Below are 121,896 nucleotides of genomic sequence, written 5' to 3' on the forward strand. Positions count from 1 at the left end.
GCAGAGCGCGTGTTCATGATCTTGGACGAGCGCATCCAGCTGCGCTACCACTGCCGCGAGGACCACATCACGGCCTCCAAGCGCGAGTTCCTGCGGCGCACGGAGGTGGACAGCAAGGGCAACAAGATCATCATGACGCCCGACATGTGCATCAGCTTCGAGGTGGGCCCGGAGGCCACGGCGGGCAGGGGCAGCTGCGGGTGGAGCGAGGAGAGCGCCCTGGGGACCTCTGTCCTGTCCCAGTGGCTTGGGAGAACTGGGATGGCAAGTCCTGGTTCCCAGCCTGGCAATTCACCTGTGCCCCTTGGGAAAATCAAGAGCTCCCGTCTGCGGTTACTTCTCTTTGCGCTCCTTGGAAAATTGTCCCCCTTTCCCCTAAGACAGACAGCCCAGCAGGCCAAGACTGCTCATTGTCCCCACCCCCAGCCCTGGGCGGAGCAGATTCCAGGACCGAGGCTAGAGTAGGTCTCACCACCACCACCACCACCGGGCTGGCTTTCCTGGTTCAAACCCTCCCAACTCGGGCACATTCCTTAGCCCCTCTGACTCTCCAGGTCCTCATCTATTATTAGCTGTGTTTTATAGCTAAAGAAGCAGGCCCAGGAGTTCCCGTCATGGCTCAGTGGTTAAAGAATCTGACTAGGAACTGCGAGGTTGTAGGTTCGATCCCCGGCCTTGCTCAGTGGGTTAAGGATCTGGAGTTGCTGTGAGCTGTGGTGTAGGTCACAGATGTGGCTTGGATCCCACGATGCTGTGGCTGTGGTGTAGGCCGGCAGCTACAGCTCCCATTAGACCCCTAGCCTGGGAAACTCCACATGCCACAGGAGCGGCCCTGGAAATGGCAAAAAGACAAAAAAAAAAAAAGGAAACAGGCCCAGAGAGCCTAAGCCACTGGCTTGAAGTAACCCAGCTGAAAAATGGCAGGGAAGACTTGAACCCAACCACAGAATTTGTCCACAACCGCAGCCCTGGCTGCTTCGCCATGTCACATGGTGGCTGTTGCAGGTGGAGCCCACGGAGCACACCAAGAAGCTTCTCTACCAGTATGAGGCCATGATGAAGCTCAAGGACGAGGAGAAGTTGTCCAGACATCAGGCCTGGGAGTCGGAGCTGGAGGTCGGGGCCCAGTGGGCGGCAGGGAGGCGGCTGGGATGGACGGTGTCTCAACTAGGTCCTCCCCCACTTCCCACTGCAGGTGCTGGAGATCCTGAAGCTCCGGGAGGAGGAGGAGGCGGCGCATGCGCTGACCATCTCCATCTACGACACCAAGCGCAACGAGAAGAGCAAGGAGTATCGGGAGGCCATGGTGAGCCTCGCTCCCTGGCCCAGGCCCTGGCTTTCCCTGGCCGCCACGGTGCTGAGAATTCACAGATTCTGCTGGGAAGCCCTTTATAGGGGATGAGGTTAGGGACACCATGGTGACGGCTGAGCTGCCCATTTCCATGGATCTCTCCAAAGAGAACTCAGGATCCAGGCCAGCTGGCCCCCACCTCCAGGTTGCAGCTGAGCTGTGACCTCTACTGCACGAGGAGAGAATGAAATTTGTGTGCCCACCTCCACCTGGGGCTCCCCTGGAGGTCCAGCTGCGCACAGGGCATTCACGTGTCCCCCTCAGGTTGCAGGACCCAGCTTGGTTTTGGAGTCCAGCTTCTAAATCCTCTTCACCCACCTAGTGGAGATTTCTAAAGATAGTTTGAGGTGGGTAAGACAGAGCAGAGCATGATATGTCAAAAGCTTTTCAGATTCCCAGGGGTGGGCGTTGGCCCCCACATCTCTAACTTCACTGGCCCCTGGCTGCCAATGCAGGACAAAAATAAGGCTCCAGGGAGTTCCCGTCGTGGCGCAGTGGTTAACGAATCCGACTAGGAACCATGAGGTTGTGGGTTCAGTCCCTGCCCCTGCTCAGTGGGTTGACGATCCGGCGTTGCCGTGAGCTGTGGTGTAGGTTGCAGATGCGGCTCGGATCCCGCGTTGCTGTGGCTCTGGCGTAGGCCGGTGGCTACAGCTCTGATTCGACCCCTAGCCTGGAACCTCCATATGCCGCGGGAGCGGCCCAAAGAAATAGCAAAAAGACAAAAAAAAAAAAAAAAAAAAAAAGGCTCCAGAGTGGACCAGGAAAAAGGACTCACTAGCACTTCTTCATCTTTTTTTGCTTTTAAGGGCCTCACCTGCAGCATATGGAGGTTCCCAGGCTAGAGGGTGAATCAAAGCTACAGGTGATGGCCTACGCCACAGCCACAGCCACGCCAGATCTGAGCTGTTGCTGCCACTTACACGACAGCTCACAGAAACACTGGATCCTTAACCCACTGAGCGAGGCCAGGGTTCGAACCCTTATCTGCATGGATACAAGTCAGGCTTGTTACCACTGAGCCACAATGGGAACCCTATTACCAGCAGGTTTTTTCTTTTTTTCTTTTTTTTTAAGGACTGCACCCATGGCACATGGAGGTTCCCAGGCTAGGGGTCGAATCGGAGCTGTAGCCACTGACCTACACCACAGCCACAGCAATGCCAGATCCAAGCCATGTCTGTGACTTACAGCACAGCTCACCGCATGCCAGACCCTTAACCCACTGATCAAGGCCAGGGATCGAAACTGGGTCCTCATGGATGCTAATTTCCACTGAGGTTCATTTCCATGGAGCCACGATGGGAACTCCCATCACCAGCATTTCTTGATTTAACATCATTAAAACCACCATTTACTACTTTTATTGAGCAAGCAGCTACTGAGTGTTGGGTACACGCTGGGGCTCAAGTAGAGGCACGTGAATTCACACGAGATACGAGAGTGGCTGTTACCCATAATGGAAGCTCTATGGGGTGGAAATCCTGGGTAAGTGGATTGTTATGATCATTGCAAAACAAAAAACAGACAAAAATAATCGCAGCTACAAGAGACAGCACAGGTCCCTCTGAAGCCTCAGTCCCAGAAGCATCAAGCACTTCTGGAGCTGAGGCCGGGGTCCATGTGGGCACATGTTGAAGAGCTGGTCAAGAGGTGTCTGCAGCCCCTGCTGGTCCAGCTGACCGCCCCGCCCCCCACCCCGGCAGGAGCGAGTGATGCATGAGGAGCACTTGCGGCAGATGGAGGCCCAGCTGGACTACCTGGCCCCGTTCCTGGCACAGCTCCCGCCGGGAGAGAAGCTGACACGCTGGCAGGCTGTGCGCCTCAAGGACGAGTGCCTCAGTGACTTTAAGCAGCGGCTCATTGACAAGGCCAACCTCATCCAAGCCCGGTTCGAGAAGGTGCAGCCAGGGCCTGGGCAGGGGAGAGGACCTTAACCAGAAAAGGGGTCTGGGGCTGCTTGCTCACCACCTCACAGAATCGTGAGGGACTAACGGAGGGGCCACGGTCAGGGCCTGAGGTGGCCAAAGACCGAGTTGTCCTTCCTTGCGCTTGTTCACGGGGTGGAAGGGTGAGTGGAGGGATGGGCGAGGGACAGGAGGGATGGGTGGATAGGTGGACGGAGCAATAAGCCCATTTCTATTGATCAGGTACACACCGTGTAATTCCCATGCATGGTCTCATTTAATCTTCACAAAGAGCTCCACGGTGGGGGCGGGAGGGGACATGAAAATGACGTTTTGGGAGTTCCCGTCATGGCTCAGTAGTTAACGAATCCGACTAGGAACCGTGAGGTTGCGGGTTCGATCCCTGGCCTCGCTCAGTGGGTTAAGGGTCTGGTGTTGCCGTGAGCTGTGGTGTAGGTCACAGACGTGGCTCGGATCCTGCGTTGCTGTGGCTCTGGTGTAGGCCGGCGGCTACAGCTCTGATTAGACCCCTAGCCTGGAAACCTCCATATGCCGCGGGAGCGGCCCTGGAAATGGCAAAAAGACAAAAAAAAAAAAAAAAAAAAAAAAAGAAAAGAAAATGACATTTTGTCAACAAGAAATTGAAAGCTCTGAAAATGTTCCTTGTCCAGAGCCACATGGCTGCCCTTTATTATTATTATTATTATTGCTTTTTAGGGCTGCATTCTTGGCATATCGAAGTTCCCAGGCTACAGGTTAAATTGGAGCTGTAGCCACTGACCTACGCCATAGCCACAGCCACACCAGATCTGAGCTATGTCTGTGACCTACACCACAGCTCACGGCAACACCAGACCCTTAACCCACTGAGCGAGGCCAGGGATCGAACCCGAATCCCCATGGATGCTAGTTGGATTCGTTTCTGCAGAGCCACAACGGGAACTCCCTTCTTTCTTTTTCTTCTTTTTTCATATGGCTGTCTGACCCCTGCTCAGACCTCTTGGACAGTATATCCCTCTAAACATGACCCTAGTACTTCTCTCCCAAGACATGTTAGGACCCTTGCTTCTGCTCCTCTGGCTTCTTCTGGTCGGGGTAGCGGGGCCCACCCTTGCAGGGCTGCCTGATGACCACTGGCATTTCAGCCTGCAGTCTGGGTAATAGTCGGCCCTCCTGTTCTCTCTTCCCTGTGCCCACAGGAGACCCAGGAGCTGCAGAAGAAGCAGCAGTGGTATCAGGAGAACCAGGTGACCCTGACGCCAGAGGATGAAGACTTGTACCTGAGTTACTGCTCTCAGGCCATGTTCCGAATTCGCATCCTGGAGCAGCGGCTCAATCGGTGAGGAGGTGGGGAGAGCCAAGAGCACCCACTTGCCAGCTGGAGCAACAGCTTTAAACCCCCTCTCATTCCATCCTCTAATTTCAGCCACAAGGAACTGGCCCCACTGAAGTATTTGGCTCTGGAGGAAAAGCTCTACAAGGACCCACGCCTGGTGGAGATACTGAAAGTCTTTGTTTGATGCTCCCCCCTACACACCCCTCCAGTCCTCTGATGCCTGTCCCGAGGCCTTGGTAAAGCTGCCAGAGGAAAAATCCTACCCTCAAGCCTGGCCCTGTGCTCCCTATACCCAACTGAGGACCATCCACTCAGGTACCTGGCCTCACTGCCACACCCCCTCTGCAGCCCTGTCTGTTCCTGCTTCTCATGATTTTCCTGTAAATAAACACCCTTGTAATTTGCCATTTGTACATCATTTCACAGGCTTCAGCACCAGCCCTATTCTCCTTCCCTTCTTTATCTATGACCTGGGGTGGCCTTTGCACATCCTGCCTTATTTAATACAACAATGCCATCCCCATTTCACACAGGGCTTATTAGTGGCTGATAAGAAGAGGAGCTAGGCTTCAGTCCCTTGCAGTCTAGTGTTAAGACCTCAAGTCGTGGGCTTGCCATTTCCACTGTGTGAGTTGGGCCACCCTCGCCATGGGGCATGGGGTGGGGGCGGGGAGGTAATGCGTGTGTGTGTACAGGGACCCTAATTTTGCAGACAACATATTGGAAATTCTGAAAATGTAATCTGTCCAGAGCTGCTTGGCTGTCTCAGTCTTGACCTCTGCTCAAACCTCATGGGACAGGATATCTTTCAAACACGACCACAGTGGCTCCCCAAGACATTTTGTGACCCCCGCCTCTGTTCCTCTGGCTTCTGCGGATAGCGGCCCTTCCCTAGGCCCACCCCACCTACAAGCCCCAAAGGAGGTCGGCTTTTCTCCGATTCCTGGTTGGTGGTCCCGCTAAGGGTGCAGTCCACTCTTCCATTCGTCGAAGCCGCGGCCGCAGGCACAGCCCTGCCCGGCTCCACGACTGACTCGGAGCCGGAATCAGACTCCGTTTCCCTCTAGGCTTCCGGTGGGGGGTCCAAGCCGGCATCAGAGCCAGAGAAGAGAGGGGAAACCCTCAGACAACAGCAACACCGCCTCCCGAGCAAAGTGAAGCAGTAGGAACTACAGCAAAGTGATGACTGAGACCAGGTCCCTGCTTCGCCCCAACCCGAAATGAAAGGATCCCGGCTTCACGCCGCTCTCGATATCTCCTTCCCATTGGCTATCCGGGAATTGGTTTTCCAATAATGCGGAAGTTGATTGGTCAATCTGGGGCGGTTGCTAAAGCGATTGGTGCAGCCGCCATTGGAAGGCGTCTCGAAGTTCGAGGAAGAGATGGACAGTGGAGGAAGGGGTAAGCCTGAGGCAGAGGCGGAACCAAGGAAACTGCAGCTCGCATTGGTTCACTGAGGCAGAGGGGCGGCTCCTGAACGCTCCTTCCTCGTGATTAGTCCAAGTCAGGAAAAGAGGGCGGGTACTTAGGGAAAGCGGCAGAAGCGCCTTTTTCTATTGGTCAAGTCTGGAGAGAGGCGGATCGCTCGCGGCTGCTGATTGGTGCGGGAGGTGAGGAAGGCGGGGCTCTGAGCCGGAGGTTTTTGTTGTGAGGGTCGGTTGTCAAGCAGCAGCCAATCAGGCTAGGGGATGGAGGTAAGTAGGGGTCGCGCTTGGAGCAGAACCTCGGCCTCCGGACCCGCAGCTGCAGGTGGAGTGGGTGAGCGGACGAGAAAGCGAGGGGAAGATGAGCCCTGGACTGGGGCGAGTCAGGCGGGGCCAGACCAGGCTGCGGCGGAGAGGGCTCCGGGCGGAGGGAGGCTGGAGCCTGCTCCCCGCAAGCGAGAGGAGTGGGAGGATTAGGCGAGGCGGAGGGACCAGCCCCAGTTTCGGGAGGGGCGGGACCAGCGTGGAGGCCAGAGACGACAACCGGGGAGGCCGGAAGCAGAGCCGGAGGTCTGCAGGAGGAGGGGTTATGAAGGGGAGAGTCAATGAATGGGGATACTGATAGCGAGGGGAAAGGGTCTGGCGGGGCAGAGGCCAAAACAGGATGTGCTCGCGTGGGAGACACAGGCGGCAGTGAGGAGGAGTGAACGCTGGGGACCCCAGGCGAAAAGGGACAGGGAGGAGATGGTTCATGAAGAGGTTTGGAGGAAGGAGGTAGGAGGCTCCATGAGGTCGCCTTTTAGAGTTGAGGAGTCACTCCGACTCATGCCCACCTGGAAGCCTCGTTCGCAGCACTGCCCTTGAGAAGTGCAGGCACCTGCAGTAGTTACCTTGACACAGATTAGATCCCACGGGCCCTCTTTGAGGGTCTCCCTACAGAAGACTTCAGTACCTATCTCTAGGGTGCCTCGTGAGCCCCTAAACTTAGCCTGTGACTCCACCCCCTTCCCATACGTCAGATGAAACAGTGACTCCCAGAAATCTATGGGAACTGCAGACATGTGGTCTTCCCCGCCCCACTGCGGCTCCTGCACATTAGGCAGCCGGCCTCCTGGAACAGAGCCTCCACCATCATCTGTCCTCTGGGATAGACCTTTTTCCTTGTGTTCCAAGTCACCTTGCCTGAGGTGCCCTCCATCCAGATCCTCAAACACAATTTGCAGTCGGGCCTTGGCTTTGGTGGGTGTCTGTCTTTATCAAGTGCCCTTGGTGATCCAGGGAGCTGCAGCTCCAGTTTTCCAAACCTAGGGACCCCCTGAATTCCCATTGAGTGTTTGCTAACAAGCCATCACCTCTGTTTGTGTTCCAGCCTAGTGTTGAGCTGAAATGGCTCAAGCCTGATGTTCCATGACCCAGGATACCAACAGGCACGCACGGGCTGCTGCTGTGGATGCTTTAAAACCACAAGGTGGTACAGGCCTGGAAGACCAGACATTCCCTCTGCCTGGATGTGTGGAAACTCCCTGTCAACTTGATTGGCGGATCTGGGGGGGATCCACCCCCACCCACAAGGAAAGCAGTCTGTTTTGTGGGTGCAGCTTTGGGTGCCTGCAAGCTGAAGGATGGCCACCCCTGTGGTCACCAAGACGGCCTGGAAGCTGCGTGAGTGATGTTCTTGTTTTCTTTCTCCCCCCATCACCCTAGTATTACCCTATTAGCCGTTTGTTTCTGGGTGGCCTGAACCCCCAGCCTTGTCTCCTGTTCTTGACGCAGGGGAGACTCCCAGGCTTTGAAGTAAAATAGACCAAGATGCAAATCATGATTTTGGCACTTCTCAGCTGGGTGCTTTTGGCCAGGTGACCTCACCTCTGAGGCTCAGTTTCCTGTCTGTACAATGAGATAATCATACCTCCTCTCTAGAGTGAGAGTCAAGTGAGAAAATGAACATAAGGAAGCACTTAGCAGAATTTCCAGCTAGGCTGGCAGGCAGGATGGAGCAAGAAATCCTGAAAGGTGTTCTCAGTATCTTCTGACATCTTACAAGTCAGGCTCCCTGATCCTCTTGGGATGGGGGTGGAGATGAGAAGGTAGGCAGAGGGATGCTGATGATAGGCTCTCGAATGTACCTGAGCCCGGGAACCACCCACCCCCACTCCTCTATACTGACAGCTCTGAAGTCTTTCATCTTAGGACCTCTTTATACTCTTTTTTTTTTTTTTTTGTCTTTTTGCTATTTCTTGGGCCGCTCCCGTGGCATATGGAGATTCCCAGGCTAGGGGTCCAATCAGAGCTGTAGCCACCGGCCTACACCAGAGCCACAGCAACGTGGGATCCGAGCCGCGTCTGCAGCCTACACCACAGCTCATGGCAACGCCGGATCGTTAACCCACTGAGCAAAGGCAGGGATCGAACCCGCAACCTCATGGTTCCTAGTCGGATTCGTTAACCACTGCGCCACCACGGGAACTCCCTGCACCTCTTTATACTCTTAAAAATTATTGAGGACCCCAAAGAGTTTTTGTGTATAGGAGTTACATCTATCAATGTTTACCATGGTGAAAATAAAACTGAGACTTTTTTTGGCCACACCTGCAGCTGATGGAAGTTCCTGGGCCAGGGATCAAATCTGAGCCGCAGCTGCAGCCTATGCCACAGCGGCAGCAATGCCAGATCCTTAACCTGCTGCACCACAGTGAGAAATTCAATACGGAGACATTTTAAAGCACAAGGACGCACAAACATGCCCCTAGTGATGATGCCATCACGTCATGTATCTTCAGGGAAACTCTGCTGTATTCTTGTGAGCAAATGAGAATGTAAAAATCAAATTCCACCTTAGTTTTATTTTTTTAATGTCTTTTTTTTTTTTTTTTTTTTTTTTTGTCTTTTGTTGTTGTTGTTGTTGTTGCTATTTCTTGGGCCGCTCCCGCGGCATATGGAGGTTCCAGGCTAGGGGTTGAATCGGAGCTGTAGCCACCGGCCTACGCCAGAGCCACAGCAACGCGTGATCCGAGCCGCGTCTGCAACCTACACCACAGCTCACGGCAACGCCGGATCATTAACCCACTGAGCAAGGGCAGGGACCGAACCCGCAACCTCATGGTTCCTAGTCGGATTCGTTAACCACTGCGCCACGACGGGAACTCCCCACCTTAGTTTTATGATCAAAGTTGTTTTGTTCTCTCAGATCCCCTGAAAGGCTCTTGAGGATCCCAGAATTCCCCAGATCGTATTTTGAGAATTGTAGCTCTGCATGTGGGTGCCTCTGCAGGCCGTACCCCACCTTTAATAACTGGATGGTATAGATCTGGTGTCCAGACAGGTCACCCTTTGCTGTAAGCTGCCCTTGGGCTGTTTTCAGAAGCCAGGACAAGACTTCTCCACTTATTAACTCTGAGAACCTGGGCCTTGGCATCCTCATTTTAAATGACAAGAGGATTGGGCCATTTGCAAACTGTTCCTCAGCCCCTAGGGTTCTGGGAGAATCCTGTTACGGGCTGCCAAGGAGGGTGCACTTTGGACAGAGCAGCTTAGTATTTATTGGGGTTATGTGTCTATACCTTCAACAGCTGGTTTTTTCTGAGAAACCAGGAGAGAACCTGGCAGAGGGAGGGCAAAATAGCTAAGGTCTCTCTGCTGTGGGGCTCAGAGCCTGGGGAAAGCAATAGGCAGGAATGAGATAATCACACCCAGCCATTTCTCCTTTTCTGATTCTAAGCAGAAACAAATGCTTTGAATCAGTGAACTAGATGTGGGGGTGGGGCATGGGGAAGTGCTGTGCCTGAGCCTCATGTGCAAAGGCCCTGAGGCAGGAAGCTTGGTGCGATGGAAGGTCTCAAAGGAGGCCATGGGCAGCGACATAGCAGTGAGGAGAATGTGGTGCCCCATAGGCTGGCAAGTCTTCAGGGACACATGTCCACAGGACCCTGGCCCTTCTGAGGCTTTGGCTTTATCTGAAAGGCAAGAGCAAGCCATCAAAGCATTCAAGTGGGAGGTGATGTGATCAGGCATATTGAGCATCTGCTGACAGTTTCATGTGCACAGCAGTTTCCACAGGTATAAATTGTCTGAAGAATCCAAGGCGGAATGACCCCTGGCTCCTTGTGGCTCTAGAATCTGGGGAGGGAGTTCCCGTCGTGGCACAGTGGTTAACGAATCCGACTAGGAACCATGAGGTTGCGGGTTCGGTCCCTGCCCTTGCTCAGTGGGTTAACGATCCGGTGTTGCCGTGAGCTGTGGTGTAGGTTGCAGACGCGGCTCGGATCCCGAGTTGCTGTGGCTCTGGTGTAGGCCAGGGGCTACAGCTCTGATTCGACCCCTAGCCTGGGAACCTCCATATGCCGCGGGAGCAGCCCAAGAAATAGCAACAACAACAACAACAACAAAAAAAAAAAGAATCTGGGGAGGATCAGAAGGTGTCTGGCCAGCATGAGGCCCGGGTGAAGCCTAGTCTTTCGCACTTTCCGTTTGAGCATCTGCCAGTGCTCAGTGTCTCTGGCCAGAATGCTGTGTTCCCCCAGCAGTGGCTGGGATGTGGGGCCCAGCTTGTGCCACCTGAGCCCGGGCAGCTGGCGTGGGCCTGTGACACAGGGTAGAGCAGCAGCTGTCAGCCTGGCTTGCCAGTAGATGCGGTGAGGATTTTTTATTTGTTGGCATTTAAATTCAGTACCCAGTCCTGGCCATTGGTGGGTATGGTCCTTCAGGCCAGAAGGGGTGCTCTTGGGCCAGTGCCCTGTGCCAAGGCCTCCTCTGCCTGGTGCCTGAGGTGTGCCCACATCTGCCCTCCCTAGTCCTTCAAGGAGCTCCTTTCAGTCCCCTGGTCAGGCTGCTTGCAGGGAAGTGGTCTGAGCCCTTCTAGAAAAGGGCCCAGCCTCCAAATTCTGCTCGCCCTCAAGTTTGTGGTTCTTCCAGCTAGGTGCTGTCCCAGGAACCATCTGATCAGGCCGTAGAGTGAAGACAGGAACCTAATCACTCTCCCTCCCCACCGTCCCTCGGCGCCAGGCCTAGAGCGGCACCTGGGAAAATGTACATTATGGACGAATGGCTGTCCCCAGGGGTTAGAAGTCCTGAGGTACAGAGCGGGGTGGCAGTGCTCCCAGGAGGCCCAGGGTGGTGCGGCCCAGCCAGAATTTTCCTTGGGAAGGGTGTGAGCTGGGGTGGGCAGGCAGTCACGCCTCCAGGTGGGTCATACACAGAGGGTGGCATGTGCAGGGAGCATCCAGAGAAGAGGAGGGGGCCCCCGGGCCGGGCACACAGTGCTCAGGGGGAGGGTGGTTTGTGCTTTCTCTGGGCTGGGCAGCCAGTTTAGCCCAGCAGAAGCCCTTGAACAGACAAGTGTCCGCAGCCCGAGCCCCAGAGCACCTAGGCATCTGTGCCACCGTGTCCAGAGGACAGGGGGCTCTGTGGCTGAGGAGCGGACCAGAGAGAGACCCAGCTTTCTCGCCTCCAGGGGCGGGGTCCCTGAGGCCCCAGGTCACATTTGGGCCTGCTGCCAGCACTCATCCTGTGAGGGCTGGGTGCCTGGGCTGTTGTCGGTGGGGTTGAGCCTGAGGCCTGGTCCCCTGGGCAGTACTGACAGCCCCTGTGAGCCATCCCGCCCGAGAAGCAGCCTTCCTGGTCCCTGTCTGCTAACCTCCCTGCAGTCTGAGGCCAGCGCCACAGAGACCACAGGCTGGGTGGAGGCAGGAGGGGCCTCTGCAGGGCCACCCTCTCTCTTGGAGTCATCCCTCGGAGTCACCCAGTCTGGCCTCTCAGCTGCCTGCCTCGGGGCATCAGCGTGTTGGGGTTTTCCCTCATCTCTGTGAGGAGACCTGTTTCTTCCCTCCATGTTCTCAGGAGGAGCTGCTCAGGCTGTGGCTGGAGGCCTGGGCTGCCTCTTGGTTCCTTGCCCACGGTTTGTTGCCTTGGGGCCCTGGTGATGCCCTCTGAGACTTAGGTCTGCAGCCCCCTAGTCCAGGCCACGGGCCCTCGTGGCTGCCCGTGGTGACCTTGCCTCCCATTCTGTCTCGCTGGCCCTCACATCCAGGCCCCCCAGTCGGCTCCCTCCTGCTCCCCTCTCACAGCCCACCCCCCTGGGCCCAGTGCCTGCTCTATGGCCTCAGCCTGCCTAGCAGCCACGGGCACTCAGCCCCCTCACAGCAGCTCCCAGGTCCGTCCTCACTACACCCTCAGCAGCCTGGTGATCCAGGCACTATTATTATCCCCATTTACCCATCAAGGAGCTCAGTGCCTAGAGAGGGTGAGTGACTTGTTTAAGGCCACACAGCCTGCAATAGCAGAGCTCAGACTAGAACCCGGTCCGTAACTCTGAAGCTGTTCTGGCTGAGCTCACCTTGGACAGTTTGTCTGCAGTTGCATGGTTCTGAAAGTGTGTCCCCCCAAGCGGAAACAGCGAGCAACAGCTGAGAGGCACTTTGGGGGCACATAGGTCAGTGTTTTTTATTTTAATAATTGTTTTCATCTTTCTTTTCGTCTCAGAAAAAAATGTAATGAACATATTGAACTTGTAATTATGTGGCTATTATTGCCTAAAAGGCAGAGCTAAGTAGAAAGAGCAAGTCATTTTAAAAAATTGAATGTGGTGACTAGTCAGCAGTAGTACCTGTTGATATGTGGAAACAAGGGAAAAAAACCCTGAGGTCTAAGGGTGGGATGAGAATGATGGAAACTGAGAAACAGTCATTTCTATCTCAGACCCCAGCCCCATCTTGTCTCACAGCTCATGAGGGGTGTCTGGCACCAAAGGAGAGCTGCAGGGACTACAGATGCCAGGGCTGGTGGTGCCCAGTGGGAGGGCAGCCCTCCTCCGTGTGGTCCGTCAGGCCTCTGACTGCCTTTTCCCTCTGCTCTTTCCTGTGTAGAGGAGATCGTGGCCCACGCCAGCAATGTGTCCTCGCTGGTGCTGGGCAAAGCCTCAGGCCGGCTGCTGGCCACCGGCGGGGATGACTGCCGGGTCAACCTGTGGTCTGTCAACAAGCCCAACTGCATCATGGTGAGGCTGGGCCGGCGGGGCGGGGCGGGGAGCTGTGGGCGGGGCGGGGCGGGGCTTGGGGGCAGCTGTGGGCAGGGTTAGGGCTGGGAGTGGGCTGCTTTTCGGGCACCCAGCACCTCAGTCCCTCCCCCAGCCGTCTGCTTAGGAAAGCCGAGGACAGCGCGGCTGGCTGGGACAGTGGCTGGTCCTCAGAAATCAGGGGGTCGCCTGGTCGCGGGGCAGAACTCTAGGGAGCCTGTGTGAGAAAGCGAAAAGAAGCCCACAGGCCCGAGCTTGAGCCTCCCCTGCCCACTGGCCCATCCCCCCGCTGTCAGATTCATGTGGGGCTATTTGGATTCATTCCCCACCTCCTCCCACGGAAAAGGATTTGAAGGCCCCTGGTTGGAGCTGGTGAGAGAGCTGGTTCTTTCATAGCACTCTCCGCTGTTACACAACTGCACTCAACGCCCAGAACTGTTTTCCAAATAGGAGAGCATAAGGAGGAAGAAATACAAAAATGAATTACATATGCGTTGATTATCCAAAGACTCTTACAGGTGGTACTTGGTCTGTGCCCTTCTAGGTGCTGATACGGATAGGTGCGTGTTAATGTGTGTGTGGACTCGTGCCCTGTGTGTACATGTGCAAACACTCCTATGTGTACACACAAACATATTTGTATGTTTCTGTATTTCCAGAATCCTGTCTTACTCTTCTGTAACCTGTTTTTTTAAAATAACATCCTCATGGGCATTTTCCTGTATCAACAAATAGCCTCTTACTACATGATTTTTAATGGCTTCGCGGTGTCCCATTGTGGGGATGCTGGCTCCCAGCAGGGAGGCCACTGCCCGATTTTCTGCTCTGCTCAGAAGGGAACAGCCTCATCTCCCTAAATCTTTGATCGGATCCGAGATTGTCACACTCAATCTGCGAGTGTGCGCTTTTTAAAAAGCTTTCAAAACATATTGCCGAATTGCCCTCCAGAAATCAATCGACATTCCCACCCGAGGCCTAGAAGCCTGCCCTCTTGCCCCACAACCTTGCAGCACGGGGTATTATCATTCTTTCGACTCTTGGCCAAGTACAGATAAAGATAAGAGGGGCGGGAGGTGATATTTATTAGTAGAAACTTAATCAGCTCTGTGTCCTTGGGAGATCCAGCGGGCAGCTGAGATCCGACCCGAACCATGGCCAAGGTGAAGGGCAGAATAGCGATCAGGTTAAGAATAGAATTGAAATTTTTTGTTTCACTTGGTTTTTAGGGCTCAAATGTGGCATTTCCCCCCTCCCTCCCAGATGTCAAAGTAACGTACACTGGTTGAAAAAGAACCAACAGAGGTTGACACAAAATGCCCCTGAAGTCACCCCCCCATGCTCTCGCCCCCAAAGGAGCCCAGTGAGCAGCATGGGGTCTGGCCTCTAGACTCAGCCGCTTACACCAGGTGGCACCCGCAGGCCCCCAGTGGGCCTCGTCCCCTGCCTGTCCCCTCACTCGCCTCAGAGCAGGCCTTTTGGTGCCTCAGCCTCACCAAGTTCTTTCTCGCCTCAGGTTTATGCACCTGTATGTGCATATGCACGTGTATTTTTGTGTGTTTTTCACGTATGAGTGAACTCATTTGGCTCAGCATCCAAATGATCCAGGATAAACTCTGTGACCCCCTGTCCCTACCTGGGGACAGCCATGACTCTCAACACCTCTGGGTCCTTCCAGAATTGTTTTATGCATTTGCAGGCGCATGCGTATGCCCTGTCCCCTCCTCCTTACTTTATGCAAATGCCGTCGTACAGTATATTACTGTCCTGTGTCTTTCCTCACCTTAGAGTGTCACGGAGATTTGTCTTTGTCACATCCGGAGGGCACCTCATTCATTTCAGTGGCCGAATGGTATCCGTTGCCCGGGTGGCCGTGGATGGCCGCAGGCTTAGCTCACCAGTTGCCTGTCGTGGGCATTTATATTGTGTCCAGTCTCTTGTCAGAAAGGTTCACCGTGGGGAATGACCTTGGGTCCATGTTGTTTCGTGTGTGTTGAGTGTGCACAGCGTAAGCCTCCAGGGGCTGGTGTGCGGAAATGTGCCTTTCCAAAATGAGGATAGATTTTTGTCCAGTTGCCTTGTGTGGGGTCTGTACCCACTTATCCTCCTGCTGGTCATGCTGGGGAGTCAGACAAGAGGCTCGTAACTGTCTGCCCGCTGGGCAGTTCTGCTGAGGAGCAGTTTTCCTCTAGGGTCCGCAGTCCCATGGGCACATGGCCTTAGCAGGTGCTGATGGGCTCACCCCTGTGCATTGGGTGGCCAGCGCTGGAGGGGGACTGACAGACACTGGATTTCAGATTCTAGCCTCCTCTCCAGAAAGCTGGAAATGCCAGCACCTCCCAGCCCTCCTCCCTGGGCTCAGCCCTGCCCTGCTCTGTCTGATGTGAATTGGGTGGGAGTGTGCATGTTTTCCAGCAGGGTCACTCCCAGGGCCTCTGGCTTCCAGAGTCCCTGCCTGAGAACGTGGCTGTGTCCTCCAGTGGGGGCCGCCCCAGGGATCCAGGCGTTCCAGAGGGGCAGGATGTGTGCTGCTGCCCAGGCCTTGGGTGGGCCGGGGTCTCCTCTGCGGAGGGCGGGGCTGGGCAGGGAGTGGAGGTGGGAGCCCAGTCTAGCCCAGTGGGCGATGGTTGGACTTGGGACCAAAGGATCAGCTGCTCCTCTCCAAGGGCCCAGGGCCACTTCTGCAGGTGCCGGTCCTGGCTGGAGCACAGTGGGTGGGCAGTGGGTGGAGCATGACTGGGGTCTGGCCCACTTTTAGTCCCAGCGGCCAAGAGGCTGAGGGAGACAGCTGCTCAGCCCATCAGCTGGGGGAGGCTCCGGGGAGCACAGCCCCCCCTGCTTGACAGGCTCCCAGGGACCCAGGGTTCAGGGCAGCAGCTGGGGGCCTGTCCATGCAGAGTGCTGAAGCTGCCACCCTCTCTCCACAGAGCCTGACGGGTCACACGTCCCCAGTGGAGAGCGTCCGTCTCAACACCCCCGAGGAGCTCATTGTGGCCGGTTCTCAGTCGGGCTCCATCCGTGTCTGGGACCTGGAAGCTGCCAAAAGTAGGTGTCCGCGCTCGCCTTCCCCACACGCAGGCCTGTGGCAGTGCTTGTCCCCAGCTCTCCTGTCCATCCGCTTCCTTCCTGTCCTGACCAGATCGGGTGCTTCTCTCCTGGGGCACTGACTCCACCCCACCCCGTCCCCATTATCCTGGCAGCAGTGACGTGCGTTGCTGTCTGGATGCTGGCACTGAGGGGGCGTCCAGTAGGTGTCTGAGTGATGGACACTCTGGATGGTGAGCCTCTCTGGATTCAGAACTGGGAAGAACAGCGAGTGCTGCTGGGGACCGTGCAGGACATAGAAACGTGTGAGGTGGCTGTGCAGTGAGCTGGGGCCGTGTGCCCTGACCCCGGGGGTCCCCTCTCAGAAGAACATGGTTATGCTGCAGTTTCTTCCTTTTCTTTTTTCTTTTTTTTTTTTATTTTTGGTACCTGCAACATGGGGAAGTTCTCAAGCCAGGGATCAGTTATGCTGCACAGCAGTGACAACACTGGATCCTTAACCGCGAGACCACCAGGGAACTCCACTTTCTTTTCTTTTTAAAAACACTTTATAGGGGTTCCTGCTGTGGTGCAGTGAGTTAGGAATCTGACTGCAGTGGCTCAGGTCTCCATGAAGGCACGGTGGTTTAAAGGACCCCTGGTCCAGGAACTTCCATGTTCCATGGGTGTGGCCATTTAAAAAAAAGAAAAAATAAATAAGAAATAAAAACGCTTTATGCAATAGCTGTGCCTTCCTCCTGCAGAAGAATTGAGCTATCTCTGAGCTTCCCCTAACTCTGTCGCTCACGACATTTCCTCTCCATCCTCCCCGAATCACCTTTTATTTATTTTAAATTTTTTCTTTATAGTCGATTTACAATGTCCTGTCAATTTCTGCTGTATAGCAAAGTGACTCAGTCATATATATATACACATTCTTTTCCCCATATTATCTTCCATTATGTTCTGTCACAAGTGATTGGATGTAGTTCCCTGTGTTATGCAGCAGGACCTCATCGACTATCCATTCTCAGTGGAATAGTTTGCATCTGCTAATCCCAACTCCCTGTCCATCCCACTTCCTGCCTCTCCCCTTGGGGAACCACAAGTCTGCTTTCCATGTCTGTGAGTCTGTTTCTGTTCTATAGATAGGTTCATCTGTGCCATATTTTAGATTCTGCATATCAGTGATATCATATGGTATTTGTCTTTCTCTTTCTGACGTACGTTGCTTAGAATGTGAATCTCTAGCTGCATTCATGTTGCTGCAAGTGGCGTTAATTCATTCTTTTTTATGGCTGAGTAGTATTCCATGGCGTACATGTACCACATCTTAATCCATTTATCTGTCAGTGGACATTTAGGTTGTTTCCATGTCTTGGTGATTGTGAATAGTGCTGTCGTGAACCTAAGGCTGCATGTGTCTTTTCGAGTAACAGTTATGTCCAGATATATGTCCAGAAGTGGGATTGCTGGATCATGTGGTAGTTGTTTTTTTTTTTTTTTTTTTTTGGTCTTTTTGCCATTTCTTGGGCTGGTGGTTCCCAGGCTAGGGATTGATCAGAGCCATAGCCCCTGGCCTACACCAGAGCCACAGCAATGCCAGATCCGAGCCGTGTCTGCGACCTACACCACAGCTCACGGCAATGCCGGATCCTTAACCCACTGAGCAAGGGCAGGGATCGAACCCGCAACCTCATGGTTCCTAGTCAGATTCATTAACCACTGCACCACGACAGGAACTCCAATGTGGTAGTTTTATATTTAGTTTTCTGAGGAGCTTCTATACTATTTTCCATAATGGTTGTACCAATGTACACTCCTACCACCAGTGTAGGAGGGTTCCCTTTTCTCCACACTGTCTCCAGCATTTATTTGTAGACATACTAATGATAGCCATTCTGACTGGTGTGAGGTAGTACTGGTGTGAGGTGGTTTTGATTTGCATTTCCCTAATAATTAGTAGTAATGAGCATTTTTTCAGTGTGCCTCTTGACCATCTGAATTTGGTCTTTGGAGAAATGCCTGTTCAGGTCTTCTGTCCATTTTTTGATTGAGTTGTTTGTTTTTCTTTGCTTGTATATTTTGGAGATTAAGCCCTTGTCTGTTTTTTTGTTTGTTTGTTTTTGCTTTTTAGGGCCGCACCTGAGGCATATGGAAGTTCCCAGTTAGGGGTTGAATCAGAGCTACGGCTTCCAGCCTATGCCACAGCCACAGCAACCACTGAGCAAGGCCGGGGATTGAACCCTCATCCTAACGGATACTGGTCAGATTCATTACCACTGTGCCACAACAGGAACTCCCAAGCCGTTGTCTGTTGGATCTCTTGCAACTATTTTCTCCCATTCTGCAGGTTTTTTTTTTTTTTTTTTTTTTTTAGGTCTTTTTAGGGCTACACGCTCGGCATATGGAGGTTCCCAGGCTAGGGGTCCAATCAGAGCTGTTGCTGCCAGCCTACGCCACAGCCACAGCCACACCAGATCCGAGCTGCGTCTGCAACCTACACCACAGCTCATGGCAATGCTGGATCCTTAACCCACTGAGCAAGGCCAGGGATCGAACCTGCATCCTCATGGATGCTAGTTAGATTCATTTCTGCTGAGCCACGATGGGAACTCCATCTTTTCCGGTTTTTTTTAAATGGTTTCCTTTGCTGTGCAAAAGCTTGTAAGTTTGATTAGGTCCCATTGGTTTATTTTTGTCCAAATCACCTTTTAAATATTCAGGATTTTTATTATCAGGACCACACTGATATTTTTCAGAGTGGATTGTATGTATTTCTTTTCTTTTTATAACTTTGTTTTCCTGGAGTTAATAGTAGTTCTGTCTTTTTCACATCTGCATGTTTTCTGTGTCTCTTTTCCTAATCCATCCCCAAATTCTCTGCCAGAAGAGTAAGCCGCCTCCTTTGGTTCCCCCAAACCCATGCCATCATTGAGGCGTCTCTTCTCAGAGCCTCTGTCACCCAGGTCCTAGTGACCTCGGAGCTCCCAGGCCTGCAGCCTAGCTGTCATCCTGGGCCCCTTGTCTCCTCCCCAGGGAACTCTGCTGCGTCAGACCCCCATGTGTCACTTTCCTTGTCCCCCCCTTTTTAAAAATTCGCTGGATTTTATTATAGTTGTACAACCATCATCGCAACCTAATTTTACAATATTTCCATCCCAACCCCCAGCCCATCCCTCTCCCACTGCAGCATGTCCCCTTTGGAAACCATACGTTTTTCAAAGTTTGAGTCAGTTTCTGTTCTGCAAATAAGTTCATTGTAAACTTTTTTTAGATTCCATATGTAAGTGATAGCATATGACGATTGTGTCTCACTGTCTGACTAACTTCACTTAGCATATTTTCTAGGTCCATCCATGTTGCTGCAAATGCCATTATTTCATTCCTTTTTATGGCTGAGTAATATTCTCTTGTCTATATGTAACACATTGTCTTTATGCATTCCTCTGTTGATGTACATTTGTTGCTTCCCTGTCTTGGCTATGGTATATAGTGTTGCAGTGAACATTGGGGTACCTGTATCTTTTTGAGCCCTGGTTTTCCCCGGGTAGATGTCAAGGAGTGGGATTGCTGAATCAAATGGTAATTTTGTGTTTAGTTTTTTGAGGAATCTCCATACTCTTTTCCATAGTGGTTGCACCAATTTACATTCACCCCAATAGTGTAAGAGGCTTCCCTTTTCTCCACACCCTCTCTAGCATTTATTGTTTGTAGACTTGTGGACAGTGGCCATTCTGGCTGGTGTAAGGCAGTACCTCATAGTAGTTTTGATTTGCATTTCTCTAATAATTAGTGATATTGAACATCTTTTCATTTGCTTTTTGACCATCTCTGTGTCTTCTTTGGAGAATTCTGTTGAGATCTTCTGCCCGTTTTTTTGATGGGGTTGTTTGTTTTTTTGGTATTGAGGGGTTTGTATACTTTGGAGATTAATCCCTTGTCAGTCATTTCATTTGTAAATATCTTCTCCTGCTCTATGGGTTGTCTTTTCGTTTTGTTTAGGCTTTGCTTTGCTGTGCTAAAACTTTTTAAGTTTAATTAGGTCCCATTTGTTTATTTTATTTTTTTGGTTTGTTTTTATTGTCATTACTATAGGAGGTGGATCCGAGAAGATATTACTGTGGTTTATATCATAGAGTGTCAGCCTGTTTTCCTCTAAGAGTTTTAATAGTACTCAGTCTTATATTTAGGTCCATTTTGAGTTTATTTTTGTGTATGGTGTTAGGAAGTGTTGTAATTTCATTCTTTTACATGTAGCTGTCTAGTTTTCCCAGCCCCACTTAGTGAAGGAACTGTCTTTTCTCCATTGTGCATTCCTTACTCCTTTGACATAGATTAGTTGACCATAGGTATGTGAGTTTAATTCTAGGCTTTCCATTGTGTTCCCCTGATCTGTATTTCTGTTTTGTGTCAGTACCATACTGTTCTGATGACTGAAACTTTGCAGAATAGTCTGAAGTCAGGGAACCTGATTACTCCAGCTCCATTTTTCTTTCTCAGGATGACTTTGACTATTCTGGGTTTTTTGTGCTTCTAAACTTTAAAATATTTTGTTCTAGTTCTGTGAAAAATGCCTTTAGTAATTTCATAGGGATTTCATTGAATCCATAGATTGCCTTGGGTAGTATAGTCATTTTGACGATGTTGATTCTTCCAGTCCAAGAGGATGGTGTATGTTTCCATCTGTTTATGTCATCTTTGATTTCTTTCATCAGCATCATAGTTTTCAGAGTACAGGTCTTTTGTCCTTTAGGTAGGTTTATTCCTAGTTCGTATATTTATTTATTTTTGGATGTGATGGTAAATGGGATTGTTTCCCTAATTACTTTCTGATCTTTCATTGTTAATATATGCAAATGCAGTTGATTTCTGTGTATTAATTTTGTATCCTGCAGCTTTAACAAATTCATCAATGAGCTCTAACAGTTTTCTAGTAGCGTCTTTAGAATTTTCTAGGTATATAGTATCATGTCATCTACAAACAGTGATAGTTTTACTTCTTCCTTTCCAATTTGCATTCCTTTTCTTTCTTTTTCTTCTCTTTTTGCTGGGGCTAGAACTTCCAAAGCTATGTTAAATAGTAGTGGGAAGAGTGTTCCTGATCTTAGTGGGAATTCTTTCAGCTTTTTTTTTAGCTGAGAATGATGTTAGCTGGGTTTGTCATATATGGCCTTTATTATGTTGAGATAGTTTCCCTTAATGCCCACTTTCTGGAGTGTTTTTATCAGAAATGGGTGTTGGGAGTTCCTGTTGTGGCTCAGCAGGATCAAATCTGACCAGCATCCATGAGGATGCAGGTTTGATCCCTGGCCTCCCTCAGTGGGTTAAGGATCTGGTGTTGCCCCGAGCTGTGGTATAGGTCACAGACACAGCTCGGATCCTGCATTGCTGTGGCTGTGTCATAGGCAGCTATAGTTCCTATTTGACCTCTAGCCTGGGAACCTCCAGATGCCTCGGGTGCAGCCCTAAAAAGACAAGAAAGAAAGAAAAGGAAAAAGAAATGGGTGTTGGATTTTGTCAAAAGCTTTTTCTGCATCTATTGGGAGGATCATATGGTTTTTATTTTCCAGGTTGTTAATGAGGTGTATCACACTGATCAATTTGCAGATATTGAAAAATCCTTGCATTCCTGGGATAAACCCATTTGATCAGGGTGTAAGATCCTTTTAATGTATTGCTGGATTCAGTTTGCTAGGATTTTTGCATCCATGTTCATCAGTGATACTGGCCTGTAATTTTCTTTTTTTGTGTGGTATCTTTCTCTGGTTTTGGTATCAGGCTGATGGTGGCCTCACAGAATGAGTTTGGGAGTTCCTTCATCTGCAATTTTTTGGAATAGTTTCAGAAGGATAGGTGTTAACTGTTCTATAAATATTTGATAGACTTCGCCTGTGAAGCCATCTGGTCAAGGCTTTTGTTTGTTGGAAGTTGTTTAGTCATAGTTTCAATTTCAGTACTTGTGATTGGTCCATTAATCTTTTCTATTTCTTCTTGGATTCGTCTTGGAAGATTGTATTTTTCTAAGAATTTGTCTATTTCTTCTAGGTTGTCCATTTTATTGGCATATAGTTGCTTGTAGTAATCTCTTATGATCCTTTGTATTTCTGTGATGTCTGTTGTAACTTTCTCATTTCTAATTTTATTGATTTGAGTTCTCTCTCATTTTCTTGATGAGTCTGCCTAAGAGTTTATCAATTTTGTTGATCTTTTCAAAGAACCAGCATTTAGTTCATTGATCTTTTTATGCTTTTCTTCATTTCTATTTTATTTATTTCTGCTCTGATCTTTGAGATTTCAGTCCTTCTGCTAACTTTGGGTTTTGTCTATTCTTTCCCTAGTTGCTTTAGGTATAAAATTAGGTTGTTTGAGATTTTTCTTGTTTCCTGAGTAGGCTTGTATTGCTATAAACTTCCCTCTTAGAACTGCTTTTGCTGCATCCCATGGGTTTTGGATTGTTGTATCTTTGTTGTCAGTATGCTTCTAGGTATATTTTAATTTCCCCTTTGATTTTTTCAGTGATCCATTGGTTGTTTAATGGCATGTTGTTTAATCTCCAAGTGTTTGTGTTTTTTGCAGTTTTTTTCTTGTCAATTTCTAGTCTTATAGCATTGTGGTCAGAAAAGATACTTGATACGATTTCAGTTTTCTTAAATTTACCGAGGCTTGATTTGTGGCCCAGAATGTGATCCATCCTAGAGAATGTTCTGTGAACCCTTGAGAAGAATGTGTATTCAGCTGCTTTTGGATGGAATATTCTATAAATATCTATTAAGTCCATCTGGTCTAATGCATCATTTAAGGCCCATGTTTCCTTGTTGATTTTCTGTCTGGATGATCTGTCCATTGCTGTAAGTGGGGTGTTAAAGTCCCCGGCCACTGTTGATGTCTCCTTTTAAGGCTATTAGCAGTTGCCTTTCATATTGAGGTGATCCTATGTTGGGTGCATATATATTTACAATTGTTACATCTTCTTGTTGGATTGAACCTTTTATCATCATGTAATGTCCTTCTTTGTCTCTTAACACATTCTTTAAGGTCTGTTTTGTCTGATAAGAGTATTGGTACTCCAGCTTTCTTTGATTTCTGTTTGTATGGAATATTTTCTTCCCTCCTCTCATTCTCAGTTTGTATGTGTCCCAACAAACAAAAGTGGTTCTCTTGAAGACGGCATGTATATGGGTTCTGGGTTTTGTATCCATTCAGCCAGTCTGTGTCTTTTGGTTGGGGCATTGAGTCCATTTATATTTAAGGTGATTATTGATATGGGTGTTTTTATTGCCGTTTTGCTCATTGTTTTTGATTTGTTTTTGTTGGTCTTTTTTCTTGCCTTCTTTTCTTGTTCTCTTGTGGTTTGAGGACCCTCTTTAGTGTTGTGTTTGAATTGCTTTTTCTTATTTGCGTGTGTAACTGTTGTAGATTTTTGGTTTGCAGTTACCATGAAGTTTTGATTTAGAAGTGTGTGTGTGTGTGTGTGTGTGTGTGTGTGTGTGTGTAAGTGTACAAGTGCTTTAAGTTGTTGGTCTCTTAATGGCAAGTGCATCTCCAGTATCCTGCCTTTGTGCTTTCCTCACGATTTCTGGTTTGGGGAGCATATTTGTGTGTGCATGATCTGGTGAGCCTTGTTATTTGTAATATTTTTGTTTCTAGTTGTGGCCTTTTTTTTTTTTTTTTTTTTTTTTCCACCTAGAGATGTTCCTTTAGTATTTGTCATTAAGCTGGTTTAGTGGTGGTGAATTTTCTCCATTTTTGCTTGTCTGTAAAGCTTTTGAGTTCTCCTTCAATCTGCCCCTTCTCTTCTTCTCCTTGCTATGTAGAGTAATCTTGGTTGGAGTTTCCATCTTTTGGTTTCCGCCTTTTGATGGGACACACTCTTTCATTGCTTACTGTGAAAGGGCGTGCAGCAGGCACAGTTTTAGAGACCTTCCGTGGCTGAGGATGACTTTATTCTTACCGCCGCCCCCCGCCCCCATCCCTTTTTTTCATTGAGAGTTTGAGTGTAGAGTTCTAGGTTGGGACTGCTTTTTCCTCTGAATCTTGAAGGTACAGCTCCATTGTGTTTTAGGTTCTAGGGTTGCCGTTGGAAGGTGAGGGTGAGGGCTGTCTCATCCTGGATCCCTCTCGTGGGACCTGCTTCTTTCCTCCTTCTGCCCACCTCTCGCTCTGTGCAGGTTTGTGGGATCTTGGCCCCGAGTCCTCAGGTTTCACAGCAATGGGCCTTGGAGGGTCTCTTTTCTTCCCTATGCTGGATCCTCGCTGGGATCTTTGTCTGTGAGGTCAATCAAGCCGTCAGGTCTGGGCTGTGTGGGGTGTCCCTCCTTCCCCAGAGTGGGGCTCTCTCTCAGCCTCACTGGCTTTTGCCACATGGCACTGTGGATGCAGTCTTACCAACTCTACAGATTTTTCAAGAGAAGTGGAAATCTGGACATTTATATAGAATCCACCCATTTCGGAAAGTGGACAGCTAATTCAACATATTTTTCAGAACACTGTGTAGGCTGACACTCAGAGGACCAAGTGAAACCTGTTTGCTCACTGCTCCTTGCCAGCCTCTAGTCTGGACCATCCAGCATGCCAGGCAGGAGGCTGTCCGCTACCTGAAAGACAGGAGAGGAACGGTGGCAAGGGTTTTGGCGAGGCTACCTTTTCCAGAAGAAATGCTCCTCTTCCCTTGGCCAGGACTTAAAGGTCCTTCTGGGCCTCTCCTCCGATGCTTGCTCTCCCTCTGCTGCAGAATGGCGGCCATTGGCCACACATGCCCAGAGGCCAGGTTTATCCTGCTCTTGTGCAGGTGGGCCTCAAGAAAAGACCTCACCTGAGCCTCTTGGGTGATGCTTGTCCACCCAGTGACATTCTGTTCAAGAAACACAGAGCCCCAGAACCTCTGAGACTATAAACAGAGGTTGCATGCTTAGCGTCTCAGCCCTCGGTCCCACTGCCTGGCCAGACACGGGATCTGCGGCGTGCTCTGCAGGGGCATCGCAGGATGGACCCGAGGGGCCAGGGAGGAGCAAGCCCAGGCTGGCTGGGCTCCAGCTGAGGAAGCAGAAGGGCTCCGGGAGAAGGTGGTTCGCTTCTGGGAAGCCTCTCCCTGGACCCGATCCCCGGGGAGGGCAATGGCCACTCGCCATTCACTGAGGAGCAAGGAAGAAGCCAAAGGCTGTGATTTCGCAGCCATGACTTTCATGCTTGAGGGAAACATGACGAATTCCTTGAGGCGGGCAAAGAATGGAAATGGAAGCCCCTTGGAATTCCTGAGCCGTGGACTCCCTGGGCTAGCTGCTCTCCAAGGAGCGTGTCACACAGCCCAGACCCCACCCCCAGAGCACCTGACTCAGTTGTGGACTGGGCGCAGAATCTGGCTTTCATAAGCTTCCAGGCAGTTCTGATGAAAAGCCAGGTTGGCGTGTCTCCTTATCTGACAGGCGGGCAAACTGAGACCCAAGGAGAGCTCTGAGCCTGGTAAAGACTCCGTGGCTGGGGGTGGCGGAACCTGGGACTCAGTCCTGGTGTCAAGCCTCCCATCCAGGAGTTCCCATTGTGGCTCAGTGGTAATGAACCTGACTATGATCCATGAGGATGCGGGTTCAATCCCTGGCCTCGCTCAGTGGGTTAAGAGTCCAGTGTTGCCGTGAGCTGTGGTGCAGGTCGCAGACGTGGCTTGGATCCTGTGTTTCTGTGCCTATGGCATAGGCCAGAAGCTGTAGCTCCGATTCGACCCCTAGTCTGGAAACCTCCATATGCCATGGGTGTGGCTCTAAAAAGCAAAAAAAAAAAAAAAAAAAGACTCCCATCCCAGTGCCATCCACTCTGTCTTTTGGGAGGTTCAACAATGGATGAGAAGCTTGCCCTCTGCATCCTTGGCAGGAAGAGCTAAGATCTCGGGTCCGCCTCCACCCCCTCCTCCCACAGCATGAGTGGAAATGACACGGAAGCAAGTTGGCACCCCACGCGCAGAAGGGCCGCCTCATAGTCACACCAGCTGCCCATTGCTGGAAGGTTGGAAGGTTCAGCTGCAGTGCTAGGAGGGCTTAGGGGTTCCTGTGTAGGATAGCGAGCCCCCGGAGGTCCCTCCACTCTGTAGCTCCCAGGTCCTGTGACCAGGTTTGGCCTTGGGAGGCCTGCCGAGAACCCTCCTGGACAGAAGAGCCAGGGCAGAAATCACGCCAGAAGAATGTGGTCCTGCCTGCTTTCCACCGCGCAGCCAGAGGGCGAGGGTGGGTCAGCCCAGGATCCCACAGGAGGGTGGCCTGTGCTTTCCAAAGCTGGCCCACGCAGGGGTGGGACCAGCCACATCCTCTCAGGGTGGGGTGAGACTTTGGAAATCTGGCTGTGGGATGCAAAGCAGGTGGGCTGGCAGGGGCAGTGTGAACTGGAGCCGGAGTACCTTCCAGGGCCTGGGCTAGGCAGCATGCAGCCAGAGCCCCCTTTGCCAGCAAGGCAGTGCTGAGCCCCTGATGGCATGTGACAACTCCAGAGAGTAGTGAGGGCAGCCGCCTAGATTCTGGTGCAGTTGAATCTTGTCCTTAAAGCATTATGTCTGGAGTCTGCTTGAATACCTTTTCCAACAGAGAGCTCACTACCTCACAAGGCAGCCTGTTTTACCCTGGCTCAAACCTAAGGATGGCTAGACCGCCTCACCCCTTGGCCCCAGCACTCCTGGAATGATCAGTTTCTTCTGAAGAGTGAAATTATAAATCTTTTTTAAAAGCAAGACACATGAGGCCAGAGAAGAGAAGCAAATTTGAGTGGCACCAGAGAATACTCTAAGACAGAAACTGTGAAGTTTGCCTGCAGCCTCCCTCATCCTCCACTCACTGACATCTTACTCAAATACCACCTCTTCCTAAAAGGCCTCCTGGATTTCTCTTTTCAAGCCGCATCTCCCCTGGCTTGGACCTCTCCTGCCTCCCTCTCCTTTGCACCACCTCGGGTGTGGGATGCCTGGCAGACCACAAGCTGCATGTCCATGTTCAAAGGGCCCAAACCGAGTGTAGTGGTTACACGGCCCTGCTGACTTTGGAGCTCCGCGCTCATGAGAGCATCCTGGGTCAAGTCCAAAGGGTCAAGTCCAAAGGCCCAAACCGCGAGGAATTTGTGGGGAGTTTTCTGGGAGCTTAAGTAGCAGCAGAAATGGCTGTCATCTCTCAGGAGAAAAATAGGGAAATGAGTTGTTAGGGTGGAAGGACTCTGGTTGATTTCGCTCCCTATTGATAAAATCCGGGTCACTTGTGTTTTTCGGTGCAACGAGCACGAGAGCAGGCACAGCCGCCCTCCTCCGCCAGCGTCCTGTTCGCCTCTCACGCCATTGTCTCCGCTCTCCTCCCTGCTAGTCCTGCGCACCCTCATGGGACACAAAGCCAACATCTGCAGCCTGGATTTCCACCCCTACGGCGAGTTCGTGGCCTCGGGTTCCCAGGACACGAACATCAAGGTAAGACACGACTCCATGCCCTGGCTGCCCCGCCGGGCCGGCAGCGGGACGGGGACCGTGTGTCCTGCCCGAGGGGGTGGGCTTTGGCTCTGCAGCGGCGGCATCCGTGCCCTCCTGGGGTGAGGGATGTGGAAGCGTGTGCCAGACGTCTCTGCTCGGGATGCCCTGCTTCAGTGAGCGGTTTTCAGAGCCCTGTCACTTGGGGGAATAATGACCTGGAGGTGCCCTGAGCTGCCTTCGGACCCAGGCCCCAGCACGGAGCTTGGCTAGGCATCGCCAGCTCAGCCTTGGCGGGACCCGTTCTGACCCCGCCCCCTCTGCCCCTCCCCCCCGCAGCTCTGGGACATCAGAAGGAAAGGCTGTGTCTTCCGCTACCGGGTAAGCACCCTCTGTCAGGCACTCCCCAAGCACCTTGCAGGCGTGGAGCCTGGGCTGGAGGCGCCTGCGGTCCAGCGTGGGTGAGGACGTGCATCTGGAGCAGAGCAGGAGGGCAGAGCTGAGTTTCCCCATCTCTGCTCCACCGTTTGCAGGCTGGGAGCAGGTGTCCTTAAGTGAAGGGGGTTCCGGTTTGTGAGTTTGGAGGCATTGAGTTTAATGATTTTTGGAGGTTTTTAGACTCTTTCACATTTAGAGGAGGCATTCAACTCTCCCAAAAAGACCCATTGCTTCCCAAACTCTTAAGACCACACAGTCTTTTTTTTATAGCTGGTTTACAGTGTTTTGTCAGTATCTGCTGTACAGCCAAGTGACCCAGTTATACGCTCTTTTTCTCACATTATCCTCCATGGTGTTCCATCACAAGTGATGAGATATATTTCCCTGTGCTGTACAGCAGAATCTCATTGCTTATCCACTCCCAAAGCTATAGTTGGCATCTACTAACCCTAAACTGCCAGTCCATCCCACTCCCTCCCCTTGGCAACCACAAGTCTGTTGTCCATGTCCACGAGTTTCTTTTCTGTGGAGAGGTTCATTTGTACCATGTATTCGATTCCAGATAGAAGTGATATCATAGGGTATTTGTCTTTCTCTTTCTGACTTATTTCACTCAGTATGAGAGTCTCTAATCCCATCCGTGTTGCTGCAATAGCATTTATTTTGTTCTGTTTTATGGCTGAGTAATAGTCCATTATATATACATACCGCATCTTCTTAATTTATTTGTCAGTGGACATTTAGGTTGTTTCCATGTCTTGGGCTGTTGTGAGTAGTGCTGCAGTGAACATAGGGTGCATGTATCTTTTTTGTTTGTTTTTGCTTTTTAGGGCCCCATATGCGGCATAGGGAAGTTCCCAGGCTAGGGGTTGAATCAGAGCCGCAGCATCCAGGCTACAGCACAGCCACAGCAACGCAGGATCCAAGCTGCATCTGTGACCTACACCAATGCTGGATCCTTAATCCACTGAGTGAGGCCAGGGAGCAAACCCACATCCTCGTGGATGCTAGTCGGATTCGTTGCCACTGAGGCACAACGAGAACTCCAGCATGTATCTTTTTGAATGAAAGTTTTGTCTGGATAGATGCCCAGGAGTGGGATTGCTGGATCATGTGGTAGTTCTATATTGAGTTTCCTGAGGAACCTCCATGCTATTTTGCACAGTGGTTGTACCAACTTACATTCCCCCCAACAGTATAGGAGGGCTCCCTCTTCTCCACACCCTCTCCAGCATTTGTTCTGTATGGATTTACTAATGATGGCCATTCTGACCAGTGTGAAGTGGTACCTCATCGTTTTGATTGACATTCCTCTAGTAACTAGTGATGTTGAACATGTTTTCATGTGCCTGAGGGCCATCTGTATGTCTTTTTTTGGAGAAATGTTTATTCGGCTCTTCTGCCCATTTTTCAATTGGGTTGTTTCTTTTTTTTGCTGTTGAGTTGTGTATTTTGGAGATGAAGCCCTTGTCCATTGCATTGTTGAAACTATTTTTTCCCATTCCGTAGGTTGTCTGGTTTTTTTTTGTTTGTTTGGTTGGTTTTTCTAGGTTTCTTTTGCTGTGCAAAAGCTTGTAAGTTTGATTAGGTCCCATTGGTTTATTTTTTATTTTATTTCTGTTGCCTGGGGAGACTGACCTAAGAAAACATTTGCATGGCTGACGTCAGAGAATGTTGTGCCTGTGTTTCTCTCCTAGGAGTTTTCTGGTATCTTGTCTTATGTTTAAGTCTAAGCTGTTTTGAGTGTATTTTTGTGCATGGTATGAGGGTGTGTTCTGGTTTCACTGCTGTACATGCAGCTGTCCCCTTTTCCCAGCACCACTGGCTGGATCCTTAACCCTCTGAGCAGGGCCAGGGATCGAACCCACCTCCTCATAGATGATAGTCAGGTTTGTTACCACTGAGACACAGTGACAACTCCATTTCATATTCTTGCTTCTTTTGTCGACGATTAATTGGCTGTGGTTGTCTGGGTTTATTTCTGGGCCCTCTGTTCTGTTCCGTTGGTCTGGATGTCTGTGGTTGTACCAGCACCCCGCTGTCTTGATATCCTGGAGTGTCTGCAGGACTGGGAGTCTGTGACCACATGCGGAGTAGTGTCCTGTGACATCCGCCGCGGTGGCTGTCCGTCCCCTCCTTGCCTGCTCCCCGGAAGCACTGTTTGTGGGGGGCGAGGGGGTGGGGATGGGGAGGGAAGCCCCTAGGGTGCACCTGCTCTGTCCTCTCCACAGGGGCACAGCCAGGCTGTGCGGTGTCTCCGGTTCAGCCCCGATGGGAAGTGGTTGGCATCAGCCGCAGATGACCACACAGTGAAGGTAGCTCCCGGCCTGACCTGGGCCCAGGGCTGGGGGCTGGGGGCTGGGGGCCTGCCAATCACCCCAGGGTTCGGTCCTCTTCCCCCGCCCATCAGCTCACACATCCCAAGCCTGTCCAGACCTGGGGTTAGTTTGGGGATTGAGTGCTTGGGAGCGGGCAGCCGAGGGCCGGGGCTGGTCCTTACGTCCATGCCGCCCTGCCCCAGCTCTGGGACCTGACTGCTGGCAAGATGATGTCTGAGTTCCCTGGCCACACGGGGCCTGTCAACGTGGTGGAGTTCCACCCCAATGAGTACCTCCTGGCTTCTGGCAGCTCAGACAGGTGAGGGGAGGAGCGGGGCCCGTCGCCCGAGACTGTCGTCCTTCACCTCTCTGTCCTGCACGTATACCTGTCCTCAGGATGTCTCCGGCCCAGGGTGTCATGTGCCTGATGATCCTATGTAGACTGAATTGACCGCCAGTCAGAATAGGACTTGGGTCGCCTCCCTCCCCCACTCTGATTTCCCGGACCCAGTGTCCTGGGCCTTCACGGCCCGTTTGGATCCAAGGCCGGTGTTCACTTCCCATGTGCCAAATCCCTCCCACGGCCTGCACAGGGCCAGCCCCTGGCCCCTGGCATTGTTCCTAGTGGCCCTGACCTGGGCGGTCAGGTCCTGAGAGAAGCGGGCTTCCCTGCACAGCCTGGCCTCCTTTGCAGGACCATCCGCTTCTGGGATCTGGAGAAATTCCAGGTGGTGAGCTGCATCGAAGGGGAGCCGGGGCCTGTCAGGTACGCGGGCAGCTGGGGGTGGGCCCAGGCCCCACTCCTGGGCAGTGGGATGTGGCGGTGGGTGGGCCCTTCCCATCTCTGCTTCTGCTCCCTCGGGGCCTGGGCTCCCTGCTGCTCCCCCAGGTTTCTTTTGACCCACGGCCCCCTCTCACCTGGGCTAGGAGTGTCCTCTTCAACCCCGATGGCTGCTGCCTGTACAGCGGCTGCCAGGACTCCCTGCGTGTCTACGGCTGGGAGCCCGAGCGCTGCTTTGACGTGGTCCTCGTCAACTGGGGCAAGGTGGCCGACCTGGCCATCTGCAACGACCAGCTGGTGAGAGAACTGCCACCCACCTGCCTGCCTCCACCTCTGGCCCCCAACTCCCACTCAGCCCTGTGGGGATCCCGCCCACCGTCCCCCAGCCGCTGCCGCCAAGGGTCCCGCCCCAGCTCTGCCGCTTCCTGCAGATAGGTGTGGCCTTCTCCCAGAGCAACGTCTCCTCTTACGTGGTGGACCTGACGCGGGTCACCAGGACAGGCACGGTGGCCCAGGACCCCGTGCAGGACAGCCGGCCCCTGGCGCAGCAGCCGCCCCACCCCAGTGCCCCGCTTCGGCGCATCTATGAGCGGCCCAGCACAGCCTGCAGCAAGCCTCAGAGGTGGGGTGCTCGGGGCCTTGGAGGGCGCTGGGGGCACAGGAGTGGGCCCCCAGCCCTGGCCTCACCCAGGCCGCCACCTCCTCTGGGCTTCCCTGCTCCCCAGGGTGAAGCAGAACTCGGAGAGCGAGCGCCGCAGCCCCAGCAGCGAGGACGACCGGGACGAGCGCGAGTCTCGGGCCGAGATCCAGAACACCGAGGATTACAACGAGATCTTCCAGCCCAAGAACAGCATCAGTGAGGCCCGGGCCCTTCCGCCCCTGCCCTCCGAGCCCCAGCATCCCCATCTGTCCCTGGAAGCAGACGGCCCTTTCCAGGGGTGGCGTCCCTGTCCTCTGCTCCCTTAGCGTTAATTCCTAACCCACACCTGGGTCTGGGCTCTGTTCCCAGGTCCTCTAGGCCCCAGCAGCAGCCCAGCAGCCACTCAGTACCCTGCTCTCCCTGAGCAAAGGCAGGCCCACTGGGCCAAGTAGGTGGGGAGGGGCGAACTTGAGGGTTCGGGTCCCGGGCTATCCCATAGGGTCTCAGACAGCAGCCCCGGGCTGGCCACTGTGAGTCCCCAGCCACCTTTGCCTCTGCAGGTCGGACACCACCCCGAAGAAGTGAGCCCTTCCCAGCACCCCCGGAGGACGGTGAGTGGAGGGCAGAGCCTGGCCTCCCAGGGTCCCCAGCTGAGAGCCCTCAGGCCTCCGTCTCAGCGCAGCCTTTCCAGCCTCTCTCCCCCTGGATCTTTCTCCTCCCTTCGCCCAGAAGCACCCACTGTGTGCCGGGCTTGCACTAGGCTCCGGTGCTTGAGCAGGCAGGCAGGTGCTCCGGTTAGGAGCCCAGTGAGGAGCAGGCGGTAGACGGCCACGTGGGGGGAAGAGCGGGTGTGGGGAGGAGCTGCAAGGCCTGTGAGGCTCCAGGGAGGCAGCACACCAGGCAGGCCTGAGGGCCAGATGAGGGGACAGAAGGGAAGGGCCTCCAGTGGGAGGGAGCCCCAAGGAGGGCCTGGGCCTGGGGGCCGGCAGCAGGCGGCCAGGCCCTGGGTGGGGGTCTGGGTTTGGCTGCTGGAGCATTTGAGCAGGGAGCAAACCTGATCTGCTTTGAACTTGGAGAAGGTGGGGTGGGCGCCCTGATCCTCAGCCCCTCGGCCCCTCCCCGGCTTTCTCCTCAAGGGGCCATCCTCGTTCCCGCAGGCTGGGGGCCCGAGGGGCCGCTCCCTCCCGCTCTCCACACACTCCTCTCCGGGGGAGGTGATGGATCGCCGCCCCCTGGAGCTCCCTGGGCCCCGTCCACACACAGGGCCTGGTGCCTGTTTTTTGCCAAACTGGAGGTTGAGTGGGTGGAAGGGAGAGGACAGGCCCAGCCCCTCCCCCGGGCCTCCCGCAGTCACAGGTGCCACCCAGAGTCCCACCCCGAGCGCTGGCCTCTTCCCGCCGGTGTCTTCTCCTGGCCCGACCTGACCCAGTGATCTTTTCCTTCTGCCTCTAGACATGGCCACAGCCAAGGAGGCAGCAAAGCCCAGCCCAGCCACAGATGTGCAGTTCCCGGTGCCAAATGTATGTCCCAGCGGCACTGGCGTGGTGTGGGTTTCAGAGGGGGGCTGGAGTCCTGAGCCAGGGTTGAGGCGGCCGTGCCGGGGCGGGGGCAGAGGGGGAGGCCTCAGGCTGGCCGCCTGCTGAGCTCCCGACCTCTCCAGCTCGAGGTCCTGCCCGGGCCCCCCACTGTCGTCACTTCCACCCCCGCACCCAAGGCCGAGCCTGCCATCATCCCTGCCACCCGGAATGAGCCCATCGGGCTGAAGGCCTCCGACTTCCTGCCCGTGAGTGGGGGCCCAGACACTGAGGGCAGCTGGAGGCCTGAGGGGCGAGGGCAGAACTTGGCTGCCAGCATCCGTGCACCCATCCCTCAGGCCGTGAAGATCCCCCAGCAGGTGGAGCTGCTTGACGAGGATGCCATGTCCCAGATCCGCAAAGGCCACGACACCATGTGTGTTGTGCTCACCAGCCGCCACAAGAACCTGGATACTGTGTGGGCCGCGTGGACCACAGGCGACATCAAGGCAAGTGCCACCTCTGCTGGGTTTTGGCTGCGCTGAGAAGAGGGCTGCCTGTGGGGTGGGGGGGCAGTGAGGGCCAGATGGCCCCTCTCACCACGCTGTGCAGTCTTGCTAACACCCCCCCATACACCCCATCACCATGCCACCCCCAGGCCACTGTCCCCAGTCCCCTCTGATGGGTGCTCTGTTTGCACAGACATCGGTGGACTCTGCCGTGGCCATCAACGACCTGTCGGTGGTAGTCGACCTCCTCAACATTGTCAACCAGAAGGCGTAAGTGGCCGTGGTGGGGTGCGGAGGGGTGTGGGTGGCGTGGGCAGGACCGGCGCTGAGGGCCCATGTCCCCGGCCCTCTCCCCAGCTCCCTGTGGAAGCTGGACCTGTGCACCACCATCCTGCCGCAGATCGAGAAGCTTCTGAAGAGCAAGTATGAGAGGTACACGTGGGGAAGCAGCACCTGCCTCACAGCAGGGAAGAGGGGGGACCACGGCAGAGACCCCCAGGGCCAGCAATGTGGCTGGGCAGCTTTGCTTTCCCCTCCTGGTTGGAGAGGCCAGAATGACATCAAGCCCCTGCTCCTGTGTGTACCTTGCCCGCTGTTATCTTTTTGTGACTCCATCCATCTCTCTGAAGCTACGTCCAGACGGGCTGCACCTCCCTGAAGCTGATCCTGAAGCGGTTTCTGCCCCTGATCACTGACATGCTGGCGGCCCCGCCCTCCGTGGGTGTGGACATCAGCCGGGAGGAGAGGTGAGGGGCCAGGCAGTGGGGGTGAGGCTGCAGTGCCCTGCCGCGAGGCCCCCTAGGCCTGGGGGCTCAGCCTGCTTGGTGACGGCCCTGCTGAAACCGCTTATAGAGAAGGTTATTGGGCCTGGGACGGTGGCTCGGGCAGGGTAGCCAGAGCCTGGCTTCCTCTGAGGCCTGGCTCTGCTTTAAGCCCTGGCCCAGCCTCAGTGGGTCCTGCGTGCTGAGCCTTGGCCTTGCTATGGGAGGAGGAGAGGGAGGGATTAGTACAGGAAAGGCCCTGGCCTTGGGTGGGATCCAGTGCCGGTGCTGCACGTCAAGTGCTGCCCTTCTGCCCACAGGCTGCACAAGTGCCGGCTCTGCTACAAGCAGCTCAAGAGCATCAGCGGCTTTGTTAAAAGCAAGTCGAGCTTGAGCGGCCGCCATGGCAGTGCCTTCCGGGAGCTGCACCTGCTCATGGCCAGCTTGGACTGAGGAGCCCAGAGGGTAGGGGCACGGGCAGCCCTCAGGCCTGGCCTCGGCCCCTGCTCCTGTTCCCTGTGTGCCCACCGGCCCATGAGCCTCTGCTCGGCCCCCGCTGCTGCCCTGCGGCCATCCTGGAGGCGGCGCTGGCCCACTGGCCACCTCCACAGCCCTGACCTCTGAGACAGCTTCTCTCCAGGAGCAGGTGTCCAGCTTTGCCCAACTTCTGCTTCATGGGGCAGCAAACTGAGCCCTGAGGCTGCTGCTGTAATTTATGAAGGTGAATCTTATTAAATTTGTAACTTGCCCTGCTTTCCTCATTGGGAATCCTCTGGTTACAGTTGCCAGGCTGTCCTGAGACCAACCCTTCAGGCCGTGTGCCAGGCAGTGTGGCCAGCAGGGGGCAGCAGCGTGATGGGCCGGTGGGAAGGGACAGAGATTTCCTCTGGGGTGAAGCAGCAGGGAACAGCAACTCCCTCTTCAAGGCTTAGAGAAACAGGTGAGGAATGGGCTCACCAGCCCAGCTCCTCTGTCTCAGCCACCCCTCCCCGCTGTCCTGTGCAGCCTCCAAGGCCAGCCAGCAGCTGTCCACTGCAGGGCGCCGGGCCCCTGGCCTTGCAGGCGTGGCCACCACTAGGTGGGCCTGGAACCCTCCACTCTCCTGCCTCCTTGTAGGAGGGCTGTGAACAGCCTTCACTCCCCACAGGAACCCCCGGTGCTGGCTACCCAGAACAGCTCCCCTGGCCCAGGGGGTCATCCCTGCTCCTGCGACTGCAAGTTCAGCCCAGTCGGCGGGAGGACCCACTGAGCCCTGGTGCGTTCCCGCAAGGCTGGAACCAGGTGCAGGCCAGCACAGCCCCCGTGGTGGGAAGGGGGGTGGTGCTGCACTGATGGGTGGGGTGCCATAGGCAGTGGGGGGGGTGGCATTCACCTGTGGCCAGTTCACCTAAGGCGGCAAGACTGGGGCAGAGGGCAGGCCGTGGAATGGGGTCCGTCCTGGCTGGGGCTGTGGAGGCTCTTCAAACGCTTGAGTTTCCCATCTGCTCCATAAAAGGGAGGTGACAGCACTGCTGACCTGGGTCACGATAAGGGCAACCAGGCTAGGGAGGCCGCTGGCTTCTCCCACTCGTGCAGGTGGAGGACACGGGAGCCGGGCTTCTGGGCAGCTCAGGAGGGCTGTGGGTGCGCAGCCTGCACGGGCCAATGCCCTGCTCTGCGATCCCACCAGGGGCTCACGAAACCAACTCTCTCAAACAACACTTGTGTAAAAACGTTATTTTAATAAGTAAAAATGGCTAAGCTTCCAAAAGTTTTTAAATAGAGTGGCAGGAGGCCAGTAAGCAAGGAGACGGCCTGGTGCCAGGCTGATGAGGGGAAGCAGCAACATCCCTGCCCACGGGCCTCCTGCCAACCGTAAATACAGCCCGGCCCACGGCAAGGGCCGGGCCACTCTGTGCACCCCAACACTCTGCACACGCCCAGGGAGACCTCAACTCCCTGGGAGCGGAGACGAGTGGGACGGGGCCGCCCACCAGCCGCCCAGTTCCCACCATTCCCTGCCTTCTGGGGGCTCCCCAGCCCACCCACCAGGGAGGGCCCTGCAGGCTGGGGAGGGGGCTGGGCCAGCCCACCCTCCCACACCTGCCCAGCCGCCCCACGAGGGCCCACTCAGCGGGCCTGGGCTTCCCCTTCCAGCCCATGCCCTTTGCGCCCAGAGCCACAGGGGAAAGACACCGTTTCCTTCTAAACATGTTTCTCATTGCTGAAGGGAGTTGGGGCAAAAGAGGAACCTCCACTCTGGCCTCTGCCTCCCGGGCTCTCAGCACTGCAGCAGGAGCAGGCCAGCCGGGCGTCAGCCCAGTCCCTGGTCCGGCAGGGTGGACGTGTCCATCACACAGGCAGCGGCCTGCACTTCCCTGCAGGAGGAGAGGGGGGCGTTAGTCCCGGATCGGCAGCCTCTGTCCCAGAGCGGGAGGAAGCCGGGCAGAAGCACGCAGACAGCAGGCAGCTGACGACAGACCCCGCCCGGAGCAGCCAGCTTCCCGGCCCAGCCCTGCACCCGAGGCGGCCAGGCAGGCGGGTGGGCAGGCAGCCCTGGGCTGCGGCCCCACACTCACCTGGAGACTCTGCAGCCCCAGCCGTCAGGCTGAAATCAAAGCAACAGGCGTCTCACTGGTAGGCTTGCTGAGGGCCAAGACCCCCCCCAGGACCCTGCTGCCCTCCTCTCTTTGGCCCCAAACACTGGCCAGGCCCTTCTGTGAGTGGGCTAGGTGGCGGGGGTGGGGGTGGGGGCAGGGCCCTGGATTCTGGTGCTGGGGCCAGGCCCGCTCATCTGAGACAGGAGAGCCCTGGCCTTCCCCACCCCCCCCACCCCCCCTGCCCCTGGAGTCGAGGCCTGCCTTGGAGGGTATGTCCTGCATGAGCCCAGCCGCAGAAAAGTGGAGAACGGTCCTGGGCCTCAGGTCAGCAGCCCGGGGCTGGGCTCCTTTCACACTACTCCTTCTCCAAGGGGCCCTCAGTTTCCCATCTGTAAAGTGGACCGAGCACTGTCGGCCCTGAGTACTTCCCAGGGCCAGGGAAGGTTGTGAAACAGGTTCTGGAGAAAGTTTATAAACTCAAAAAAAGAGCGGGAGAAAAGGCCCATTCAGATCGGGGCAGCCCAATGGCCGTGAGCAGCCCGCCTGCCCCTACAGACTCACCCGAGGGCTGCAGCTTTCTCCTGATGGAGCCTGGGCGGCTAGTGGTCCCAGAGCCGGGGGCCGAATGGGCTCGTGCTGAGGGCTGTGGCGTCTGGCAAGCCGGCTCCCACTGGGGAGAGAAGGGCAGGTGGGTGGGGCCTGCTGCCCTGGGTCACCCCCTCCCCCACGTTTCCCCTCCCCAGCCACCTGAAGCTGCTTCCTCATCTGCAGGATGGGCTTGATGATGATACAGTAACCATGAGGACAGGAGGGTAAGAATTGTGAGATAATAGACATAAAGTAGACTAGTTACTATTGAGCACTTGGGTGCCCGCCTGCACCCCGCCCACCTCCAACCAGCTGATGCCCCTACAGGTACCTCTGAGGCCAGGAAGAAACACCTGGCCTAAAGAGGCTGCTGACTTTGGGCTCAAGTTCAGGCCACTCCCTTGGGCATCTTCGCCTCCTCTTAACTCCAGGCTGACCTCCCCTCCCTGCCCTCCCTCCTGCCCACGAGCGAGCAGGAAGTCAGGCCAGAGGCAGGCCTGCGATGGTCCCCGTACCTCTAGATGCTCCTGGCTGGACCAAGACCCGAGCTCTGCCCTGCGGGACCCGGGGCCCAGCTCCACGGAGCGCACCCTCTCAGCAAACTTGAGGGAGTAGAGCGTCTCACTGGTGTTCTTCTCCACAGGGGACACCTAGGGGACACAAGAGCTCACTCCCCACCCTGCCAGCCGGCTGCCCTCACAGAACTGGAAGGGGTACCAAAGGGAGCTCACAAGCAGGGGGCTCTAGAAGGTTCCCCAGAGAAAACTGAGAGGGAGGGGAGCCGGAAGGGCAACCGAGGGTGGTGTGTACAAGCACTGGGGGGAGGGGCACATGTCACAGACTAGGGAGCTGCTGCTGACAAGGGGCCCTTCCCTCCGCCCCTGGCGGTTACAGGCCACAGGGGAAGGGGGTGGGGCCCTGCTCTTGGAGCCAGTGGAACCCCTAACACGCTGGTGGCCACCTGAGGCCCTCACCTGCACCACCATGAGGGTCTTGCTGTCCCCGCTGAGCGAGTCCTGCAGCAGGTAGGTGAGCTTGGAGTTGCGAAAGGGCACGTGGCCCTGGCGGGAGCGCAGAGCAGCAATGACGTCCCCCAGGGCCGACAGCGACTTGTTGATGTGCTGCGCCTCCCGCAGGCGGCTGCCCTCCGCCCCCGACTTGCCCACGCGCTCCGAGCCGGCCAGGTCCACCAAGTTCAGCTTCCCTGCGGGGAGGGCACCGGGCAGGTTACGGCCGCCCCAGGACGAGAGGCGGGGGTGCTCGGGCCGGGCGGCCGCGGCCCTCACTCACCGGTGGTCCGGAGGCCGGTGCTGCAGTCCACGCCACGCACCGTCACGATGAGCAGGGCGTGCGAGCGCGAGCTGTGCTCGTTCAGGTTGGTGAACTCCGTGGTGCGGTTAGTGTGGCCGAACTCGAACACCTGGGCCGAGGGCGAAGCGGGCAAGAGGCCCAGGGGTGGTCGTCAGGTACCCAGGCGAGGGGGCGTCACCCTCAGCCTGCATCCCGCCCCCAGCCTGTCCTGGGGACAGCGGCGCGGAAACTCACCTTGTTGATGTCCTCCACGCTCTGCACCTGGAACTCCGTCAGCCCTGGCACGTACAGCTGCCCGCTGCCGTTGGGGCACAGCCGGATCTCCAATTTCTCCTGGGGCTCCTGCCCCAGCAGGTCCCTGAGGGCACGAAGGACGGTCACTCCCTCTTTCCAGTCTGCCTTCTGCCGGCACTGCCCCCACCCCCAGCCTGGAATGTTCTCCAACCATCACACTATGCAAAGCTTTCCTAGACGTTCCTTGGGCTAAGGCCCCCCCCTCCCCAGGGCACTCAGTCCACTGAAAGGCAGAGAGATGACAGGATGTTCCCCCAAAGTCTTTTGGTGGTGCTACTCCTGCCCCCACAATGCACTGAGCCCCTGGGGGGGGCAGGTCTCCCCAAGGTTCCACTCACACTTTTTTTTTTTTTTTTTAGGGCATATGGAGGTTCCCAGGCGAGGGGTCTGATCGAATTGGAGCTGCATCTGCTGGGCTACGCCACAGCCACAGCCAGGCAGGATCCCAGCCGTGTCTGCAACCTACACCACAGCTCACGGCAACTCTGGATCCTTGACCCACTGAGCCAGGCCAGGGACTGAACCCGAAACCTCATGGTTCCTAGTCAGATTTGTTTCTGCTGCACCACGACAGGAACTCCCCCACTCGCACTTGACACCCACCACCTGGTACAGCCCACAGGTAGGGTGCGGACAATCGGAGGGGAAAAGGAGTGCCTGGGTCTGAGAGTGCCAGGGGGCCTCAGAGCCCTCCTCCCTCCTGCCTGCAAGGTGCTCAGAACCTGGTCCCTGGGGCAGAGTCATGACAGGCAGCTCCAGACTCTCTTCTTCAGGGAGCCCCCACCTCGCAGCCCACATACCTCCTCGCAGCCCTGAGGACCAAAAGCTGCCCGGGAGGGCCTGCGCTCCTGCTAAGGGCCCCGCCCGAGGGCCCCTCACCTGAGGACCTCGTTGTAGATCTCGGCCGCGCTGACCGTGATGGTGTACTCCCAGTCGGACGCCTTCTCCTGCACCTCGGCGAAGAGCAGCTGCAGGGCCCGCTGGTTGATGCCTGGGTTCTCAGGGGTCCCCTGGGGGTGGAATCAAGGCCCCAGTGAGCCAGGCCTCTTCCCCGCCACGAGGGCTGCCCCATACAGATGCTCACGTGGTGTGCGGGGCCCCCACCTGCTCTGGCTACCCCTCACAGGGCAGCCTCCCTGACCGAGGCTCCCATCTGCATGCAGATCTGCCCCCCAAAACAACCTCCACCAGCTACAAGCAACTTCATCTCCTTGGGTCTCAGTTTCCACACCTTTGAAATGGCCCCACCTGCCAGGATTGGACCTGAGACTTAAAGCGGAGCCCTGGGGGAAGCTCCTGGCCTGGGCCTGCACACAGGGGCTGCTGATGTGTACCTGGCCCTGGTGTCACCCGGGAGGAGACATTGGCAATGTATGATGTTCCTGCCACTGCCTGGGGGGTGGGGGAGGGGCTCAAGGTCAGGGAGGCCATGAGCTAGACTCTGTGGGTGGTGCAGCGGAGGCACAGGCAGAGTGGGCAAGTGACCTGAGGCCTGGCTGGCCTTTCAGGAAAGAAATCTGGAGTCCTTCCCTAAACCTCCCACCCTCCCCAGCCCCCACTTCCACTTCTGCCACTGGGGCCTCCTCGACAGGCCTCAGTATCTCCAAACACCCTCCAGCCTGCTGTTCCCTAGGCCTGGAGTGCTCTTCTCCGCACTCCTGGGACTGGCTTAGGAGGCTTCTCCTCCCCCTGAAGGTCTGATCCCTCCCTCACTGTTGGTTCCTCATACCTGGATCAATTTTTCTCCCTGGCACCTGACAGCACACTCCTTGCTTTGCTGTGTGCACTGCTGGCTCCCACTGGCAGGATGGCTCTGTGGGAGGCAGGCACTCTGTGGTCACCACTGTGCCCCGGCTCCAGGCACGGTGCCTGATGCACATCTGCCTCAGCAGGGAGGGCTGGGAGGATGGATGCCCCTGGTGGTTACCTCAGCTCTAAGCACTCAAGGAGTTCCCACTGCGGCTCAGCTCAAACAAATCCAGCTGGTATTCACGAGGATTCAGGTTTGATCCCTGGCCTTGCTCAGTGGGTTAAGGATCCAGCATTGCTGGGAGCTATGGTGTAGGTCTCAGACAGGCTCAGATCTGGCATGGCTGTGGCCAGCAGCAACAGCTCCAATTCGACCCCTAGCCTGGGAACCTCCATATGCCACAGGTGTGGCCATAAAAAGCAAAAAAACAAAAACAAAAAACCCCCCAAAATCCAAAAACTCTAAGCACCCAAGACAGAGCAGAAGCCTAGGAGCTGCGCCCCCCCACCCCCCAATCTGGCTTGGCCTGCCCCTCGCTAACCAGTCTCATCAATCCCAGAATTGAGGGAAAAGAAGGTCTGGATTGGAGGAGAAGGGACCACCACGGCAGTCCCCCCAGAGAATGTTAAAGCCTGGGCCAGCAGGGCACTCTTACCGTCTTTGTTGGGACGCTGCCCACCTCCCCTACCGGGAGAATCCCACAGCAGCACTACCCCCCAGGAGCCAGGGAAATGCTAACAAACCAAAGACACCACTGGGGCCTGCTTTCCACTTCTATCTACAGTCAGAGCCTTCCTCCTCTCAACACCCCCATTCCCAGCCACACCCCACGGAGGGGGGCGTGGCGCAGGTGCGGAGCTGAGGCCCTGGGAGCAGCAGGTAAGACCTGGGTGCCCAGGACAGCTTCACTGGCTGGTCTCCCCCGACTGCCAGGATCTCCTGGGGGACAGAGATGCACCCTCCCTCATGCTGACACGCCAGAGCCCCTACATGGAGTGCCATACAGGAGCAGCCCAATAAATGTGTTTGAGTAAAATCAAGCCAGTCCTGAGAGACTCCCGCAGCGATCTGCCCTGGACTCTGAGCCCAGGCCAAGACCCCTCTGAGGCCAGAAGCTGTTGCCAGCACACCTCCCCCGCCCCGATGCCCACTGGGACCATGTTGGGCTTGTGCCTCACGGCTAACAGGGTAACGTGGGGCCCTGCTCCAAGGTGGCCGTGAAGACGAAGCGAGGCACAACACGGTGGCAGTGGGGGGGGGTCTTCACTCTGAACCCCTGCCCCATGCAGTGGGCACCCACCTCCATCGTGTACGTCTTGCCAGCCCCCGTCTGGCCATAGGCGAAGATGCAGACGTTGAAGCCGTCGATGCAGGAGGTGATCAGGGCCTGCACCTCCTGGAACACCTAGGGTGGGGGACATGCGATGGAGGACGTGGGGCTGCCAGGACCAAGGGCCCCTACCAGCAACTTCCTCATGACCCCGCCGCCTGTGCTTCAGCAACCCCACAGCACATGCTATTGTGGGCAACCAGCTCACTCTGGAGGAATCCATGACTACTCGGTCACTGACGCCGGCATCAGTGGGCGGTCTCACTGCTGAATGACTGAAGGGACTGCCCACCAGATTCGGACGCAGGGGCCGCCCCGCCCGGGAACTCAGGAGCCCTCCCCAGCTTCTCTCCTCCCAAGATGGGTCAGCAAATGATGGCAGAGCCAGCATATGCCCGGCACCGCCACGGGCCTGCCTGCCAGCCCACAGCAAAAGACAGGGGCAAAGATAAACCCTGCAAGGGGATGGCAAGGCATGGGCAGGACTGGCCTCCCCAGGCTGGCCCTGGCAGAGATGAGAACACATGGCTCACACAGGCTGAGCGCTCCTCACTGAGGCCTGAGGGGCAGCGTGGGACTCCCTAGGGAGACCCTTGGCACTGACACAGGAGGTGCTCCTGACCGGAGGGGGCCTGCCTCTCGGCAAGCCCGAGTCTCGTGGATGGGCGGAGCCATGTTGAGTGGGACGGACCATGGGAGGGGCCCCCAAAGTGGGTGTGGCTGAATATGGGTGGGGACCACGTGGGTGGGAGGGGCCATAAGAGTGGGTGTGGCTATGAAAGCAGAGGGTTCACTGGGTGGAATGGGCCCAGGAGTGGGTGTGGCTATGCAGGTGGGCGGGGCCATATGAGTGTCATAGGTTATGTATGGCTCTCTCCTTAAGCAGAGGCTTCTGAAGCCTTCACTTTTATCTTCCCACTCTCTTCTCTCCTCCAGAGGTGAGGAGAAGGGCACTGTGGGGTCCCCGGCTTCTCCTTTCTGTCTCCCCTCTCTTACGCTTCTTTTTGCCCAGCCCCCACCACCTCTCCCTCTGCAGGTGGGGTGACTATCTCCCCCTCCCTCCACTGCTCTGTCTCTCCCCGCCGCACGGCCACACTCACGTCCTGCTGTGAGGCCCGCGGGGAGAAGACCTTGTCCAGCTCGAAGGAGACAGGTTTTCCTTTGTGCAGCAAATGAATGATGGAGTCATCGTCAGGATCAAAGGTCACGGCATTGGTCGCCTCGGGTCCTTCCCCATCCTCTTTGGTGACTGGCCGGACACGGGCAATCACCCGGATGTTCCCTGGATTGAGTGGGGGAAGAGAGAGGGGTACAGGTCAGGTCGAGACCAGACTGCCTCTACACTGGTGTCCACCGCTGTCCAGAGCAGGCTAGTGGTTCAGGAGCTCCCGGCCTTCTAAGCAAGGCCCCACTAGGGCAAAGTGGCCCACAAAGCTGTTATCAGTCACTCACACTACAGTATGAATTCATTTATCAATACATTTTCTGGCTGAGCAAACCAGTTGAGGATAGGAGCCTCACTTTGGGGCCATGGAAGGAAGGTCGGCTGTGGGGCTCAGACATTGCACCCAGTGTGGGTGGGATACAAAACGGACACTCTTTACACACCTGGACCTCAGTTTCCTTGTATACACAACAAGGAGCTTGGTCTATCACTCTAGAAAGGCACTGAGAATGCCAGGACAGGGCCTGTGCATCAGATGGGCAGACAAGGTGGAAGGTGGACAACTGGCACCACACTGAATGGGCACACGCAACAGGGCAGGCACCGGGGTGTTTGAGGCACAGATCTGACCGTGTCACCCCCTTGCTAGGGTGAGATCCCAGAGCTACTGGAATGAAAATTCCACACAACAGCCAGCATGGCCCACCTTCCCTTCACCTCTCCACTCCAGCTCCCAGTCCAGGTCTCAGCCTTAGCTTGGCCTCCTCCTGGAAGCACCCCTCCCCCCAACACTCCCAACTGTCAGATATTCAGGGGCTCTCAGCCGCCCTCCCCAGCCTGGGTAAAGGGGCAGTGAGGGGGTTCCCTGGGTATTAATGATCACTGTGTGCTCCCGCAACTGAAGTGAGCACCATGAGGTCAGGGATGGGTTCTGCGGGCCCAGAGCACATCCTCAGGGTCTGAAATAACACCTGGCCCAGAGCAGGTGCACCCTTGACCTCTGTGCAGTGAATGGGTGGCATCTCAAGCTTGACCAGGCCCTAGGTCAGAACAAGGGGCATTCCAGCACCCCCCCACACACCCAGTACATCAATACTCCAGCCCTTAGCCACCCGGTAGCCTGCCAGGGGCCCTGGGGCAAAGGCTTCAGAGGTGGACAGGTCCGAGGTGGACCATTCGCTAGCCATGCCGTTTTGAGCAAATTCCCTGTGACGTCCCTGTGCTGGTTTCCTTGTGTACAAAGAGGGAATCACAAAAGCTCCTCAGGGATGCTCCAAGGAGTGGTGCTAGGGGCCATGGGGAAGGGTCACCTCCACTGATCATCTTGGAGGCAGGTCAGGGACCCCTGCACTAGGTCCCCCCTTGCCCGCCCAGCAGTCACCTTTCAGCCGCACCAGCTCATTGTGGCACTTCTTGCGCAGCTGCAGCTCCCGGCGGTACTTGCGCAGCAGCTCCTGGTTGTTGCTGTTGACCTCCTCGATGGCCTGGCCGATCTGGTGGGGGATGCGCAGCACCGTCAGGGGGCCAGCTCAGGGGTTTAGCTCCACCAGCTTCACCTGCCTGATAGGCTGCTCACTGCCTCCCACCCTGGGCTGAGTACTTGACATGTGCTGTCACACAGCACATTTCCCCAGTTTCCCAATAACCCCTCGGGTAGGTAGTGCTTCCAGGCCCATTTTACAGAGGAAGAAACTGAGCCCCAGAAAGGCTAAGCCAATCTCAAGGTTGCCCTGCTGATGATGGGCAAAGAGCTGGGACTCAGCCCTCAACCTCACTCCACAGCACCAGCACTCGACTACATGATTCGGCAGGACCCAAATCCCAGCTGTCCCCTCAGGAGCTGGAGGACAGGAAGCAACTGGCTCAATGTCTTCGAGCCTCAATTTTCTCATCTGTCAAATGGGGATAACATCTAACTCATGGGTCTATAGGCGCTGGAAGGTAAAGATCTATCTCCAAGTTACATTTCACAGGGAAAAGAAACAAGATGCTGGCCACACATCCACCTGTACACACATGTATACACATACACACACGTCCACCTGTTCCCCTTTGCTGAGTGAAAAGAAAGTGCATATATACATATACCTATGTCAGTAGTTTTCATCAGGCTCAGAACACCTTTCAGGGAAAATGCTGGGAGACAGGTGTCCTTTGGGGAGCAGGCTGGGTGGCAGAGAAAGGCCTTTCCCCTTTCCGTCTGATACCCTTCTGTGGGGGCTGTACTTTCAACAAGTCCATGTATTACTGACATAATTTTTTAAAGGAGAACTATTTTCAATTCCCAAAATGTATCAGTCTCTCTACCCCACAGAGCTGTCATACACATTCAAGGAGCTGATGGCTATAAAAGGCTCAGCACGTAGGAGGCACTTAAGAGACATTGGCTATTCTCATACTGCACAAGAACAGCTTGAGAAAATTAAGTCTAACAGATGTAAGACTATATGTAGCATACTTGAGATATAAAGATATGCATAGCACGCATGGGATATAGAGATACATGTGACAGGTTTGGTTCAAAGAGTCATGACAAGACAAATACCCAAAGACCTATGCCCCAACCAGGTTGCTGTTTTTTTTGTGTGTTTTGTTTTTTCAATGGCCACGTCTGCAACATATGGAAGTTCCTAGGCCTGGGATTGAATCCCAGCTGCACCTGTGACCTACTGCCACTGTTCTGGGCACCACAGGATCCTTCAACCTTTAACCCACTGTATGCCGGGCAGGGAATGGAACCTGAACCTCCACAGTGACCAGAGCTGATGGATTGGATTGGATGGTTGGATTCTTGCTTTTTTTTTTTTTTTTTTTTTTTTTTTTGCTTTTTAGGGCCACACCGGTGCCATATAGAGGTTTTTTCCAGGCTAGGGGTCGAATCCGAGCTACAGTTGCTGGTCTGAGCCACGCCTGCAACCTACACCACAGCTCACAGCAATGCCAGATCCTTAACCCACTGAGTGAGGCCAGGAATCTAACCAGCATCCTCAAAGATCCTAGTTGGATTCATTTCTCCTGAGCCACCACAGGAACTCCTGCAGCTGGATCCTTAACCCACTGAGCCACAGCAGGAATGCCTAGACTTTCAAATGGTCTGAGGATGTGCAGAGGGGAGCTACTGCCTGGGGCTTCTCTAAGTTTTGGAAGGGAGCACTGGGTGGATGCTGTGTCCCACCAGGGGCTCCAGAGCCTCTCTCAGCCCCACCACCACAGCCCCCACTCACCTCGGCCTTGACGCTCTTGAGCGCCTCCTGCAGCAGCAGTGGGAAGCCGCGCACCTGGCGCTTCAGTCCATTGTAGTCGTTGGTCAGGGTCCGTAGTGCTGGCTGCAATGTCAGCAGGTTGGTCCGGACACCTATGGGGATACAAGGGGTGTGCGGCAGACAGGGCGAAGGGCCGTGGCGTGGGAATGGCTAAGGTGCCACCGACCGGCTCACCTGCCAGATTCTCGTGCACGGCCTTCATCTCCACCTGGGCTCTGGCAAAGGCCTCCTCGATGGCCCGGTTCTTGTCCTCCTCCAGGGACTGCATCTCCTCCAGCATCTGCCCGTGCGCCCGCTCCAGCTCCGACTCGTACATGGCAATCTGAGGCCAGGGCGGGAAGCTCAGCGCTGCCAGCCCGGGAAGGGAGGAAGCCCCGCCCCTCACACACAGACACGCACACACAGGTGGGGCAGGGTGGCGTCTCACCCAGAAGGGGCTGGGCGCTCCATGCAGCTACTTCCCGACCTAGGCCAGCATCAGCCTGGGTCCCAGCCCGTAACAGATCAGGCCCCCGGACAGTAAGGCAGAGCATTTGTTATATATATATTTTTTAATTTAATTATTATTATTATTATTTTTGGCCACCCAGCAGCATATGGGAAGGCCAGGGATCAGATCTGAGCCACAGTTGTGACCTAAGCTGCAGCTGCCACAATGCCGCTACTTAACCCACTGTGCCGGCTGGGGATTGAACCTGTGTCCCAACACTCCCAATACACCACCGAGCCTGTTGAGCCACAGTGGGAACTCCATTTGTTATAAAACTGACTAGAGCACCCTTCTAAGAGTGTGTGCCAGGGCCTAAGCGAATCTTGTGATTAGGTCAAGCCCCACCGGGAGGTGGGTTCCGTGATCAGATCATTTTATAGGTATGGAAACAAAAACCTGCCCTTGGTCACACAGCCAGCAGGGAAAGGAGGGACTGAATCTTGGGTGTGTCGGACCCCAAGTGCTGGGCTGCTGCACTGTGCCGAAGGCCAGCCTGTGGCATTGGGTGGGGCACACACATGCTGCCCAGATAGACCGGTGCCCCCTTGCATGTGCCACACACCTGTGCCCGGAGCTGTGCAGTCAACTGATGCGAGCTCTGCAGCTGCTGTTCCATCTCCTTCAGCACCTGCCTCTGCATGGCCACCTGCTCCTGCAGGTGCTGGTTCCGGGCCTGGGACTCATTGAGGGCCTGCTTGGTCTTGGACGACTCCACCTCCACTGTCTTGATGACATACTGTGAGGGGAGGGAGGGACAGGTGCATGGAGGTGAGTGGGTGCCTTGACCTCACCCTGGGCCCCTGAGGGGAACCTCAGGAACATCTGATCAACAGCCCGCAGAAATAAACTAGAGCAGCCATGAGGTCTTAACTCTCCAAAGTGCTGCAAGGGCCTCCTGGAATCTGCTCACCTTCATGAGCCCACCACGAGCCTGGCTATGGCCCAAGACTGGGCACAGAACAGTCAAGAAGGGCAAAGACAAGGGCAAATCTAATGATGCATGGTGTCCGTGGCTGTCACACAGCAGGCATCTCAAGCATCAGTTGCTGGACGCCTACATGGGCCTGGCCCTGGACCAACGCAGGAGAAGGCACAAGGCTGACTGCAGACCTGGAAGGATTCCTTCAACCACTCGCACCTGCTTTTTCTCCAAGACAAGTCCCTCCAACATCTGGCCCATCCAAGACTCCAGGGACCATAGCCGAGGTGGATTCAGGCCCCCAGCTCACCTTGACGGGTGGCGACTGGGCCCGCAGACTGGCGATGGTCTCATGGCTGTCGCGCAGGCGCCGGCTGAGCCGCTCCTCCTCCTGCGCCTTCTCGGCCAGGCAGTCCTTCAGCCGCAGCTCCACCTCAGCCAGCCGGTCGGTCTTCTGCTGCACCTCCAGGTTCAACTCTGAAAGCATGCCTTTGTTCTCTGCCACCTCCAGCTGGAGCTGGGACAGCTTGTCGCGGAGCTGGGCACTCTCCTGCAGGCAGATGGCCGGGAAGCCCGGGGGCCAGGACGGGTATGAGACCAGCGGGCAGGAGTCAGCGTGAGGAACTGGGGTGACTGCTGGGAATCGAGCCCCCTAGGGCCACCCTGGTCCTGGGCCCACCTGGCTGTGCTCGCAGCCCTCGCAGGGGGCTGCCGGCTTGGCCCGCAGCTCCTGCAGCTCTGCCTCGCAGCGCCGCATCTCCTGCCTCAGTCGCTCATTCTCCACCATCAGCAGGTCCCGGTGCTTCTCCAAATCGGTGCCTCCCTGCAGAGAGACCGAGCCGAGGGGGGGCATGTGTCAAGGGCAGATGTGGTGGCAGGGGGAGGGTGGAGTGGGGAGGCTGAGTGGGCAGGCGAAAGGGGAGAGGTGGGGACAGAGAGAGGAGAAAAAAGAAAGAAAGGCCAGTGATGGGAGAAGGGAGAAGGGACCCCATGGGAGACAAAGATAAAGACAGGAGAAAGAAAGAGATGGAGCCAGTGGTGAAGCAGGAACTACTCCCAGCGGCGCCCCACCCCTGCCATTCTATTTTCCTGCGTGTGAAAGTAACAAGGAAAGTCACATTTATACACAGACTTCACACTCCTGCTTTACGTCAGCAAATGAGAATTAACCTCCCTCCCCTTGTGGGTCACACGACCTCGTGGGCTCAGCGAGTGGTGCTCAGCGTACGCGGAGCCCCCCCAATCCCGCCGGGCCCCTGTTAGGATGGCGCCGTCCAGCTCACCAGCTCTGATCGAAGGCGGCTCACTTCCTGGGCCTGGCTTATGAGCTTCTCCTTCAGGTGTTCCACCTGCCAGCACAAAGCGGGGGCACGGTGAGCCTGGCTCCTCTCCTCCAGCCCACGCCCAGGCCTGGCGCCCAACCCCACGGCCCCAGCCCTCCCTGATGTGTTCAAGCATCAGGCCACACACAAACTACAGGTGCAAGGCACCTGGCCGGGTTCTGACAGCTCTCAGTACCCGCGCCCATCCCAGGACCAGCCAGCCTGCGCTCTCCGGAGAGTCTGGGGAGCAACTGCAGCAGAGGTGACCCTTGGGCCCACACCAGGGTGACTCACTGGCAGTCTCAGGAGGCTGACCCTCAGGGCGCCCACCTTGCCCAGGCCCGTACCTACTTCTGTATTTGTAACTTTATATTCTTTTTTCTTAAAAGGACCTCCAAATGATATAAACTTTAGGCATCAAAAAAACCTGGACCAGTCCTTGAATTTTCCACGTTGAGTGGTTCCTGGTGAGTCTGTCTATGGAGATGGGCCTGCCAGTGACCAGGGCACATCCAGGGCCTGTGCCCACCCCAGCTCCCAGTCTGCCTTCCTGGAGAGCTGTGGCTCATGGAGTCTGTCAGCCAGAGAAGGGGTGTGCACCCTTCCAGGAGGCAAAGGTGCCCTGGCTCGGCTGGAGCGCAGGGCAGGGAAACCAGCCTGAGAGAGGAGAATCCCGTGACAGCTGGCTGCCCTCCCCGCGGCCCTAGACCCTGGTTCCACATCGGCCCACCTCCAGGGACCTCTCCCCGGAAATAACCCCAAATGTGGACCGAGACTTTGGCACCAGTGTTCACGGGAGCATGTTTAGGTTTTTTTTTTTTAGTTGTAGAACATTCTGTGATGATCACATGTACGTTGGGAAAGAGACAGTGAGAGTCAGACTCACTCCATGGAGGGTAAGGAGGTACGACTTACATAAGCAGCCTCAAAACATTGGGTTCTTATTACTAACCATCAGGAGAGAAACCCACAGCCTACAGGGGCCACCAGCCAGGTAAGGCAGGTGACAAGCAGTGCAGGACTGGACATCAAGATCCACCTGAAGGAGGCAGCAGACTGCAGCTGGCGAGGAGGGCGGGGTGGGCAGGAAACAAAGGCTCAGCGTCGCCAAATTTCTGATCTTTCAAGAGAAGTCAGGAGTTCCCGTTGTGGTTCAATGGTAACAAACCCAGCTAGTATCCGTGAGGATGTGGGTTCGATCCCTGGCCCTGCTCAAGTGGGTTAAAGATCTGGCATTGCTGTGGCTGTGGTGTAGGCTGGCAGCTACAGCTCCGATTCGACCCCTCGCCTGGGAACGTCCACATACCACAAGTACGGCCCAAAAAAAGAAAAGATTAAAAAGAGGGGGGCGGGGTTTTCTGACTAGTGTCCACAAGGACGCAGGTTCGATCCCTGGCCTTGCTCAGTGGGTTAAGGATTGGCATTGCCGTGAACTGTGATGTAGGTTGCAGACGTGGCTCGGATCCTGCGTTGCTGTGGCTGTGGCATAGGCCAGCAGCTACAGCTCTGATTCGAGCCCTAGCCTGGGAACTTCCATATGCCATGGGTGCAGCCATAAAAAGTTTAAAAAAAAAAAAAAAAAAAAAAGAGAGAGAAAGAGAGGGAGGAGTTCCCGTTGTGGCTCAGCGGTTAACAAACCTGACTAACATCCATGAGAACGCAGGTTCGATCCCTGGCCTTGCTCAGTGGGTTAAGGATCTGGCGTTGCTGTGGCTGTGGTGTAGGCCGGTTCCAATTTGACCCCTAGCCTGGGAACCTCCATATGCCGCCAGTGTAGGCCTAAAAAAAACTAAAGAAGAGAGAGAGAAAAGCCAGACATTGGGGTTCCCAGAGCATGTGTGCACTGTCTGTGGCTGTGATGTCATCATGAGTCTGTGGGCATCACGAGCTTGCAGCCTACCACCTCCCAGGGCTGGCGAAGGCAGATGAACAACAGTCAGCCTCTGCTTCTCTGAGCAAAGCCGGGGGTGGAAGTGGCTCCACCCTACCTCCAAGGGAAAGGCCAGTGATGCCAGCTCACTCAGAGCTGGGTTTCAAGACACAAGACCCAGAGGGGCAACCAAGACCCCACCTGGCGGTCCAAGGCCTCCTTGTAGACAAGCAGGTGACCCCAAGGACTGCACCTGAGAATGTCACCTCTGTCACCTCCACCAGCACATTCCCTGCTAGCAATGTGCTGGACGTGAACCAAGCCAGGCAGCAAACCTCATGCCAGGTCTCTGCCCACTCCAACACCCTCTTCTGTTAAGAGCCTGGTACATGGGGTGCTCAGGTCCTTCACCCCAGAGGGGAGTGAGGGACAGTTTGAAGAGGGCAGCTGCTCATTCCTGTGTCACGAAATTGGGAATAACTTGAATGCCCAACATGAGGGGAACAGCTAAGTGCATTACGGTACGTGCGCTCATAGACTATTATGTAGTCACCACACGTAGGTTTATCAGGAGTTTTAAATGATACGGGAAAAGGCTCCTCAACACACTAAGTCAAAACAATCCAAAAACTGCCTACGCAATACAAAAAAGTAGAGGCCTCTGGACTGTACAATTGTGGGACAAGTTCTCTCCACTTTCAGAAATTTTGGGGCCTTAAAGAATATGTATTCCTCCTGCACCACGCCCCCCCCCCCCCGCCCCCGAACAGGTGGGGTCTAGTTCCTTTTGAAAGATAGGGGTCCCCTGCCTCCCTTCCCTGCCTCAGCAGTCACTCCGGGAAGATCCACCTGCACCGAGCGGGTGCGCTGGACGGGCTGCTTCCTCAGCCCGGGGCTGGGGGTGCTCTGTCCCCACCACCACCGCACTCAGACTCGATGTGGCTGGAGTAGGGTTTTCCAGTGTCTCCTTGGGGGTCAGGATGCCTGCCTGCCGCCTGCCTGTGGCCCAGTGCCTCTTCTCTTCTTACATCACAATCGGAACTCTGGGTGCTCCTGGTCTCTGGAATCTCAGAGCAGCACCCCAAAAGGTGGCAAACGGGGCAGGCTCGGGGCTGGGGGGATGAGGAATAGGCCGTGAAAGACCCCTTTTGTCAGAGATGCTGGATACTCAATCATCTCCCGGCTTGTCTCAGGCAGTGGGGGACACAGCCCATTGACACTGTGGTAGGGGGTGGCCGTGCCCTGGCCAGCGGCTCCATCCAGGGCTAGGAAACAAGGATATGTGCCACCCAGGATGGGACCCTTGCTCCCCACCCAGAGGGGTCGGCACTGGGAGGCTTGCAGGGAAAAAGGGGGGCAAAGGAGACAGACCACAGACGGGAGGCAGGCTCAGAGCAGAGAGGGGGAGCTGAGGGGCAACCCGACCAGAAAGCAGGGCTTTCCGTGCGAGGGAGCCCCTGTGGGCACCCCTTCCCCAGCACAGCCCCGAGGCAGTCAAGGTGCTTGCTTCTCACCAGCTCCGCGGGAGGGGACAGCACACCTAGACCCTCGATGGGCACTTGAAGTAATAGCGAGGGGACCACACACACTCCCAAGTGCAAAGAGCCAGGCCCAGGGGGAAGCAGGCTCCTGACAGGCTGCAGTGACGGCCCCCAGGACAGCACGAGGTCAACCCGGGCTGGGTCTGTGCACCAGCCCTCCCCAGGCTCCTGGTCAGCCAGGGAAACTGAGCCTCGGGCGTGGCGCTGGGGGGCTCCAGGGGAGAGGGAGCTGGGCCTCTGTGCTGACCTGACACAAACCCAGAGCTGCATCTCTCGACAGAAGGAGCTCGGCAGCACAGGCTGGGGGCCGCCGGCATAGCCTGTGTCTGCCCAGCTGCCTCCTTTCGACGCAGAAAACCTGCTGATTATCTCCCTACATCCTGCCAGGCCGGGCCTCCATCATCAGCTGTCCTCTGGGAGTGAGGGCTCTCCCAGCTGCAAGACCAAGGCGCTGCTGGGCTGGGATCCAGAAGGCCCCAAGCAAACAGCCCAGAGATCCCAGGGGCAGCCCAGGAAGCACCCCATCCTGTCCCCAACACATGCCTGCTCCTGGGAGACCTGATTCCTGGCCACCTCCACATGTGACCACTGGCCACGGCCATCCGGCCCTGCTTCCACCACTAAGTCGCCACATCTGAAGGGACGCTGGGGACGTGGATTCTCAGGGCAGAAAGTCCAGGTTTCTCACACACACATCACCCCGTCTGCTGGACAGCCTTGGAGGGGTCTCGACCCCACCATGGCTCTCCATGGCCCTAGCTTCCTCCAAGACATCTTGCAGATGAAGTGAGATTAAATGAAATAATCTCCCTGTAAAGGGCTTAGGACGGGGCCCAGCACGAGCAAATTCTATGATTAGAATGAACGTCGGAGAAGGCAGGGATAATTGTCTGCTGGATGATGCTGTACTCCCGGTGCCTAGAACAGCACCTGGCACATAGTAGGTGTTCAGTAAACACACGTGGAAAGAGTGCTCAATGCGGGGAGTTCCCATCGTGGCTCAGTGGTTAATGAATCCGACTAGGAACCATGAGGTTGCGGGTTCGACCCCTGGACCTGGCTCAGTGGGTTAAGGATCCGGCGTTGCCGTGAGCTGTGGTGCAGGTTGCAGATGCAGCTCGGATCCCGCATTGCTGTGGCTCTGGCATAGGCTGTCAGCTACAGCTCCGATTAGACCCCTAGCCTGGGAACCTCCATATGCCACGGGAGCAGCCGTAGAAATGTCAAAAAAAAAAAGAGTGCTCAATGCATGAGGGGCGGGGAGAAGCAGCGACTATGGGTGGGTGAGTCGTCAGGCAGGGCATGGGCAGCAGAGGTGGTGGACGCTGAGGGCGCTGAAGGAGGCTCACTTACGCCCAAGGCATGGAGGCCGCTGCTACAGGGGCAAGAGGAGAGGGGAGCCTGAGGCCACCAGGACGTGGCCTGGGGCTGCTGTTCCCAATGTCAAGGAGGGTCATCCAGACTAGTCACAGCCTTCCTAGGTCACTAGACCAAGACCAGTGGCCTTGATGCTCTGGGTCAGCTGGGGGCCCCAGCACTGAGGACTCTGACCTGAGTGCTCCCACCGGGAGCACGGTGGGCTCCCAGGAAATAGAAACACCTACATGTGACAGATGGCGGGGATGCCTGAAAAGACTCCCGAAGCCCTTGCAAGCCCAGGTCCCAACAAAGATAACGGCAGCTCTGTCTACGAATTCAGCTTTACCAGTGGACTGAGGGGGGGGGGGCTTCATAAGATCATCGCTTTGAAGGCCGCAGTCCTGTGGGGTACATTCTATTAGTGTCCCCATTTTACAGAAAGAAAAACTGAGGTTCCAAGATATTAAGCCTTGGTTAAGCAATGTGTTCAAGGTCACCTGACCACTAAGTGGTGGACTGGAACACTTGCAGAGCTCTCAATCCTTTTTTTTTTTTTTTTTTTTTTTTTGGCTTTTTAGGGCCGCACTCATGGCATATACAGGTTCCCAAGCCAGGGGTCTAATCGGAGCTATAGCGGCCAGCCTACACCACAGCCAGAGCAACACCAGATCCAAGCTGCGTGTGCGACCTACACCACAGCTCTCAGCAATGCTGGATCTTTAAGGAGCAAGGCCAGGGATCAAACCCACATCCTCATGGATCCTAGTAGGGTTCATTAACCACTGAGCCACGGCAGGAACTAGAGCCCTGAGTCTTAACCCCTAGGTTACACAGCCTTCCAGGAAGAGCCACATGGGAAAGCTAGTTGCGTTCAGAAGGTGAGTGTGGACAAGGCTGGGGACAAGGAGGCACCAGGAAAAGGAGGTGGCGAGTACCCCAGAGCAGGCTTTTCTTCGAGCAGCAACATACGGAAGACCAGGAAGGTGAATCTGTCTCGAACTACAGTGAGGCTGACAGGAGACCAGAACACACAGAAGCGACACCTCACGAGGCACAGCACTTTACAGTTTCCCATCTGTTTTTCTGTCCAGTCTCGGAATTGATCTGCCCAATAGCCAGGAAGCGACAGAGATGGTAAATGAAGGCTCAGAGGAGAAGCGACTCACAGCAGCTGCACAGCTCACTTGATTCCACAGCCAAAGCTCTTCCCAGTAAGGATGGTGGTGGTAGCGGTGGTGGCACGACCAACACTGGGTCATCTCACCAGGCACGGTTATTAGGTCCATTTTACAGATGAGGAAACTGAGGCGCAGAGTGGTAGTTAACCAGCCCCAGGTCACACAGCTACCTGAGTCGTGCCAAAGTCAGGATTCGAACCCAACTCCAGGCCCAGGTGGTTGGCCATAGATTCCCCAGGGTTAGACTCTCCAAAGAGTGGCTCGGAGACCTCGAGCTTCACATGTATCTCCTGCGAAGACCTTCTCAGAAAAGGGCTGGCAGTCAGAAATTTCAGGAATAAAACATGAGCAACGATCAGGAACCATTCTAAATTCTCCAAATCATCCCAAGGAGGAGGAGCTGGGGCGGGGGGAGGAGAGGGGCCAGGGACGCCTGGAGAGCTGGGGCTCAGAGACGCCGAAAGGGCTGAGATGCTTGACCTCCAACTTCCCCTCTAGAAAGCAAGTCAATTTTGCAGTTAAAGAAACAACAAAAAGATTTCTTAAAAATTTGTTTGAAGTCACAGAAGGCCACATATGGTTATTTCATTTATATAATATGTTCAGAAAAGGTAAATTCATATGAACAGAAAGCAGAGTAGTGGTTGCCAGGGGCTGGGGGTGGAGGGGAATCTGGGGAGAGACTTGATAGGACTTCGTAGGTTGACAAAAGTATGACTAGACAGTGGTGATGGCCACGTACCATCTTAATGTACTTAAGATTGTTAAGTTGTACACCTTAAAGGCGTGAATTTTATGGCAGGTGCATTATCTCTCCGTCAAGTTCTTTTTTTTTTTTTTTTTTTTTTGTCTTTTTGCCTTTTCTAGGGCCATACCTGCAGCATGTGGAGGTTCCCAGGCTATGGGTTGAATTGGAGCTACAGCTGCCAGCCTACACCACAGCCATAGCAACGCAGGATCCAAGCTGCTTCTGTGACCTACACCACAGCTCACGGCAACGCCAGATCCTTAACCCACTGAACAAGGCCAGGGATCGAACCCGCAACCCCATGGTTCCTAGTTGGATTCGTTAACCACTAAGCCACGACGGCAACTCCTCAGTCAAGTTCCTTAAAAAAAACAAACGTGATTCAAAAGTGAAGTGCCTGGACAATCCAAACCACAGAGGGTCAGGCAAGGAAGAGATCACCACAGGCCAGACCTGTGGAGGACAGACCACGGAGGTCCAGACACAGCCGCACAGGGCAACACTTCATGCCACGTTCTGGCTGCACCAGCCTTAGTTCCCCCGATGCCCATCTTGCTCCTCCTGCCACAGTTCCTTTGCACGGACTGTTCCCTCAGCTCAGGAAGCACGCATTTCCTCTGCCCTGTGCCAGACCTCAACTCCAGCGCTGCTTTCTCAGGGAGCCTAACCCTGATGTCGCCTGAGAGGTCCTGATCTCCCTGAGAAAGGCCCCTGGCACAAGCCCTCATTGCACTCCAAGCTTTAACTAGGTGCAGGTAACAAATGTCTGTCCTTCCCCAGACTGCAGTCTCCACAGGCCAGGGCACGCCTGTCCACCTGAGCACCCCCTGCTCAGCTGGCGCCCGTTCGTACCAGGCACTCAGCAGACACCTGAAGCAAGAAGGCAGGCAGACAGCGCAGGAGGCAGCAGCGAAACGAAGCCAGTGTCAGATGCCCCGAGGCGGTGGCCCACCCAACTCAGCAAAGGACAGCAGTCAGAACTAATAGTTTGCCCTTTTTTTTTTTTGCTTTTTAGGGCCACGTCCATAGCATATGGAGGTTCCCAGGCTAGGGGTGAAATCCGAGCTGTAGTCCCTGGCCTATGTCACGGTCACAGCAATCCCAGATCTGAGCCACGTCTGAGACCTACACCACAGCTCACGGCAATGCTGGATCCTTAACCCACTGAGCGAGGCCAGGGATCGAACCTCATGGATAGTAGTCGGATTTGTTTCCACTGAGCCACGACGGGAACTCCAGGACAGAGTTCTTGAGCACACTCATATAATCTGGAAAAATGCTGCCTATGAAAATAATCTGCTGCCCTTGGAACTGAGGACAAGTCACGGTATTCAGGGCTGCTCCCTTGGGAAGCAGGTCCATGTGCTGGGTAATCACAGAGAAAGAGCAGGTCCTCGCCTGAAGACAGAGATGGCAGAGCTTTCCACGGGGAGCCCTGGGCCAAGAGCCTGGGGATGAGCTCCAGGCACACGGGGAAGTGGGGAGGGCCAGACACAGGCACGAGACAGACGCCGACAATGACAGTGGGGAGCTGAGCCCGAGGCAGGGGGCCTTGGGGCCCAGGTGGCGGAGGAAGGAGAGAATGAGTTTGCCCGGCATGCAGTGGAAGGCCATGGCTCAGCCCACAGGGACTGTGGGGTCCCCAGGGTCCTCCTGGCCGGCATAAACCTCGGACTTTCCCTTCTCTCACTTGTACACCCGCCAGCCTCTCACTTCTTGCCAGTGTCCTGTGGGGTGACCCCTGCAATGAGCTTTGTCCACCTGGCTGGCCCAGCCCGGGCACCTCAGAAGATGAGGGGGACTCAGAGCAGGGACAGCCCTGTGCCTTCCTATTCCACTCACGTCTACACAATGCTGCCTGTCACTTGAGTCCTGGCCCCTGGGAACCACGAGGAATGAGGCAGAGGGATGGCCAGGAAGGGAGGCGCAGGCCTCTGATTGTCACCACCTCGCCCTCTTGTGCATTCCCACGCCAGGAGAGGGGGCTCCATCTGTCCATTATGCCAGTGGCCTGGTGGTGCCCTGGGCAATGCCCTCTGATCTGCTCCTTGGTGGGCAGTGGCCTCTGCCCGTCCCATCCTCCCCAGGTACCTGGTTCTGCAGCTGGGTGGATGTGGCTTGCTGATCACTGTCTCGGACAGCCAGCCTCTCCCGTAGGGCCACCAGCTCCTCCTGCAGCTGGGCTTTCTCCTCCTGCAGCTGGGACATGGCCTCCACCATCCTATGCACCATGGGGGCCGCACCCGGCGGCCCTGACAGGCTTGAGCACCTCCCGCTGCCAAAGAGCCGCCCACCTATGAGCAAAGTAGCGGCCGATCAGCAGGGCAGCAGGGGTCCCGGCCTGGCCAAGGAGACGGGGCACGTCACGGCAGGGCGGCCCATGGGGACGGGGAGGGGATGCAAGCAGAGAGGCCAAGGGAGTTGGGCAGGGGCTCGGGGTGGCAGCAGCATGAGTTTGCTGGGGGCTAGAATTGCCTGGACCAGAACTTAGGAAAGCAACTTCCACCCCCAAAGCCTGTGCTCTGGGTCTGATGGGTGATACCCTCTCCTTAGCCAGCCTACAAGCGCTGGCAGCTGAGAAAGACATGTCTCTGGCAACGGCTGTTTTCTCCCCAGAAAACACTATCCTTCAGGGAATATGAGTTCTTTAAACCCCAAACACTCTCCAGAGTACAGAAGACAGGCTGGAGCTCCCCGGCCTGGCCCCTGCCTTCTGCAGGGACTGCTCACTTGCGCACAGAGAGGGAGCACACGGAGGTGAGCATGTGCAAGGGGCAGACAGATCAGGACACGGGGACAGATGCACATGGGCAGGAACAGTCAGGGGTGCTCCCGGGTGGACCCCTGTGCTCGCTGGGACAGAGCACAGGGATGGCACAGGCACAAGGAAGAAAGAAATAGCAGGCTGGGCGGGGCCTCAGCCTGAGTCCTCCTCCTCCCATGGCCTTCCACGGTCCTGTCACCAGGAACGGGAGTGACACAGAACGGATGGACAGAAGGACAGAGATACAGAAGCAAGGCCTGTGACCTGCTAACGGGGCCTGGGAGGCCTGTCACAGCTTGCTTTGATGGCACCGAGGATGGCCACAGCCTTGCAGGTGGCAGGTCGCAAGGAGGCGGGGTAGCAGGGCAGCGGAAAGGCTGGAAGGGCAGGGAGCTGCCCCTCTGCTCAGGAAGCCCAATCTGGGCCCTGGCCAATGCCCAAAGCAGGACCTGGTGTCCAAGAGTGAAGCATGAAAAGTGGCATCTGTTGGCTGTGAGCCACCACCTGAGCTCAGAACACCCTGGCATCTGGGTTCCCTACAACTAGGTCCCAGAGCCACAGCCCTGAGTGGCTGGGACTGAGGTGGGGGTGGGGAATCCCAGACTCTGGGAATGAAGGCACACGCACCTAAAGTCACACAACCCAGGGCTTCCCATCATGGCTCAGCGGAAACTAATCTGACTAGTATTCATGAGGACACAGGTTCGATCCCTGGCCTCGCTTGGTGGGTTAAGGATCCGGCATTGCCGTGAGCTGTGGTGTAGGCTGGCAGCTGTAGCTCCGATTTGACCTCTAGCCTGGGAACCTCCGTATGCCACGGGTGTGGCCCTAAAAAGACAAAAAAATAAAAAATAAGTTAAAAAAAACATAAAGTCACACATGCCAGCTTCCACCCACAGGGAGACAGCAAGTGTGCTCCCGGAGACAGCAGAGAAGCCAAAACAGCAGCTTGGCTTTCAGACTTGGCTGTTGTGGGAGTGCACACGGAGCTGACTCCAGGCTGGTCAGGACATCTCAGCACCGGCCCGGGAGAAGCTGCCTCCAGTCTGAAGGGAGCAGGCCCAGCACACACACGCTGCCTTCTCTCTTCCTCCCAGCCCCGAGGGACGGCTGCCTCAAGGCCCTCTCTAGAGGAACAGGGGCCATCCCTGGTTGGCTAGGGGCCCTGGCCGTGCGGCCTGCATGTGACCCAGCATGCATGTCACACAGAGTTGGCCAAGCTTCTGCTGTCTGTTCTAGAGAGAGCGAGGGCAGACGGATGCTTCCAGGCCCGCACACGGGGCTGCCATGGGCAGCATGTGACCAGCACAGCCCTCTGCCCTTTGCAGACAGCCGTGGTGTGGCAGGAAACACTCTGGACTCCAGGTCCAAGAGCTGGTTCTGCCACTTCCGAGACCGTGGGAGGGCCCCTCCAGAGTTTTCCTTTGTGAAATGGGGACAGCGGTCTTTGTCCAAAGAGGCAACCTTGGGCAAGAGCCTGGAACCCAAGAGGGATGGGCAGGTGTGAGTGTCACCCATCAGGACACGGAAGAGCCCTTCTTGCCTGGGACACTGCTCATCTCACCCTCAGAGCCCACAGCCAGGGGAGCCCACCCCCACCTTGGCACAGTGCCCCTGGGCCAGGAAGCCAAAAGAGCACTGGCTGGGGGAGAAAGGACTGGAAGAAGCTGAGGGAGGTCAGCAGACGAGGGAGAGGTGAGATCAAAGGGGTTCATAAGGGCAGGGACCTGGGGGGACCTTAGCACTGTCACAGGAGATTGGCTGCCAGGGTGAGTTTTCAGAAGAGAGTGTGTTTCAGAGACCCTGCCTGGGCACTGCCAAGGACACGCAGACACAGGGGGGTCCAGTCCTGGCCCCACTGACAAGAACCAGATCTCTGCAATGGCTGGATGATGCCCCCGCTTCCAAGGCCTGTCTGTCCACACCCCGGCCAGACCCCAACACCCGCCCTGAATGAGGGCCAGGCCCTGACAGGTGAAAGCAGCTCTGGAACAACCGCAGAGAAGGGAGTGACTCCATCTGCGCAAGTTCAGACACACAAATCAACTTCTGGAGAGAGAAGGAGGGAAACAGGAGCAAGGCCAGCTCCCCCCACCCCCACTGCCCCACTCTCAGCCCTTCCCTGGGGCCCCCCACTGAGGATAACCCTTCCCATAACTGCTGGACTCAGGCTTCTGGCTGGGGATCCCACAAAGGGGGCCCACAGAATCTTCTAGAACCTTATGGGAGAAGAGTACAGCCACCAGCTTCTCTTTCCTGGCCTCGAGGCAGCAGAGTGAAGCTCTGTCCTAGGGCTTCTGGGTCCCGGATGGACCCACGGATACAAGAGGGGGGAATCGGGCCTCGCTCAGCAGGTGGTGGCGTCTCTGAGGCTACCACCCTCGCCCTGCTTTTGCCGGGCGCTGGGGCAAAGACAAAAAGCAGGGAAATTCAACCCCAGCCCATGCTGGCCAAAGCTGCTTATCACCGGGTGGCGTCCAGTGGCGCTGGGAAGGAGAGTGTCCCTGGAGTAGGGACGGGCAGGCTGGGGTCTCTGAGTCCCAGGCGAGGAGGACACTGTGTGCAGACGAGAGCCTCCCCTCCGGCACCAGCTCTAGGAGCCGGGGCTGATCCAGGTCGCGGGCAGACTTCCTTTACCTGTTTTCTCTACATTCATGGCGCCACCAGCTTCCTGGGCCTCCCGGTCCCGCTTGGGGGCCGGCACCTGCCTCTTCGGGAGTTTCTCTTCTTTCGTCCCCTGACTCTTGCTCTCGCACCCCTTGTCCTGCAGGGCCTGCTGCCAAGACATAATCAGAATCCTCACGTAAAGGGGACTGCAGTGGCGAGGGGACCCCCCCTCGAGCCTAAGGATGGGGTGCTCCTGGAGCTGGTGAGGACCCCAGACTCCATCCCTCACCGTGGGTGGATGGGGACAAGGCCCGGCATCTGAAAGAAAACATGCCCAGATCTCACAGAGAGAGGCGGGCAGCGTGTTCTCCTGGCCGCGGTCGGCAGCCAGCCCTCCCCACCAGCAAAGAAGGTTCTGGGGCACCTAGAAATCTTCAGGTGAAGCCCACATGGCCAACCCATGAGGCCCGAGTCTCCAGGGCCGTGGCCGGCTCACTTTCGGTGCACAGTCCCGCCACCCACAGGCCCCCGCAGCCCCACCAGGCACACGGCAACACCCCCAGTGATGTCAGCTGCCCCCACCTTCAGACGCCACTAGCCTGGGACTGCCACGCAGAGGGCACACAGGTCCACACGAGCAGGGAAGGCTGTGGCCCACCCCCTGGCATGGCTGAGACCACGGACCTTGTCTCCTGGTCAAGGAAGAACCAAGGCAAAGACGACTGAGATTGAACAGACTAGTAAACTGGTGGGGTGGGGGGTGGAGGGGCAGAAAGAGTCGTTCATGCAGAGAAAAATCACTTGCAACTCACACGGAAAGACGCCCCAGGCAAGCAGCAGAACCCTATGTAAAGTGTGATCCTATTGAAGGATGATGGAAATAAAAGAAGTCTTTGCCCCCCAAAATCTGGTGGAAATATACATGGGTTTCCTGAGAGGTCGGGTGAGGTACAGGGGCTACGAGGAGAAACACACATCATGTAAACTTTGGGGGGGGGAATAAAAAGAAACTTAACTGAGAGAAAGTGGGAAGAAGGGAAAGGCTTTATGTTTCAGGTGGAACCTTTGTGGCATCTGCATTTTTAACTCTGTAAGCATCCAGGGTGTTCTGTTTTGTTAGCTTTGATAACAGAAGCTCTGGGGGAAGAGAGATTACAGACACTGTGTGTGTGTGTGTCTTTGTGCCCAGCATATTCAAAACAAAAAGAACAAATACTATGTTTAAAAAAGGATCAAAGCCCACAGTCCAGAAAGGCCTGGGTGTGAAGCCTGGCTCAGGTGAGCTGTGTGACCCTGGGTAAGATACTTCCCGTCTCTGAAGCTTCATGTCCCCATTCTTAAGACAGAAACCCCACTTTCCATTTGAGAAGGGAGGGTGGTGAGCACGTCTCTTGAATTGAGGAAAATTCCCGCCGACTTAATTTTGTCCCCACCCTTGGACCAACTGCCACAGCAGCACGAGCAGCCTTGTCATTGGTGGCGGCGACGGCGGCAGCTGGAAGTTTCCATTTGCTGTCCAGAGCAAAGGTTACACTATTTCTGGCCTGTTGGCCAAGCCACAGGAAGAGCAGACAGGCCCCCAGGGGGTTGGGAATTTCGGCAGCCTCCTAAGAAAACATCTCAGGTTTTAACTGCTTGAGAGGCTGGCGGGGGAGGTCACCAAGCCCACCGGGTCGCCACATTGCGCCTGGGTCCCTACTTCGGCCTCACATCCCAGGCCTCCAAGCCCCTGGCCACATAATGAGCTTCGTCGGGCCCCGAAGGACATGAATGTGGAAGCTGGTTGCTGGCGGGAGCTTCTTAGATCCTCAGCAGATCTGCTGACCCTAAGACTCAGCGGCAACCACAACCTAACACCCATAATCAAAATTCAAGAACAGAGCCACCGCCCAACTCAAGGCTGCCGGTTTCTAACCACCTCCCGATTTAACTACCAATGGCTTAGGGCAGATAAAAAATGGGCTCTCCAGTTTCTTTAACTGCTCCAGCACCAGACCTGCTTTTCTCGCGGAACTTACAGATAAAAGAAGGACCATTCGGGTCGGTTTCCAGATAAAACCACACGAGAAGGGCTGAGAAACACCCCGAAGCCCAAGATTGTCCCTGAAGCCACACACAGGGTCCATGTTCAGATCAGGGCTTGGGGCCACAGGAGGGAGGATGTGCTCGAAGGGCACATATTTCCCATGTCCCAGCCTGCCCTCCTTTTGCACACAGAGGGGGACCCTCTCATGCACAGTCTTTTTTGGGGGGGGGGGCATCGCCCTCCGATAACCCTGGTCCTTCACCCTCTGCCACTACATCAACGGCCCTTGCCCGGTTTGCACATATATTTGTGATCACTTGATAACTCCTGGCCTCTGCGAGACTGCCACATCTATCCCGCTTCTTCGCTGTGTACCAGCACCTAGCACAGAGTAGGCACTTCATACATAACGTAACAAATGCATTCGTTTAAAAAGGTGCCTGTGCTGTCCTGAAATGGCTCACAGCTCTAGCCGCATGAATGCATAGCTATTTGTTTAAGGAGCTCGTTACAATCAGAAATAATACAGAAGATCCGTTAGAGAAAACCTACAGCGGAATATTATACAGCAGTTGAAAAGGATAAAAGTAGTTCTCTATATATTGACAGGCATGAAGAAATCACCAAAACTTACTGTTGAGGAAGAGAGCTAGTCTCAGAATAGAAGGTTTAAAAAAAAAGAAAAAAAAGAATAAAAGGCTTATAATCAAGTTGTTGTGTAGGAAAGATAAACAAACACCAAGCTCTTTTCGGGGGTGGGGGCTGCAGTCACAGCACAGGGAGGTTCCCAGGCTAGGGGTCGAGTCAGAGCTACAGCTGCCGGCCTACGCCACAGCCACAGAAACAGGGGAGCCAAGCTGCACCTGCGACCTACATACACCACAACTCATGGCAACACAGGGTCCTGGACCCACTGAGTGAGGCCGGGGATCGAACCCTGGTCCTCGAAGATACTAGTTGGGTTCATTTCCGCTGTGCCACAATGGGAACTCCAAAACCAAACTCTTAGTAGTGGATTTCTGAAAGATACAGGACTACAGGAGGCATTCAGTTTCTAAATATTACATCCCAGCCCTGTGTGACTCCTTTACACCCTATAAAGCCAGTCACATTTAGGGGTTTGGAGCCCAGCTTGCTGTGTTACCAGTAGCAAGTTACTTAACCTCTCTGAGCCCCCTTTACTTCATCCATAAAACTCCCATAAAACATGAACTGCGTCTTGGACTGATGTGAGACATACACGGCACAGTGCCTGTGACGGAGTCGGTATTCAATAAAGAGTAGCTACTATTATTGCTGTCATGATGGACTAGCTCTACCACCAAATACCACAAGTATAGATGTAAAGTTTGTCTTTTGAACGTCACATAATTGACTTGCTGCGAAAATGGCAAGAGAAAAGAATCCAAGTTTTGCCAGAGTCCTCCATCTAGCTTTATTTTCACTTGAAACCAGCAAATCTAAGTATTGCCCCATGGACTCCTATGCCCCAGGGACAACAAAGAGCCCCCCTAAAAACCTGCCTGTCTTCCTAACACTTTCTCCATGAAGGCCCCACATTTCCCACTTTAATGCTTCAGCCAGGGTGCGGCTGGAAAGCTGCTGTCATCTCCTGTGAGATTTCCTCCAAGATAAGCTAATAAAGCAACCTGCCCCATCGGATAAGCTAATAAAGCAACCTGCCCCATCGACGCAGGCTCAGGGCAGATGCGGTGTGAGCAGCTGGACCGAGAAGCACAAGGCAGGTCCCCAGCTCTCCCTCGGTGCTTCCCTCTGCCCGAGCTCAGAGGGCCAAGCGTGAGCCCTGGTGTTTCTGCCGGCTTCTGCCAGGGCTTACCTGCAGGGTCAGGTAGAGCCTGTGGGGGCTCCCAGGGCCAGCCCAGTCCACGCTGACGGCTCGGCACTGAGCTAGGGCCGGGCGAGCTGCACTTCGGATGCCGGAGTCCTCTTCGCTGCTGCTGGCAGGGGTGTCTTTGCCACGCCCTGTCCCAGGACAGAGGAGAGAGACAGATGAGAGAGACGCTTGACACTGGCTGGAGCCACCTGGCTGGGGACCGACCACTGGCCGGGGCCACAGGTGAGCTCCACTTTCATACAACACGGGGCCGGCCGGGGCGAAGCCGGGAGGGACTCACATGCCCTCCTGTGCCTGCCCTACTCGGAGGGGAGGCCTGGCACCAGGCAGGGGCTGCGCTCCTTCTTAAGCCCAAATCACCCCAGGATCCTCTGCGAGAGGTCACCCAAGACCCCTCCCTCCACAGTGGCCTCTGGGGCTGGCACCGGCCCATGAGCACCCTCTGCAGATGGCAGCAGAAGGAAGCTGACACACCCGGGCTGCACTAATCTTCACAGGAGGTGCACCCCGGGGCCCCGGCTTCATTCCCAAGGCTGCCTCTAGGTGGCAAGTTCTCCCCAGCCTTCAGAAAGACCCACCCCCAAGCTGCGTGGCCTCGGCCCCGTGGCCTCCAGAAGCTCATTCAGGATCAGCTAAAGTGCATCCTGTAGAGCCTCTAAGCCACCTGGATGGAGGGGAGAGCTGGATGGGGGTGACAGCGACACACCCTCCACCTCCCCCAACCCTCCACCACAGCCTGTGGGGCCGGACGGGGTGGGAGAGGGGACTGGCCTCACGGGGCAAGCTGCAGAGCCACCACCCTGGGGTGTAATCACATTCTGAATGCCAGCACGGGGCCGAGTGCTTTCCGGGCCTTATTGCCCTCCTTGAGCCTCAGTTTCCCTGTCAAGACAACGGGCATAAGGAACCAACCTCACAGTCCTGGGGCAAGGGTGACACACGTAAAGTGCTCACCCAGAAAGCGGCCACCCATGCAGGTTGACAGCTCCTCCCAACAACTCTGAGAGGCAGGAACCAGAGGCCCAGAAGGGTCAACGCGCAGGGGCATAGGGAGCCAGTGTTCCAGTGCCCTCTGTGTGCCTGCCCTTCTCAAGGCAGCAATAAGAGATGGGTGGGGGTAGAGGGGCCCGGGGGACCACACAGGCTGAGACTCTGCCGGGTAGTGGGCACTCTGCTTAGCATTTCACAGTCAGGATCTCACCGGACCTTTGTCTTCAATTCTAAAAGTGGCTAGAAGTCTGTATGGTCCTATAATCCTCATAATACTCAGTTAACAGACTACTCTGCACACACATAACGCCGGAAGCAGCTATAGAAAATGTTCAGGGACAAGCTTATAGGCGACTTTTGTTTTCTTTTTTATACTTTTCTGTGTTTTGGCTTTTTGTTTTTAGTTCTCCGAGAACACTTGCTTTTGTTTTTTTCACCTCCTTTCTTTTTCTTCTTTCTTCCTTTTCTTTGCTTAAACCAGAAAAGCACTACTACTCATTCAGAGTACATTTTTAATCCTTTGGACAACCTTGTTGGGTAGGGACCATCCACGGCCCCTTCCAGACCACTGGGGCTACCTGACCCCAAAGCCCAAGCTTTTCCTGGAGGCCTCCGGGGTCATCCCAGCCTCACTGTCCCCTGCAGAGAGACTCTGGAGGGCAACATTCTGGCTGCCGCCAATGGCACAAGTGTGGTGGCAAAGAGGGACCGGAGTTTTGCTGTGTGTCCTCTTGGGGCCTCTGTTCTCCCCTGTCTGCATCAAGGGGACCTGATGGCCCTGGAGGGACTCTGCTAGCTCAGACAGCTGGCCAATCTAACCCTTCTCCCCATAGCCCAGGAACAGACACTAACCCCTAAGGGTATCTTGCCTGAAGACCCCTCTCCACCCAAACTTCCAGAAAGACCTGCCCAAGCGGAGGTTGGCAGACAAGGGGCAGCTCTCCAGACTTGATGATCCAGCCTCTACTCGGAATCAGAGGAGCTGCCCACTTCTGGATGGCACCAAGGGACATGACCCAGAAAGAAGAGCTGGGTTGACAGCTCCCCCAGGGGCCAGCCAGGGCCCAGACTCGGGACTCCCTCACGGCCCACCTGCTGTCTGGCCGCCTTGGGTGGCACCTAAAAGGAATGCATGGCACTCACCCCCTGCCAGGCCACTGTTCTGGAGCAGCCTGGGTCCACGGCTCTGCCATCCGCAGGCGAGCCCTAGTGGAATCAAGTGTCAGCGCCGCGACGGGCCCGGGCGGCACTTTACCTACCTTGTTTACCAGCCGCGGGCAGAAACCAGAGCAAGACCACGAGTGCTCTGCCGGGGGACGGGCAACCTGGCCAGGCCAGGCAGCTCGTGGCTCTCGGGCGGCGTTCTCCCCACTGCTCCGAAGTCTGCGTTAACGTTTAACTCCGCGTCCCGCGCCTGTCTTTACAGACAGGGTGCCGGGCAGGAGCGCCCCGCGAAATTGACGCCCTGACTCCACTCCCGGCGCGCGGGCTGCGGGTACCCTGTAATTACCTGACAGCTCTGACTGAGCCTAGGAACTTGCAAGAAACCCCAGGCTCATCGCTGGTATCTGGAGGAAGGAAGGGAAGTAAAGAGGCATTTTAAAAATGCGGACTCACCAGTTCTCAACCTCCCCGGGCCGGTGTGTGGGAAAGGGCGGGCGGCCGGGCTGGCTGGGGCGGGGCGAGCCATCCCCGGCTCGGGCTCCCCGGCCCGGCCCACTCGCCACAGGCCGCGCAGCGAGGGCGTGGCTCCCAGGTTCCACGTCCTGCGAGTCGGGACCATGGCCCGGCGGGGCTCAGCAGCCTCCTCCGGGCGCCGGGCAGCCTGTGGATAGAGCAAGAAAGGGAGACTGAATCCCACTGGCTGGCACCACCCCCACCCCTAGCAGATCGGAGCCCACCATCCGAAAGGCTCTGTGGAACTGGGCCACCTGTTACTCAGAACCCCAACTCCAACATGCCCCAAGGATCCTCTGAGCTCCAGGGATGAAACAGGACCTATCACCACCTCAGGGTGCTCCTTACAGGGAAGGGAGGCTCAGAAGTGGGCAAGAAGCCCATCGGGTGTGTCTGCATCACAACACAGAGACCCCGCATCTTAGCCCTTTCACTGAGCCTGGCAGCATGAAACAGGTCACAGCCCCACAAAGAGGAAGCTCCCATCAACAGCATCTCCAAAAATCCTTTCAAAAGGGGGTCTGCCTGTGGCCAGTGATGCAAATTCAGTGTCACTGAGAACTTATATATATGTGTGTGTGTGTAAATTTCTTTTAAAATCAGCTCATTCGTGTGTTCAACTGGCCCTCACTCTGTACCTACAACTGATGGAAACCAAGCCAGGAGTTGCGATCAAAAGATTCATTCATTCTTCATTTAATAATTATTTATCCAGTACCTGCTGTGTGCCAGGCACCTGCCAGGGGTCCTCTTTGATCAGGAGAGACATGGCCTCAAAGCTCCCTGTCAGGAGGGAGGTAAACACTTCAAGGAACCTTCAGAATCAGAACAGGAAGCAGGGAGGCACCAGGTGGTATGGGAGAACGGGGTGGGGTAGGGAACACTGGTCTGGGTAGAAAGCCCCATAGAGCCGTTATGAACTGAGCAAGTGAACAGAAAACACTTCATTTACTGCACAAGTCTTTATTGAGCACTTATTGTGTGCCAAGGACCTTGGAGGGCATTTAAGGTGACATCAAGCTATAGTCCCAGATTCAGACAATAAGTGATGCCATACCCAGAAGAAGCCAAGTCAGCTCCAAAAGGCAATGTGGAGCTAGCCTTTTTTTTTTTTTTTTGGCCGCCCCAGAGGATATGGAGTTCCCAGGACAGAGCTCAGATCCAAGTTGCAGCTGCGACATTGGGAACAGCTACTTTTGTTTTTAAATGGAGCTGGAGGCACCCAAGGACCTCCTAATGGCTCCAGGGCGTAGACCACTTTCCCCATCTCTCACTGCACAGACTGCTCTCTACCAGGCAGTCAAGATCCCCATTTAAATGCTGTCCACCTCCCTGGACCCTCTATGGCTCCCCAGGGTGGGGCTCACAGCACCCAGCCTGGAGCAGCAGCTCCATCCACCTCCAAGGGAATGAATGCTCTGATATGAAGGCACCCAGAAGTTCCAACCGAAGCTTGGAAGAGGGCTGGTGATGGAGACACAGAGCTCAGAGGCTGACAGGGGTCACCGTGCCACAGGGAAGGATGCAATCGTCAAAGGTGGTACCAGACAAGAGGCAACCAGGGAGGGTGGAGCTCACTCTGGGCGGGAAGAAAAGATGGAGGAGGAGGTGGTAGAGGCATCAGGCAGGTGCAGAGCCCTCAGAGGTGACCAAAGAGTGAATGGAAAGGAGAGGTCAAACTGGAAGAAAGCCCCTGGGGGCTCTGTAAGGGAGAAGGTCAGTGGAGCAGACCCAAGGGATGGGCGGCAGCTAGCGGAAGCTGCCACTTCCTCCTCTTAGGGAAGCTGGCTGGATGGGAAGGCGAGGATGTGGTATTTAGAATAAGAGATTTCCACATGCTGGGTGGATAGAGGGGCAGGAATGACTAAAGCAGCAGCAAGAGGCCAACGAAGTCAGAGAGCAGGGATAGGTGGCCCGAAGATCTGGTGAGTGAAGTTCACAGAGCTGAGCCCCGGGAAGAATGCCAGGCTCCTGGTTAGGGCGTTGTAGTCTCTGCCTTCCCTGACCGTGGAAGACACCTTGGAAGAAGCTCCTGGGCACCGTCTCCCTGGGAGGTGGGCGGGACTGCTGGCCAAAGGTCAGGGCAGAGGCAGCTCCACTGAGGAAATGGAGAAGGACCAGCGTGGAGGGGAAGGAACTGGGAGGAGCAGCCAGCTGTCCCCTTCTCCAGGCTGCTGGGCATAGAGCTGGACCCACGAGCAGCCCTGAGGACCAGCTGCCCCACGGGCGAGGGGGGAGCAAGACAGGCTGCACCTGCATGCGGAGCCTTGGGGAAGGTGAGCTAGTGAAGGGCCCTGAAGGTCAATTCCACGGTTGAGGGAGAAGACTTTCAAAGAGATCAGCGAAGTCGGAGGGGCAGGGACCCAAGGAGACAGTATTTCGTGGCTTTCAGGAAGGGAAATTGGGAGGCAGTCAGGAAGATATCACCAAGAACGAGGAAGGGTGTGTGCAAGTTCCTGAAGAGGAAAAAGCAGCTGAATTTAGCAGCCTGGGTGGCGGGGGGGGGGGGGGGGTGAAGGTCAAAAGTATCAAAGACTTTACAACAGCCCAAGGCTGGAGACTCAAAAGCCTAGGTCCTGGGCAGGGGGATGGGGGCCAACAAGGAGTGTGGTTATGACCAAAAGCTGGTTTTGAACCGGGCTGTGCGACTTACTAGATGTGCCACCCTGGGAAAATTATTTTGTCTCTGTGCCTCATTATCTCCATCTGCGAAATGGGGAGAATGCGACTTTATAGGATTGGTGTAAAGTTTAGACAATTCCTATGTACAATGTTCAGAAGCATATCGGCGTCTACAGGGAACCTCCCAATTTTATTTTTCAGTGGCCTCTATCCAGTGGTGGGTGAATGCCAGAGGGGCTGGCTGCGGGCGAGGGGCATCTGCCTCTATGGGTTTAGGCCAGGGTTGTAGAGCTGCAGCGTCCTCCCCGCCCCCCACCTGCCCCCCGACCAGGGATAGTGCAATGACTGGGGGACAGACTTGTGACACCTGCCCAAAGACTGCTGCCAGGAAGGCCTAGTCTCCCTGGGAGAGCGGGCAGAAGGTCAGGGAGGTTGGACAGGGGCTAGACCTCCTCTGCGCACAGTCACGCGTCCTAGGTTTTACAGATCAACCCAGATTTCGAAACCTCTGCTCCCTGGTACCCAAGAGGACAGCAGAACTCATTGCCCCACACCCTAAAGTCCAGTCATGGCAAATACAGGACTCCGTTCTGAGACTGCATTCCTTGCCAATGACTCTCTGGCCAAGGAGAAGGCTACTTTTACCAAGGGCAAGGGGGATAGCCTGGGCCTGCAGAGGTGCTCACTCAGCCTCAGGCAGACAGAAAGCCAGGGAAGGTGACAGACCAGGGGTAATCATGACCCCTAACCTTGAGACATATGGGGGGGGGGATACTTGAGAATTTAAATGCAGCTTCCTCTTTAAAATCTGCCAGGACCAGGCCCTTTGCTGCGCCAGAGTTCTGCTCTAACTCACAACAGGGGGTAGAAGGAGGTGGTTTCTGGCTGGCCCTCCCTGCTGGGACCCCTCCTCACCAGGCAGCTGCTGTCAAAGGCTCAATTTCCCCCTCTGCCCAGGAGACCATCGGCCCAGGCGCTCCTTCCTAACCTCGGGCCCACCCCACCCGGCCCGGGCCCCGGGGGTGGGGGAAGCAAACTGCCCAGGGGCTTACGAGATGGGAGGGCCGGAAACGGCAGCCTTCAGGGGAGCCCTGCGGATGCCAGGGACCTCTGCCAGGGGAGGGGGCGGCGCTGACCGGCACATAGTTCCCCAGTAGTGTCCGGCTTCCCTGGCCATTGAAATCAGATAGGTGGCCCCGAGGCTGTTCCGATCCCAGGGGACATGCCGCCCGCTTCCCCTGCTCGGCTCAGGCTGGACGGTGCAGGGGGCGGCGAGGGGAGAGGGTAGAAAAGGGGTGGATCGCCGGGGCCCGGCCTCCCCGCGCCCCCCAGCGGGGCGGGGCAGGGGGATCCCAGACGCGGCACCCGAAACGACTGGTCAGGCGGACCCCAAGAGCCCAGCTCGCCCCCTGCCCGCCGGAGCCCCGGACTCACCGGCCTAGCGGAGGCAGGATCCCGGTGTCGCCGCAGTGCCCGGGGCTCGGCCCGGCCCGGCCCGCTGGCGGGAGGCTGCTCCACGCCGCTGCCTCCTCGGCCCGCCCCGCTCCAGCCCCTCCCGCACACTTTCCACAGGAAATGATTAACTCGAGGCCGCGGCGCGTTCCCATGGCAACCGGCTCCGACCCTGGGGGTGGGGGGGCGGCGCGCGCTCGCTCCTGCACACACTCACACACTCACACGCGGGACCGCCCACTTCGACAGACCCTCCCGCTGGGTCTCCCCAAGCCCCCCGCGCCCCCCCCCGCACATGCCTGTGCACACATGCGTGCTCATCCGGGCGCACACGCAACGTCCTACGTGCTCACATATGCACGGCACTCACATATATTTGCACACATGCTCTAGGGAGTCTACATGAAGGCACTCACATTCTCACACACATTCCCACGCTCATTTCAACACGCATGCTTTTGCACTTACACTCAGACGCACCTCCTCACTTTCACACGCACTGCACTAGTTACTGCTCACACACACACTTCTCACAAGTGCTCCCTTGCTGCCCTTCGCATGCTCTCACAAACTCCAGTACACGTTTACTTGACTTCATAGCACACACACTTACATACTCTAGCTAGTACCTATGCACACTTGCACATTCTCACACACTCACGTTACCCCATGCTTTCTCACAAATGCTGTACACACTCCTTAGGATACACACCCACTTGCACACATGCATGTTCTCACATGATGGCCAACTCTTTCTCACACTCCAGCCTACGCGTGCTTTTAAACCCCGGGACACACTTTCACATATGCTCTAGTTAGCACACGCATAGTGTCACACGTTAGCACAGGCATTTTTCACGTACATCATCTTGCTAGCTCTAAAAGGAGTACACAGGCCAGGTTGCCTCCCAGCCAGGGCACCACCTGCTGTCCCCCACCCTCCTTACCCCTTCCACAGCCCCCTTTCCAGAGCAGAGATGTTTGAGATTCTTTAAGGTAAAATATTCCTTTAAGCTCCCGTGAAAACATGTACAGAATGTAGCCGCTCTGGAGCAAGCAGCAGCTCCCACTGCAGCCCCGGAAGCCCCCTCCCCCCCCCCCATAGAATGCCCCAGAAGAAGCCTGGGGGAGGCTAGGGAGCCGACCAGCCAAGGAGAGACAGCTGACCCGGAGGAGCCACTCTGTTCTTTGTCTCCCAAACAGAGGCAGCATTTACTCCAGAGTCAGCAGCAATATTCCCCCTCCAGGGTGCGGAAGGAGGAGAGAGGAAAGAAACTCAGAAGCCAGCCTAGTGCAGGCTGATGGTTCCGAAGATAATCCGAGGGGGGTGCGCGTGCTGCCCCTTCCTGCTTAACTGGGGAGGGGCCAGGAGAGGACTGGAGGGGCCCGTGCAGCTCCAGATGGGTTCTGTCTCCTACCGCTGGGCAGGTGCTGGGCTAGTGGTCAAGAATCTCAACCAGAGACAGAGCCAAGGTTCTGGGCCTCAGATTGTTCTGGATGGCAGACCAGGCCAGACCAGGACACTCACAATCCCTCTAATAAAAGTGAGCTCCAGGGAATTCCGCTTGTGGCTCAGTGGTAACGAACCTGACTTGCATCCATGAGGATGCGGGCTCCATCCCCGGCCTCCCTCAGTGGGTTAAGGATCCAGCCTTGCGGTGGCTGTGGTGTAGGTCAGCAGCTGCAGCTCCGATTGGACCTCTAGCAGGACCTCCAAATGCCGCAGGTGCGGCCCTAAAAAGAACAAAAACTGGGCTCCAGCATTCTATTTTCTCACTGAGATGCCTCAGCAAAGGCGCAATAGAGGGGGCAGGTCACTCTCCAGGAATGGCTCCCTGGAGAGTTAGATTTCTAGCCAAGAACCCTGGAGAAGCCTCCCAATGGGTGAGCAAGCCATCACTGGAGAGCTCTCTTCTCTGAATTCCCTTGCCAGCCTCCAGACAGCAGGGATCAGGAGGATAGGAGGGCCGGAGGACCGCAGATTTTTTCTAGATTCCTGACCAAGTATCTTTCTTTGTTATCCGACTGGGGAGGGGTGCGGTGGGGGTGTCTGTCTTTAAAGTCCTGATATAGAACCGGAAGCCTTGTCTTAATTGTAGCTGGTACATTGACATGAACTGCAGGTTTCTTCTGACAAAGCCGAAGCCAGATTTCTAAATTAATAATAACATTTATTGTTCTTTTTCTCTGATTACTGAAGTAATAGATGTTCATTGTAACCATAATCCCACCCACTAAAGATAAATGCTGCCAACATTTTAGTACAGTCTTTTTTTTTTTCTCTCTCCATGCACATAATAGCTACCATTTATCCACAGCTAACACTGTGCCAGGCGCTGCGCTGAGCGCTTTAAAAACAAGATCCTGTTTAACCCCAAACACCCTATGAGGAGAGTACTGTCACAGCCCCCATTTTCAGGAGGGAAAACTGAGCCTCCTAAAGTTCATTCACAAACCTCGTGGGTGTTAGAGCCGAGATATGAACCCAATAGTTTGTGTGTGTGTGTCTATGTGTGTGTGTATATATATATACACATACACTTGTATGTATACACACACACACATATAGACACACACACACCGTATAGTATTATACACACACACACATACATACATGCAGTAGCTTATAAAGTTCAAAGCACCAGTGAAGGAAAGAGAAAATTGAGACATTTAAGGAAGAATTTTCTGAATTCTAGCAAAACTCTGACTTGAAATGCAAAGGCAAATTGCTTCATGATTGTTGGAATTTAGAGATTGCACCATGCCAGGAATTACATACCGATGACTTCAAGGTCATCTCTAACCCAGAAACTTCACTGATGGTTTGATAGGGAGGCTGCCAACTCTCCCTGGCCACACAGAAGGTGAAGCCTTTGCCAGAAACCTGGCCACCCAATGCTGAGGTGCTGAACCTATGAGGACTCTTGGGTTCAGCCTTTGACCTTGACCTCCTGCCTACCTTCTGGCAGAGGCATAGGTGTCTCAGGGAGACCCACAAAAATGCAGCGGGCGGAACACTGCGGATCTCTGTCCACATCTGTTCCATCTCCTAGACAGTGGGGAAGAGCGTCATTTTTGTTCAAAGAGCTTGAAACCCCTTAACTCTTGGGCATCCATCGGAGAGAAAGCTAAGGGCCAGAGAGTTCTGCCCAGAGGGCAGCAAAGAAGGGGCGATGACAAGCCAGATCGTGTTTAATCTCATTCTTGTAGCAACCCAGGGGAAGGCATGCATACGACTTACATGATTTTTGAGTTTTAATGACCCCAGTTGAGACTCCAGGCCCTTGCAGTGCTCCTCGCCCTGCTCAGAAGGCCTCTCTCCTCACCCCACTCCCTCCACCCACCTTTACCTGGCCGCCTCCTGCCCGTCTTTCAAGTCTTTCAAACGTAGAGGTCACTTCAGGGATACTAGTCAGGTTCTTAACCCACTGAGCCACAATGGGAACTCCAAAGACCACCTTCTTTGACCCTCCCAGGGACACGGTCCCCTGACTGCTCACCTCCCCACCACCGGATTGTAAAGGCCTCTCCTGTCTATACCATCATCACCTCCTTGAGGGCATCACCTCTCCGTCTACACCATCACCACCCTTTCCTGACTCGATCACAAGGAAGCTCTGACAAAGACTCAGATCCTATGGGCACTAGATTCCTGGCCTCATGTCAGCTGTCCCTGAATAAATAACTAGCTCATGCACCATTCGGAAGGGAAGAACAGGATGCATCAGGCATATCCAAACAAACTTTCTTCTCATGTAAACTAATAATTCTTTTTTTTTTTTTTAAACAGGAGAGAAAATTGAGACACTGATGGAGGTTAGTAAAGCAAACAGTGACTGAGTTTGCATCTCCTCTTTTTTTTTTTTTTTTTTTTTTTTGGTCTTTTTAGGTTGCACCTGTGGCATATGGAGGTTCCCAGGCTCGGGGTTGGATCAGAGCTGTTTCTGCCAGCCTACACCACAGCTATGGCAACACCAGATCAGAGCCGCATCCATGACCCACACTACAGTTTGTGGCAACACTGGATCCTTAACCCACTGAGTGAGGTCAGGGATCGAACCTGAATCCTCATGGATCCCAGTCAAGTTCTTTACCTGCTGAGACACAACAGGAACTCCGCTAATGATAAATCTTATCAAAAGGAAGACAAGAATCCTCAAGGAGTTATTTCAATGTGGTCAGCAAGGAACACCCTACAGCTGTGAAAAGTGTGCAACCGCGCACCATCCCAGGTAACAAATAGCTTTCTGAAGTCAGAGACTATCTCCTGGATTGAGTCATAGAGGAAGGAATCCTGACTCAATTAGCTGCTGTTTTGAATTCACATGTTTCCAGCCCTGGAACAGCCGCCAGGGACGGTGCAGAAGGAGCTGGGCGGATCCTGGGAGGGGATGGGCAGAGCCCTGCACCCAGCTCTGAAAGCCTGCATTTGACTCCTCACCTGCAACAGGACGTGGCCCCTTGTCCTCTGAGCAAATCGGGGGCACGGCGGCGCTCGGCTCACACCTGCCAGCTCTGAGGAAGCCACGCTCCTGCTCAGTGGCAGGAAGGGGTAGGGTCTTGGACTGCTGGACTGTAAACCCCTCTCTTCCTGTGCTAGAGACCCAGCTCCTCCAGTGCGTGCTAGATATTTGAGCAAATGGTGGTAGCTTTCTATCTCCTCTCTCCTTCCTGCTCCCTCTGTGCCCTCCCTGTCACCGTCCAGGGGTACCTTCCTCCGAAAAGCTGCATTAACAGGAGACACCGTTTTCCCATTTCCAAAGGTTGATGCAAGGAACCGAGGCAACCCTCCCCTCCATCAAACCGCCTGGGCCCACCATCTATAGAGGGTGACTGCCTTTCTGCACGTGCCAGGGAGGCTGGACTCAGCAGAGCTTCCTGGCTCTCAGGTGAGGGGAACCTGAAACTTCTGAACAACCTGAGGAAGAATGTGGTAGAAATACCCCCTCTGAGCATTCCAGGGTGGAAACCAAACAGAGCGTGTGTGTGTGTGTGTGTGTGTGTGTGTGTGTGTGTGTGTGTGTGGCGGCGGGGGGGGGGGGTGTTATCATTCCCAGTAGTCTAAAAAATGAGAGGAATGCCAGCACTGGGGAGATAGGTACTTAGGCATCAGGTAATAAAGGGACTGAGGAAGGCGGCTGTGGGAGAGCCCTGCCCCCCCCTCCCTCTGAGTCAGCTCTTCCCTCATGCGATCTAGACGCCTGGGCTCCCTCTCCCAGAAGCTCCCTCCCTGGCTTCTCATCTTGCTCCTAAATCATTCTTTCTCCTTGTTCTAAGCCAACACATGCATTATTAACATCATTCCCACTTTTTTTTTCAACTTCCCCATTCATTCTCCCCCATATGCTGCAAATTCTAGGTAGCTGGCGGTGGGGACCGGGGGCGGGGGGGGGGGATTTGACTTCAATTTTTTCCTACTGCACAAATGTAGTAGAAATCAAGAGAGGAAATGTCCCCCGATCCCCACCTCCCCCTCCACACACTCACACACACAGATCCCACCACCCTTAGCTTATGGTCAGTGGCCCAGATTTTCTTTCTAGTACTTGACTTCAAATAGACATTATTTCTGTATTAAGGGGTGATCGGATAGAGCAATGGTTAAAACTGGGTTTGGGGGTCAGGTGGTCATGGGTTTGAATCTGGGCCCAGTCCCTTCCTCTGTGCCTCGGTTTCCTCCTATGGCAATGGAAACAGCTCTACAACCTAACTCATTGGGTTGTGGTGAGAAGTAAATAAGAACCAACATGTTCCACCCCAAACCCAGCATCTGGCACAACAGCTGTGGTTATCATGGAAGGCAGGCCGTGGATACGGTTTCTACTCTGCCTTTTTCTCACTTTAAATCACATAGTAAGCATTTTCCAAGACACTTTTTCCTACTTCAGGCCTGCTCTTTTTTGTGTTTTGGTTTGTTTGTTTTTGTCTTTTTGCCATTTCTTGGGCCGCTCCTGCAGCATATGGAGGTTTCCAGCCTAGAGGTCCAATCGGAGCTGCAGCTGCTGGCCTACACCAGAGCCACAGCAACGCGGGATCCGAGCCACGTCTGCAACCTACACCACAGCTCACGGCAACGCCAGATCCTTAACCCACTGAGCAAGGGCAGGGATGGAACCCACAAGCTCATGGTTCCTAGTCGGATTCGTTAACCACTGAGCCACGACGGGAACTGCAGGCCTGCTCTTTTTTTGAACTGCAGTCCCCAGACTTAGGATGAGACCCAAGTGCCATTCAGTACTGGGGTCACACTGTCTGAGACACATTGAGCACTCTGTAAAATTGACTGAAAAGGGAGTTCCCACCGTGGCTCAGTAGGTTAAGAACCCAACTAGTATCCATGAGGATGTGGCTTTGATCCCTGGCCTTTCTCAGTGGGTTAAGGATCCAGCACTGCCACAAGCTGTGGCATAGGTCCCAGATAGCTCAGATCAAGGGTTGCTGTGGCTGTGGTGTAGGCAGGCAGCTGTAGCTCTGATTCAGCCATTAGCCTGGGAACATCCATATGCTGCAGGTGTGGCCCTAAAAAGCAAAAAAATTTTTTAGAACTGGGAGTTCCCATTGTGGCTCAGTGGTAAGGAACCTGGCTAGTATCCATGAGGATGCAGGTTCAAACCCTGGCCTAGATCACTGGGTTAAGGATGTCATTGCCTTGAGCTATGCTGTAGGTCACAGACACAGCTCATATCCCAAGTTGTTGTGGCTATAGTGTAGACCGGCAGCTGCAGCTCCGATTTGACCCCTAGCCTGGGAACCCCCATATGCTGCAGGTGCATCCCTGAAAAGCGTGCGTGCGCATGCACACGCGTGCGCGCACACACACATACACACACAAAGACTGAAAGAAAGAAACATTTTAAATGACTACCTAATATTCCTCTAAATGGCTCTGCCCAGACTGAGCTGACCATTCCATGGGATCAGATAGGAGAGTACCTGCCATTCTTTTCACGTTTATGAATAGCATTGCTTCCTTATCTCCCCACACGCAGCCTGTTCATTCCCTGGGGAAAGGGTGGGAGACGGGGGAGAGGGAGGTTGTTAATTTCATAAAAATCTGAATAAAGAGTCTGAGCATTTTTTTTTAACACTTTCTAAACAAGTTACCAGATTGCCATCAGAAGGGCTGCACCAAATTTACACTTTACACTGTCGTTGGCAGTATTTTTGACGAGAACTACTTTTTTGCACTAATTTACAGTTTTTCCCTTAGATCTGGAATTCTCGCCCGGGCTGATTCCCCCGTGAGGCAAGACACGAGGCTTATAAAAAGACGTCTGAGCGATGGCTGTCAAGGGAGGGGAGTGTCTGGCTCCTTTGCTGTGTTTCTGTCTGCTGGGCTGGGCCGGGCTATGAGCACTGAGTCAGCATGCCCCCTCCCTGCCTGCTCCTCGAGCCCCCAGACACCTTTCCTGGGGGGTTCTGGAACATCCCCAAACCCTAGAAGATTCTGTTCAGGTGGCCATCAGCAATATGAAGCCGAGTCCCTGCTCTGACACCAGCCTGCAACTTCATTCTGGCTTCTTGCAATAAGTCAGCCACGCCTGGACAGAAAAATCCTGTCAAGAGACCCTGGCATCTGCAATCAGCTTTCCGTTCCTGGGGGGCAGGAAGGGGTGCACAGAGGCAGCACCCAAGTAAGGGAAGCTGTGTGTTCCCAGAGGCACAGCCACGGGACCCGATCACCCTGCCCGCCTCCTGGCACTGCCAGCATTGCTCACCCAGGTTGTGCGGCAGCCCTGTGATCGCTCCCCTGGACTCCAGGCCTCCTCCTCTGGGGGTGGCCCTTGTTTGCAAACAGCCATGGGAAGTTTTGACGCTGCTAATTAACCAGACTCCCACAGTTCTGGGTTGTTAGTCATCATGACAAGTCTCAACCTTCCACACGCCCTGCGACATCACCAGCTCCCAGGTGATGGGGAAGAAGGGACTAGGAGCTTAGTCATTTCAGTTACTTCCGCTGTCATCATCACAGGGGACGGGGAGGACTGCCACCCAGCCCAATCAAGCAGAACACACGGGGCCTGGAATGCAGGGTGGGAATTTGATCTAAATTCGAGTTAGCCCGCTTCTGCGGAGGGATTGCTCTGTGCCAAGCACCGGGCTAAACTCTTTCCCTGCAGGATTGCCTTGGGTTTTACCTAATCCTTACAACAAGGGTGGCGGGCGTGACAATTCTCATTTTACAGATGGGGAAGCTAGGGTGCTGTTTTGCGTGGCCAGGCAGGGAATGCGTAGGGGGCAGCTGCAGGAAGGTGGGGACCTCAGGCCAGGAGCTGTGTTCCTAACCACGGCGTGACCTGGGCATTTGTCTTCCCCTCTCTGGGCCTCCTGTTCCTTCCCTGGGTAAGCGAGGAGGGTGGGCTGGTGACCTTTGCAGCACTAACGCCACGAGGGAGGGTGTGGGCCAGTTGGAAGGGATGGGGGTGTGATTCTGAGGTTCTGCGCCCTGAGCTTCTGGTCCAAGGGAGGGGTGATTACATACAGCTCCGGATCTGGGGCTGTGGTTTCATTATGTACAGCCGCTTCACGAATGAACGAATGAATGCCAGCAGAAGAAAGGAGAGGAGTGGTTGCCAGGGGCTGGGATGGGGCTGGGGGCAGGGCAGGGGTGGGAAGTGACTGCTAATGGAGTTTATGGAGTTTCTTTTGAGGGCGCCGAAACATTCTAAAATTACATGATGGGATGGTTGCATGATTCTGCAAAAAAAAAAAAAAAAATACCAATAACCATGGAATTGTACACTTTAAATGGGCAAATTTTATGGTATGGTAATTATATTACAGTACAGCTGTTTAAGAGAGACAGGAAGGAGGGAAGGGAGAAAAGAGGGTAGGAAGGAAGGAAAGGAAACGGGGAGGGAGGGGGACGGCACAGAGGCTGGGCCAGAGGTGCCTTTGAGATTTGCCTCCTGGGAGTGGGGCCCTGACACCCAGCCACTCCCCTGTCACCCTTCCTCCAAGCACCCAGAGCCTGGGAAAGGTATGTGTCAGGACACCCAAAAGGCAGGTGATGGCTCTGGGTTCCAATGAAAAGTGACAGGAGCTTCTGACCTCCTCAGAGGCCGAAGGAGCCATGAAACAAAGAGCAGGTGCAGGCTTGGAGGTACTGGGGGGCGGGGGGATGGCAAGAAAGAAGGATGGAGGTCAAAGCGGGGGCGGTCAAGGAGGAGACCCTGAGAGTCAAGGCGAGGGGTAGCTCCGATGGCGAGGCCCAGGAAACAGAGAGTCTGGGCTGGCTACGGCCTCTCTCTGTTGCCTGAAAACATCGTGGCACCCCAGAAAGTGTGCATCAGAGGTGCCTCCCACTCCTGCAGGTGCCTCAAACTGGTACAGTCATATTCTGCCTGGCACCAGTGGGGTCGCAGATAGAGGCAGCCATCCCAGAAGCAAATCCACCCAGACTGGACCCTGAGCCCAGTGCACAGGTGCAGGGGACCCAGAATGAGGGCAAAATTGGCCAATGAGAGTCGGGAGCTCCTTCCACTTGTGCTCTTAGGGCAACTTCCTGCTGCAAGAAGGGACTCCCAGAGGGTCTCCGAGGCACAGTTTCCCCATCTGCATCTCCAAAGGCAGACAACCCAGAAAGCACCTCCTGCAGACGAACCTCGCCCATCAGCGCAGGCAGAGCCTCATCACATCCACCTCTTCAGGCGCGTGGCCCAGCCGTTAAGGGAACAAAGGAAGCTACGTCTTGGAGACTCTGAGAGTCCTAGCCCTGGGGTAGAACCCACATCCCTGGCAGCCAGGCTGGCAGTGGCTGAGAGGATAGACCCCGACCCTGGGGTCTTATTCCTCTTATTCCTCTGGCCCCTGGCTGCACATGCTGCTCTTGGTCCCTCGACCAAGAGCAGACCGGCTGCTCCGGAGTCCAGGCCTCGAATCCCTGCCCCATACAACCTCTCCAGGGTACAGTCAGTAGGGTCCCTGTCACTCCATGTCAGTCCTCAGCTCACGTTCAAAGCTCTTGAACACCTGCCCGCAGCCCAGGCTTCTCCCCCAGTGCTCTGCCCAAGGCTCCCTCCTTCTGTTCCCTGAGTGCACCGTGTGTCCATTGCCTCTCTCTGCACGTGCTGTTACCTCCTGGATAACAGTCTATTCGCCTAGTGAAGCCCAGAAGAAAAATCACCTCCTCTGTGAGGCCCTCCTGGCACTGCCCAGTCAGAATGCACCAGGACCACTTCTCTCTCCCTTGGCTCACACTCCGCATACTGCATTGGACTTTGTGGGGCACTTATCTGTCTCCTCCGTTACTCTAGAGCTCTCTGATTCAGGCCACCATGCTGTGTGACCTTGGGAAGGACACTCAACCTCTCTGAGCCTCAGTGCCCTCCTGAATGGCTGCCCTAATACAAGAGTTGTTATTATTACGGGTAATATTGACTGTGCACTTACTATATGCCAGGCCCTACGTGCTAAGTACTTTCTGTGCAAGATCTCACTTAATCCTTACAGCACCTTAGGAGGTAGGGGGTATTATTATCACTTGTTTTTGTTTTGTTTGTCTTTTTTTCTTTTCTAGGGCTGCACCCACGGCGTATGGAGGTTCCCAGGCTAGAGATCCAATCGGAGCTGCAGCCGCTGGCCTACACCACAGCCACAGCCACGCAGGATCTGAGTGGCATCTGTGACCTACACCACAGCTCACGGTAATGCCGGATCCTCAACCCACTGAGCGAGGCCAGGGATCGAACCCACAACCCCATGGTTCCTAGTCAGATTCGTTAACCACTGAGCCATGACAGGAACTCCTATCACTTGTTATTGAGGAAGAAACTTTTGTTAGGACTACCACCATTCTCATCATTGCTATTCTTTCTTCTGCCACAAATCCTAGCGCACAGCGGATACTCAAATCCTGTTTGTTCAAGGCTAGCGGAGGTGAAAATAGGAAGGGACTTGGATAGGAAAATAGTTCCAGAAACAGCCCTGCACACTCTCCAGAATGCTCAGGCCTAGCTCTGTCCTACCTGGGACAGTACCGTCTCTGGAGCCTGACACTGGCAGACACTTGGGAGACCTGGGGTGGCCTGCTTTGACTTCTCCCATGAGCTCCATCTTTACGAACAGATGCAGACTCTGTCCAAACCAGCCCTGCAATGCTCAGAGACCCCCAGCAAACAGGCCTCCTGGGCAAATGGTGAGTGAGGCTCTGGGGGTCCCGAGTGGCTGGCTGGGAGGCAGAATTTGTACACATTTGTAACCAGAATAGCTTCAGGGTTGGCTTTGCCAACTTGAGGCCAAAGGTGCATAGCGCCCTGAGTCTCCATGCTTCCAAATCCAGCTGCCCCAGTATTTTCTAGGAACACCTCCCTCCACCCCCCACCCTGGGGGCAAACATTTCCTGGAAGCCCCCTGGGCTGCTTGCAGAGTTCTTTGCCCATCACGGCCACTGGCCAATCTGGGACCAGAGTGTCCTTCAAGACCCATGCAGATACCTGAGTCCCCATCGCCAGGGAGACTGGAGGTGCCCTAAAACAGGTGCTGCCCCCGATGGTGGAAACATAGGCTCTGCCAGGGCAAGTGAGGCCCATGTCCCTGAGAACCAGTCCATTCAGGGCCAGGGGGGAGGGGAGAAATGTCTACTGTCCTGGTGATGCCCAGCCACAGCTTGTCTCATGGCCAAGTTGCCTGGTGGCATCATGGTGTTCCTCTGGCAGGTCACCAACACCTCCAAGACCCCAGGCTCTTTTCCTGGCACGCGGGCGCACACAGAGTCCTTGGCACCTGGATTAAGTCTATGACCTGTGGTGAGCCCTGCCCAAGCAGACCCAGTGTCCATTCATACAATGGACTCAGCTGGGCTGCCCCTGCCCAACAGATGGGCTTTTACAGCCTTGAACTTCAGCTGGGGCCGTCAAGAGTCCTGTCCCCTAACCCCCCCCCTCGAGGCTTCCTCACCCTTGACGTAAATTAGCGGATATAAAGAGGAGAGGATGCGGTCAGACCCTCCCATCATTCCACCTGCTACTCACGGTCATTCAACAAATGTGCCCCGTGCAGGCGAGTCGAGGGAAGGAGGGCGCCCCCACTTCTGATAGCCCCTCAAGTCCTCGAAACATAGCCATTTGGTGAGAAAACCAAGGCCCTCCAAGATCAGAGGTCAGTCCAAGGAAAGTGCCAGAACCAGGTAGGCCAAGGCCTCTCCTCTCCACTGCCCACCCTTCCCTGATACCCAGACTCCAGCCTGTGACACTGCTGGCCCCAAACCCAGAAGCTGTGACAGGCGCCCAAGGAAGGCGGGAAGTGGAATCAGATCTATTCCTGAGGGTCTGAAGGACCCCAGAGGCCTGTGTCTCCCCATCTTCCCGCTGACGAAGGCCTCAGAAGACCGGCCTCCGGTGGCTGACCAGTAGGCGAGGGTTCTGCCGGCCACAAGGGAAACTCTGGGCCCAGAGCTGCCAAAGTGAGTCGCTGCTGGCATCCCTCAACCACACGTTACAAAACCATGACGCCCTGTAGAGTGCCAGCCGGCCGCCTGCGTGTTGGAGGGATGTGGTTGCCAGACAGGTTGATGAGGCATCTGCCGAGACGGGCTCCAGAAACCAGGCCGGGGCTGTTGCCACACCAGGCGGCTCCCGGGAGGCCGAGGCCACAGGGGCAGCCACCGCCTCTCCCGGGGCTCATGGAGACTCACCTCAAACCTCAACATAACCCCCCCGCCCCCAGATTCACGAGCCAGTCACTGCCCCTGGGGGCAACCACTCCATCCGGGTAAGGTTCCCAGAGACCATGGCAGGGGCAGCCACCTCACCTCACCCCCAGCGAGGTCTGAGGCGGGGAGACTGCAGGGCTTTCCAAGTCCACAGTCAGGACAACCTACCTTGAACCATTAATAAAGATAATTATAGGCATGATGACAACAATGGCCAACTTTCGACAGGGCTCATTACACGCCAGGGACCACACTGGGTACTTTTTCTGGATCTTTGCATGTATTAGTTTCCTGTGGCGGCTGTAACACATAGCCACCAAGCAGACCCCTGAAACAGCACCAGTTTATTCTCTCCCAGTTCTGGAAGCTAGAGGTCAGAATTCAAGACGGCAGCAGAGCCACACTCCCCGCAAAGGCTCTAGGGAGGAATCCCTGCCTCTTCTGGCTTTTGGTGGGTGCTGGCAATCCTTGGGCTTCCTTGGCTTGTATTTGGATTATTCCCATCTCTGTCTCCGTCTCCACATCGTGTTCTGTGTGTCTGTTCACATTTTCCTCTTCTTATAAGGACATCAGGTGGGTTGGATTAGGGCCCATTCGAATCCACTATGACCTCAGCTCTCTCTTTTTTTTTTTTTCATTTTTTAAAGTTTTATTGAAATGTAGCTGATTTACAATGTTGTGATCACTTCCGCTGTACAACACAGAGATTCCGTTTCCATTCCAGGGTGACCTCATCTTAACTTGGTTGCCTCTGCAAAGACTCTTCTTCCAAACAAGGTCATGGTCACAGTTCCAAATGGACATGAGTCTGTAGGAGCCACGATGCAACCCACCATATCACGTGTCAACCTCCCAGCGACCCTGCTACTACTGCTCTTATCCCCCTCTTCTGGACAGTAAAACAGGTTCAGAGAGGCTGAGCAACTTGTCTGAGGTCACAAAGCCGGGACTGGAACCCTCTCTCTGATTCTAGATCCCACACCATATTGTCCCAAACATCACCCTCATCACCTATGGGTCTCATAGGGCCCAGCAGTTCGCTGTTCATAAAGCTTCTCCTGGCCGATGTTGCACCTTCTTGCCACCACGAGCTTGAGAGGCTCGGGTTGTGGTGTATAAAAGAAGCAGATCCCGTTAATTCACCTGGCCTATGTCATACGGCTAAAGAGTGGCAGTCTTTCGAAGCCAGGTGCAGTGCTCTCCACGAAGTAGGCTCAAAACAGGGGTGTAACGGGAACATTCGGGGCTTCGGCAAGTCAGTGGAGGCTATTGCCCCAGAGAGATCAATGGCTTCCCTGTGTTTACTGATAACACCCACTTCAGCGACACCTGCCAAAGCTCATAAAAGGGATTGTAAATCTGCAGCTTAAATTCACTTGCTCAGGTTTCAGCCCCTCGTCCAGGAGTGTCCTCTGCCAGCAGCATGGCCAGCTGTTGGAACAGTTACAAAGCAGAGAAAAACCAGGTCAAGAATCCACGAGGCTCTCACAGCTCACCTCTGAGCCGCAGAGCCTGGACTGTGGCGAGAGATGCAATGGGCACCGCTTATGCAGTGGCTCCCGGCGGAGGAGGCGTGAGACACAGAAACAGCTGTCATAGCCCAGCGCCAGGCTCGGCTCCAAGCCCCATCCAGCTTTTTCTGTTTGTCTGCCCAAGTGCCCACAAAGTAGGTAATACTGGTACCCCCACTTTCCCAGAGGAGGCAACGGAGGCTCAGAGAAGGCCACATTCTGCCGGTGAGTGGCCACGCCAGGACGTGGTCCCAGGTCTGCCTGAATCCGGAGCCTCAGTCTTGGTCTCTGCAGCGGTGACAGCTAGGGAGGCCTGGACCCAGAGTGGCCACTGTGATGGAAGTACCTTAGAGCACAAAAGGGACAGAGCGGGGCTGGAGGGAGACTTGAGACGGAGGCCAGGCCTGAGGACCAGGAGACGCGGTGAACTGGTGTCTCTGGGAGCCAAGCAGGGCAAGGGGGAGGCCGTGAACGGGCACAAGCAGGAGGGTGGGACCCTGGTGGGGGGGCTCCTTCCAATGCACCGCAATAGCCAGAGAGCTGTAACATGTAAAGGTTTAACACATCACCTTCTGACTTTTTTTTTTTCATTTTTGAGTCACATCTGCAGCATATGGAAGTTCCCAGGCCAGGGGTAGAATCAGAGCTGCAGCTGCCAGCCTACACCACCGCCATGGCAACACCAGATCCAAGCCACATGGGCAAACTTCGCCACAGCTGGTGGCAATGCCAAGTCCTTAAACCACTGAGCGGGGCCAGGGATTGAATCTGCATCCTCATGGATACGGGTCAGGTTCACCATCCGCTGAGCCACAATGGGAACTCCATCATCGCCTTCTGACTTTAAAGACACCAGTGGCTTTCTGTGAAGCTGACAACAGAATCCAAACTCCTTACGTGGCCAATAAGGCCCTGCAGGCCTGGCCCCAATGACCTCCTCAGCTCAGCTGTGCTCCACCCACACAGGCTTCCTTCTTTTTCTCCAAACATGCCACTGGGCCTTTGCACTTGCTGTTCCCTCTGCACTCCACGGATGCTGGCTCTTCATCCTTAGACTCTTAGCTCAGCTGTCCCCTCCTCAGAGTGGCTGTCCCTGGCCACCAGTTCAGAGTCAGCAGACCCCGGTTATTCTTGATGTAATTCCTGTTTTCTTTTTCCTTAGCATGTGCTGCATCCTGCAATTGTGGTTTATTCTTTGTTGCTTAATTGCCTTTTTCTCAGGAAGCCAAGGGCTTTATCTTATTCCCTGCTGATGTCAGCACCCAGCACAGTGCCTCACCCACAGTAAGTGTCCAGTGGATATTTGTTGAATGAATAGATGGGTAAGTTCACTAGAAATGTGGAGTCATAGATGGGTCACCCAAAGCCTGGGCACAGACTGGGCCAGCAGTTATGATGGGATGAGAAGCACAGCCCAAGAGCAAGGCCCGACTGGAAGCTGCTGGGGACATCCAGGGAGAGGAGAGAAGTGTGTGAGCCACGAGGGGCCAGCCGGGCACAAACAAGGGCAGAAATGCACAGAGAGGGGGTTGTTTTCTCAAGAGCAGTACAGACAGAACTCATGGCCAACCTGCTGGCATATGAGACCCTGGAGGGGCTGGTAAGAGCTTATAGGTGATCTGTCAGGGGACAAGCAAAAGGCAGACCCTAAGACAGCCTACATTCATTCATTCATTCATTCATTCACAGGTATGGAGTGTCTGCTATGCGAAGGGAGTGAGGAGGGCTGTTCTGAGGGGGCAGAGGCAGGGATGGGGTCAGAGTAAAGGAAGTAGGGGTTGCCTGGAGGACTTCCTGGAGGAGGGTGATCAGACCCTATGAGAGCTCTACCTCAGGATGCAGTTCCAGGCAGAGGCAGGGGGAGAGGCAGCAGGGGGAGCCAGGTGACTCTGCTGCTTCAGCTCCAGTCACAGCCAGAGAGACCAGACCAGAGAGGGTTCCTCCGTTCATGTCCTTCTCCAACCCGTAACAGGAACTCAGATCAGAAAGACTCGAAGGTGAACTTTCACCCCATAACCCTCTGCACCCATTTGAAAGCCGTCTCAAGGCTCTGAAGGCTAATTGCCCCTGAGTTTCTTGCGGGCCTGGGGAAAGTCCAAGGCTTAGCCGTCTTATCTTGTTAGGTGTAGAAGGGGCAGTTCTGGGTAGGGATGGCTGGGTACACAGACCACAACTGATGGACCTCAGAGTTCCAGAAATGAAAAGAAACAACACCTGCAAATACAACACCAAGAAAACGCCCCAGAACACAATGGCCCAGGAATTAGGAGCTTGGGCTCTGGGGTTAAAATCTGGGCTCAAACACCTCAGACAAGCCCCTTACCTCTGAGCCTGTTTTCCTCGTGTACAAAACGAGCATAACCATAACACCTGTCCTTCAAAGGGTGGTTGAAGAGATGAACCAGACAATGTACGCCCAAAGCCTGGTGCACTGGGGTATTCAATACCTAATAAGTGGTGGCACGTGTCAGGGGCCAGGTAGGAGTCGGGCACTGCTGGTCCAGCCATCTACAAAGTACCTGGCTTGCCTGTCCTCTTCCAAAATGTCAACATCATGAAAGACGAAGAAAAAACCCAGAAATGACTGCAGGTGGAACAGGCTTAAAGAGACACGACAATGCACGGCCACACCTCGGCTTGCATTTTCTTGCCCCATAAAGGGCATTATGGGGACAGGTGATGAAATGCCAACGCAGACCAAAGATTCAACAGCAGCGTTGTTTCCGCATCAAGTTGCTGATTGTGGTCATTGTACAGAGGTTATACCGTCTTGTTTTTAGGAAATATACACTCAAGTATTTAGGAGTAAAAAGGCATCATGTCTGCTGCTTCAGAGAGAGAGAAAAGGATAAAGCGAAAAGGAAATTTTAAACTTGGGGCATCGAGGTGGTGGGTATCTGGGAATTCTTTGTTTTATTCTTGCAACTTTTCTGTAAAGTCTGTAATAACGGAAGGAAAGAAGAAAGAAAAAAAACGAAAGAGAGAAATGCATCATCCCTGCCCTTGAAGGGACGTCCTGGCATGTCGTTCTGGTGGCAGGCTTCCAGCGAGGGTGACCAGCCATCCAGGTTTGCCCAGGACTGTCCTGGTTTTAAGACCGAACGTCGTGCATCCTGGGAAATCCCTCCGTCCTGTGTGAACCGGGGTGGTGGGGTGCACTACTTCCCAGAGAACCTTGTGGAGGAAGGCTGTGGACAGGCGATGAGCCTCTGTGTGGCCCCAGGGCCGCATCTGCAGTGGGGGCAGGTTTGCTGTGAGTGGGCAGAGTGCAAGCTGGATGCCTATCCCATCCAACAAGGGCCGGCGACTTACTGGCAAGGTTAGGTGTTTGCTTCAGAGAACAAGATGTCAAAGCAGCCCGGCAGCTCTTCGCCCGCCTTGAGGCCCCAAGAACGGGATGAAGCAGATAGGAGGGGGCAGCCCCACTCCACGGACACCTCCTGACCAGTTGCTCACTTGGCCTCAGGCAAATAGTTAACACGCATCTGAAGCCTCTTCAGCTATCCCTGTGACCGGAACCCAGCTTGTGAAGGCTGGATGGACACCAGGCCTCTGGCCCTGGCAAAGCACATCATGGCTGAGGAATGTGGCCTGCAGCACAGCTCACCCGGCTGGGCCTGCCTGGTAGGTTGGCAGCTGCCAGGGGCGACCTGTGGGCGACCCAGGCTGCTCGGCCACAGTGACCTCCTGGGGGACCTCCCTCCTGGGGGAAGCGGGGCAGAGTCACCTCCGTCCTCAAGAGTCCCTCCCCACCAGACATGAGGGCCTAAGCTCTAACCCATAGGCTGGCAGGGCTCCGAGGGGGTACATGGGGTTTGCACGTGTGCTTTGGGCTCCATCCATGAAGGCCCTAGATACCAAGATTACCACGAGGGTACCAGGCTGTCAAACACCCCGCGAGGAGGGTGCCCCTCGCCAAACTCCCACAGCCGCCTCCGGGCCAGCTGTGAGGCAGTCTTTGACCTTGGCCACCTTCTTATTTTAGAGGAGCAGCAGCTGCCCACCCAAATTAGCTGCCCCTTGTTCAGTCTCGGTTCCGCCGTTCACATGCCTCGCTGCTCAGGTTCTTCTGATAGTCAGGTTGGCAGCGTGCTGCCCTGCGGGACTGTTTTCCTGAGGGGCTGGCTTTACCCCAGCCGAGTTCAAACAGGAGAAACGCTGCTGAAAGTGAGCCTCCCCCTCACGCCTGCCGTCTGTCCTCACACTCACTGCCTCTGAGACAATCACGGTGACCAGTGGCTGGTGGATCCTTCTGAAAGGTCGTCCCCAAATCCCAGCTCACGCTAAGAAAGGCCGGTTCCCTCCCAAACATCAGCACAGCACACAGACTGCTTTTTTTTTTTTTTTTTTTTTTTTTTTTGCTTTACAGGACCATACCTGCGGCACATGGAGATTCCCAGGCCAAGGGTCCAATCGGAGCTGTAGCTATGCCAGAGCCATAGCAACGCAGGATCCAAGCCTCTTCTGCAACCTACACCACAGCTCACGGCAACGCCAGATCCTCAACCCACTGAGCAAGGCCAGGGATTGAACCCGCAACCTCATGGATCCTAGTCAGATTCATTAACCACTGCACCACGACGGGAACTCCAGCACTGCCATTTTTAATTTTGAGGTCGGGACCACCAACTTCTTTGAGAGTCTAGTGAAAAATTAAGAATCCTCTCTCCAGGAGAAAACAAAAACCTATGCAAAGATTTTGCATTCAGCTTCTGGAGGGAGGCTCACAGATGCCGCGTTAAGAAGCCATCATATAGGGGAAAAGGCTGTGGGTGAGAACATTGCATCTGCTATCACGTCTCTATGGATGTTTCTAGATTTAGTCATTATAAAGGAAGCAACGAGTCTGTTCCACTGAGAGTCACAGAAACAGCCCGAGGAGTTCAGTTCAGATTCCAGAAGTAAGACTCCTTATCACACTCTGTCCACTAGGGTACATACCTCTCGCGGTGGCCGTGCTCCTTGACCTCAGCTCCCCAGAATGTGGCCGTGGAGTGGGGCTGCTGGACTGGGGCTGCTCCTCCCCGGGCGCTAAGGCGCTGGGGCCCAGGGCCACAGACCCTACCTGCAGCTGCCGTCTCGCCTCCGGATGTGAAACCAGACCCCGCGCCTGGAAGGCTCTGGAACTCACACGCTCAGGGAGGTATTAATATTTTATGCCCACAGCCGACGAGGACTCAGGTTAACCAAAGTCTCTCCAGGAAAGCTCTGTCTGGAAGCACAAACTCCATCTCTCAGGCAGGATTCGTATGGCACTAAAGAGAATCTACCAGAGAAAAGCTACAAGGAAACAGAGTGGCTGCTCAGAGGCTGGCGTCCATGGGCTCAGGGTCTGAGTTTGGGGCCATTCAGAACCAGGAGCTTCCCTTGGGCTGTAGCCATACACTGGTGTCCTCCTGGCTCTAAGTCAGAGGACACTGCCCACAGTGAGGACATGGCAAGAGCTGAAGCCAGAGAGTCAAGGGCCCCAGCTGACTGTCTCCCAGGCCACTCACCTGGCAGAGCTTCAAGCAGACGGGTCCCATAAATTCGGAGCAGAGCCAAAGAGCCACCTGGTGCCTGGCTCCACGGAGACACTCGGCACCTTTTATCTCCCTTTCTCTCAAGGTTCCTGGAGCTCAGACGCTCTCCAAAGCCTCATGCCACCCATGCAATACGTCCTGGAGATTTTAGGATGGTGGCTCCCCCGCCCCCCAAGCACCATGGCCATTTCCTAAGGCCAAGGATTGTCATTAACTTGGGTCACAGTCACGAGGCCTTGGATGGTCAGCAACCCCCCTATGCTTCCTGAACCACAAACCTTCCAGGGGGCAGTTTAGAGAGGAAAGAACTGAAGACTCTCATTTCTGGAAGCCCACGTACACTCTAGCAGGTTCTGTCCTGCAGGCTAAAGCCACTTTGCCACCTGTGGCTTGTATACTGAGAAAAAGAATACCTAAGCACTCGCTGCATACCAGGTAGCAACGTAAGCATTTTCAGGTGTGTTCCCATTCATTCCTCCAACAGCCCCTCGAGGTAAATCCTAGGAGAAACCTCTCTTGGATTTGCAGCCCAGTACCTCTGCTCTGGACCCCTGGGAGCTTTCCCCTGAAGGAGAAGGGAGGAGAGGGCAGCTCATGGCTCTTGTCCCCGTGGTGGAGCCCAGCTTTCCCTTCGTTACCTTTGCAATGGCCCCGTGAGGTCAGAAGTGTGCGTATGTCCCTTTCTCAGGTGAGGAAGCCGGCATGAAGCAACTTGCCCGGCAACTCAGTGGCAGAGCTGAGATTCAGCCCCGGGCTGGACCGTCAAAGGCCAGGCCCTTGCTGGGCACTGCACGTGGCAGCCCACGTGTGGACGTGGCCTTGAGGAACTGGAACAAGGGGTGGTGGTGGGGAAGCCTTTGCAATGTGGGTGGCGGGAGCAAGGCTGGCGGCAACGTCTGGTCTGCATCTTTGCCAAGATCTGCTTCTATTTGTCTCCCTGAAGAGACAGCCTGGGGTGGGGCCTGAGGGTTCTGGGCAGGGGTCCGAGCCTGGGTTTCTCGTCCCAGCTCTGCCCTGACAGATCCAGTCTTTTCACAAGCCTGGGCGGAGGGCAGGCTCTGCCCACCCTTCTGGCCCTGATGCTTTAGGATATAGGAGCAGGAAGCAGGGCAGATGAATAAACCCCCACCCCTTCTGGCCTGACTTTCTTTCTTTTCTTTTCTTTTTCCTTTTTTTTAGGGGCACACCTGCAGCATATGGAAGTTCCCAGACTAGGGGTCGAATCAGAGCTACAGCTGCCAGCCTACACCACAGCCACAGCAACGCCAGATCTGAGCCACATCTGCAACCTTCACCATAGCTCATGGCAATGCCGGATCCTTAACCCACTGAGCAAGGCCAGAGATCAAACCCGCAACCTCATGGTTCCTAGTCAGATTTGTTTCCACTGAGCCACGAGAATTCCTGGCCTATCTTTCAATTCACACCAGAGAAGCAGCTGGCACCCAGAGAGCCACTCAGCCCCCCTCAATAGCAAGTGCATCCCCCCACACCAGCAGAGGGCAATGACAGCAGACACTGTCACTACACCCATTTTACAGATGAGGAAACTGAGGCACAGGAAAGTCAAACAACTTGCTCAAGGTCACCACAAACCCAATAAGCTGCAAGGCCAACGTACCCAGTAGGTGCAATAGCCACAGCACCCAAAGCCTAGAGGACTTTTAGAAGCCCAGGAAAATATTTTAATTTCACTTAAAAGCAGAAGGAAAAAAAATAAACATTCAGGATGAAGAAAAATGGTTTCATACATAATAAAGTATTCAGCTTTACTCCAACATTGGAGTAAATAGATTTTTAGATTTTTCTTTTTAAAGAAAAAGAGAAAGGGTCCACAAAAGCAAAGAGCCTAGGGCTTGTGAAAGTTATCAGGCTGAAACTTGAACCCAGATCCAACTTCCCTGAAGGCCAGGGCTGGCAGAGAAATGGCCATCCCCTGCCCTGGTGTCACAGGAGCAGCACCCAGGGCCATCCCAGGAGCTGCAGTGTGCACCTGTCGAGAGGGTCGCTGCCAGAACGGCCACTCGGCCATGCATGCTTGTCCCGCTGGCCACAACCCCTGGTGGGCAGGCCATCTGGGCTTGATTCCTGGTCTCCAAGAAGCTGTTTCAGGGGCCAAGTCATTCAGGGGGAGAAGGCAAGGAAAAACATGCCCTACCGGTGCCTGCCCAGGAGAAGAATGACAAAGATCAGCCAGAAAAACATTCTGGATTCTTTCTCACCTGAAAGAAAACAAGAGATGGCCTGGACGCTGGGAATGCTGTTTGAAAGACTTGGTATAGCCCAGGGGGGACAGGGAACCTTGGCTTTGGAGTCACATAGACCTGGGCCGGGGTTCCCACTCTGCCACGTAGTTTGCTGTGTGAGCTTGAGAAAGTTACTTCACCTCTCTGACTCTGTTTTCCCATCTGGCAAGTGGAGCAATAAAGCTCTCCTTCCTGCACACATACTCAACAGGGTTGTAGTGAGAGTTGGTGGAGATACAACGCTTTCTGTAGAGAAAAGCAGTTGCAACTAGTAAAAGACAGAAGAACATTCACTTGTTTGGGAAAGAAAAAAAACCTGATGCCAGCATTCCTAGGGTCTTGAGTATTTGTTATGCTGTGCGCTTACCCGAGATGTTGATACATTTAGAGAACCCACTAAAGCCACCGTAACTGAGCCCTACGGTGAGATCAGCCTCCTTTTCCCTCCAAGTCTTTGAGGGGACAGCTCAGACGAAAGGTGGTAACCTTATCATTGAAACGGGAGTGTCACTTCCAATGAAGGCGTCATTGGAGTCGGAAAATTCAGCAGCCCTGGTGGCTTTCACCACACTCGAACTTCCCAAGTCCAGGATTACACAACCAGAGGCAGAAACCGTGAAATCAGAACAGAGGCCTGAGTCATGAGCAGACCGGGGCGGGGGGGTTCCCTCCAGGTGAGCAGCGCTGTGACCCAGCAGGTAAGCCTGTCTTACACGGAGGCTCAGCGCTATAGTTAGAACCACAGCTGCTCACGGTGGGGAGGCTGAACCCTGCTAATCCAACACGGAGTTTCTCAAGGCCATGCAAAAGCCCCTGGCACAAGGCAGCCTCCTCAGATGACAGCACCGCCAGGCCCCTCCCCCAGAGCAGCGTCTCTCAAACCACATCGCACCCACGAATCACCTGAGATGCAGTTAAAATGCAGCTGAAGATTCAGCGGGGCTTCAGAGACGGCATCTCTGACAGGCTCCTGAGTGATGCTGACCCCACTGGCGAGGATCAGGACACCCACTGCCTTTTCAGGCAGGTGGCAAGGTCCTTGGGTGCTCTTTTGCCACAGAGGTTTTGAAATGACAACGAAGTGCAGGCATTTGATGCTCTTCTTTTAAAAACGTAAGGTTCCGATAAAGCCGAATCCTCTCCTGTGACCACGTGTCCTATGCCATCCTGCTTTGGGACGCCGCTGCTTGTGTTTAGGGAAAAGTTTTTTGGGTTTTTTTTTTTTTTGTCTTTTTTTTAGGGCCGCACCCACGGCATGTGGAAATTCCCAGGCTAGGAGTCAGATCAGAGCTACAGCTGACGACCTACACCACAGCCACAGCCAAGTGAGATCCGAGCCGCATCTGCCACCTACACCACAGCTCACAGCCTTGCGGGATCTTTAACCCACTGAGTGAGGCCAGGAATCAAACCCACGTCCTCATGGATGCTAGTCAGGGTTGTTACTGCTGAGCCATGAGGGAAACGCCTATGGAAAAGTATTTTAAAAGAGGGATTTCTGCAGAATCATCTTGGAGTGGCTCTTCTTTTATAAAAATATCAGCCCTGGGAGCCCAGAATGGGGGAGAGGACAGTGGTTCCCTCTTCCTCCTTATGTGAGACACAGTAGCTGGAGAAGAGAAGCTGGGGGGTCGTCAGGCACCCCATCAACCCCACCAGGACCCCCTCCCCTAACTCCTGAACACAGACATAGCACTCTGGGGATGTGGTCCAAGCACCGTAGGGAATTCTCTCCAACGGGGACAAGTCTGGCACCGGGAGCAGGGCTGTGTACCCACTGAGGCAGCCAGGCAGGGTGGACCTCAAAGAGGAGCTTCCAGCCACATCCCGAGCTCCTTATCTCACGCCTGCTCCCCCAGGAAGCAACCCCCTAGAGCTCCTGGGACCCAAAAAGCCACGACGGCATCGATGTCAGTATCAGAGGCCAGAACATCAACGAGCAGAACCCCCGCCCCCATCTCTGGGTACATCCCCCTTTCTGATGATACCTGCAATTTGGAAGGAGAGGCTCCAAAATTCCTGCAAAGGAATTTAAAGCCACCCCTCTGCTTCCTCGGGGAGCTCAGGGACACAGCTGGAGCGCACGGATGGTAAGTGTTAAAGCAATGCTGTACCCACGGCATGTACTTAGTTTACCGATATTCGGTACTTAGGAAGGCATTTCCTCCGTCACTTTTAAAGGAATACACAGATGGTGGTTTAAGCACACATGATCAAATATATTGTTTGATTAAAAAAATTGCTAAAGGTTACCATCTGCTAAAATAATCTTAGTGTTGTTTCTTAGCGGAGCTGTCCTCACTTCAACTATTCCAGGCCGAGGAAACATCAGTTAGTCCCTAAGCAAACTGTGCTCCCACTTTCTAAACATTAAAAAAAAAATGTATTGCAGGAGTTCTCTTATAGTGAAGCAGGTTAAGGATCCAGAGTTGTCACTGCAGTGGCTTGAGTTGCTGCTGTGGCGTGGGTTCGATCCCTGGCCCGGGGAATTTCCACATGCTGTGGGCCCAACAAAATTTTTATGTATATATATTTATATATATACATATATAGATATAGATATGTATATATATATATTTATCAAAGGTTATATTCATTCATTATTCGGTACCATATTCACCTTCAACCTTTTTTTGTGTGTGTTCAAATTCTGAAATTTCTGTTCAATAAAAATACTCGTGGGTGGCATCGAGGGTGGGTGTTCATTACCCTTTGGTGTCCCCACTGCCCCCTGCTCTGCAGAAGCAGCAATTCGTCAGCGAGGCTCAGGCCACCACCACCCCACCCCACCCCTGGCCCCCAACTCTATGTGCCTCGAGGAAGCAGATCTAGGAAACGGTAGGAGCCACCTGCCACTAGTAGTGAGGTTCAGGAGGATAAAAAAAGCAACCGAAAAGCTTCCTTCTTTGCCTTTCCCCTTTGCCAGGACTGGATCCCGGCAGGGCCGCTCCACCCCGTGAGTGAGACTAGAGGGGGGTTGACTTCCTCTTTTGTTCTAGGCACCCGGTCATGGGAGAAGGGCTGCGTCGTTCCCCTCAGGGCACTTCAGCACTTAAGTTATTTGACAGAGGATTTCATCATCACAGAGTTTTGGCCACGGGAAAAAAAATACACCATCTTTTAGAAATGAAATTTACAAATTACTAAATCAAATCATTTATCAACAGCCAGAAAAAAAATCAATGTTTGTTGGTTGTTTTTGGTTTTGTTTTGTCTTTTTAGGGCCACACACCCGCGGCATATGAAGGTCCCAGGAGGGTCGCATCAGAGCTGTAGCTGCCAACCTATATCACAGCCACAGCAACCCCAGATCCGAGCTGTGTCTGCGACCTACACCAGAGTCATGGTGATGCTGGATCCTTAAACCCAGTGAGCAAAGCCCGGGATCCAACTTGTGTCCTCATGGATACTCGTGGGAACTCGTCGTTCTGCTGAGCCACAATGGGAACTCCTCGAATGTTTATTGCATCCCAACCTGCTCTGAACAAAGAAGCTGGAAGACCTTCCAAAAAGCAGCAAAGACACATCTATGGGAAGTCAAGGCACTTATCTTCTGTGGATGACAACTGAGCTTCTGTGGATTTCCAGAAGTGACCAAAAGGAATAGAATAAGAGCTGTTGTCTCCTGGGTATTTAACAAACACGCCAGCGATTTCTATGGCATTTCATTTAATTATCAGAATATCCTGCTGAGGCAGCACTCATCAGCCCCCGTTTCGGAGACTAACAGAGGGATTAAGTGACTCATTCACAGTTTCGTAGCTAATACAACTCCATTCTAAGCCAGGCACCTGTCTCCAGACCCCTGGTCCTCAGCTAGACCTCACTGGATTCCAGAGTGAAGCTAAGCCACAACTGGTGTGCAGGTCACTGCTTAGGGGAACGCAAAGGTTGCACGCATTTTCTCGTCAGCCTTTATCACCCTCTCCTCCCCTCCCCCCGTGGGGCTAAGAGCATTATTTTCTCTTGATGAAGAGCTAAACCTCCCACTCAAGAAGTTGAAGAGCTCAGGCAATGTCAAAAAGGGAATTTTAATAGCAGCGTTTTTCTGGAGTCCGGCTGAAAACTCTCTCATGGATGTGCCCCAATAAAGGCACAAAAACATGCCCTCTTGCTCCAAAATGATTTTCCTGACTTTCATCTCAGCCTTTTAAAGATGCATCATCTGATCAGTTCGTCTTTACAAAGACTAACAGTGTGTAGAGTATGTGAATACTTGTGTGTGTGTGTGTATGTTGCAAGGGTGACAGTTGGGGAAGGAGGCAATGACTGAGGGATTCCATCAACTCCACGGGAGACAAACAATCACAACACTGCAAACGTAGCCGCAAACCGGAGCTCAGGTTGCCATGGCAACCACTTAATTGACATTTTCATTTTCCCAGTATTTGTTCTGGGCAGGTGTGGGCAGACACGTGTCCCCAGGGATGTGTGAGGAGGAGGGTGTGCCCATTTGCCACTGTCAGTGTTCACAGCTGGGGTGTGGCACTACCCCCAGGTAAGGCTTTGGAACTGGGGTCTTGGAACGTTGTCACCGAGCCTCTGTGCCCTATGGGGCGCCGTTACTGTGTTCAAAGAGGCAGAGATGACAACATCCCCATATTCCACCTCGGCATGCACAGGACAACGAGACTCAGGCTGAGGATCCTGCAGGGCGGCCATGGCAGAGCCTGGCTCGGACCCAAGTCCACTGACTCCTGCTGGCTGTCCCACACTGGCTTGCTGAACCGGGATCAAGCAGGAGGGATTGGAGAAAAAAATGAGGTGTGGAGACAGCAGATCACAGCTTAAAAATCCATCCACAGAGCAGGGTCTTCTTCTTTTTTTTTTTTTTTTTTTTTCCCTCAAAGAATGGTTGTTTTCTGCACCAATTCGGGCCTTGCCAGCAAATCTGCCTCCAGAGGACAAAGACCAAGCAAGTGGGGGTGGGGGCTCCGTGATCCAGGATGGAATTATACTCAGATTTCCCTTTAAGAGCAGCTTACGTTTTAGCCACAAACCTCCTCCAAGCAGCCTTGAGAATTCAGCATCCGTGTGCCTTGCAAGCTGTACTGCAATCCTAGAGGCAGCCCTGGCTCAGTCTTCAAAGCCTCGACACACACAGAATACTAAACACATCGAGTTCCCGACATGGCCACCTGGTTACAGCCCTGCCCGAGCTTGTCTGCAGCAATTTCTCTCAAAGGCGCGGCTTCATGTGTATTTGTTACCAAGCATTCGTAGACAAGACTGCATTCGGAAAGCACGGCTCCACGTGGGAAAATATGAGCTGTCAGCACATCCTTTTCGTGGGGGCAGGAAAATCTTTAAGTGGAAAATATTGCTTTTATGACTTCTCCACGAGGAAAGAACGGGCTGAAATTGCTATGGTGCTGTAGCTTCCATTTTCCAAAAAGCAAAATGCTTTCAAGAAGCACATAAGGTTAGACTGCGGCACAGCTTTGCTTAATCCATTTTTTCCCCCAGGGTTTGCATTGTCATCTTTGCTTCCTGAACCATTCCTACACCTTCTAGTTATCACAAATCGCATCCTGGATAATGTATTGTGTCTCCGGGAGTGTGAAAACCAAACAACAAAAAGGCACTCCTGCATGAGACGTATGAAACTCCAGGTAGAACGTGACGTGGCTGGAATGGCCCCTGCATGGGTGCAGGAGGCCTGAAGAGTCCCATGCAGAGAACAAAATCAGGGGCATCTTCCTAAAACCTGAGAACAGCATTTTGGGAAATGTCTCTTATTTTAGGTGGTACTGCTCCCCAAAATATTAAAGATTATTTGTAATTGTCTCTGTAACTAAAAGGCTGGAAAAAAAAATCCTATAAATTGGAGACCTCCCCCATGGTCATTCTTTTCCTTTTTTCTCCTTTCATTTAATTTTAATGCCTTTGAGGAGTTCCCATTGTGGCTCAGTGGTTAACGAATCCAACTAGGAACCATGAGGTTGCGGGTTCCATCCCTGGCCTCGCTCAGTGGGTTGGGGATCTGGCGTTGCCCTGAGCTGTGGTGTAGGTCAATGGGCTACAGCTCTGATTGGACCCCTAGCCTGGGAACCTCCATATGGCACGGGAGCGGCCCTAGAAAAGACCAAAAAAAAAAAAAAAAAAATTTAATGCCATTGAAATTTAATTTTTTTTTTACTTTTGTAGGGCCATACCTGTGGCAATGGAAGTTCTTGGTCTAGGGGTCAAATCAGAGTTAAAGCTGTCAGCCTACACCACAGCCACAGCAACGCCAGATCTGAGTTGCATCTGCAGCCTACACCCAGAGCTCATGGCAATGTGGGATTCCTAACCCACTGAGCGAGGCCAGGAATCAAACCCATGATACTAGTCAGGTTCTTAACCCACTAGGCCACAACGGGAATTCCCCATTGACATTTAATTTAAAGTACTTCCTATGACTTAAAAATATAGGCATTCTGGCTAATATTATATTTGATGCTTTATACTTGAATGTAAAAAAGTGTCAGGTTTTATTTATCCAAACTAACTCAGATCTAAGTTTCGGGGTTTTTTTTTTTCAGATCTAAAATTCCAAGATATTTGAGCAACACACTATTTGTCAATGTGACAGTTTCTCTACTATTTTAAGCACTTTCTTTTTCATCACCATCTTTTTGCCATCAACAACACCACTCTGCTGTCTAACAGACTCTTCAAGTTGGCTCCCAACTAAATTGTCCCCTCCCTGCAGCCCTGCCCCCTCCTCCATAACCGGCTTGTCGCTCAAATCAAAATCCTACAGCAAGTCCTTTCATTCTGCAAATCCTCAGCCCAGCCATTAGCAAGTCTAGCAGACCCCACACACAAGACAATGTCAAACCAGCTCCCACACCCTCACCCTGGAGAACCTAGGAAGCCACCTCGCCAGGCTCCCCATGTCCCCCAGTGTCCCCTCCACGCCGCAGCCAGAGGAACCTTGTAAAACCAGAACCTACAACGCGTCCCTTTATTCAGTCTTTGCATTCAAGAGCTGCACACTCACTCTGGGCCAGTGCTGTTCTAGCACTTTCTAGACCTTGCTAGACATTGCATTCTTAGGGGGACAACAGACAAAATTAAAGAGGGAAAGGTAGAGTGTGCTAGAGGAGAAGGCGAGCTATGAAAAAAACAAAAACAAAAACCCAGGAAAGGAGCACATGGAGTAGGGTGAGGTCCAGCCCTTTATTGTATTTCATTATTTTGGCCACACCCATGGCACGTGGAAATTTCCAGGTCAGATGGAACCCATACCACAGCAGCAACTCAAGCTACAGCAGTGACGTCATCGGATCCTTAACCCGCGGCACCCCTGGGAACTCCCATTCCAGCCCTCTGAACAGAGGGTTGCGATTTTCCGAAGCGTGGTCACGGAAAGGGGCAGAGAGAGACCTGGAGGAGGCAGGAGAGCCATCCAAACAACACCCGGGGGAAGAGGTCCCCCCTCCGAGGGCTTCCCATTCCATGAAAACAATACCCCAATTCCTTACCACGGCCCACGGAGTCCTCTAATGCAGTTTCTCTAATGCAGGTTGCCCTCTGCTCTTCAGCCACCAACCCGCCTCGGTCTGCCACTGTGGCTGCCAGGCCCTTTCCCATCTCAGGGTCTTTGTTCTGGGTGTGCCCCTGTCTGGACTCCCCATGCCCGCCTCCACGTACACCCACCCCACGTCCTCATCTCTCAAGGCTGCCTCCCGTCCATCCTCAGGTCTTTAAGGATGTCACCTCTGATAGGGAGAGAGCAGGAGAATCACACAGGTGGTCGTAGAAGTCCCAGTAGAGGACCACAGATAGAGAGGGGAACCGAGGGAACTCTGGGAGACCCCGGTACCATAATACCGCTCAAGAAAGCCATCAGAACGGAGCCGGCTTGCTTAACTCTAAAGCCCTCCATGAAAGCACAAGGTAGGCCTCAGGTCATTCAGGGAAAGATGAAATGAATGAGGCCTGCATTCAAGGTCGGCACGATAATGATCTTAGGACCAAGGACAGGAGTTTAGAGAACGATGCTATTCCAGAGGAGGAGACCCTCACTACGCAGGAACGGGAGCTGACTCTTCACCTATCTTCGCGCAGGGTGGCATCCTTCTGCTGCTTTGCAGAAGCACCATGACCGTCCTTGTTTGACCTGAGAGTGTCAAATACTCTCTTACCCAATACGAAAAAGAAGCTAGTGAGGTGAGCCTGACATCTGCTCGAAGAACAAGGAAGGAGGCAGTTTTTTCCCACTCCCCACTTTTTTTTTTTTTTTTTGGTCTTTTTGCCTTTTCTAGGGCTGCTTCCCACAGCATATGGAGGTTCCCAGGCTAGGGGTCGAATCGGAGCTGTAGCCGCCAGCCTACGCCAGAGCCACAGCAATGTGGGATCCAAGCCACTTCTGCAACCTACACCCCAGCTCACAGCAACACCAGATCCTTAACCCACTGAGTGAGGCCAGGGATTGAACCCACAACCTCACGGTTACTAGCTGGATTCGTTAACCTCTGCGCCATGAAGGGAACTTCCCACTCCCCACTTTTATAAAAATTATAAAAATGTAGCCCATCCACTGCTTGGGGAAGAGCTTCTTGGCCCGCCGGCTTGTATCCCTCACAAGCACGCTTTTTTTTTTTTTTCTTTCCTTTTTTTTCTTTTTATGGAAGGTCTTAGGCTAGGAATTGAATCAGAGCTGCAGCCGCTGGCCTACGCCACAGCAACATGGAATGCGAGCCACGTCTGCAACCTACACTGCAGCTCACAGCAATGCCAGATCCTTAACCCACTGAGCGGGGGCCAAGGATCAACCTTGCATCCTCATGAACACCAGTCAGGTTCTTAACCCAGTGAGCCACAGCAGGAATTCCCATCCTATTTAATCTATTTCTTGCCTATCACTTTGTCTCTTATTGAATTCCTTCTGCACTGAGACACAAAAAACCTGCGCCTCAGTAAGTCCCAACACCAGGTGAGTGATTCTAATTAAAAAAATCATGGGTTCAAGTCCCAGTCTGGCTTCTGGCTGGGTTCAAATCTCAAGTGTCATCAGTTTCACTTCCTCAAAGAGGCCTTTTCTGACCACCCCCCATCCTCTCGTCACCTGCCTTCTCTGCTTTATTCTTCTTATGGTTCTTATCACCATCTGAAATCACCTTGTTTTCTGCCCACTTCCCCTACCAGGAATGCCAGCTCCGAGTTAGAGAATCCTATCGGCCTGTTCACAGCCTGGAACAGGCCCTGGTACAGAGCAAACATTCAATACATATTTATCGAGTGAGTGAATCAATCATCAGGTCCTGCTAGATAATGAATTTGTGAATAATTAACGCAACCCAGGGCGGCAGATCGAGAATCACTCAGAAACTAATCAGCCCTCATCCCAGGCGCTGCCATTTTATCAACAATGAGAACAGCAGCAAGACCAGTACACAATGCAGCAATTCGATACGAATTCGCCAATTTCATGTCGTAACTCAATTTAGTAAAACAGTTGAGCACGAAAAATGTGAGCATTGATTCAATTCTTTCACCTTGACCATCTCTTTTTAATCTCATGACAACCCAGTGAAAGCTAGCCCATTATTCCCATCTTCAGGAGTCCAAAAAATGAGGTTTAGGGGAGATTTTGTGACTTGTCCAAGGTCACTCAGCCAGCATGGGGTAGAACCAGGATGCTAACACCAAGCCACACAACTGTACTCAAATTCTTCTAAATACATATCATGGAGCACCTACTGTGTGCAAGAAGCTATGAGAATTTCAGATACATTATCTCACAGGCAAAGAGTTTTTTTTTTTTTTTTTTTTTAGGGCTGCACCCACAGCATATAGAGGTTCCCAGGCTTGGTGTCAAATCAGAGCTGTAGCCGCTAGTCTATGCCACAGCCACATCAGATCCAAAACATGTCTTTGACCTACACCACAGCACACAGCAATGCTGGATGTTTAACCCACTGAGTGAGGTCAGGGATCAAACCTGCGTCTTCATGGATGCCAGTCAGGTTCTTTTCTGCTGAGTCACGACGGGAACTCTGAGATTTTTTTTTTTTTTTTTTTTCAGGGCTACACCTGTGGCATATGGAAGTTCCCAGGTTAGGGGTCAAATCAGAGCTACAGCTGCCAGCCTATGCCACAGCCACAGTCACAGCCACAGCAATGCGGGATCTGAGCCATGTCTGAAACCTACACTGCAGCTCACAGCAACACCAGATCCTTAACCCACTGAGGGAGGCCAGGGATCGAACCCACATCCTCCTGGATACTAGTCAGGTTCTTAGCCCGCTGACTCACAACGGGAACTCCCAGACATGCATGACTTGAAGGAACAACCCCTTCTCCAGAATATTCCATCCTGGAGAAGGGGGGGTTTTCCTTTATCTACAAGCAACGTGACCTAATAGGCAAGGTCCGTTCCCTCTGCTCCTTACCTGTAAGCCATGGCCCATTATCGCCGAGACCAGGACGCCTCCTGGGGAGGGGGCTTGGAGTTTGGCAAGAACAGCTCTGTTGGAGGTGCAGGGGCCAGGCCAGTGCCAGCCAGGGGCCTCCTTTTCGCCTGTGCTGGGGTCTCTCTCCCACAGTCCCCTCCAGCCCCTCCGCAGGGCCCAGCTGTGGGAGCTCAGTAACACCAGGGCTGGAACCGTGAACATGACGCCTCCCGGCCTGGCTCACTCCGTCCAGCTGTGTGAGCAGAGTCTTCCAAACGAGAGCCCCTGCAATAGTCTATGCCCTGGAATTTTCTGCTTGGTTCACCAATTTCTAGCAGTGGCTTTGGTGGAGAACAAGGCAGGCATTCAGTCTTTAGGCCAGCGGTTACAAGCCTTTGAGGACAGGCTCCTCAGCTTCCAGGAAGATGGCCCAGGTCGCAAGCAGGGGGCCTTAAAATATCACCCGTTGAGGTTTCTACCCAGTGTTTCTCCTCTGTGGTTCATTCCGTCTTGAAAAGGATCAGAATTCTAGAGGGGGGCGGTGGGGGCAAAAATGAAATAAATTAAGCATCCGATATTCAAGTGGGAACAAGCTGTCCGAAACTGAACCTTAGCTTTCATCCCCCCACCCCAGTTCTGCTCCCCCCACCCCAGTCTTCCCTTCCCAGCTGATGACAAGTGCCTCCTTCCCTCGCCTCGAGGGGAAACTGCAGGTGTCTTGGGCTCTCACTCTTTTTCACACCCCACAGCCTCTCAGTCACAACCCCTGGCAGTTCCATCTTTAAATATCACCAAGAATCCGATCCCTTCCCCCCACCTCTTCTGCGCCCACCCTCTCTATGGGGGATGGTGCAGTAGGCTCTGACCGGTCTCCCAGCTCCAGCCCTTAATTCGCTACTAACACGTCTCAACTCAGCATCAGAGTGGAGCGGTCAATCCTGTTGCAGATCAAAGTCAAATCAGGTGACTCTCTCGCTCAGAGCCTTTGGTGGCTCCCATAGGGCTCCAGGTAACAGCCACATCTTCCAGGGACCCTCGAGGGCTCTCTGTTCCAAACCCTCACTACTCCCCACTCCTCCAGCCTGCTCCTGCAATCCGCCAGGCACCCCCGGGCCTTTGCACAGGCTGCTTCCTCTTTCTCCATGGAAATTATCTACATGGCTTCCTCCCTCCCGGCCTTCACAGCTGCTCAGATGTTTTTCCCTCAAGGAGGCTCACCAGGACCTCCCTGAAGATGACAGCCCATCCCTCCCCTTCCCCTCTGCCCCCCCCCCCCGCTCCCCTGGCATCCCTTACCTGCTCTGGGTGCTTTTTCTCCTTCCCAGCACCTAACCCCCCGACCTGCTAATGACGCCCTGATCGGCTGTGCCTAGGGCTCCTAATCGATTTTCCCCTGTGAGTGGGAGTAAGTCCTACACAGGGAAGCTCCTTCTCAGCTTCGTTTGCCAGTAAATGGCAGGCAGCTGTAGGAGGCTGGCACATGCAAGGGGTTCAGGAAAGTTTGGTGAAACGAAGGGGAGGCCCCGCGAGGCAAGGAATTCCTGCCAAACAGAGATGAGAAAGAGAACAGAGGAAACTTTTGGGATGTTCTGCCCCTCTGGGAGGTGAGATGGGAAAAGGGAGTCGGGGCGGGGCTACAGGGACCAGTAGGCACCTCCCGCAGCCTCTAAGCCTAATGCCTACCCCACCCCAACAGAGAAGGGAGGCTGGGTGGAGGGGGAGTTCCATCCCTGCCAGGGAGGGAGGGGCCTAGAGGACGCCCACCCACGGGTCCTCAGCTGCCCTGAGAGCAGGGTGACCTGAAATCAGGCAGAGAGAAGCAGATGGAGCTGTAGGATGCCTCTTTCCCTACCTGTGGCCGTTCAGCTGCCTCCAATCTCAGCACTGGCTCTTGCAGGCACTCAGCTTTCTAAATAAAAATCGCGATTGCTGAAGGAAGCGAAGGACAGAGAGTGCGCCCAAGAGAAGCAGCTTCTCTGAAGATGCTGGGGTGTCAGGGTTCTGCCGGCATACCTCACCCCCCAGGCCGAGAGAGGGGATGGCACCGCTCACCCCACACAAATGCAAATTCTTGTCCGATCCATCCTGGCCCCGACTCTTCTAAAGAATCCGGTCACAGCCCGTCCTGCCTCCTCTCTCTCCCTCTCCATCTGGGTGTTAAGGAGAAAAGCAGATTAGAAATGGTTGGTTCAAAGCCGCACCACCGGTCTGCATGTGTTCCATTCCAACAGGTCCAATTTCCTTCCCCAAGCAATCACTCAGGTGTTAGGTTTTAAGACACCTTCTACTTACATAAATTTTGTGACCTCGACTCTGGCCCGGGGTAACCCTTTTCTGAGCAAAACAAAGAAATGACCCATAAAAAGGAGCTTGTTTTCCTTTGTGATTACAAACGGAGTCCAGGCAGGTCAAACACACACAGGGCTGCCCGATTTGCTGTTATAAGCAGGGCAGGTGAGTGCTGGAAGGAGACGGGCAGGTGATATGGGTGAATAAGAGACAATTAAGATGTCTTTTTCAGGGTGGGGGATGGTGATAGCTTAGGAGTTGGGGATTAGCAGACGCAAGCTATTTTATACAGAAAATGGATAAGCAACAGGTCTTACTGTGCTCATACAGAACTATGTTCCATATCCTGTATAAACCACTGTGGAAAGGAGGGGAAAAAGACATTTTTCATCACCTTATTGTTCAAAAGTATACACTTTTCAATTAAGTCCCGATGCCAGAAGAGTCCTTTGAAAAACAATTTGTTAATACTCTGAAAAATTATTGTTGGGATATCTTTGTTGTTAATTTAAATTTTTATTATTTTTATTATTTTTTTTTTTTTTAGGCCCACACCCGTGGCATATGGAGGTTCCCAGGCTAGGGGTCGCATTGCAGCTGTCGTCACTGACCTACACCACAGCCATAGCAACGCCAGATCCGAGCCATGTCTGCAACCTATACCACCGCTCACAGCAACGCTGGATCCTTCACCCACTGATCGAGGCCAGGGATTGAACCCGAATCCTCATGGATACCAGTCAGATTTGTTTCCGCTGCACCCCAACGGGAACTCCTAATTGAAATTTTTAAGAAACATTTTTTAAGCTTTATTAAGTCATTACTTTATATCAAATGCTCTGAAATCACCAGGTATCTTGAGGTGTCTACTAAAACCGTAAACCCATATGACCCAGGCGGGTGTTCGGTTGTTATCATGATGCCCTTGGGAAGGAAGGAAGAGGTGGCCCAGAACAGCTGTTATTTGGTCATCGTTCTCTTTAGCATGAAGCTGGAAGGGAACAGGAGGGATTCGACTGTGGAAGGAGGACTGCACAGAGAGCTGAAACTCAGGACCCGCGTTAAGATGCCTCACGAATCTCATTTTCAGTTCTGTGTACCGACCTCTGAAGCGTCTCTAAACAGAAGCCCAAGGAAGAGCACATCGTGTGTTTGACAAAAAGATTTACTGTGACTTAGGACTTTCTGCTTGTGTTTCTCTCAGCGGGGCTTAAAGAAAAACTGCAGAGGTTTCCATACTTTTTCAAGGTGTTCCTATTAGAAGAAAAAAAATCTCAAGCATTTAGATTCTCTGAAGGCAAGGACCTCAAACCCTTGCTTCATTTTCAACAGGGAAATAATCACATAAAACCAAGCTTTGCGAGAAAATTCCTACAGTGATTGAACTTCCACTCTCTCTTCTCCCCTCAATGGAACATTAACCCCAGAATCCTAACAATATTCTTCCCTTGATGTCATGATCAGTAACCCACTTAGTACACGGGATTCGCAGAGAGGTTAGCAACAAGCTTTAGAGGTTTATACCTGGCCTGCTATTAGTCGGAAATTGGGCCCCACTGTTAGAAGCAAAACCTGGTTAACCAACTGAAGGTACTTACCATAACAGCTTCTGGGTAATCGGTGATCTCAGTAGAAAGGGTAAGTTGTAAAGAAGCCCAGCAATGAAACCCAGTTTTCACTTATCCATTTATTTCTTCTTTTTCTTTTTCTTTTTTTTTTTTGTCTTTTTTTTTGCTATTTCTTGGGCAGCTCCCGAGGCATATGGAGATTCCCAGGCTAGGGGTGGAATTGGAGCCGTAGCCACCAGCCTACGCCAGAGCCGCAGCAACGCGGGATCCGAGCCGCGTCTGCAACCTACACCACAGCTCATGGCAATGCCAGATTGTTAACCCACTGAGCAGGGTCAGGAATCGAACCCGCAACCTCATGGTTCCTAGTCGGATTCGTTAACCACTGCGCCATGACGGGAACTCCTCCATTTATTTCTTACAGACCAGTTTGAGATGAATTACCTGGTAGATAACGACACTAGAACTTACACCAGATCAATTCTGATCAACTGCTATGGGTGTGTGTCTGCAAAGGCACTTATTTTGTCCTTCCTGGTGGCATTATTTTAAAGCACTTAGTCAAGTGCTCAGTGGGTGCACAAGGGCACTTCCCCAAGAATCTGAAAGTCACTATACGTCCTTAATTTTTTTTGACCACGCCCAGGGCATGTGGAAATTCCCAGGCCAGGAATCAAACCCACACCGGCCACAGCAGCAACCTGAGCCACTCCAGTGACAACGCCAGATCCTTAACCCACTGCACCACCAGGGAACCTCCGCTGCCCACCCCCTTTCAAAGTATATAATCTTTTTTATTTTATTTATTTATTTATTTTGTCTGTTTGCCTTTTTCTAGTGCCACTCCCGTGGCATAGGGAGGTTCCCAGGCTAGGGGTCTAATTGGAGCTGTAGCTGCTGGCCTACACCACAGCCACAGCAACACCAGATCTGAGCCGCGTCTAACCCACTGAACAAGGCCAGGGATCGAACCCGCAACCTCGTGGTTCCTAGTCGGATTTGTTAGCCATTGAGCCACGATGGGAACTCCAAATGTATAATCTTTTAAACTACAGAGTTAGTTTTTTAGGAAGGGGAGGACATAAACTTGCTGCTTTTAGAATAGATGTTGAGTAGAGGCGCTTAGGATGAGTGGTTAACATTCTTCTCAGCATGAGTTAAGCTTCAAAGCATTTCCAGTGGTTCCCTCTGGTTTGTAATGGGAAGTTTCTGAAGGAGGAAATTTTATGAAGGGACAGAGAAACTACTTTTCCTCTGCCACTTAGTAGTGGATATCTACTAAGAGTAACAAGTGCTCTGTGAAAATACTTGGACAAACCTGAGATATGTGACTCCTTAAAGACTGTCACCCACACTGCTGGGTGCTCAGCAGGATTTGTTCAATTTAGAAATTCATGTGCTTCCGTTGTGGCAAATTTTCTGGGTTATTTCTCTTTAATTAATTATTTTTTAGAGCTGCTCCCATGGCATATGGAAATTCCTGAAGCTAGGGGTTGAATCAGAGCTGTAGCTGCTGGCCTACATCACAGCCAGATCTGAGCCACATCTTTGGCCTACACCACCGCTCATGGCAGCACCAGATCCTTAACCCACTGAGTAAGTAAGGCCAGGGATCGAACCTGCATCCTCATGGATGCCAGTGGGGTTCTTAAACCACTGAAAAAGGAACTCCATTCTTGGGTTATTTCTTTGCTGTTTTCCTCCTCTCCTATTTTTCTTAGTTCTCTCTGGAATTCCTTTGGGTCTGGTTTTTTGCTTTCTGTTTCTTGTTTTTTTTGAACTGCTGATTTGAATCTACCTTTCTTATTTTTTCATCTACTTTTGTTCTAGCTCCTGAGAAGCTTCCTCAGCTTTATCTTCCGACCTGCTACTGATTTCCCCCTTGACATTATATTTTTAATTCCCCAGAGGTTTTTATCAGTTTTAAATATTCCTTTATTATATAACATTTCAAGAATGCATTTGCATCTCATCTCTCTGGAACCATTAATTATAAAGTTCATTTTTTTTTCTTTCTTCTGCTGCCTCAATTGTCTGTTTTCTCTCTTTTTCTCCTGTTTGTTTTGTCTTGGTATCCACGTTTCAGTTAGACTTCCTGCTAGATTATTCTTGACTTTCTGTTTCTATTTAAGGATGAGGCATTACAAAGTTGATTGCAAACTGCTGTGTGGAAAGAGGTTGTGATTAGAGGACTTCCTGTACAGGGGACAGAGTGGGGACCAGGCCCTTTCAGGAGGGCCTCCACTGTCACTGTCATAGGTCCTTTCTCTTGAGCTGGTCAATTTCCCTGGAAGCGAATAGTCCCACCTCCTGCCAGGGCTGAGTATAATCCCTGATGCCGATATTCTGAGACCTAAACGGGAAAGGCGGCCAGACCTGTCATTGTTCAGGGTTCCCTTGATCTCTGTTTTGGGTTTGATGACTCATCAGCCCACCCCTCTCTGCCAGGTGTTTCCAAGTCCAGCTTCTTTGACCTCTTTTGTCTGCTGTTGTTTCCTCTTCTCTTCATCCTTATGAGTTTTTACTTTTTTAATCCTTTCCCCTCATTTCATTTGGGTTCAAGAAGGGATGACAATCAATGCACATGCTCCAGCCTCCACACGTCACTAGACGTTCTCCCCATTCACATTTAGGAGGGTCAGCGCAAAGCACATTCATACGAGGAGCAATAACTGTTCTGTAAGTGCCACTGAGCCCAACTGGAGAAGAGAAAAAGAAAGCATATGGAGAAAAGATTTCTGGGAGTTCCCTTCACGGCTCGGCAGTTAATGAACCAGACTAGGATCCATGAGGTTGCGGGTTCGATCCCTGGCCTTGCTCAGTGGGTTAAGGATCTGGCGTTGCCGTGAGCTGTGGTGTAGGTCGCAGACGCGGCTCGGATCCCGTGTTGCTGTGGCTCTGGCGCAGCCCAGCGGCTACAGCTCCAATTCAACCCCTAGCCTGGGAACCTCTATATGCCACAGGTGTGGCCCTAAAAAGCAAAAAAAAAAAAAAAAAAAGATTTCTGAAGTGGTGGAACAGCACATTGGAAGTGGCAAGGACAGTGGTCCAAGCAGCGGGCACTTCCAGTGACACTCATGCCGTGTTCACAGCAGCATCGAGGGTCAGGAGGGCAGAATGGTGCATGTGACCCAAAAAACCTTTCCTGCAAGTAAAATATTTTCAAGCGCAGGGAGTAGGCAAACTGGTCAGTGATGTGTTTAGAGTCTCAAAGACTGACGATGAGCTTCTGGGTACAAATCCTGGCAGAGGGGCTTCCTCATGGCAGCTGGTGCCTGAGAGCTTTTCTGATCCACACACGGCAGCTCCTTCCCCCCTTTCAGCTCCAGCGCCCCTCAGCCGCTCTGTCTAAACTAAGTGCTTATTACGTGGACACGTGAATAATGCAAGAGCCCATAACCCGAGCTGCAGCTGCCTCACTTGTAATGGGGAGAGTCAACACGGCAGAGCTGCACGGAGGCCCATCACGTGCTGGCACAGAGTGCGGGGGGCAGGGGGGTGCTGCCAAGGAGGAGAGCCGAGCAGAGCTTTCCTGGCAAGGGAAGATCCCAGGGGATTAGAGACAAAATATAAAAATGCCTGGCACGTGGTAAGTCCTCCATAAATGGGAGCTTTTATTGCCTCTTAAAGAAAACCCTAAACCTGAAACCTATATAAACAAAGAAACGATCATATGCTTCAAATTTTTCAAGGCTCCTCCTTCCACCCAGGTCTTTGCTGCACCTTCCTCCATCTAGGGCCCCCCAGGCACATATGTCAAACAGGATTCAATTCACAGAATGTTCAATCTGGGGAGCCAAGAGGTCTTAAGTGTAACAATAAAGTTATTAGTGCTTGAGGAGGACCAAAGGAAAATCAGATGATTCCGGACTTGAATTTTTTTTTTCTTGTCTTTTTAGGGCCACACCCACAGCATATGGAAGTTCCCAGGCAAGGGGTTGAATTGGAGCTACAGCTGCCAGCCTACACCACAGTCACAGCAACGCCAGATCTGAGCCTCCTCTGCAAACTACACCACAACTCACAGAAACACGGGATCCCTAACCCACTGAGCAAGGCCAGGAATTGAACCTGCATCCTCATGGATGCTAATCAGATTCATTAACTGCAGAGCTATGAAGGGAACTCCTGGACTTGGATTTTTTTTTTTTTTTTTTTTTTTTTTGTCTTTTTTGCCATTTCTTGGGCCGCTCCTGCGGCATATGGAGGTTCCCAGGCTAGGGGTCCAATCGGAGCTGTCGCCGCTGGCCTACGCTGGAGCCACAGCAACTCGTGATCTGAGCCGTGTCTGCAACCTGCACCACAGCTCACGGCAATGCCAGATCCTTAACCCACTGAGCAAGGCGAGGGATCGAACCCGCAACCTCATGTTTCCTAGTGGGATTCGTTAACCCCTGCGCCACAATGGGAACTCCTGGACTTGGAAATTTTTAAAAAGACAAGGCCCTCCAGGGGAAAGTGGCAGCTTGGGGCTTACCCAGAGCAGCCCCCCCACCCCACCCCCCAAGTCTGCCCTTGCAGCTACCAAGAAAGGCACAGCCGCCTCCCACAGCAGGCCCCTTCAGGCTGGTCTTGGTACAGATGACAGGTCAGGAGAGAGGTAATGGCCTCACCCATCATCAGTGATGGCAGCCCAGAGAAAAGTCATCTGCTGGAAACAGCATTTGGGCAGATGAAAGGAAAACCTCAGTGGCATGAAGCAGTAAAGCAGGAGGACGGCCCTGGTGGCAGGAGGCCTGCTCTCTTCCTAATTTCAATCTGGGGGAGGGGAGTAGGGAGGGGTGTTCATAATCCCTTTAAGTCAGGTGGGAGGGTTGCTCTACGAGGAGGATTTTTCTGTGCTACAACTTGGAATGCCTTCTAACGGCATCGTAAGAATAATTTCAGAAATGCTATCCAAGTGATATATGCATTTAATTAAAACCATTTCTTCAAGGCTTTATAAGGAATTCGAGCACCCGAGTTGTAACACCCCTGCAAGGGTATGGGTTGCGGGGCCCAGTCACTGTTTTTCAACAAGTCTGATGGTTCCATTCCTAAAATCTGCCTCCCACACGCCTTCCCCTCCCAGCCCCCACTGCCACCCCCAACTAGCTCGGCTCGGCGACATCAGCCTCCAACGCCGAGGCTTCCATGCCTCTGGGCCTCCGTGCCCCTGCCAGGCTGCTCTTTCTGGAAAGCAGATCTGCCCAGGCCATTCTCTGAGGGCTGCTCCTTCCCGGGCCGTCCCACCACATAAAGCAAATTCCTGAGTGTAACACCTCAGATGAAGCCTTCAGAGTCCAGCCCCTTCCTTCCAGGATTGCCAGCTGTCCCTCTGCCCTGTGCCCTTGGGGCGTCGGCCACAAAGCATCATCTCCTCCTTCACCTGCTCGTCTCTGCCTTGAAGGCCCTTCCTTCCATTTCCCAGCCTCCAAGACCCTCTGTGTCCTTCAGACTCTCGTGTTACCTCACTGAAATCTTCCAATTCCTCCTGCAGCTGTTTGCACATTCCTCTAAGAGACCAGAGGGTACTATCATCACCCTATCAATGCATCTTTGATTTAGGGTGTGGTTTTTTTTGAATTTCTGTATTCCCTAAGAGAATGTGAATTCCTAGGCTCCTTGTCTGATTTTTGTTTTAATTATTCCCAGTGCCTGGCACTGTGCAAAAAAGTATTCGAGAGCTGTTTCTGACATAAACAAATGAATGAATAAATGAATGGTACCTGGTGAATGCTATCCTGTGGGTGCCGGAGTGCTCTTTGCAAAACAGATCTGACCCCGTAACTCCCCGCTCTCTTTTCCTTCTCAGGCTCCTTCTCAAGTGATGAGGTTACAGTGGGAGCTACTAACACACAGGAGGAGAAGGAGAAGCCCAGAAGTCTGTTGGACTCTGACAAATTATTTTCACTGAGTTTCTGTTTCATCGTTTGTAAAGCAACAGTGCTGCTCAGATTGGCTTTGAAGGGATCTTCCAGTTCTCAGGTTCCAGCCCTCACAACTCCAACAGCGATGTCCCCTGAATCTCCAGCAGCTATAATGCGAGCCGTAGCGCCCCCTAGTGATGACAGACGCAGCAGCAGCAGCAGCGAGCAGAAAGGCGGGCCGTGGGGAGGGTAGGCAGCAGCAAAGCCCAGGCTTAATTATGAAGCAGCAAGAAATGAGGTCAACTGTGAAGTTACATCAGGAGGCCTAACTTCAGTGACTTAAGTCCTTTATCCTGGTGATGGAATAACTAATTAACCTCAGAACCCTTGTGAAGCAGCCAATTAGGATGTCTGAAACATGAAGATGGCAACAAAACAATTCTTGCGCCCGCCTGTGCTTTTATCAATTTACTGCTGGTGATCCTAATTAAATTTTTACCTTGGGAAGACGGGTACTAGCAAAGCATCTGTGACATAGACTTCTAATAACCCAGTAAAACCACACAAAGTATTTATATACAAGGTGTATGTTTTAAAATTTCTTTTTTTACTTTCATCAGTGTATAAAAAGAAATGTTCAAAATAAACCCAAATATTGACAATTCACACTACAGAAAATACTAGGGACAATTCTGAGAGAAGAAGCAAAACTCTGGTGTCTAACTCATGCGCACGTGTAAGTTCCATTAAAACATCCCGACCTGGAGTTCCCACTGTGGCTCAGTGGTAACGAATCCATCTAGTATCCATGAGCACGCAGGTTCAATCCCTGACCTCACTCAGTGGGTCAAGAATCCGGCATGGCCATGAGCTGAGGTAATAGGTCACAGACAAGGCTTGGATCCCACTTTGCTATGGCTGTGGTGTAGAACAGCAGCCGCAGCTCCCATTTGACCCCTCGCCTGGAAATTTCCATATGCCACACACAGAAAAAAAAACAAAAAACAAAGTACTGACCTAAAAATTTTATTCACCTGATATTTAATTTCTAAATTACTCTCTAGTTGCCAAAAACAAGAATCAACCGACCAACTGAACACATTAAAAAAAAAATTCTTTTAATTAAATACATACTGAAGTAGAAGGACCCTGAGTCTTTGCTCTAATCTGTCCCCAGGGCCATGATCCTGAGATGACTTTCTGGGCAAAGCAAACATTTTAAATGATGGGCATTTTACAGACACTTAAGTATAGAAGGGCCCTTGAGTGGGGAGGGGACCAAAGCAGTCCTACACCTAAGCCATCTCCAAAGGAAGATCCCACTGTAATACATAATTATATTTCCAAATAATAATAACCTATATCTGCAGTGCACATGACTTTATAGACCTGTTCTTACACATCCTACGTCACTGAGGTCTGATAGAATCTGGGTAACTGTTGACGCATACGTCACATGTGCAGGGGTTATTGTTGCATGAGCCCAGAAATGCACATAGTAAGACACTGAAGCTGGACCATTATTTTCCACACACGGCCCTTCAGTGCCTTTATTTTCCAAACCCCAAAATAAGGCCACTTGCGTTGACAAGAATGTATGTGCCGCGAAGAGACAGAGAGGAAACAGGGGCCGCCAGTTCATATCACCTGCAGATTGTTTCTTTCTTGGGAAATTTATTTATTTATTTGCACCCACGGCACATGCAGGTTCCAAGGCTAGGGATCGAATCAGAGCTCTAGCCGCCAGCCTGGGCCACAGCCACAGCCACGTCGGATCTGAGCCGCATCTGTGACCTGCACCACAGCTCACGGCCACGCCGCATCCTTAGGCCCCGCAACCTCATGGTTCCCAGTTGGATTCATTTCCGCTGCGCCACGGTGGGAACTCTTCTTGGGAAACTTATCATCTAGAGGTGTTTGGGCTCGAGGGAGAGATGAGATGGCAGAGTAGAAAGGCCTTGGGCGCTCCTCCACCCACAAGATCTCCAAAATCATAACTAACTGCTCAACAGCCATCAGTGAAACAGACTGGAACCTACCAAGAAAGATGGTCTACACCCAAAGAAAAGAGGAAATCGCGAGCCAGGAGGAGGGGGTGCACTCGTGATATAATCCAATCCCATACCCCCCAGGTGACCCACAACCTGGAGAATGCTTCTATTGCACAAGTCCCCCCATGAGAGTGAGAGTTCTGAGCCCCACATCAGGCTCCCCTGCCTGGGGGTCTGGCATTGGGAGGAGGAGCCCCCAGAGCATTTGGCTTTGAAGGCCAGTGGGGCTTGATCACGGGAGCTCCACAGGACCTGCGGAAAAATCCACCCTTGGAGAGGGAACACGAGGCTCCGCTCCCACGGGGTCCCGGCGCAAAAGCAGCGACTCCATAGGAGCCTGGGCGACTTACTTGCTGATCTTGGAGGGTCTCCTCGGCGGCGGAGGGTGGCTGCAGCTCTCTCTTGGGACATAAAAGCTGGTGGCAAACATATCCAGAAGTGTTCATCTGAAGGCTGACATCTTGCTTGGGACAAGAAGAGCTGGCCCCACCCAACAGCCTGGGGGCTCCAGGGCTGGGATGCTTCAGGCCAAACAATCCACAGGGAACACCGTCCCACCCATCAACAGAGAAGCTGCCTAAAGCCTCTCTCAGCCCACAGCCACCTCTAGACACGCCCCTGCCCACCAGAGGGGCCCTTCCCACCAGGAACCCTGCACCAGCCTCTCACCCACCGGGGGGGACAGACAAGGGAAGGAAGCAAACTAGGTCCTGCAGCCTGTAGACCTGAGTCTGCAAACAGGTCAGAACCTACTCTGGGACCAGCTGGTCCCTGGCCCTTGGGGGGGTGTGAGGGGAACGTCCTGCTGGGACACACAGGATGTCCCCTACAGAAGCCACTCCTCCAAGGTTGAGAAACATGACTAAGCCACGGTATTCATAAAAACACACACAGAAATTTAAACAAAATGAGACGACAAAGGAAAATGTCCCAGATAAAGAAACAAGACAAAAGCCCAGGAGGGTAAATGGAGATGGGCAATCTCCCCAAGAAGATTTCCAAGTAATGATGGGTCGTAAAGCTCATCCAAGAACTCAGGAAAAGAATAGAGGCACATGAGTTCCCACTGTGGCTTAGCAGGTTAAGAACCTGACTGGGATCCATGAGGATGCGGCTTTGATCCCTGGCCTCGCTCAGTGGGTTAAAGGATGTGGCACTGCCATGAGCTGTGGTGGAGGTCAGAGAAGTGGCTTGAATCTGGCCTGGCTGTGGCTGTGGTGTAGGCCGGCAGCTACCGCTCCGATGCAATCCCTAGCCTGGGAACTTCCATATGCCACTTGCGGAGCCCTTAAAAAAAAGACACCTCCCCCCACCCCCAGAAAAAAAGAATGGAGACACAAAGTGAGAAGTTATAAGACATTCTTAACCAGGAATAAGTGTTTGAAAAAGGCAGAAGCTACGGAAGGAGAACGAGTTGGTCTCTTTACGACCGGAATCAGAATCCAATGGGTAGGCCTCAGAGACAGCCTCGAAGGAAAATGCCTTGCTGGGTGCAGGTGATTCAGGCATTAACAACAGAAAAGAATGTAGCGAGTTATGGGTGATGGATTTATGAGGCGGGTCTGTGCCTGACTCTTCTATTTTACCTGCCATCAAATATATACCTTAACCTGTCAGCCTCCTAGATGTACCTCTTTTATGCCTGATACAGTTACATAAAGGATGAAACGTCTTACGTAGATCAGCCACATTGATCTGACACATTCAGAGAGTTTTAAACATACAGAGTTGAAAACAATAAAATAAATATTCCAGAAATATATATAAATATATATAACAAATAAAATAATATAAATATTCCAGAAAAAATAAAATAAAAATTCCAGAAATAAAAATCGTAAATTCTCATAATGCTTAAACAGGTAACCAACGCCCTTCGGGGAGAAGGTCCATTCGCCCCACAAAGTCATCAGCGTCATGGTAAAAGCCGAACAAGGAAATCACCTGCAATTAATTTCATGGTCCCTTAAGCCATATTAGGTTATTGGAACAATTACCTTCTGAACTGGCACATGCTGAAATGTAAATGTTCCTTACTTTTCACCCCCCTCCGTTTTTTTTCCTTCCATCCTGAAATTCCATTTGGAAATTGCATATCATAGATGTCACAGTCATTACCTCTTCTTTGTTGCTAAGTGTGCTTTGCTTAGAGGTTTTTATGAGTTATTTTTCCTGTAATGAATACTCAGCAATTCAAGCCTGTCTTTTCAGCTTGCAGCACGTAAGTGTCCCTTGATTAATGGACCTGTCAACTCAACGAGCTGATATCATACAACAAAGGCTCAGCTGAAACATGCCACGTCTGATCCTGGCTGTCCAAGCACTTCTGGTTTACAGGCTTTGTGTTTTTACCAGATGTACCTAGTATTACATTTGGGGCTTTGTTAATAACAAAGAAAGTTGCATTCAAGTAGATCATTGAATTGTTTAATTCAATCAAAAAAATTATTTTGTTCAAATTACGTGCTTCATATGATGAAGGGTTTTTCCCTTGCTATTATTTCACCAGCATCAGCTGAACTGCTACCTAGCCATTTAAATCAATGTCTAGATCGATATAAACAACATTAATGGTTTTTTTTTTCTCAATTCCTTCTGGAGATAAAGCCTTGCAAGAGTAGAATTATTTGAGAGGGAAAGAAAAAAATAAGCCGTTAAACTAAAATATTTTGCTTTAGTAAGTCAAAGGCATAGAATCAGTTATAAGTTAAGGCTGTAGGCTGAGGTAGCCAATTCTGCTTGTGCTTTTATGTTGTCAGATTCCATTTCAATGGAAGAATCTGAAGCTTCAGATTATAAATGAGCAGAATTATGGGCTGTTCCAAGCTTCTAGATAGACAATATTCTTGCAAAATTACATAACTGGTGGAGGAGGGGAGAAAAAAATGTCAAGGGAATTATAAAGGCGAGTGTCCCACAGCTCTAGAACAATGGACCACCTCAAAGAATGTATTCCACAGGGAGTTCCCTTTGTGGCTCAGCAGTAACAAACCAAGCAGTATCCATGAGGTTGCAGGTTCGATCCCTGACCTTGCTCAGTGGGTTAAGGATCCAGCGTTGCCATGAGCTGTGGTGTAAGTCGCAGACGCGGCTCGGATCTGGCGTTGTTGTGGCTGTGGGCTAGGCTGGCAGCGGTAGCTCTGATTCACCCCCTAGCCTGGGAACCTCCACATGCCACGGGTGTGGCCCTAAAAAGACCAAAAACAAAATGTATTTCACAATGTGAGTAAAGGAAAGTAACAAATGCCCGGCTGGGGCTCAAATGAAAGAAGAAAAGCAAAAAGCCCTTCTTTCAGTGCCTGGGGTGGGGGGGCAGATATATATAAAATGCAGACCTCCAAGGACACAAGAACTGGAGTATGGGTACAGGCATACATAATTTCCATAGCCATAAAAATCTAAAATGTTAGAAAATAATAAGAAAGGGAACATAAATCTAGAGCCGAAATAGCTGGATACAGCGTGCAACAGAGAGGAAGCAGAAGGTGGCCTTGGCACGGCTGGCACACGAGGATGAGAAGGCTGAGATGAAGCAGGGGCATCCAGGTCACGCAAACATCGAACCTGAGCAACATCAAGGCTAAAGGTCAAACACCCAATAAAGAACCAGTGACAACACAGGAGGCACTGTGGGGACCATTCTCAAGCATTCTAATGGCAATTAAGGACAGCAGTCCCATGCTAAGGATGAGCAAGAGAACACTCAGCTGAGCACAATACAAGGAAAGTTCTTGGAAGATCCCGCAAATATGCTGCTTACTAATACGTGGGATAAAAAGAGATTTAAGCAAGCTTTCAGCAGAAACCAAAATTTGTGATGAAGCAGAACATTAAAGAAAAACGCGTGAAGTTTCTCCTGCTGTCCTGTCCCTCGTTTGGTTAACATGTTTCTAAAAGAGTCATTGCCTCTTCTGGTAGATCGTCTACCAACAGCAAAAAGAAACAGCGTCAGAAAACAACTCCAAATCCCCACGCAAACATAGCTTCGAGGACGGGTGGTTAGCTGTGTCACTTGAGGTCTCTTGCTGGCTGATAAATTAAGAGAAATACTTCTTTTCTTTCATATGAGCAGTCTCATGCAGGCACGGTAGGGTCCTGCTCTTAAAAGTGGGTGGGTGCCCTTTGATTTCTTTCTAAACAAGCCTGAGAAATGCTCTGATTCAACAAACATGAGTCTTTGTTTCAGGTGATTGTTTTCAGGGTCATTACTCATGTCTGGAAGAATCACCCCAGATTGCCATGGATAGTTCAGATCTGAATCATACAAAATTTCTAATCTCCTTTTTTAGTCTTCAAAACCTTCTTTTCCACAGTCATCATGTCATGATCCTAAGGATTAATTTTTAAAAGGATCTACCTACATCCTCAGGTCTATCCTTTCAAGCAAATTTATTTATTTTTTTATTTGTCTTTTTTTTTTAGAGCCCCACCCATGGCATATGGAGGTTCCCAGGCTAGGGGTCCAATTGGAGCTATAGCCACCAGCCTATGCCAGAGCCACAGCAACACGGGATCTGAGCTGCATATGTGACCTACACCACAGCTCACCAAAACTCAGGATCCTTAACCCACTGAGCAAAGCCGGGGATCAAACCCAAGTCCTCATGGATGCTATTCAGGTTGTTAACCACTGAGCCACTGTGGGAACTCCTCAAGCAAATTTAGATTTGCAAAATATTTTTTTGGCCCAAACTTTCGTGGCTCTTACTCCTTCCTGGCAGCTTTCTTTCTGTGAGAGTGCTGTTTACTACAAATCTGCCAAAAGTCAGAGTTCCCCCATAGCTCTGTGAGTTTAGGAGCCGGTGTTATCACTGCAGTGGCTCGGGTCACTGCTGTGGCACAGGTTCAGTCCCTGGTCTCGGGCGGGGGAACTTCCACATGCCTCAGTCACAGTCAAAGAAAAAAAAAAAAAAGCCAAAAGTCATCCAATAATATCCTCCATGGACGTGAGATCAATCTGATTTTAAAAGCTTTTTACTTATTTTAGGCGGATAATTTGCAAGTTTTCAGTATGATCTGAATTATTCCTTTGGACTTGTCTGGGAATATTTCAAATTCTTGTTTGCCCTTTCTTTAAGGAGCAAAACCACTTCAGGATTCAGAAATCCAGAAAGGTAAAAGGTGGGGCGGACCATCCGCTGTCTACAAGCACGCTCCGTGAGGACAAGAAACTTCCCTGCATTTCTCAGGACTCCGGGAAAAGCCCCGGCCTCCTGAGATGCTCCACATACCATGTTAATTACATCTGCAGCTATTTGCCTGGTTAATTGCTTTCCTGAAAGGACGATAAAGTGCCTCTTATCTCAGGGAGAGGGTCAAAGCGCTCCAGCTGGGCCTCGGTCTCTAGGTTAAGCCCCAAGGTGCCCAAAGACTCCAGCACCGTCTCCCTAGGTATTTCCTTCGAAAGGGGTGACATTCTGGAACTGGCAGGCTGTATTAGACAGTAAAAGCAGAGACGTGAGGGCTGTCTAGCTCCTGGAGAAACTATTTACAAGCCAAAGCGCTGGACTTAGGTTTCAGGCCCATTTAAGTTTTAGGGAGGGAGGGGGACAGTTACCGCTTATGCTCCACTCCCCTCCCCCACCCCTTTTTTTTTAAGCAAAGAAACATCGTTTTCCCTTGTGTCTCACCTGTGGGATGTCCAGTGACTTGCACAGGACAACTGATCCCCAGCCGGAGGTGAGGC

The 121,896-nt window shown here is 53.4% G+C and overlaps 4 protein-coding genes and 1 long non-coding RNA gene across 37 annotated transcripts in view; 4 read left to right on the forward strand and 1 right to left on the reverse strand.

Moving 5' to 3' along the window:
* DRC7 (dynein regulatory complex subunit 7) overlaps positions 1 to 4,999 on the forward strand; it is a 25,785-nt gene extending 20,786 nt beyond the window's left edge. For all 4 annotated transcript variants that reach the window (XM_021093921.2, XM_084959796.1, XM_084959795.1 and 1 more), the window contains 6 exons: positions 1 to 162; positions 1,006 to 1,116; positions 1,196 to 1,306; positions 3,058 to 3,252; positions 4,458 to 4,597; positions 4,685 to 4,999. The exon at positions 1 to 162 is cut by the window's left edge and continues 54 nt beyond it. In XM_021093921.2, the coding sequence (XP_020949580.1) occupies positions 1 to 162; positions 1,006 to 1,116; positions 1,196 to 1,306; positions 3,058 to 3,252; positions 4,458 to 4,597; positions 4,685 to 4,778 (813 nt within the window). In that variant the 3' untranslated portion in view covers positions 4,779 to 4,999. The remainder of the gene's footprint in view (positions 163 to 1,005; positions 1,117 to 1,195; positions 1,307 to 3,057; positions 3,253 to 4,457; positions 4,598 to 4,684) is intronic.
* A 1,239-nt stretch (positions 5,000 to 6,238) lies between these two features.
* KATNB1 (katanin regulatory subunit B1) lies at positions 6,239 to 35,188 on the forward strand. Of its 6 annotated transcripts, none has more exons than XM_021093935.2 (20): positions 6,239 to 6,288; positions 7,388 to 7,680; positions 12,879 to 13,009; positions 15,952 to 16,069; positions 27,382 to 27,482; positions 27,819 to 27,860; positions 30,149 to 30,232; positions 30,439 to 30,554; positions 30,930 to 31,001; positions 31,163 to 31,313; positions 31,448 to 31,638; positions 31,742 to 31,872; positions 32,217 to 32,267; positions 33,109 to 33,176; positions 33,317 to 33,439; positions 33,530 to 33,679; positions 33,873 to 33,949; positions 34,037 to 34,111; positions 34,309 to 34,425; positions 34,761 to 35,188. In XM_021093935.2, the coding sequence occupies exons 2-20, from the start codon at positions 7,641 to 7,643 to the stop codon at positions 34,891 to 34,893; spliced, it is 1,971 nt and encodes a 656-aa protein (XP_020949594.1). In that variant the 5' UTR covers positions 6,239 to 6,288; positions 7,388 to 7,640; the 3' UTR covers positions 34,894 to 35,188. The 6 variants fall into 6 exon arrangements, with proteins under 6 accessions (XP_020949594.1, XP_020949599.1, XP_020949596.1 ...); XM_021093940.2 differs by lacking the exon at positions 6,239 to 6,288 and adding an exon at positions 6,313 to 7,257; XM_021093937.2 differs by lacking the exon at positions 6,239 to 6,288 and adding an exon at positions 6,313 to 6,588.
* Positions 35,189 to 35,228: 40 nt separating this feature from the next.
* Positions 35,229 to 41,998, forward strand: LOC146402246 (uncharacterized). 2 transcript variants are annotated; one of them, XM_084959865.1, is made up of 5 exons: positions 35,229 to 35,380; positions 35,588 to 35,695; positions 36,804 to 37,056; positions 37,763 to 39,834; positions 39,951 to 40,410. In XM_084959865.1, exons 1-4 carry the CDS (start codon positions 35,296 to 35,298, stop codon positions 37,833 to 37,835), a joined length of 519 nt encoding a protein of 172 aa, XP_084815991.1. In that variant the 5' UTR covers positions 35,229 to 35,295; the 3' UTR covers positions 37,836 to 39,834; positions 39,951 to 40,410. The 2 variants fall into 2 exon arrangements, 1 of the variants encoding a protein (XP_084815991.1); XR_014805635.1 differs by lacking the exons at positions 35,229 to 35,380; positions 39,951 to 40,410 and adding an exon at positions 41,248 to 41,998 and having other exon boundaries at positions 35,588 to 35,721; positions 37,763 to 39,691.
* KIFC3 (kinesin family member C3) lies at positions 36,142 to 106,943 on the reverse strand. Of its 23 annotated transcripts, XM_084959775.1 has the most exons (24): positions 106,746 to 106,943; positions 106,506 to 106,603; positions 106,306 to 106,362; positions 104,454 to 104,981; positions 68,007 to 68,214; positions 65,382 to 65,527; positions 61,549 to 61,687; positions 58,239 to 58,441; positions 49,413 to 49,478; positions 48,809 to 48,952; positions 48,440 to 48,679; positions 47,773 to 47,946; positions 46,895 to 47,042; positions 46,682 to 46,812; positions 44,839 to 44,950; positions 43,393 to 43,574; positions 42,263 to 42,367; positions 40,092 to 40,222; positions 39,153 to 39,276; positions 38,898 to 39,027; positions 38,582 to 38,811; positions 38,123 to 38,257; positions 37,581 to 37,689; positions 36,142 to 36,797 (listed from the first exon to the last, which is right to left on the reverse strand). In XM_084959775.1, exons 4-24 carry the CDS (start codon positions 104,673 to 104,675, stop codon positions 36,772 to 36,774), a joined length of 3,105 nt encoding a protein of 1,034 aa, XP_084815901.1. In that variant the 5' UTR covers positions 104,676 to 104,981; positions 106,306 to 106,362; positions 106,506 to 106,603; positions 106,746 to 106,943; the 3' UTR covers positions 36,142 to 36,771. The 23 variants fall into 23 exon arrangements, with proteins under 23 accessions (XP_084815901.1, XP_084815903.1, XP_084815904.1 ...); XM_084959777.1 differs by having other exon boundaries at positions 61,549 to 61,684; positions 106,306 to 106,603; positions 106,746 to 106,869; XM_084959778.1 differs by lacking the exon at positions 106,746 to 106,943 and adding an exon at positions 36,999 to 37,027 and having other exon boundaries at positions 106,306 to 106,709.
* LOC102160805 (uncharacterized) lies at positions 69,889 to 79,980 on the forward strand. Of its 2 annotated transcripts, none has more exons than XR_014805653.1 (4): positions 69,889 to 69,991; positions 75,931 to 75,956; positions 76,904 to 77,029; positions 79,351 to 79,980. It is a non-coding gene; the product is annotated as an uncharacterized LOC102160805 (long non-coding RNA). The 2 variants fall into 2 exon arrangements; XR_001309011.3 differs by lacking the exon at positions 69,889 to 69,991 and adding an exon at positions 70,148 to 70,342.
* Positions 106,944 to 121,896: the final 14,953 nt, after the last annotated feature.

The sequence above is a fragment of the Sus scrofa genome, chromosome 6 (assembly GCF_054392235.1).
Source record: "Sus scrofa isolate SSC_HxYL_T2T_F1_AM1 chromosome 6, Sscrofa_HxYL_maternal_Yorkshire_Landrace_v2.0, whole genome shotgun sequence".
Classification (NCBI taxonomy): domain Eukaryota; kingdom Metazoa; phylum Chordata; class Mammalia; order Artiodactyla; family Suidae; genus Sus; species Sus scrofa.

Excerpts from the sequence above, each read along its gene's own strand:
- KIFC3 (XM_084959775.1), bottom strand. The coding sequence starts at position 104,675 with ATGTTCACGGTTCCAGCCCTGGTGTTACTGAGCTCCCACAGCTGGGCC. Across the intron at positions 61,688-65,381 it reads GGCTCTACCTGACCCTGCAG|CAGGCCCTGCAGGACAAGGG; the intron begins GTAAGCCCTGGC and ends ATGTCTTGGCAG. Across the intron at positions 36,798-37,580 it reads GAGAAAGCTGCAGCCCTCGG|GGAAGTGCAGGCCGCTGCCT; the intron begins GTGAGTCTGTAG and ends CTCCTCCTGCAG.
- KATNB1 (XM_021093935.2), top strand. The coding sequence starts at position 7,641 with ATGGCCACCCCTGTGGTCACCAAGACGGCCTGGAAGCTGC. Across the intron at positions 30,233-30,438 it reads CAGATGACCACACAGTGAAG|CTCTGGGACCTGACTGCTGG; the intron begins GTAGCTCCCGGC and ends GCCCTGCCCCAG. Across the intron at positions 30,555-30,929 it reads GCTTCTGGCAGCTCAGACAG|GACCATCCGCTTCTGGGATC; the intron begins GTGAGGGGAGGA and ends CCTCCTTTGCAG.
- LOC146402246 (XM_084959865.1), top strand. The coding sequence starts at position 35,296 with ATGGGCCGGTGGGAAGGGACAGAGATTTCCTCTGGGGTGAAGCAGCAG. Across the intron at positions 35,381-35,587 it reads TTCAAGGCTTAGAGAAACAG|GAACCCCCGGTGCTGGCTAC; the intron begins GTGAGGAATGGG and ends CACTCCCCACAG. Across the intron at positions 35,696-36,803 it reads GGAGGACCCACTGAGCCCTG|GAGGAGAGGGGGGCGTTAGT; the intron begins GTGCGTTCCCGC and ends ACTTCCCTGCAG.